The 144,179-nt window shown below is 27.4% G+C and overlaps 10 protein-coding genes and 3 long non-coding RNA genes across 18 annotated transcripts in view; 11 read left to right on the top strand and 2 right to left on the bottom strand.

The window, feature by feature from the left end:
- The window catches only part of LOC127072313 (putative odorant receptor 85d), an 8,260-nt gene extending 1,141 nt beyond the window's left edge, over positions 1-7,119 (top strand). Inside the window, exons 2-6 of the mRNA XM_051012628.1 lie at positions 535-820; positions 2,313-2,412; positions 6,521-6,631; positions 6,717-6,872; positions 6,982-7,119. Of these exons, the coding sequence (XP_050868585.1) occupies positions 535-820; positions 2,313-2,412; positions 6,521-6,631; positions 6,717-6,872; positions 6,982-7,032 (704 nt within the window). The 3' untranslated portion in view covers positions 7,033-7,119. The remainder of the gene's footprint in view (positions 1-534; positions 821-2,312; positions 2,413-6,520; positions 6,632-6,716; positions 6,873-6,981) is intronic.
- A 3,800-nt stretch (positions 7,120-10,919) lies between these two features.
- LOC127072312 (odorant receptor 4-like) lies at positions 10,920-15,949 on the top strand. Its single transcript, XM_051012627.1, has 6 exons — positions 10,920-11,339; positions 12,815-13,100; positions 13,658-13,757; positions 15,442-15,552; positions 15,628-15,783; positions 15,892-15,949. The coding sequence occupies exons 1-6, from the start codon at positions 10,952-10,954 to the stop codon at positions 15,940-15,942; spliced, it is 1,092 nt and encodes a 363-aa protein (XP_050868584.1). The 5' UTR covers positions 10,920-10,951; the 3' UTR covers positions 15,943-15,949.
- A 3,096-nt stretch (positions 15,950-19,045) lies between these two features.
- On the top strand, positions 19,046-21,746 carry LOC127072286 (uncharacterized). The gene is made up of 3 exons (XM_051012586.1): positions 19,046-19,322; positions 20,798-21,083; positions 21,635-21,746. The coding sequence occupies exons 1-3, from the start codon at positions 19,046-19,048 to the stop codon at positions 21,744-21,746; spliced, it is 675 nt and encodes a 224-aa protein (XP_050868543.1).
- A 4,065-nt stretch (positions 21,747-25,811) lies between these two features.
- On the top strand, positions 25,812-43,584 carry LOC127072309 (odorant receptor 13a-like). 2 transcript variants are annotated; one of them, XM_051012622.1, is made up of 7 exons: positions 25,812-25,847; positions 27,015-27,462; positions 28,143-28,428; positions 28,981-29,080; positions 30,645-30,755; positions 43,013-43,168; positions 43,272-43,584. In XM_051012622.1, exons 1-7 carry the CDS (start codon positions 25,827-25,829, stop codon positions 43,320-43,322), a joined length of 1,173 nt encoding a protein of 390 aa, XP_050868579.1. In that variant the 5' UTR covers positions 25,812-25,826; the 3' UTR covers positions 43,323-43,584. The 2 variants fall into 2 exon arrangements, with proteins under 2 accessions (XP_050868579.1, XP_050868580.1); XM_051012623.1 differs by lacking the exons at positions 43,013-43,168; positions 43,272-43,584 and adding exons at positions 30,834-30,989; positions 31,096-31,273.
- A 5,588-nt stretch (positions 43,585-49,172) lies between these two features.
- Positions 49,173-56,010, top strand: LOC127072285 (odorant receptor 67a-like). Its single transcript, XM_051012585.1, has 6 exons — positions 49,173-49,454; positions 51,058-51,505; positions 53,035-53,320; positions 53,809-53,908; positions 55,696-55,851; positions 55,960-56,010. Exons 1-6 carry the CDS (start codon positions 49,434-49,436, stop codon positions 56,008-56,010), a joined length of 1,062 nt encoding a protein of 353 aa, XP_050868542.1. The 5' UTR covers positions 49,173-49,433.
- A 7,979-nt stretch (positions 56,011-63,989) lies between these two features.
- On the top strand, positions 63,990-69,343 carry LOC127072284 (odorant receptor 9a-like). The gene is made up of 6 exons (XM_051012584.1): positions 63,990-64,266; positions 65,758-66,043; positions 67,468-67,567; positions 68,694-68,804; positions 68,883-69,038; positions 69,145-69,343. Exons 1-6 carry the CDS (start codon positions 63,990-63,992, stop codon positions 69,193-69,195), a joined length of 981 nt encoding a protein of 326 aa, XP_050868541.1. The 3' UTR covers positions 69,196-69,343.
- A 4,045-nt stretch (positions 69,344-73,388) lies between these two features.
- Positions 73,389-83,271, top strand: LOC127072308 (odorant receptor 4-like). Its single transcript, XM_051012621.1, has 11 exons — positions 73,389-73,549; positions 73,648-73,872; positions 73,979-74,091; positions 74,166-74,297; positions 74,404-76,449; positions 78,056-78,503; positions 80,005-80,290; positions 80,873-80,972; positions 82,401-82,511; positions 82,590-82,745; positions 82,834-83,271. The coding sequence occupies exons 5-11, from the start codon at positions 76,429-76,431 to the stop codon at positions 82,882-82,884; spliced, it is 1,173 nt and encodes a 390-aa protein (XP_050868578.1). The 5' UTR covers positions 73,389-73,549; positions 73,648-73,872; positions 73,979-74,091; positions 74,166-74,297; positions 74,404-76,428; the 3' UTR covers positions 82,885-83,271.
- A 9,319-nt stretch (positions 83,272-92,590) lies between these two features.
- Positions 92,591-97,299, top strand: LOC127072283 (odorant receptor 13a-like). Its single transcript, XM_051012582.1, has 6 exons — positions 92,591-92,867; positions 94,277-94,562; positions 95,158-95,257; positions 96,808-96,918; positions 96,996-97,151; positions 97,249-97,299. Exons 1-6 carry the CDS (start codon positions 92,591-92,593, stop codon positions 97,297-97,299), a joined length of 981 nt encoding a protein of 326 aa, XP_050868539.1.
- Positions 97,300-99,308: 2,009 nt separating this feature from the next.
- LOC127072282 (uncharacterized) lies at positions 99,309-105,381 on the top strand. The gene is made up of 5 exons (XM_051012581.1): positions 99,309-99,329; positions 100,646-101,093; positions 102,568-102,853; positions 103,437-103,536; positions 105,184-105,381. The coding sequence occupies exons 1-5, from the start codon at positions 99,309-99,311 to the stop codon at positions 105,379-105,381; spliced, it is 1,053 nt and encodes a 350-aa protein (XP_050868538.1).
- A 2,188-nt stretch (positions 105,382-107,569) lies between these two features.
- Positions 107,570-113,362, top strand: LOC127072281 (odorant receptor 13a-like). The gene is made up of 7 exons (XM_051012580.1): positions 107,570-107,640; positions 108,637-109,084; positions 110,201-110,486; positions 111,040-111,139; positions 112,760-112,870; positions 112,956-113,111; positions 113,214-113,362. The coding sequence occupies exons 1-7, from the start codon at positions 107,620-107,622 to the stop codon at positions 113,262-113,264; spliced, it is 1,173 nt and encodes a 390-aa protein (XP_050868537.1). The 5' UTR covers positions 107,570-107,619; the 3' UTR covers positions 113,265-113,362.
- Positions 113,363-118,522: 5,160 nt separating this feature from the next.
- Positions 118,523-128,724, top strand: LOC127072448 (uncharacterized). Of its 2 annotated transcripts, XR_007785437.1 has the most exons (5): positions 118,523-118,648; positions 119,085-119,195; positions 119,278-120,098; positions 125,293-127,999; positions 128,108-128,724. It is a non-coding gene; the product is annotated as an uncharacterized LOC127072448 (long non-coding RNA). The 2 variants fall into 2 exon arrangements; XR_007785436.1 differs by lacking the exon at positions 128,108-128,724 and having other exon boundaries at positions 118,578-118,680; positions 125,293-126,784.
- Positions 120,474-123,243, bottom strand: LOC127072450 (uncharacterized). The gene is made up of 3 exons (XR_007785442.1): positions 122,911-123,243; positions 122,600-122,768; positions 120,474-122,519 (listed from the first exon to the last, which is right to left on the bottom strand). It is a non-coding gene; the product is annotated as an uncharacterized LOC127072450 (long non-coding RNA).
- On the bottom strand, positions 126,808-140,081 carry LOC127072449 (uncharacterized). 4 transcript variants are annotated; one of them, XR_007785441.1, is made up of 5 exons: positions 139,741-140,081; positions 137,418-137,926; positions 137,225-137,319; positions 136,638-136,794; positions 126,808-136,543 (listed from the first exon to the last, which is right to left on the bottom strand). It is a non-coding gene; the product is annotated as an uncharacterized LOC127072449 (long non-coding RNA). The 4 variants fall into 4 exon arrangements; XR_007785439.1 differs by having other exon boundaries at positions 137,225-137,644; positions 137,808-137,926; XR_007785440.1 differs by having other exon boundaries at positions 137,204-137,926.
- Between the last annotated feature and the right edge of the window lie 4,098 nt (positions 140,082-144,179).

The following is a 144,179-nucleotide window of genomic DNA, read 5'->3' as shown; positions in this document are numbered from 1 at the left end:
CGAATTCATCGTATTCGTTCGATATTTTAGCATCGTATTATTATTTGTTTACATCTATGAACATTTCATAAAATATGAAGTCTCGAAATATCAGTCGTATTCACGTTCAATTCGAATGATATTTGTTATTGCAGAGTGCACATTTTTGAGAGAAAGACTTTGAAAAATTACGAAATGTCAAATACACGATTGATTAGAAAATAATAAAAAATGAAAATTGTATCCATGTGTGCATCTGACTTTAAATTAATCGTTTACTTAAGGGATACTTTGTAATATTACCTGATTAATATGGTTCACTATTGCAATGAATATTAATTCGATGTAGATGTTTTGGAATATTTGTTTTAATTAGTATATTTTTAATTAATATGTTGTAATTAGTATACTTTTAATTATTAATATATATCATTATTATTTTATTTATTAGTATATTTTAATTATTATATTTGAATAGTTTTATTTTCGTATCTTTTCATAATTCTTTTTCTTAAAAGAATATTTCGTTTCTTTTCCTCTTTTTCTACTTTTCAGGAAAGCAAAACAATTCCATGGGTTATCAATTGCCATATAGAACATTAGAAATTATGGATTTAAAGGATACGAGGATTTACGCTTTGATCTGTGCTTATCAAATAATAGTCATACCTAGTGTCTTATTCGGTTACGTAGCATTCGATTGCATGTTCGTCAATTTGTCCGTTCAAGTAATTGCACAATTTGCTATATTGTCGTATAAGGTCAAGACAGTGTTAAATAATTCTGAAAATTATCGTCTGGGTATGAAAGAACTTGTACTACGACATTATCGATTGATAAGGTAAAATATCATACAATTATGTTAAAATAATTAATATATAGCTATATATATATATGTATATATATATATATATATATATATATATATAATATATGTATATGTATATATATATATATATATATATATATATATATATATGTATTAATAATGTGATGAACATTACATATTTTCTTTACAAATTTATTAACTGATTTTTAAAATTTATTAACTAATTATTTTAGTTTATTTATTTACGCACACACACACACACTGTACTTACATGAATACAGAGTGTTTCCGAAAATGTGGGCATAACTTCATGAATAGATATACTACGGTATATATATAAGAAAAAAATTCATATGAACATATAACCGATACGACTTTATTTCCAAATTATAGCCGTTTTATCTTCCAATAATAACCATTTAATCAGATCAGTTTTTTTGGATAGTCATTAACTGGTAAATTATATAGTTCACTTTTAAAAGAAAACTTATGTCAACTATTAAAATACGTATTGCTTGATGTCGTTAACCATATGCATAATGAAGCACTACTATATTCTCGACTTTAGCCGACTAACGAGACAATCTTTAAATGAGAGATTCATGATGAGAGATTCATAATAAGAGATTTATTAATAATAAACGGATTGTTGGTAAAGTGCAAATTAATTGCTCAGCACGATCATTTGATTTAAATCGATTGGATTTTTATTTGTGAGAGCGCCTAAAGTCTTTGGTTTACGTTATATCAGAAAACAATATTGAAGAACTGCGATATTGTATTTAAAAGTATTATCAGCGAATTCAAAGAATACGTAGTACTTTTGAACGAGTGAGAAAATCTGTGATGCGATGTTTGGAAGCCTGTATTCAAGCCGAGAGTTTATGAAGTTTCTATGAAAATTATTAATTAGCAGGTTTCGTATAAAAACAACTATAATTTGGAAGCAAGATCATATGGGGCATATATTTATACGAACTGTTTTTTTTATTTTAGCGTACTGAATCTATTTTCAAAGTTAAAAAACACATTTTCGGAAACAACCTGCGTGTATGTGTGTGTTTTATAATTCATTAATTAAAATTAGGTTTTATAATTCGTTGCTAATAAATGATTTTTTTATAAAACTATTTTTTTTCATGGCCCTTAATTCAACTATTTATTTTTTTCCTTAAATATTTACTATTTATTTATTTATAATATATTCCATTTATTATACTATTTATTAATATTTTTCATTAACCATTTACTTACTTATTCATTATATTTTATGCGTTATTTCAATATTCATTCATTATTTTTTATTTATTATTCAATTATATATTTATTCATTTCAACTGGCTACATGTATTGTAGAATATATCAAAAATAAATGATTCAAATTTTCTTCTACAGAATATTCTACAAATTTTTTGCTCTATTTCTTTAAATAATCGAAAAATAAACAATAATAATAAGCGCTGTTCTAATATATCAGTTTTAAATCTTATTTGAAATATTTCAGATTAACAGAAAAATTGGAAGATAACTTTAATTTTGTAATCATGCAGCAATTGCTGGGTACCACCATCCATCTTTGTATTTCCGGTTTCTACTTACTGATGGTACGCATACTAGAGAATAATATTTTTTTCTTTGTTTAATTATTTTGACATACATAATTCCATGACAAAAATAACAAACATTATTTTACTATTTTCTTTAATCTTTTGTTTTTACAAACGTGCATAATTTATTTCAATAAACTGTCCTTTCTATAATAGGACTTACTTTTAAAATAAACTTGATAATTTATATAATCAAAAGTAATGACAAATGGCGAAGAAAAAGACATAGGTATAAATAAAAGCAAAGATTCATTAGTTACGATAATGTTCATAACTATTAATTGAAATAAAAAGTAAATAAATAATTTATTCTTAAATAATTTTTAAAGTATGAAAGTAAAATGATTACTTCTTAAGATGCATCTATGAAATTATGTATTTATATGAAATAGCAAACATTTATAATACCTTTAATACTTTTTCGAAAAAATCATATTTGCTTTTTCGTTCAAAAAAAAAAGTAAGTTGTTGACGTACACGTGCGCATTCATTCACAGCATTTTCTCTTAATGGCTATTATTTTGTTCGAACTTAGGCATTTTTTATCAAGCATGTAGTCTTTAATATTGTGTCAAATCAGGTAATAAATAAACAGTGACAGTAGACTCCTAAACAAAACGAGCCATTAGTTGGTCTGACGCTTACTCTTCAAATATCAATGAGACCATACCGTTACCAGGACAAAGAACCACGCATGAAATTGTTTATACATTTCTAACGAACAATCCTGGACTCAAAAATCAGTCACATCAAAGCATTTGCACTCAGTGAGACAACCGAGATATTACTCGCTATGCTCCGATCGGAAATATCCAGTGCAATCTAAATCAATTTTACAACAAAAAGTCAATTTACAACTTTCAGACTCAAATCATCAAGACCTCCAAGTCTTGCTAAACATTACTGGCTATCCCTCCTTCGAGAGATAGCCAACACAATTAACTACGCATAACGAAATACGTATCTCATAACATCTGTATATCTTTACTTTAAGATATATTGTTGAGATTTCAATTCGCGAAATATTATTTATCGGATCTCCTTCACGAGTTCTACAGGATCCTTCAAAGAGATAGCGTTTTCCCATTAATTTGTGGGTATGCGACGAACGCTATTTTAAAGAGAATTTTCAACAGGTTCCGAGCATTTTGGCGCCGCTCTTATTTATCGAGATTAGTAATGCTATAAGTCTAACTATTAAGAAGAGACAGGAGATAGATCCTCTGAATAATTGAATTGACAACATCGCTGATCAATGCGAGAAACGTGATTAAAAGCGCTCACGTAATTGCATCCTCACGACTCAACAGAAGCATTTGGCAAAAAATATCGAATCGACGACAAATCAAATAAAATAATGATAAAGATCGAAAACTTTGAAATCTATTTAGTTACCAAGAAATTTTTTATATAGATTTTTGCATATCTGTATTTCGGATTACTACGTACTGTTGGCACAAGTACAAGCGAATATTTTTCTTTTCTTTTTTTCTCATCAAGTAAACAAACATTTTTTTACTATTTCCTTTATTTCTCATTTATTTTTGACTAATCTACTTAATTTATTAAAATAAACATTTTTTTACGTTATAGGTATTTTAAAAATACAGTTGATAATTCTTTTTTTGTAACAGTAATAAAAAATGGCGGAGAAACAGAAATGATCATTAATATAAGTGAAAATTCATTACTTGCGATCATTTCTACCAAGATACACTAATGTAAATAGAAAAGAATTTATTCTTAAAATATATAAAAGTAAAACGAGCACTTGCCAAGTCGCATTTATTAAATAATATTTTTCTACAAAATGGCAAATATTTATAATTATCTTCTACTACTTGCCAGAAAATCGTATTGTATATTTTTGTTCAAAAAAAAAGGAAGCACATCGCAAAATAAATCTTATCGACAAGAAGTTTTAAATTTAATCCAGATCATTAACGGAAAATTAAAATGTTTTTGATTCAGTAGTTCCCGAAAAGTTTTTCATATAAATTTTAAAGTTTCCGAGGTTACTCTTACAAAAAAAAGCGCATTTGAAAATATCTGTTGCATTTACAAACAGACAACAATTATTTCTGTATATTCACAATGAATTATAGTTTCCAGGATCATGTAATGAACCTTCGATCATCGAAAGAAAGTTAAAATTTAGTATAAATGTTCGTGTTTATGAAATAAGTAAGCCTTTTTTCCAGCACATTGCGGTTCAAGTTTGGCCATAGTTGTGCAAGGATCATCTTCTTTCATGGCAAATTGATAAACGAGCGGATCAATTTCCATACCCAAGGATTACATTACTTTGCATATTAATTACATTCCTTGATTAAAAAGGTAAGTAGAGATGTTAAGTAGGATTTCTGTCATCCTGGATTCGCAGTTGATAGTTTAACGAGCCAAAATTCCGATACAAAGTGATAAAAACTTTTATTCGTATCTTCTGTAAATCAACAAAGTCAACGTAACAAAGTATTCTTACTTGAATCCTCATTGATTTATTTTAATTTCTACGAAACGTTTTTTGCATGGTTTTATATTTTATATTCATGATTAAAAGTGTTTTATTTAATCTTTAGTATTTACCTGCTATCAAATGCGCCATGATCCTGGACCGTGTAAATAATAAAGATAGATAGAATTTGTGAAGCTCGTCTGTGAACCTGTAATAGTAAAGTATTTACCGTACGAGCTGTTATTGCGCCTACATCTACTTTACCGACAGATCTTTTACTTGGTAGATTAGTTTTTATACTTCGCCTTACATTCTTCGTACATTGCAATTTTTATCAGTTTTATTTCAGTATTAACAAATTTAACATACACGTATGCATATATTATTGCTGTGGAAGAGTAATAAAATAAAAAATAATTGAAAACAGAAAACAAATATATTGCATAATTAATTATTAATTATAAGAGCAAAATTATGATATACGTTTAATTGCGTTTCTCGCACCTGTTCAACGATGTTATCAATTTGTACGGAGGATCTATCCCCGTCTCTTTTTAATGGTCAGACTGGTTTCGATAAAGAAAAGCAGTGTTATAAGACTCGGACGCTGCTGAAGATCCAAAATAGTGTTCGCTGCATTACCACAAATTAATGGGAAAACATTATTTCTTTGAAGGATTCTATAGAACTCGTGAAGAAGATCCGATAAATAATATTTTGTGAATTGAAATCTCAACAATATATTTTAAAGTAAAGATATATAGATGTTATGAGATATGTATTTCGTTATGTGTAGTTAATTGTGTTGACTATCTCTGAAGGAGGAATAGCCAGTAATGTTTAGCAAGACTTGGAGGTCTTGATGATTTGAGTCTGAAAGTTGTAAATTGACTTTTTGTTGTAAATTGATTTAAATTGTGCTGGATATCTCCGATTGTAGCATAGCGAGTGATATCTCGGTTGTCTCACTGAGTGCAAATGCTTTGATGCAACTGATTTTTTATTTCTCTCGAACTATCCGAGAAAGCAATAAGAAATTAGAAAAGGGAAACGGAAAGGGAAGAGTTTAAGTAAAAAGTGCCTGGAAACAGAAAGTAATATCCTTATTGATCCTGGTCTGGTCTAGGATAGTTCGTTCAAAATATATAAACCTCATATGTGGTCCTTTGTCTTGATGATATTATGGATCCATGAGTATTTTATTGATATTTGAAGGGTAGACGCTAGACAAACCCATGTCTAGGAGGCTACTTTCATTGTTCATTTATTATTTATTTTTAATATGTGTCTAACAATTTCTCGAGGGTGGATGTTCACAATAATGACATAAGTGCTTAGGGGAAAGTACTGGAAATTACTGAGGGTGTACACATTTACGTCAACAAAATGTTATGGGAATAAAATCCTTGTTCGATTAAAGAGAATAATCCGAACGAGACAGTTATATTATTACTGTTACTACTATAACTTTGCCATTTTTTTAAATTTTATAATCTGATATTTTAACTGTATAATCTTAGTAACAGAATATGTAAAAAACAAATTGATTGTGTTTTCTATTCGAAAAATGTCATATCCTTTATTTAAAACTGTACGTTCTTAATTTATATGATAACACCTAATCGATATTTTTCATTTTCTTATTTTTAGACTACGGAAACGAAAGACAGTTTAACCTTGATCTTGTTCATTTTATATGGCTTTTGTGTGATCAGTACACTCTTTATTTACTGCTTCATCGGCGAATGTTTTATCCAGGAAGTAAATAAAACATTTTATATCAATAACTTTTTATATGTTTGGAATATTAATTACTTGATTAATGCCATTTGTTTTATTCAATTAGAGTACTAATTTTGGTAACGCCATTTACAATTACGAGTGGTATAACTTACCTGCAAGGGACTCGAAATTTTTTCTCATTTGTATGATACGAACGAAAAAACCACAATATTTAACGTCTGGTAAATTTGCCGTCTTGTCCTTGACCATCTTCACAGATGTAAGTATATTTCCAATTAGTTTATATATTTTTAAATTATGTTCCTTTCTGTAACAATACAATTGTTATCTATTTATTCTTATTATTATTTATTTGTTAATATTTGCAGATCGTCAAATCTTCGATGGGATATTTATCAGTACTGCGTACATTTTTGTAAAATGGACGCAAATGAGATGAATTAAGTAGTAACAATTTCCTTATTCTTTTTTTTATTTTGACTTCCTTCCGACGAACTTGTTATCTATGCGTCGCTGACTTGTATTAACGTTATAAAATATATAAATATAATTTTTAGACGATCGAACAAAATCCTGAGGTTCTTTCTTTATGAATAATATTAGTATCAAAGAAAACTAGTAGTCTCATTTTTCAGATGATATGCCTAATTTTTTCCGATCCTATTAAATTCCACACGTACATCTGATAAGATATACATAATAGTAAACAAAAATTTGTTAGAAAAATTAAAATAAATATATATGTAGATATGTAAAAGTTTATTATCCAAGAATATGGATATTATTCAAATTATTTTCAAATTATTATTATTGCTATTATTAAAATAAAATTATTATTATACCCAACAGACGAACTCTGGCACGTATTCTTGCGTTACCATATTATGGTACAACGTGTTTATTGTTGACTAATGTTAGCCATTTTTTCAACAATTCATTACACAACCGTTCCAATTAGACAATAAACATCAACGGCAATTGGTTATGGTAATTCATAACGAATCAATATCACACCCAGTTCGGTACCATCAAACGCATAATAGCACATTTTTCAATATCATACCTGATTTAGACGTGGATATTGCTGATTGGTTCTGAAGAAAGTTATCGATTCGAGTCGTCTCAAGTTGCTGTATAAAAAATATTTCTCATTGATGGTAACAATTATACTAAGAAATGAATTATCTCGTTACCTGATCAATAACGATATGCAAATTCCTCCTTGCTGATAATCATTCGTATTCGACAATTGATGCGGAATACAAATACCTTGTCTAGATATTTTTTTGATTTTATGAAGATGTCTTTGCACTGTCGACCAAATGACCCCAAATGTATCACCTGTTTCTTGCAGTGTCGACCTTGAATCTGATTTAAGCTGTGATTTTAAAACATAATTATCAAATTTTGCAGATCGTCCACAATGAATGTTATTGGATGAAATCTAAATAATCACTGTTCAAATTTTCTGAATTAACATCGATTCTCTTATTAACTGAATCACTTAATAACTTTGATTTTCGAAGCTTACCCTAGATATCTCAAATTTGTTGTTGTTGTCGTTGTTGCGTTTAGTATTGTTCAAAAATGAAACATGCGATGACGTATGTGTTCTTCTAGGATTGTCAGCTGATTATTTTGTTTTTCAGAATAATATAAACTTTTATTTTTTGTTCAAAACAATAAATAAATATTGATTGAACAAGAATTAAATATTGATACTAATAAAATAATAAATAATAATAAATACTAATAAATACGTTTTATGAATTTCATAGTGACAAAAATTTTACTTTCTTTTTCTTATTTAGAAATCTTCTAACCAATACTAATATAACATTAAGTTAACTATCTGTGTAAAGTTATTATAGAAATATTAGTTATATTTTGATATTTGTTATTCGCAATTTATTATTTGACGGATTCGTTTATAAATATTTATTCGTAAGAATGACAATTATTGCATCGATATCTATATTATGTACAAAGTTTATAAAAAGTTAATAGGTTTTAATTATTTCAATAAAATATTTATACAAACACATAGTAATTAATATATAACTACAGCTGAGAAAATTAATAAATAAAAACGTTTAACGAAATATAATATTTCATTACAGAAATAAAAGAAAATGAAAGTAGAAATGACAAATAAGAAAAATATTTTTAAAAAATTTTATGCCGATAAATGACAAAGTTAAGTGTCTAAAAAAAAAAAAGAAAAATGATTAATCGAAAATAAATTCAAAACTTTTATAAGACAAATAATACATAAGTCGAAATAAAAATGCAATTAGTGAAAGAAAACAAATAAAAGTAAAATCGAAAAGGAACAAAAAAAAGATTAGTGAGCCGTCAATAAAAAGTAATAACTTAAAAATAAAGAAAAAGAAATCTTGCTTAAAACAACTGATAATTAAAAAAGAAAAGTTTCCTTTATTGCCCATAAATTATGTACGTCTTTAAGCACTGTTCTCATCACTCCTCTAACACGAAGCCCTCCATAAAATGATGGATGGTAAAGACAACTAATAGCACGAACTACTTACCAATACATGTATCCATAACAAAAATATTTTCTTTCCTTCAACCAGCACAATTAAGTCAGGCACAATAAATGTCTTTCGTTCGTCGTATTACGCAAAACTGGAAGCAGCAACAGAACGGAAGGACGATCGAATGAAAGATGGTAGGGGAAGAAAACATTGTAATATTATCGGTAAACTGATAACTTCGAACTATATCCCAACGAAGAAAGGTGAGTATACCCTAGGGTGAGATGTTACTATTTTTCTCGTTATTAAAAAGAGTTACGTACGAGTTGTTTCTCAATTTTATTTTCGTCGACTTCGGATTAATTATTCAATCAACCCTTACACGCATAATGTAACTTTACAAACAGAGTTTACCAGGGAGGACGCTCGAAGGTTTCTCGTCAGTCTATCGCGAACCTTCGAAGGGATAAAATGGAAAAAGATAGCATAGAAGTAAGAGAAAGAGCATGGTTCGGTTATATTTTCTCTTTTTTTTTTTTTCTAACCATAGAACTAGTCTCATGTCTGATATAAAGTGATCGTACTTATGGCGCTAATAAGTGACGTGGATATTCTACATATTGATTGGAAATTATTTCCCATCGGTCATTTATTTATATTTAAAATTATTTTTGTGAAATTTCATTCGTCAATTAATTTTTATTTCTTGTATATACTTTTGTCGTCATGGAATTTCATTAATAAATGTACAAGAATTATTAGTTTTTTTGTTCTTTTCGTTCTTAAATTTTATGGGGTTTCGCGTGTTTTCTTTCTTTCCATTTAAGTCCATAATTATAGCGCTAAGGTATCTTTGATAGTTCATTTTTGATCGTAAAGAATTATTTGATTTTACGAATAAAAGTTTTAAAAGAGATAAATAGTTATATTAATATACGCTGGTGAATATTGTGAAAAGTATGAACCGATGAGGTTTAATAATTATATTTATTTCATTCGGTGGACAATCAACGGGTGAAATTTTTGACGAACAATATATCGGGTGTTCAAGACAATGCGTTAAAGATTTTTATCTTGAAAAAGCGGCGGTTTTGAAAAAGTTGTTTTTACTAGTGTTATCTGATTTCAATAGGGGAAATATTACTTTATACATTAATTTTATTTAGCGGGAATATTTAATGGCATCCCATGATCAACTTTGCGGTTCGATAAGAAATATATTTTATAGATAATTTACTTGTTTTATCTTCTTTCTTTTTTATAGTGAATAATACGTTTCTATTATGAAAAATGTAGTCTCATGTTCAGAAAAAATTAAATTAAATTTGAATAAATTTCACCATCTTTTAATAACAGAAAATAAAAAATGCAATATGTCCTCTATATTGTAGCAAAACTTCTATTTGAACAATTATTTGATACCCATTATAATATAATAAAGAATACATAAGCATATATGTGAATACTATTAATCTGTAGAATTTATTTTCGTATAATCTAAATGATTTAATTGTAATAAAAAAAAAAAAATTGAAATAAGATACGATTACATTGAAATACATAAAATTCGGCATTCATATAAATATGTACATCTATAATATTAATCTGTATATACACATATATCATTATATTATTATATCAATATATACATGTATATATATATATATATATATATATATATATATAATTATATTAGCTATAACAAAATTTATATAAATTCATAGCAACATACCTGATTTAAAATCGATCTAGCAAATTAACAAATTGGATGTATTTGTTATAGGAAGTAGGAATTGCCAACGTCCAGAGATCATTCCTTTGGAGCTCAAGACTGTTAAGATGCATGGGAGTTTGGCCATTGAAGAACTACTTTCCGATATTTCTCTTCTTCTTCACATATCTTTCTATTCATTGTTCTTTAACATTAGCACAATTGTTTTCGGCTCCAAAAACTATGGAAAACGTGATATCGAACGTAGCGGAAAATATTCTTTTAACGATGACACTAACGAAAATAACCATCACAAGAATAAACAGAGAAGCATTACGTAAATTATTTTTGGAAATTAAGGAGTATGCACTCACCGAAAAATATGAAACTGCAGAGGAGAAATTGACATTTTTGAATTATACTAAATTACCCCCATTTTTTATTGCTATGATCGGCTGCTCAATGTCGCTGGAAGAAGTCTTGTATTATTCGAGTCGACTTATGGAAGGAATTGAAAGTGGTAATTTATACTATTTTTATACTTTCTAATATTTCTTCTAAATATATATGACATTATATTTTATATATTTTATATTAATTCCTTTATAGATTTGCCACCATGTGTAGTCCGAAGATATTTTTTGATTCGTTTACTTATTTATTTATTATTTAATTATTAGGTATACTCTCATATACAGACACTTGCTCATGTATACACTTACAAGCATGTAATAGTTGCCAAACAGTTTTAATATTTTTAATAAGTAAGTTAATTTCGTACTACTAATTCTCAAAAGAATACAAAAGTCGTTGCACGTTGTTTCATTTTCTATCAGGATTAAGCGCAACTATTAGAAATTAAAACAACAATAAATTAACGATTCGAATAAATTTCGAAGATCAATAAGTTGTCGGTTCAGAAAATTCAAATTGGAACCATTTTTACTTCATGCAAAAATGATCAAAGTGGACGACCTGCGGGATTCGATAATAATGTTTTAAAATGATCGCTTCAATCATATCCAAGGTAGACAATGCGAGAAACAGCGGATACACTTGGGGTTACTTAGTCAACAGTGCAAAAACACCTTGGTGAAAAGTAACTAGTCAAGATATTTTTACTCTAATTGTCAAATACTAAAGAAAATAAACGAGGATGAATTTACACACTGTAATTAACCAGACAATGCAGCGATTCATTTCTTAGTATAATCGTTTCTGTCGATAAGAAATGTTTTCTATATAACAACTGTAAATGACATCGATCAATGACTTTCTTCGAACTAACTAACTATACTCACATCTAAACATGATTTGAAACAATTACTGTTGATGATTATTGTCTATAAATTGAAACGATTACAGAATGAATTATTTAAAAAAACTGTTAGCACTGGTCTATAATAAAAATATCATATTCCTACATATTAATAATGAGATCCATGGAGTCAAGAATAATCAAAGATAATAATAAACCAACTTTGCTAGGAAATTTTATCGAATTTACCATCTTCATTCCATATTACGTCATTGGACTACTATTTGTTTAGATCTATGGGATATTTCATAAGAAATAAAATGTCTCGAAATGTCAGTAGTTTCCAGATTTACCTCGAATCATATTTTTCATCACAGCGTGCACACTTTTATGAAACAGGACTTGAAAATTTACAGAAGAGATGGCAAACACGCAATTCATTTAAAAAAAAATAATTAAAAAAAAATAATTAAAATAAAAATATTGAAAATAATTAAAAAAAAAACATTGTATTCAAGTATATGTCTATCTTTAAACTAATAGACCATCTATGGGTACTCTGTAATATTCTATGAGTAATATGATTTACTATTGTTTCGCGCATATTTTGGATATGAATATTTGGAATATATATTTTAATCCGCTACTCGAATGTTTTCGTTCTTGTGTCTTTTATTTTCATAATTCTTTTTCTTAGAAAAATATTTTGTTTCGATAACTCTTTTTCTACTTTTCAGGAAAGCAAAACAATTCCATGGGTTATCAGTTGCCCTACAGGACATTAGAAATCGTCGACTTAAGTGACACTAGGATTTATGCATTGAATTGTGCTTATCAAGTCATGTACGTACCTTGTGTCGTATTAGGTTACGTAGGATTTGATTGCATGTTTGTAAATTTGTCCATTCAAGTAATTGCACAGTTCGCTACATTGTCATACAAGGTGAAGACATTACTAAATAATTCTGCAAATTACCATGAGGGTATGAAGAAACTTATACTACGACATTACCGATTGATAAGGTAAAATATTATAGAATTATATACAAAAAATTGATACATATATATATAATGAATATTTTATTTAAAAGTTTATTACTTAATTTCTTTAATCTATTTACAAACATATACGTATATATACATGTAAATTTTTACATCTAGTAATGCATTATTAGAAAATTATTTCATGTATAACCATTGCTTGTTATTTGGTTAATAAACTATTGTTTTTACGTATCTCTTGATTCAACCGTTTTTTTGTTTTCTTATTTATTTATATATACATTTTTTATTAACTATTTCTTATTTTTCTGTCTAATTATTGACTCATTATATTTTATATACTGCTTTGATACTTAATCATTACTTTTTATTTACTATTTGATTATATATTTACTATTTTCAACCGTCTTCGTGCTCTAGATTGTATCAAAAATGAAAGAAATAATATTTCCTTCTATATAACATTGTATTGATTCCATTTCTATTTTTATTTTTTTAATAATGAAAAAACAAACAATGATGATGAACTCAATCGTAATATTTCATTTTTTATTTATACATAAAATATAACATTTCAGATTGACGGAAGAATTGGAAAATAATTTTAATTTTCCAATTATGCAACAACTGATGGGTTCCAGCATGCATATCTGTATTTCCGGTTATTACGTACTGATGGTACGAATACAAGCAAACAATACATTTTTCCTTTTTTTTTTTTCTGAATCAAGTACATAACTCCGTAGCCGAAAAAATCCAACATTTTTTTACTCTTTACTTTATTGCTTATTTAATTTTGACTAATCTATCTAATTTATTAAAATAAATATTCGTTTGCGTAATGGGAACTTTAAAAATAAAATTGGTAATTCTTTTTTGCAAATGTAATAAAAAATGGCGGAGAAATGGAAATGATCATTAATATAGGAGAAAATTCGTTACTTGCCATCATCTCTACGATAATTTATTCATGAAAATAGGAATGAATTTTTCTTAAAATATATAAGAGCAACACGAGCACTTGTCCAGCCGAATTTATTAAATAATATTTTTCTACAAAATGGCGGATATTTACATTTATCTTCTACTACTTGCCGGAAAATCGTATTGTATATTTTTGTTCAAAAAAAATGAAACATCGCAAATTAAATCGAATCGATAAGAAGTTTTAAATTTAATGCAGACAATTATCGGAAAATTTTTAATTTTTCAATTAAGTAGTTCTCGAGAAATTTTTCATATAGATTTCAAAGTTTTCGAGGTTATTTTTACAAAAAAAAAGCACATTTGAACTTACCTGTTGCATTTACAAACAGATAACAATTATTTCTGTATATTCGCAAAGAATTATCGATTCCAGAACCATGTAATGAACCTTCGACGTCGAAAGGAAGTTAATTTGGTATTAATGTTCGTGTTTATGAAATAAGCAAGCCTCTTTTCCAGAGCATTGCGGGTCAAGTTTGGCCATAGTTGTGCAAGGATCATCTTCTTGCGTGGCAAATTGATGAACGAGCGGATCATTTTCCATACGAAAGGATTGCATTGCTTTGAAGATTGATGACATTCCTTGATTAAAAACAAAAGTAGCGATGTTTAATGGGATTTCTGTCACCATGGATTCGCTGTTAATAGTTTAACGAGCCAAAGTTCTGACGAAAGGTGATTAAAACTTACATTCGTATTTTCCGTAAATCCGCAAAATTGACGTAATAATAGAGTATCCTTATTTTGATCTCCATTGGTTTCCTTTAATTACTCCAAAACATTGTTCGTTATAGCTTTATATTCATGATCGTAAATGCCTTAGTTAATCCTTAGTATTTTCTTTCTGCCAACTACTGCATGACCCAGGATCATGTAAATATTAATTATGTGTAGAATCCTTATTTGTAAAACTGCAATGATAAAATGTTCATGGAAAGACTTGTTCTAGTTAAATCTACTTCTACTTCATCGTCGCATCTCTTATTACTTTGTTGTAGATATGTCTTTATACTCCATTCTAACTACTCCGTACATCACAATTGTTATCACTTATCTTTTTGCTACTAGTAAATTATACATGTACGCATGCACACATTAATTTTACGAAATTGCAATAAAATAAAAAATGATTGAAAACAAGAATTACCATGTTATGGAAATGATACTTATGTTCGATTTGAGAACATTGAACGAAACAGTTAAATTGTTAATATTACAAGTATAACTCCGCCATTTTTTACGAATATCCTTCATAACTATCTACATTCAAAAAATGTAGACAACATAAATTTATTTTTTTATCTAAAAAATTTATTATATATCCTTAATTTATATGGTAACATGTAATCCATCTTTTTCTTTTTTTCTTTTTTAGGGCTCAGAGACACAGGATATTGTAACATCGTTCCTATTCGTTGTGTACGTCTCTTCCGTGATAAGCACGCTTTTTATTTATTGTTTTATCGGAGAATGTTTTATTCAGGAAGTAAATAAAATATCAATTTTTGTACAATTAAAATATCAATTATCTTATTACTAGTCATTCGTTTTATTCAATCAGAGTACAAATTTTGGTAATGCCATTTATAATTACGACTGGTATGACTTACCAGAAGCGCACTGGAAATTCTTTCTTATTTGTATGATACGAACGAAGAAGCCGCAATTCTTAACATCTGGCAAATTTGCTGTCTTGTCCTTGTCCATTTTCACGGATGTAAGTATAGATCGAGTTTTATTTATTGTATTTTTAAATGATGTACCCTACTGTAACAATAAAATTGTTATTTCACTATTATTTTTATTTATTTTTTAATATTTGCAGATTCTCAAAACTTCAATGGGATATTTATCGGTGTTGCGAACATTTTTGTGAAAAGAACAAAGGGGAAATGGATTACGTAGTAACAAATTTTTTTTTTTGTTAAGTAATCTTCCTACATAGGAAGACGAACGATTCGTTGTACACATCGTTGACTTGTACTAATGTTATAAAATATATGAATAAAATTTTAAAAGGATTGCTCGAGGCACTTAATTTCTTTCGTCATAACAAAAAAATTAATATCAAATATAAGAGAATTCTGGCAAATATATCAGATGTTTCATTCTTCAAAAAACATGACAAATTATTTCCGATTTTATTGGTTTTCATACGTATATGTGACAAAGTGATATTGATATGAATATTAAAACAAGAATTTCTAAAAAAAAATTGAAATAAATACAAATATAGCTATATAATCTCAAAAAGTATGTTACGTAAGAGCATAACACGCATGTGTATCTGTTCAAAGAAAAATTATTATTACTAGTAATACGGATGCTGAAACGTAAGTAATCAATTTTTTCAAAATATAAAACCCATATGAGCCCAATCTGATTTTTTGTTATTATTATTTTTTAATAAATTACGTATATATGCGACAATAAAATTAATATTAAAAAACCTTTTATTTTTTATTACTTTCATGAAAACCGGATGAATTTTTCACCAATCACAAACATTATCAATTCTCGTCTCTATTTATGTAGACGATGCAATTGTGTGCATTTATCATTAATGCAAAAACCATTAATGATATACAAAGAAAAGAAAAAGAAAACTGTAATTTAAAGAAAAAATCAAAATTTATAGAATCAAAGTAATACGTAAAAAAAATATCATTAGTTTGAAAAAATAATGATTGTAAAATTTAAGGAAAAAAAAGATTTATGAGGTGCCAATAAAGACTGACCTTTTAGAAATAAAGAAAAAGAAATCTTGCATAAAGCAACTGATAATTAAAAAAAAAGTTTCCATTATTGTTCAGAAGTAATATACGTTCTTAAGTGCTGTACTTGTCACTCCCCTAATACGAAGTCCTCTATAATGAAGAACAAAGTAAAGACATTTAATTCCTCCGAGTACTTACGAATACTTGTTCATATGAAAAAATATTCTTTCGCTTTAAATCACCAGCATTAATTCAGGCACTATCAATATTTTTCATTCGTCGTGTCACGTAAACAGAAAGCAATAACAGAACGAATGGATGATCGAACGAAAGGTGGTAGGAATGAAAACATTTACCAGTAAACGGATAACTTCGAACTATGTCCGAGCGAAGAAAGGTGAGTATACCCTATAGTGAGATATTACTATTTTTCTCGTTATTAGAAGGAGTTGCGAACGAGTTGTTCTTCAATTTTATTTTTGTCGACTTCAGTTTAATTATTCAAGCAACTCTTACACGCATATTGCTACTTTTCAAACGGAGTTTACTAGGGAGCACGCTCAACGGTTTTCCCGTCAGTCTATCGCAAACCTTCGAAGGGATAAAATGGAAAAGGATAGCATAGAAGTAAGAAAGAGCACAGTTCTATAATATTTTCTCTTTTTTTTTTTTTTTTCTAACCATAGAACTAGTTTCGTATCTCATAAAGTGATCGTATTCATGACGCTAATAAGTGACATGGATATCCTACGTATTAATTGGAAATTATTTCCCATCGATCATTTATTTATATTCGAAATTATTTTTGTGGAATTTCATTTGCCAATTAATTTTTATTTCTTATATATATTTGTCGTCATGGAATTTCATTAATAAGTGTTCAAGTATTATTAGCTTTTTTTTTTTAGTATTTTCGTTCTCATGCTTCTTAGACAATTTTATGGCAATATATTCTCAGACGATATTCCACTTGTTTTTTTTTTCTTTCTTTTAAAGAATTATTTGATTTTACGAATAAAGTTTAAAAAAAAATAAATATTTATATTAATATACGTTAGTGAATGTTGTGAAAAACATGAACCGATGAGGTTTAATAATTATATTCACTTCATTCGATGGACAAACGGCAGGTGAAATTTTTGACGAACAATATGTTGGATGTTCAAGACAAAGTCATTTAAAATCATTATTTCGAAAACGTGTGGTTTTTGAGAAAATTTTTTCTAACTAATGTTATCTCATCTGAATAGGGGATATATTACTTATTATTATTTATTGTTGCTATTTAGCGGAAAGATTTAATGGTATCTCACGTTCAACTTCGTTGTTCGATAAGAAATATGTTTTATAGATAATTTACTTGTTTTATCTTCTTTTTTCTTTTATAGTGGATAATGTAGTTTTGTATTTAGAAAAAATTAAATTAAGACCGAATAGACTTTAACATCTTTTAATAAATGGAAAACAAAGAATGCAATATGTCCTCTATATTATAGAATAACGTCTATTCGAACAATTTATTACATTTACGTCGGGTTAAAGAAATAAAAAATACGTAACGCTATATTTGGACACCCATTATAATGTAATAAAGAATGCATAAACATATATATGAATACTATTAATGTGTATAATTATTTTTCATATAATTTAAATATTATTATTAAATATTGAAAATTTTAAAATCAATCTTGAAAATTAAAATAATTCTAATGTTTAAATATTTAACAGCAATAAGAACATTAATTATATACTTCTAATTCAATACATGTTTATTTAAATATATTTTATAAGAGAATATACATACACCTACATACATATATATTCTTTTTTTATTAATGATACAATTATAATAGGAAAATTGAGACAAGATACGATCACGTTGAAATTACCATAAATTTCGCATTCATACAAATATGTATATATATAATACTTATAGGTATATACACATAAATCATATTAATATATCAATATCTATATATATATATTATCTATAATAAAATATTATTTATAACAAATTTAAATGCATAATAAAATAACTGATCTAAAAAACGGTGTAGCAAATTAACAAATTGAATGTTTCAATTATAGGAAGAAGGAATTGCCAACGTCCAGAAATCATTCCTTTGGAGCTCAAGGCTCTTAAGATGCATGGGAGTTTGGCCATTGAAGAACTACTTTCCGATATTTCTATTCTTCTTTTCATATCTTTGTATTCATTGTACTCTAACATTAGCACAATTGATTTCGGCTCCAAAAACTATGGACAACGTGGTATCCAACATAGCAGAAAATATTCTTTTAACGATGACACTTACGAAAATAACAATCACTAGAATAAACAGAGAAGCATTGCGTAAATTATTCGTGGAAATTGAAGAGTATGTACTCACCGAAAAATATGAAACTACAGAGGAGAAATTGACTTTCTTGAATTATACTAAATTACCCCCATTTTTTATTGCTATGATCGGTTGTTCAATGTCGCTGGAAGAAGTATTGTATTATACGAATCGACTTATGGAAGGAATTGAATGTGGTAATTTATACTCTTTATTTTTCTTTCTATATATGGCATTATATTTTGTTTATTTCATATTAATTCCTTTATAGATTTGCCACCATGTGTAGTCCGAAGATATTTTTTAATTCGTTTACTTATTTATTTATTCTTGAATTACTAGATGTACTCACACACACACACAGATACATACTCATATATACACGCACGAGCATGTAATAGTCGCCAGTTATTTTTAATAAGTATATTAATTTCGTTCTACTAATTCTCAAAAGAATACATAAGTCATTGCACGTTGCTACATTTTCTATCGGGATTTAACGCAACTATTAGAAATTAAAGCAACAAAAAATTAGTGATACGGTTAAGTTTCGAAGATCAATAAATTCCAACGTCAGTTCAGACGATTCGATTAGAGATCATTTTCACTTCATACGAAGATGATCAAAGTGGACCTGTGGAATTTGATAATAATGTTTTAAAAAGACCGCTTCAATCGGATTCAAGAACAACTGAAGCATTTGAGGTAACTTAGTCGACAGTGCAAAAACACCTTCGTGAAATCGGAAAAGTAACTGGTCAAGGTATTTTTACTTCAAATCAATTGTCGAATACGAAAGAAAATAAACGAGGATGAATTTGCACACCGTAATTGACCAGGCAACGAAGCGATCCATTTCTTAGCATAATCGTTTCTGTCGATAAGAAATGTTTTCTATATAGCAACTGTAAATGACATCAATCAATGACTTTCTTCGAATCAACCAACTGTACTCACGTCTAAGCATGATCTGAAGTTGAAAAAGGTGCTATCGTGCATTTAATGGTAACGCACCGGCATAATACATTTTGAGTTGTCACAACCAATTGCTGTTGATAATTATTGTCCACAATTGGAACGGTTACAGAACACATTGTTGAAAAAATTGATGGCACTGGTCAACAGTAAACATGTCATACCGCTACATACTAATGATGGAGTCCGTGGACCAAGAATAACCAAAGATAATAATAACCAACTTTGCTAGGAAATTTTACCGAATTCACCATCTTCATTCCATAATACGTCATTGGATTACTATTTGTTTAGATCTATGGGATATTTCATAAGAAATAAAATGTCTCGAAATGTCAGTAGTTTTCAGATTTACCTCGAATCATATTTTTCATCACAGCGTGCACACTTTTATGAAACAGGACTTGAAAATTTACAGAAGAGATGGCAAACACGCAATTCATTACAAAATAATTAAAAAAAAAACATTGTATTCAAGTATATGTCTATCTTTAAACTAATAGACCATCTATGGATACCCTGTAATATTCTATGAGTAATATGATTTACTATTGTTTCGGGCATATTTTGGATATGAATATTTGGAATATATATTTTCATCCGCTACTCGAATGTTTTCGTTCTTGTGTCTTTTATTTTCATAATTCTTTTTCTTAGAAAAATATTTTGTTTCTATAACTCTTTTTCTACGTTTCAGGAAAGCAAAACAATTCCATGGGTTATCAGTTGCCCTACAGGACATTAGAAATCGTCGATTTAAGTGACATGAAGATATATGCTTTGATTTGTGCTTACCAAATAATATTCGTACCTTGTATCGTATTAGGTTACGTAGGATTCGATTGCATGTTCGTCAATTTGTCCATTCAAGTAATTGCACAGTTCGCCATATTGTCCTATAAGGTGAAAGCAGTATTAAATAGTTCTGAAAATTATAATGAGGGTATGAAGGAACTTATATTACGACATTATCGATTGATCAGGTAAAATGACAAAATTATATACAAATAAATAAAGTGTATATATAATACATTATTTTATTTAAATATTCATTAATTAATTTCTTTTGTTCATTAAAAATACACACGTATATATAGATGTAAATTTTTGCATCTAATAATATTATACTAGACCATATTAGAAAATGATTTTATGGAAAGGATATAGTTCGTTATTTGTTTAATAAACTATTGTTTTTACCTGTCTCTTGATCTAACCATCTGGTTCTTTCGTTATTTTTTACTATTTCCTTATTCATTATTTCCTATTTTCTTCTTACTTATTTATTCAATTGTATTTTATGTATTTTTTGACAATTATTAATAATTTTTTGTTTTTTATTTGATTACGTATTTATTACATTCTTCAAGGTATAGAATATATTTAAAATAAAAAAAAATAATATTTCTCTTTATATAACATTGTAATGATTCCATTTCTATTTTTACTTTTTTATTAATGAAAAAACAAACAATGATGATGAACTCAATCGTAATATTTCATTCCTAATTTATACTAAAATATAACATTTCAGATTAACGGAAGAATTAGAAAATAACTTTAATTTCCCGATTATGCAGCAACTGATGGGTTCCAGCATGCATATCTGTATCTCTGGTTACTACGTACTGACGGTACAAATATAAGCGAACAAAATTATTTTTCCTTTTTTTCTTCTTCTGAATCAAGTACATAACGCCGTAGTCGAAAAAATCCAACATTTTTTGCTCTTTCCTTTATTGCTTATTTAATTTTGACTAATCTACCTAATTTATTAAAATAAATATTCGTTTCCGTAATAGGAACTTTAAAAATACAGTTGATAATTCTTTTTTTGTAACAGTAATAAAAAATGGCGGAGAAATAGAAATGATCATTAATATAGGCGAAAATTCGTTACTTGCCATCATTTCTACGATAATTTACTGAAATAAAGAGAAATGAATTTTTCTTAAAATATATAAGCGCAAAACGAGCATGCGTCCAGCCGAATTTATTAAATATTTTTCTACAAGATGGCGCATATTTATATTTATCTTCTACCTTCTTCCCGAAAATGCTATTGTACATTTTTTTTCAAAAAAAGGAAGCACATCGCAGATTAAATCGAGTCAAGAAGAAGTTTTAAATCTAATACAAATAATTATCGGAAAACTTTAAATTTTTCGATTTGATAGTTCCCGAGAAATTTTTTGAAGTAACTCTTAGAAAAAAAAGCACATCTGATGTTATTTGTTGTACTTACAAACTGACAATAATTATTTCTGTATATTCCTAATGAATTATCGATTCCAGGACCATGTCATGAATATTCGATCATCGAAAGAAAATTAATTTGATATTAATGTTCGTGTTTATAAAATAAGCAAGTCTCTTTTTCAGAGCATTGCGACTCAATTTTGGCCATAGTTGTGCATGAACGAGCGGATCAATTTCCATACCCACTGATTGCATTATTTTGAAAATTCATGATATTCCTTGATAAAAAAGAAAAATAGCTGTATTTATTAGGAGTTCTATCACCATAGTTTCGCTGTTGATAGTTTAACATGCCAAAATCTCGCAAAGTGATTAAAACTTACATTCACATTTTCCGTAAATCCGCAAACTTGACATAGCAACACAGTATCATTATTTTGATCCCCATTGGTTTTCTTTAATTACTCCAAAACATTCTTAATTAAAGGTTCATATTTATGCTCATAAGTGTCTTAGTTAATCTATAGTATTTGCTTGCTGCCAACTACTGGATCGTATAAACATTAATGATATATAGGACGCTCATTTGTGACAATGTAATGATGAAATATTTTTTGAATGAGTTATCCTTGAATCTACTTCTACATTATCGACGGATCTTTTGTTACTTTATTGTAAATAACTTCTTATACACGTTTTAGATTCTCCGTACAGGACAATTGTTATCATTTAGTTCTTTTCTATTGGCAAATTGTATATGTACAGATGCATATATTAATCTTTCGGAATTATGATAAAATAAAAAATGATGGAAAACGGGAATTATATGTTATGGAAATAATACTGTTATTCGATTTGAAAGTATTGAACGAGACAATAAAATTATTACTATTATCATTATAACTTCGCCATTTTTTACGAATATCCTTCATAACTATCTACATTCAAAAAATGTAGACAACATAGATTTATTTTTTATCTAAAAAATTTATTATATATTCTTAATTTATATGTAATCCATCTTTTTCTTTTTTTCTTTTTTAGGGTACAGAAACGCAAGATCTTATAACATCATTCGTTGTGTTCCTTGTATTCGTCGTATACGTCTCTTCCGTGATAAGCACGCTATTTGTTTATTGTTTTATCGGGGAATGTTTTATTCAGGAAGTAAATAAATCATCAATAATTTTTTGTATAATTAAAATATCAATTATCTTATTACTAGTCATTCGTTTTATTCAATCAGAGTACAAATCTTGGTAATGCCATTTATAATTACGACTGGTATAATTTACCAGAAACACACTGGAAATTCTTTCTTATTTGTATGATACGAACGAAGAAGCCGCAATTCTTAACATCTGGCAAGTTTGCTGTCTTGTCATTGTCCATTTTCACGGATGTAAGTATACATCGAGTAATTTATTCTATTTTTAAATTCTGTACCTTCTTCAGACAATAGAATTATTATTTCATTATTATTTTTATTTATTAATATTTGCAGATTCTCAAAACTTCTATGGGATATTTATCTGTATTGCGAACATTTTTGTGAATAGGACAAAAGGGAAATAGATTACTTATTAATAAATTCTTTATTTTTTTCTTAAGTCATCTTCCTATGTAGGAAGACTATACATCGTTGACTTGTACTAACGTCATGAAATATATAAATAAAATTATAGAAGGATTACTCAAAGTTTGTAAGTTTCTTTCTCCGTTAATGTAATTAATATCAAATGTAAGAGAACTTTCGCAAATATATCAGTTGTCTCATTTTTTCATATATATAAATTCCATATAATATAAAATTCCAAAAAGTATGTTGCGTAAGAGCATGAGATATGCATAAAAGAGAGATGTTGCATAAGAGCTTGTGCTTCTGTTCCAAGAAAAATTATTTTTACTATTAATATGGATGCTCAAACGTAAGTAATCAATTTCTTCAAAATTTAAAACCCATATGAGTCCGATCTAGTTTCTATTTGTTATTATTGTTTTTTAATAAATTACGTATTCATGTGACAATAAAATTAGTATTGACAAAAACCTTTTATTTTTTATTACTTTCATGAAAACTGAATGAATTTTTCATTAATCACAGACATTATTATATATCGTCTATATTTATGTCGACGATGGAATTGTGTGCATTTATTGCGAGTTAACAGTTTAAAATTAATATAGAAATATTAATTGTATTTGAATAGTTAATTTTCTGAATAAATTATTGGACGATCTTGTTCACCTAACTCCTTGTAAGACTGATAAGTGCTACATTCATTAGCCACAATATTTATAAAATTTTAATACATTCCTATTATTTCAACATCGAAATGTTCAAACAACCATATCATATCTTATATAAAAAGTAAAATTGATTAAACTAACAAATAAAAACAATAAACGAAACATTATATTTCCTTACGAAAATGAAAGGAAGAGTAAAAACAAATGTTAGTCAAGTAAAAATTTTCCATAGCGATAAATGAGGAAATTAAAATCTGCGTATAAAATATAATAAATAAAAATCATTAATGATATGCAAAGAAAAGAAAAAGAAAAATATAATCTAAAGAAAAAATCAAAACTTATAGAATCAAAGTAATACGTAAAAAAAATATCAATAGTTTGAAAAAATAATGATTGTAAAATTTAAGGAAAAAAAAGATTTATGAGGTGCCAATAAAGAATAACCTTTTAGAAATAAAGAAAAAGAAATCTTGCGTGACGCAACTGATAATTAAAAAAAAAAGTTTCCTTTATTACTCAGAAGTAATATACGTCCTTAAGTACTGTACTCGTCACTCCCCTAACGCGAAGTCGTCTATAACGAGGAACAACTGTAAAGATATTTAATTCCTCCAAGTACTTACGAATACTTGTCTCCATGAAAAAAAAATTCTTTCGCTTTAAACCACCAGCATTAATTCAGACACAATCAATATCTTTCGTTCGTCGTATTACGTAAACTGGTAGCAAGAACATAACGGATGATCGAACGAAAGGTGGGGGGTGGGTAGAACATTGTAATATCGCCGGTAAGTGGATGAACTTCCAACTATGACCAAGCGAAGAAGGGTGATTATACCCTAGGGTGAGAAGTTACTTTTTTTCTCTACAACTATGAGCACCCTCTTTCCTAAAAAAAAAAGAAAGAAAAGGAAAATTTTCAATGACAGTTAATTGAGACGCAGTTATAATAAGTTTCACATAAGGGTTGTGAAACAGAGGGATATCCTGCGAGGTGAACCCGAGCGTTGAGGGCACATTTTTTATGCATACTCCATTCTCCCTCACGATAGTTTCGACGTTCTATAGTAATCGATGATGCTAATAAAGTAACTGTTTAACTCGTTTTTAAAAGGGGTTAAGAACGAGTTGTTTCTCGATATTTTTCTCAGCGACTTGAGATTAACTATTCAACCTACCGTTACCTGCGTATTGCAACTTTTCAAACAGAGTTTACTAGGAAGGACAATGGATGGTTTTCACGTCAGTCTATCGCGAACCTTCGAAGGGATAAAATGGAAAAGGATAGCATAGAAGTAAGAGAATATGCACGGTTCGGTTTTTTTTTCTATTCTTTTTTTTTTAACCATGAAACGTGTCTCGTGTCTAATATAAAGTGATCGATTGCAATTTACACCTCAAATAAGTGACGTGGATATCCTACGTATTGGTTGGAAATTATTTTCCATCGATCAGAGTATTCCACTTTCATTTCTATTTGAAATTATTTCTGTGAAATTTCACTTGCCAATTAATTCTTATTTCTTGTATATATTTCTGTCGTCATGGAATTTCATTTATAAGTGTAGAAATGTTATTAGTTTTTTTTTTTAGTGTTTTCGTTCTCATGCTTCCCAAACAATTTTATGGCGTTTCGCTTGTTTTTTTTTTTTTTCCTTTTAAGTCCACAGTTATAGCGTCAAGATGTGTGCCTTTGACGTTTAATTTTTGATCATAAAGATTTATTTTCTTTTATAAATAAAAGTTTTAAAAGAAATAAATTTTTATATTAATATATGCATGTGAATATTGTGAAAAAAATGAACCGATGTGGTTTAATAATAATATATATTTCATTTAGTAAACAATTATGGGGCGCAATTTTTAATGGACAAATAATAATGCATTAACAAATTTTTATTTAGCAAATGCGACATTTTTGAGAAAAGTTGTTCTAATAGATGTTATTAGATTTCAATTGAGGAAATATTACTGCATTTATCCATTTTATTTAGTGAAAAAATTTGATCGGCATCTTACAGTCAACATTGTTATTCAATAAAAATAATATATCATAGAAAATTTACTTTTCATTTTTTTAAAGAATAATAAAATAAAATTATTAAAAATGTAGTCTCGCTTTTAGAAAATATTAAATTAAGCTTGAATGAAATTCATGATTTATTAATAAATAAAAAATAAAAAATGCGATAATATGTCCTTTTTAATATTAATTACCTTTGACTTGAACTATTTCTCTCAATTAGGTTTGTTAATCAAATAAAAGATTAGTAACGCTTTATTTGGACACCCATTATAATCTAATAAAGAATGCATAAATGTGATGATAAAGCAGTGTGTATGTGTGGATATGTGTGTGTGTGTGTAAATTTATTAACTGTGATACAATGACTTTAGATGCATAATAAAATTATTAATCTGAATCAATCTAGCAAATTAATCAATTGGATATTTTATTATAGGAACTTGGAATTACCAACGTTCGGAGATCTTTCAATTGGAGTTCAAATTTCTTGAAATGCATGGGAATTTGGCCATTGAAGAACTACCTTCCTCTATTTCTCTTCTTCTTCATATATCTTTTTATTCATTGTTCTCTAACACTCGCGCATTTGCTTTTAGCTGAAAAAACGGTGGATAATGTCTTAATGAATCTAGCAGAAAATATTGAGTTAACAATGACACTTACAAAAGTAACAATCACTAGAGTAAGGAGAGAAACATTGGGTAAATTATTTACGGAAATCAAGGAATATGCACTCACTGAGAAATATGAAACTAAACAGGAGAAATTGACATTCTTGAATTATACTAAATTACCTCTATATTTTATTGTAATAATTGCCTTTTCAATGGGGTTGGCCGAAGTACTGTATTATGTGAGTCGAGTAGTCGATGGATTTCAAATTGGTAATTTATAATTTGTAATTCTTTTTTTATGTGACATTGCATTTTATATGCTTTATATTAATTCCTTTTTAAATTTGCCATGATAAGTAGTTCGATAATATCTTTCGATTTATTTATATTTGTATTTATTTATTATTGAATTATTTAATGCATTCACACGCAAAGACACAACACATACAGATACGTACGAGCATACAAAAGTCACCATTTATTTTTAATATTTTAAACATATAAATTATTTTTGTGCTACCAATGTTCAAAGGAATGCACAATATTACATTGGATTATTATCTATGGAGCACTTCATAAAAAATAAAAATCTTCGAAATGTCAATAGTTTTCAGTTTCATTTCGATTTATTACTTTCATCATAGTGTTCTCATGTTTATCAAAAAGGATTTCGAAATTAATAGAAAAGTTGGCAAATACACAGTAGATTAGAAAATAATTGAAAAAATATTGTATCTGTGTATCTGACTTTAAATTAATCGATCACTTATGGAAGCATTGTAATATTACACGAATCATATGGTTTACTATTTTATTGGATATTAACGCCATATGAATATTCGAAATATTTTTTTTAATCAACTAATCGAATGTTTTTGTTTTTGTATCATTTCCTAATTCTTTTTCTTAAATAAATACTTTGTTCTTCTTTTTCTTTCTCCACCTTTCAGCAAGGTATAACGTTACGATGGGATATGAGTTACCGTACAGGACATTAGAATACATCGATATAACGGACGGCTGGATTTACGCTTTGTTTTGTGCTTATCAAATAATATTCATACCTTGTGTCGTATTAGGTTACGTAGGATTTGATTGCATGTTCGTCAATTTGTCTATTCAAGTAATTGCACAGTACGCCATATTGTCCTATAAAGTGGAGACGGTATTAAATAATTGTGAAAATTTTCATAAGGGTATGAAGGAACTTGTACTACGACATTATCGACTGATAAGGTAAAACATCATAAAATTATATAAATATAATTGATTTATATATGTATATATAAACGTATCAATATATATAAACAATGATAAATAATTTCATTTAGAAATTATTTAATCAATTTTTTTAGTCTATCTACAAACATACAAACACGTACATATTTAAGTAAATTATAGCGTTTTATAATACGTTATTAGAAAATGATTTCATCAAAACTCTATTGCTTCCTATTTGGTTAATAAATTTTTGCTTATACATGACTCTTGATTGAGTCATTTAGTACTTTTATTATTTATTTCTAATTTCTTTATTCATTATTTCTTATTCATTATTATTTTGATATTTGTTCCTTATTTTTTATTTATTATTTCATTACGTATTTATTGTTTTCAACTATCTTTATGCTCTAAATTGTATCAAAAATAACAGAAATAATATATCCTTTTACATAACTTTGTATTGATCTTATTTCATTTTATTTTTCGATAATGGGAAAACAATAATAAGAATTAATTCAATTGTAATATTTTATTTTTAATTGTATATGAAATATAATATTTCAGATTGACGGAAGAATTGGAAAATACCTTTAATTTCTCGATTATGCAGCAACTGATGGGTACTACCATGCATATCTGTATTTCTGGTTACTACTTAGTGACGGTATAAATACGAACAAATAATATATTTTCTTTTTCATTTTCTATTTAAGGATGTACATAACTCAATAGCCAACAAAAACAAACATTTTTTTGCTATTCCCTTTACTTTTCATTTATTTTCGAAGAATTTACGTAATTTATTAAAATAAACATTTCTTTGCATGATAAGAATTATATCAAAAATAAAAGTGATAATTTTTTCCTCGAAAGTAATGAAAAATGGCGGACAAATAGACGTACGCGTTAATATATTCTTTGCGTTATATACGATATGTTCTACGAGGATCTACTAAAGTAAAATAGAAATGATTTATTATTGAAACATAGAAATAAAACGAATACTGTTTGATTCAAATTTGTAAATTATACTTTTTTCCATAATGGCAGACATTTACATTTCTCTTCTGATTTTTGACTGATTGTCAAAAAAGAGGATACACTTGGTAGAAAAAATAAAATCTTCGACAATAAATCTTAAATTTAATGCAAATAATGGTCAGAGAATTCGAAATCTTTCGGTTCAGTAGTTCCGAAGAAATTTTCGATAAAGATTTCATGATTTTCGTGATTATTGTTACAAATAAAACGCATTTGAATCTCCATGTTACAAAACGACAACAATAATTTTTATACACTCGATTTGAATAATTGACTCCAGACCTCATAACGACTCTACAATCGTCCGAAGAAATGTAATGTGTATTAATGTTAGTGTTTATGAAATAAGCAAGCCTTTTTTGCAGCGATTTTCGAGTCATGTTCGGCCATAATTATACGAGAATCATCTCCTTTGGCAAACGAATGGACCAGCAGATTAATTTACATACCCAACGATTGCATTATTTTGAAGATTGATGACATTCCTTGATTAAAAAGACAAATAGCGATGTTCAATGTAATTTTTGTCGTCTTGGATCCGTTGTTGATAATTTATCGAAACAAAATCCAAACGATACGTGATTAATTGTATTTTTCATAAATCCGCAAGGTTGATGTAATAACAAAATATCCTTACTTTGATTCCCATTGGCTTCCTTTAATTACTCCAAAACATTTTTCCGTATAGCTTTGTATTTATAGTCAAAAATGTCTTAATCAATCTCTAGTATTTGCTTACTGCAAACTACGCTATAACGCTGGATCAAGTATAGTTATGATGTATAGAATACTCATTAGTGGAATTGTAATTCTAAAATATACATCGAATGAGTTGCTGTTGCATCTACCTGTACTTTATTGACGGATCCCTTGTTAATTTATTGTAAATGACTTGTATATACGCATTCACATATTATTGCTACATAATTGCGGTAAAACTAAAAATGATTGAAACCGGGAATGAAAAATTATGGTGATGGAACTTTCGTTCCATTTGATACCATAACATGAACGAGAAAGTTATTACTATTAATCCGCCATTTTTATGAATATGTTTGATAACTGTCTCGCATTTAGAAAATATAGGAAACAAATAACTTTTGTTTTATATCCAGGAAAATGTCATGTACGTCCTTAATTTATATAGAATTATCTAATCGATGGTATTTTTTCTTTCTTACTTTTAGAGTAAAGAAATGAATGATAGTATAACGTTGATCTTGTTCATTGTATACATCTCTTCCGTTACAACAACTCTTTTTATTTACTGTTTCATCGGCGAATGTTTTATTCAGGAAGTAAATAAAGTATCAATAATTTTTTGTACAATTAAAATATCAACTACATGATTAATATTATTTGTTTTATTCCATTAGAGTACCAATTTTGGTAATGCCATTTATAATTACGAGTGGTATAACTTACCACCAACGAACACAAAATTCTTTCTCATGTGTATGATACGAACAAAAAAACCGCAATGTCTAACTTCTGGCAAATTTGCTGTCTTGTCCTTGACCATCTTCACAGACGTAAGTATACTTCGATTGATTTTTTCTATTTTACAATTATGTTTCTTGTTGCAACAGTGCTACTGTTATTTCATTATTATTCTTATTTATTTCTTAATATTTGCAGATTCTTAAAACTTCGATGGGATATTTATCGGTACTACGAACATTTGTATAAAATAAACAAAAGTGAAATGGATTACGTAGTAACAAAATCTTTTATTTTTTTCTTCGGTGATTTTCCTTCGTAGGAAGAAAAACGGTTTGTCTATACATCGTTGACTTGTATTAACGTTATGAAATATATAAATAAACTTTTAGGACGATAGAACATAACTCTCAATTTTCTTCTTCACGAACAAAATTAATATCAAATATAAAAGGACTTTGGCGTATAAATCAGTTGTCTCATTTTTTAAAAAATATAGTCTACTATTTCTATTTCCATTGTTTTCTATATGTACATGTGTTAAAGTAAAAACAATAATAACAATAAAAAAATTTGTTACAAAAATTGAAATAAATAGATAACCATGTAACAATGTAATTCTAAAAATATATTACATGAGAGCATGCCAAGTATACTTTTGCCTATTCAAAGAAAAATTATTATTGTTCGTATACGGATAAACAAAAAAGGAAGTTAAAAACGTATCTTAGCTTATATTTTATTCCGTTATTATTGTTTTTCAATAAATTACGTATACAAGGAACAACCAAATTGTTATTGAGAAAAATTTTCTCTTTTTTTTTACTTATATGAAAATCAATCGAACGTTTTAATCAATTACAGATATTATATAAATTTCATTTATATTTATCTACATACTACAATTGTATGCGTTTATTGCGAGCTATCTGTTTAAAATTATTATAGAAATATTAATTGTATTTGACTGGCCAATATTCAGGATTTTGATCGTCGACTTCATATTGCTTTTCCATTCACTATCCGTAAAATTTATAAACATTTAATAGTTTTTAATTATTTAAATATCGAAGTGTACGAACGATCGCATAATATTTTACATGAAATTAAAACTGAGTAAACTAATAAATAAAAATCATAAACGAAATTTAATATTTCGTTACAAAAATAAAAGAAGAGTGAGAACAAATATTACTCAGAAAAGACTATAAGTAAAAATATTTCCATGCTGCTAAATGAGGATATTAAAGTCTGTGTAAAAAATATAATACATAAAAACCATCAATGATATGCAAAGGAATGAAAAAAAAGAAATTGAAAGGTTTAAAAAAAAACTCAAAACTTATAGAAAGCAAGTGAAGCATAAGAGAAAAACTATTTATTGCAAGAAAATAATAAAAGTAAAATTTCAAGGAAAAAAAATTTAATGATGTGCCAATGGAGAGTAGCAATTAAGAAATGAGGAAAAAGAAATCTCGTGTACGAAAACTGATAACTAAAAAAAAAAAATTTTTCTTTTCTATCAAGTAGTTATTTACATCCTTAAATACTATACTCGTCACTCCCCTAACATGAAATCCTCTATAATAACAAACAACAGTACAGATATTTAATAGCTCCGAGTTATTATAAATACTTACTTTCTTAAAAAAGAATGTTTTTGTTTTAAATCATTAGCATTACTGACTTTCGCAGAACCGGAAGTAAGAAGAAAAAGGAAGCGTACAAAAGAGGGTGGAAGGTGAAAACATTTTTACATCTCCGGAAAACTAATAAATAAACTTCCAACTATGTCCGAAAGAAGAAGGATGATTATATTCTAGGTGAGATATAACTCTTTTCTTCTACGACAACGTCCTATCTCGTTCCTAGAAAAAAAGGAACAGAGAAAAGAACGAAAGAACAAATTTTAATGACAGGTAATTAAAATTGAGTTATAACAAGTTTTTCATGAAGGTTGTGAAACAGGGGATATCTTATAAGGTGATCCGAAGTAATGAGAGCATATTTTTTATGCACACTTTAATCCCTCTCATTTCATTACCATCAACCATCTGTAATCGATGAAGGTAACAACGAAACGGTTGAACTCGTTGTTAGAAAGGGGTTCAAGGTGAAATTGTTTCTCAGTATTTTTTCTGTACATTTCAGATTAATTATTCGATCAGCAACTGCACCGGCATACCAACTATTGAAACGTAATTTACCAAAGAAGACACTCGACCGTTTTGCCATCAGTGTCTTGAGAACTTTCGAAAGAATAAAATGCGAAGGGATAGCATAGAGCTAAAATAAAGAGCACGGTTTGCTCCTTGTTCCTTTTTTCTTTCATTTTTTTTCTTCATCATGAAACAAGTCTCGTGTCTAATATACAATGATCTTATATACAACGCTGATTAGTGCCATGGATATCCTACAGCCTAATTATTTTTCATCAATCAAAGTTTTCCAATTTAATTTCAATTGGAAATGATTTTTGTAGAATTTCTTTTATAAGCGTACAGATATTATTAGTTTATTATTCTTTACATTCTTATATTTAACAAACAATACTATGGAAATACACTTGTTTCTTTTTTCTTTTTATGTCTGCAATTATAGCGGTCTGTCTATGTTGTTTAATTTCTGATCAAGTCACTAAAGAATTATCTGTATTAATTAATTAATATAATTATTCGAAACAATTAATTTAACACCAATCTAGTAAATACACGAATTGGATTTTTTTCTTATAGAAACTTGGAATTACCATCGTGTGGAGATCATTCCTTTGGAGCCCAAGATTCTTAAAATGCATGGAAATTTGTCCAATGAAAAACTACCTTTCGTTATTTCTCTTCTTCTTCATGATCTTCTTACTCTTTGTTATGGTTCATTGATCTCTAACATTTGCTTTTGGCTCCAAAAACTATGGACGCCATCATATCGAATTTAGCAGAGAATATTGAACTATACGATGACATTTACGAAAGTAACAATCACTAGGTTAAACAAAGAACAGAAAAGCATTGCATAAATTATTCACAGAAATCAAGAATATTCATTGATTTATATATATATATATATATATATATATATATATATATATAGCTTTTATAAAACATTATTACAAAATGATTTTGTCAAAAAGCTATTGCTTATCATTTGGTTAATAAACTCTTGCTTTTACGTTCAATAATTTATTTCTTTTGTTATTTATTTACAATTTTGTTATTTGTAATTTTTTATTTCCTATTTAACTATTTACTCATTATGTTTTATTTATTACTTCGATACATATTCATTATTTTTTATTTATTACTCGATTATGTACTTATTAATTCCAAACATCTCCATGTTGCAAAATGTATCAAAAATAGAAAAAATAATAATTCCTTCTTCATAACATTGTATTCATTTTCTTTCTATTTATCTTTAATTACGAAAGAAGAAACAATAGTAATAATGTCTATCGTAATATTACATTTCATATCTAAAATATAATATTTTAGATTGCAGAAAACTTTGGAAGACTGCTTTAATTCCAAAATCATGCAGTAATTGTTGAGTACCGCTATTCGTCTCGTGCTGAATTCTTTAAACAATGTTTCGCAAACGATTTAATTATATATCGTCGATTTGTATTATCAATAATGAATATATAAATACAATTTCAAAACGATCGATCGAAAGTCTGAGTTTTCTTCTTCATCACAAAATTATTATAAAATATAAGAAAACATTGTCATATACATCAGTTTTCTTATTTTTTTAAATACATGTCCAATTATTTTCAATTTTTATTGATTTCCATACGTACATGTGATAAATTAAAAATTATAAAAGTAGTAAAAAAAAATTTATTAGAGAAATAGAAAACAATACAAATCTTGCTATGTAATTTTAAAAAGAATGTTACGTAAGAATATAGCGTCCATATATATCTATTCGAAGCAAAATTATTATTGTTATGCCTAAGCATAACTAACCAATTTTTTCAAAGTTAAAAAGATATATGAGTCACATTTGCTTTTGTCACTTATTATTGTTTTTTAATAACTTAAGTATAGGTGCGACAAAAAAAATAAAATTAACAAATATGCTCGATTTTTTTTTTACTTTCAAGAAAACCGAATTAATTCCCAATCAACCACAGGATATTATGTAAATATCGTCTACATTTATCTTGATACTACAATTGTATTGTTAGCTATTTGTATTTATTGCATTTATTGCATTTATTGTTAGCTATTTGTCTAAAACCATTATAGAGATATTAATTGTATTTAAATAGACAATATTCAGGATTAATTATTGGACGATCTCATTCGCCTAAGTGTTTGTAACAATCATAAGTGCTGCATTCATTGCTTGCAAAACTTATAAAGTATTAGTATATTTTAATTATTTGAACATCGAAATATATAAATTCCCTCATAATATCTTACATAAAATTAAAATTGAATAAACTAATAAATAAAAGAAATTAATAAAACATAATATTTCGTTATAAAAATGAAAAAAAAAAGAAACAAATGATACTCCGAATAAAGTACGAACAAAAACATATCCATGTCGATAAATAACGAAATTAAAGTCTGAATAGAAAATATAATTAATAAAAGACATTAATGTTATATAAAGAAAGGGAAAAAAAATGAGAAATAATTAAAATTCGTACAAAGCAAGTGATACGTGAAAAAAATATATCTGGTGTGACTAGATAGTAAAAATAAAATATCAAGAAAAAAACAGATCGGAGGCATGCAAATAAAGTATAACAATTTAAATGTAAAGAAAAAAAATCTTGAGTAAAACAACTCATTATTAAAGAAAAAAGTTTCCTTTTTGATTCAAAAATTTTGCACATCTTTACGTATTGTGCTTATCATTCTCCTAACGTGCAACCATCTATAATAAAGAACAATTAAGGCAATTTAATTTCACAGAGTACTTACGAATATGTCTTTCCGTGAATAAAATAATTTTTTTCTTTAACCATCACAACCACAAATTCAGAAACAGTCAATGTTTTTCGTTCGATGTATTACACAGAACTGGAATTAATAAGAGAGCGGAAGGTCGAATGAATGAAAAGTGCTGATGCGTGGAAACATTTTAATTTCACCTGAAAATGGATAAACTTCCAACTATGTTCGAGCGAAAAGGGATGATTATACCGCAGGGTGAGATATTACTCTGTTTCTCTACAACTATAATTATCCTCCTCCTTTGTAAGAAAGAAAGAAAAAGAAAAAGCGAAAAAAAAGAAAATTGCAATGACAAGTAATTGGAATAGAATTATAACAAGTTTTACATGAGGATTGTGAAACAGGGGATGTATTACAAAGTGAACTGAAGCGATGAGAGCACATTTTTTATGCATACTCAAATCCCCCTGCCCCACTGTCGTCAACCAAGTGTGATCGATGATAGTAATAAAGAAACTGTTTAACTCCTTATTAAAAGGGGTTAGGGACGAACAGTTTCTGAATTCTTTTTTCGTAGACGAGAAATTAATTATTCAACCAACCCTTACACGCATCTTCCAACTTTTCAAACGGAGTTTACAAGGGAGGACGCTCGACCCTTTTACCATCAGTCTGTCGCGAACCTTCGAAGAGATAAAATGGAAAAGGATAGCATAGAAGTAAGATAAACAGCTCGGTTCGGTTTATTTCTCTTTTTTCTTTTTTAATCGTAGACCGAGTCCCGTATGTAATATACCGTGATTACATTTACGACCGTGATAAGTGACGTGGATATGTTTCGTATTGGTCGAAAAATATTTTCTTTCGATCAAAGTTTTCCACTTTTATACATATTCGAGATTATAGTTATGGAATTTTATTTGCGAATTAATTATTATTTTCATGTATATATTTTCCTCGTCATGCAATTTCTTTTATAAACGTATGGATGAAATTTATTTTTTGTTTTTCTCGTTCCTATTCTTTCGTTTTACTTTTTCGTTATTATACTTCCTTGATACTTCTATGGCCTTTTGCTTCTTCCTTTTTTCTTTTTTCTTTTTTTTTTCTATGTTCGCTCTATAATTATAAAGATATCTGTCTTTGATGTTTAATTTTTGGTTATAAAGAATTATTCGATTTTATGAATAAAAGTTTTAAAAGAAATAAATTTTTATATTAATATACATTAGTGAATGTAGTGAAAGATGTGTAACGATGGGGTTTAATAATCATATTCATTTCATTCAGTGAACAATCGTCGGGTGAAATATTTGACGGACAATTTATCGGGTGTTCAAGACAATGCGTTAAAAATCTTTATCTCGGAAAATGGCTTTTTGAGAAAAATTGTTCTAACAAGTGTTATCTGATTTTAAAATAGAAAAAATATTCCTGTATTTGTTGGTTTTATTGAATGGAAATATTTATGGGTATTTTGTAGTCCAATTTGTTGCTCGATAAAAAAAATATTTTATACATTTTTTTTTTGACTGATCTTTTTGTTCTTTTTAATGTTTCGTACATTACAATCATAAAAAATGTAGGCTCGTATTGAAACAAGATTAAGTTACGCTTGAAAAGAACTGCAGGTCTTTTAATAGATAGAAAACAAAAAATACAATGAAATGCTCCTTTAGTATTGGTTAAACTTTCATTCGAACTATTTTTTTCAAATACGTCGTCTTAGCGAAATAAAATATTAATGCCGTCTTTTTTTGAAACCCGTTATAATGTAACAAAGAATGCACAAATATCATGATATAGCAGTATTTATATATGCATACTATTAATACGTACAATTTCCTTGTTATAATATATAAATATTAATATTAATAAATTAAATATTAAAAAATTAATCATAAATAATAAAATAATATTGACAATGGAATACTTATTAGCATTAAGAACATCCTTACATATTTCTAATTGAATACATGTATATTTAAATATATTTAATAATAGAATATATACCAATATATATTATCATATTTTTTTTTATTGAGTGATTTATTTACAATAAAAATATTAAGGTAAGATGATATTGAAATTATCTTTAATCAACTTCGATATATATACGTATACATATACATATATATATATATATATATATATATATATATATATATATATATAATTATATTACCTGTAATGAAATGTATTTAGATACCTAATAAAGTAATTCATCTGAAACCGATCTATCGGTTTTATAAATTAACAAATTGGATGTTTCTATTATAGGAAATAGGAATTGCCAATGTCCGGAGATCATTCCTTTGGAGCTCAAGGTATTTGAGATGCATGGGAATTTGGCCAGTGAAGAACTACGTCCCGCTATTTCTCTTCTTCTTCACATATCTTATCGTTCATTGTTCTCTAACATTCGCACATTTGCTTTTGGCTCCAAAAACTGTGGACAACATCTTATCGAACTTAGCAGAGAATATTGAACTAACGATGACACTTACGAAAGTAGCAATTACTAGAGTGAACAGAGAAGCGTTGCGTAAATTATTTACGGAGATCAAGCAGTTTTCTCTCACTGAGAAATATGAAACTAAACAGGAAAAATTAACATTGTTGAATTATACTAAATTACCTCTATACTTTATTACAATAATTACCTCTTCAATGACATTGACCGAAGTATTGTATTATACGAATGGAATCTCCATTGGAATTCAGATCGGTAATTTATAATTTCTATTTTTTTTTTTTATATATGAGATTACATTTTATATATTTTACCTTAATTCCTTTCTAGGTTTCTCACATTGTGTAGTTCAACTTTTTTGATTCATTTGTTTGTTTATTTACTATTGTAATAGATATACCCACACACACAAACACATTCTCATTCAAACTCGTACAAGAATACAATAGTCACCGACCATTTTTAATATTTCTAATATGTAAATTAATTTCATGCTCCCAAATTTCAAAAGAATAGATCCATTTTTGCACGATGTTTCACTTTTCATCGGGATTTAACCCAACGACTAGAAAATAAAGCATTAACGAGTTAATGATTACCTATGAATAGGTTCCGAAAGTCAATAAGTGCAAACATTTATTCAGATCAATCGATCAGTTATCATATAGACATGATTCAATGATGTTCAAAATAAACGACTTATAGAAATCGATAATGATGTTTTGAAATTATGATCGTATTCATTGAATCAGATCAAAAATTATCAATGCAAGAAACATTTGATAAATTTGAGAAAACTTACTTGACAATACCAAGACAGCTTCATAAAATCACAGTGTTATTTAGTCTAAGTATTTGTATTCCGAATCAATTGTCGAATATGAAAGAATATAAGCGAAAAAGAATTTGCATATGTTTATTTACCAGGCAAACAGATTATCTATTTCTTAATATTATCGTTAGGAACAATAAGAAGTGTGTCCTACATAGGAACTTGAAACGATACTAATATATTGGTTTTCTCCGGAATTATCCAGCTGTACCTACATCTAAATCAGGTCTGACAAAGAAAAAGATGCTACCGTGCGTTTGATGGTATTGCACAAGCACAATTCAATTTGATTTACCATAACCAATTGCCATTAATGTTTATTGTTCGCAATTGGAATCGTTACATAAGAAATTGTTGAAAGAACTGATGTCACTGAACAACAATAAACGCGTCATATCGCAAGATGCTAATGGAGAAATCCAAGCATCATAAACAGTCCGTATAAATAACAAACTAACTTTGCTAGAAAGTTTTACTGAATTCATCGTATTCATTCGATATAGAATACTTCATAAAAAGTAAAATGTTTCGAAATGTCAGTAGTTTTCAGTTTCATCTCGAATCATATTTTTCATCACAGCGTGCACCATTTTATGAAAGGTGATGTGAAAATTTACGCAAGAGAGAGCAAATTAGCAATTGATTCCAAAATAACAAAAAAAAAAAAATTGTATCCATGAGAATGTCTAAATTTAAATTAATCGATTACGCATTGTTACCTTTTAAAATAACACGGTAATATGGTTTTCCATTGTACCGAATAACTCGATATAAACATTTTGGAAAACCCGTTTTAATCGACTAATTGAACATTTTGGTTTTTGCATTTTTTCATAAATCTTTTTCTGAGAAAAATATTTTGCTTCTTCTTCTGCTTTTCTATTTTTCAGCAAAGGAAAACAATTCCTTGGGTTATCAGTTGCCGTATAAAACAATAGAAGTCGTGGATTTAAAGGACTACAGGGTTTATGCTTTGTTTTGTGCTTATCAACTAATGTTCATACCTTCTATCGTATTAGGTTACGTAGGATTCGATTACATGTTCGTCAATTTATCCATTCAAGTAATTGCACAGTTTGCCATATTGTCTTGTAAGGTGAAGACAATATTAAATAATTCTAAAAATTGTCATGAGGGTATGAAAGAACTTGTACTACGACATTATCGATTAATAAGGTAAAATATCATATAATTATATAATAATATACATTTTATATATATACCCAATGATAAAATATTTTATTTGGAAGTTGTTTAATCAATTACTTTAGTTTATTTACAAATACATGAACACATACACACATATAGATCTATTATATATGTGTGTGCAAATTATTGCGTTTTGTAACACATTATTAGAAAATGATGTCAAAAAGCGTTTGCTTGATATTTGGATCATAAAGTGTTGTTTTTACGTGTCCTTAGATTAAACTATTTAGTTCCTTTGTTATTAATTAACAATTTCTTTATTTATTATTTTCTATTTTTTATCTACTTTTTATTCTACTATTTATTCATTATATTTTGTCTTACTTTAATATCTATTCAATAATTTTTATTTACTATTTGATTCTATATTTATTACTTTCAATTGTTATATTCTTATAACTTCTTGTTATTGCCATATATTATAATTTTATGCTTTATTATGTATCAAAAATAAAAGAAATAATATTTCTTTTTGTATAACATTGTATTGATTCCATTCCGATTCTTTCTCGATAATGGAAAAACAATAATTATAATGAACCCATTTGTCATATTTCATTTCTTATTTACGCATGGGATATAATATTTCAGATTGACGGAAGAATTGGAAAATAACTTTAATTTCCCAATCATGCAGCAGCTGATGGGTTCCACCATGCATATATGTATTTCCGGTTACTACGTACTGACGGTACAAATATAAAGTTATAATATATATTTTTTTTCCTATTTCTTTTTAAAGATACACTAAGCATAATTTTCTTTTTCTTATTAAGGATATTTCTTATTAAGAATTTATTAACAACTTTTCTTATTAATTCTTATTTCTTATTGAAAACATTCTCTTATTAAACATTTCTTTGTTATTCTCTTGACTTCTCATATCTTTTTGTCTAATCTACATAATTTATTGGAATAAACTTTTCTTTGCGTGATAAGACTTACTTTAATGATGAAACTGATAATTTTTTTCCTCAAAAGTAATAAAAAATGGTGGAGTAACAAATACGGGCATGAATATAGGTAATAAGTCGTTACAATAATCTTTACGACGATTCACTGAAGTAAAAAATAAATTCTTAAAATACATTCTTAAAATTTATTCTTAAAATATAATTATTAAAATTTATTTATTCTTAAAATACAAGAATGAGGCGAGTACTTCTCGCTCTGAATTTTTTAATTATAATTTTCTACAAAGTGACGAAAATTTACCTTTATTTTTTACGATACTCAGAAAACTTCATTTTGTTTGCTCCTGTTTAAGAAAAATATACTATATCACCAAAGAAATCAAATCCATAAAAAGCTCTAAATTTAATATGTTTAATAATCGAAAAATATCAAATCAATCGGATCGATATTTCCCAAGGAATTTTTCATAAATTCCAAATTTCGATAATGTTTTCGATTAATGTTACGAATAATGTAGATGCAATAAAACGCATCTGAAATTTCTTATTCGTTCACCAATAAATAACAATCATTTTTGTATTCTTGCAATCAATACTTGATTACAGTATCTTACCATCAACAGAAAATTTAATTGGTATTAAAATTTCTTCTTATAAAATAACCAAGGCTTTTCTAAAGTATTTTATCGGTCACTTTCAACTACACTTTTGAGAGGATCATCTTCTCGCGTCGCAAACTGATGAACGAGCGAATCAATTTTCATAACTAAGGATTGCATTATTTTGAAGATAGATGACATTCCTTGATTAAATAAACAAGTAGCAATGTTCAACGAGATTTTTGTCCTCTTAGACTCGCAGTTGACAGTTAAACGAGCCATAGTTCCGACGTAACGTAATTAAATCTTTCATTCGTATTTTCCGTAAGTCCGTAAATCGACGTAGCAATAAAGTATCTTGTAATCCTCTTTAGTTTCCATTAATTTCTTCAAAGCGTTTTTCGGTATAGCTTTACATTTATGATCAAAAGTCTTTTAATCGATCTTCAGTATTTTCTTGTTGTTAATTAAGTCATGATACTAGTTCTTGTAAACATCAATGATGTGTAGGATTCCCATTTGCGAAATTGTAATGTTGAAATGTGATCATTGCATGACTTGTAGTTGAATCTACTTCTACTTTATCGACTGATTCCTTCTTTTTTTATTGTAGATGAAGTTTTATACTTCGTTTTACTTTCTCCGTACACGACAATTGTTATCAGTTATTTTTCTCCTACTAGCAAATTTTGCATGTATACAACGTGCACATATATATTAGTTCTACGGAATTGCGATAAAATAAGAAACGATTCAAAACGAGAATTATATGTTTTGGAAATAATATTGTTGTTTGATTTAAGAACATTGAACGAGTTAGTTAAATTATTACAATTATCTTTATAATTCCGCTATTTTTTATAGATATGCTTTGTAACTATTTGTATTCAGGAAAAAAATTGATTTTTTTTTGTATCCAACAAAATTTATGTATCATTTGAATTTTAATGATAATATTTAATCGATGTTATTCTTTTCTTTAATTTTAGAGTAATGAAACGGATGACATTATAACATTCATCTTGTTCGTTTCGTACGTCTTTTCCGTGATAAGCACACTTTTTATTTACTGTTTCATCGGTGAATGTTTTATTCAGGAAGTAAATGAAACTTCTATAATTTTTTGTACAATTAAAATATCAATCACCTATTTAATTTAATTCGTTTTATTTTATTAGAGTACCAATTTTGGAAAAGCTATTTACGATTACGAATGGTATAACCTATCGGCAACGGATGCAAAATTGTTTCTCATGTGTATGATACGAACGCAAAAACCGCAATATCTAACGTCTGGCAAATTTGCCATTTTGTCCTTGACCATATTCACAGATGTAAGTATAAATCAAGTGATTTTCTTTATTTTAGAATTACATTTCTTTATACAACTATAAAAATATTTCAATATTATCCTTATTTATTTCTCAATATTTGCAGATTCTCAAAACTTCGATGGGATATTTGTCGGTACTGCGAACATTTGTGTGAAAAAAAGAAAACTGAAATGAATTACGTAGTAACAAATTCTTATATTTATTTTTTAAATCATCTTCCTCTCTTGGAAGACAAGCGGTTTGTTTATACATCGTTGACTTGTATTAGCGTTATGAATTATATAAATATAATTTTTAGAAGATCTATCAAAATTGTTAAAACTGTTATTTTCTTTATGAAAAAAGTTAATATTGAATATGAGAGAACTTTGTCGGATACACCAAAGTTCTCATTCTTTAAAAGATATGAAGAACTATTTTCGATTCTATAGGTTTCCAGACGTACATGTGATAGAATAATAAAAAGAAATTGGTTAGAAAAATAGAAATTAATACATACGTAGCTATGTAATTCTAAAAACAATGTCCTGCAAGATCATAGCGCCCGTATATGTTTGTTCGACGAAAAATTATTATTATAATTTATGTGGAAGACCAAACGTAAGTAATCAATTTTTTCAAAGTTAGAGGCATATGAGGCCAATTTTTTTGTTATTATTGCTTTTTAATAAATTTCGTATACACGCAACAGCAAGATCGGTATTGACAAAAATGTTCTTTTTTCTTTTATTTACATGAAAACCAAACCAGCTTTCTGATCAATCATAGATATCATGTATATATCCTCTATATTTATGTAGATACTACAATTGTATGCATTTTTTACGAGCTTTTTGTTTCAACTTATTACTTGTGTTTTAAAATATTAATTGTGTTTTATTGGACTATTTTATCAGAATTAATTATTTGGTTTTTTCTCTCACATAACTTTTTTAAATTTAGTAAAGTAACGTGTAAAAATCAATTCCACAGAATATTCACGAGTACTTGTTCTTGAAAAAAGAAATTTTTTTTTAAGCTTATCACCACTAATTCAGGCACAGTCAATGTCTTCCGTTTATTCTAATACGCAAAACTGTAAGCAAGAAGAGTAGAAGGACAGGAGAATGAAAAGTGATGATTGGTGGAAACATTTTAATTTTGCCAGTAAATAGATAAACTTCCCAATATATCCAAGCAAAGAATGGTTACAATACTCTAAGGTGAGATGTTACATTTTTTCTACTAATATCAATTATAATAAAAAAATTCAATCATCAATTATTATAAAACAACTGAAGTATGATACGATAATGTCGAAATTTTAATAAATTAATGTAGGAATACATGTAAATACATATAGCTATAATAATAATCTGTATATATAAAAACATCTATTATTATATATGCATAATTATGAAGATATATGTTATAAATATATATATATACATATATATATATATATATATATATATATATTGAAAGGTATTTATATATGTAACAAAATAATTAATCTAAAACTCATCTAGCGAATTAACCATTTGAGTGTTTCTATTATAGGAACTGAAATTGGATCATCGGAGGCAATACATTTGGTGTTCAAACTTCTTAAAATACGTAGAAATTTAGCCACTAAAAAACTATGCTCCGCTATTACTTTTTACTTTCATATATTTTTCCTTTCATTGTTCCCTTATATTCGTATAATTAATTGTGCCTCCAAAAACCATGAACAACTTCTTGTGAAACTTAGAAGAGAATATTAAACTAGCGATGATCCTTAATAAAGTAACAATTACTAGAATAAATAGAAAAATATTAGGCAAATTATTCACAGAAATCAAGGAGTACCACAAGCAGAAATATGAAACTATTACCTCCATATTATATAATAGCATCTTCAATAACACTGGCCATATTATTGCACTTTCTGATTCGAATTATGGATAAAATTCAAATGAATAATTTATAACTTTTATTCTTTTTTCATATGTAACATTATATATTATATATTTTATATTAATTTCCTTATAGATTTGCCACCATGAGTAGTCCGACGATTTTTTTTATTCATTCATGTATTTATTTATTTATTATTGCATTATTTGATGTATACCCATACATAAAAACACATAATCATATAAACATGTACAAGCATGCAATCATTTATAATTTTTTTAATATATAAATTAATTTCGTACTCCCAATGTTCGAAAGAATTCATATGTCATTACGTTACAGTTGTTTAATTTTCCATTAGGATTTAATGCAACGACTAGAAAATAAAGCATCAACGAGTTAATGATTTTCTACGGATATGTTCCGAGGTCAATAAGTACCAACGTTGCCCATTTGATCAGTCATTTAGACTTGACTCGGTGATGTTCAAAGTAGTCTCTCTACGGAATTAGATAATAATGTTTTGTAATCATGTGGGTATTTATCGAGTTGGATCAAAGATTATCAGTGCGAGAAACAGTTAACAAATTTTAGGTTGATTTATTGATAATGCAAAGACACATTCATCGAATCGGAAAGGTATCTAATCACGAAATTTGTATTCTGTAATAAATGTCGAATACGAATGAAAATCATTAAGAAAGAATGTTGACATCGTCCTTAATTTGCCAATAAGGTGATAGATTTCTTTACATAATTGTTACCGTTGATGAAAAGTGAGTCCTATAAAGAAACTTGAAACGATACTAATCAATGTTTTACACCGGAATTATCGAACTGTACCTACATCTAAACCAGGTTTGATATTGAAACAAATGTTACCGTGCGTTGGATGGTACGGCACAAGCATAATTCAATTTGATTTTATCAGCATAATTATCACTATATCCAGCAACCTGAATGAATATTGTCTATGATATCATTGGTCGACAATAAGGCGTTATGCCGAAACATACTAATAGCAAAGTCCGTGCATCTTAAATAGTCCGAAAAAATAATAAACTAACTTTATTAGAAAGTTTTACTGAATTCACCATATTCTTCATTTGATATTACCATTTGAATTACCATTTGATTAAATCTATGAAATGTATCATAAAAAATAAAATATCTTGAAATATCAGCAATTTTCAGTTTCATCTCGAATAATATTTTTCATCACAAAATTCTCCTTCTTATAAAAGAGGATTTTAAGATTTACAGAAAAGACAACAAACAGAGAAATTATTAGTATTAGAAAGTAATTAAAAAAATATCGTATCTAAGTGTGTATCTGACTCAATTACTTATATTATACACACACACACATATACATGCATATGTGCACGTATTTATATACATATAAACAATGATAAATTATTTTATTACAATTTTATTCATTAATCTCTTCAGTTAATAATACTCATTTATTTTATACTTACAGACACCAATATATATATATATATATATATATATATATATATATATATATGTTAATTAGTGTGTTTTGTAACGCATTATTATAGAAAACTATTTTATCAAAAAGCTATTACATGTTATATAGTTAATAAACTATTGCTTTGATATATCTCTTAATTCAACCATTTAGTTCTTTCGTTATTCATTTACAATTTGTTTATTCATTACTTTTTATTTGCTATATAATTATTTATTCATTATATCTTATTTGTTACTTCTATTATTTTTTATTTTTATTTAACAATTTAATTATTAATTCCAAACATCTTAATACTGTAAAATATATAAAAAATAGAAGATATAATAGTTTTTTCCCCATAATCTTATATTGATTTCATTTCTATATATTGAATTGAATATTATTAAATATATTGAAATGATACTATTTGATTCAAGAGCATTTTACGAGACAGTTATGTTATAACTCCGCCATTTTTTATAGATATCTTTCATAATTATCTGCATTCAAAAAAAGAATTGACTTCGTTTTGCATCCAACAAAATTAATTTATATGGTAACATCTAATCGATGCAATTCTTTTTCTTTATTTTTAGAGTAATGAAACGAATGGTACTATACAATTCATGTTGTTCCTTGCGTACATCTTTTCCGTGATAAGTACACTTTTTATTTACTGTTTCATCGGCGAGTGCTTTATTCAAGAAGTAAGTAAAATAATTATTTGTATAATTGAAATATCAATTATCTATTTAACGTCGTTTTATTCCATTAGAGTATCAATTGTGATAACACCATTTACAATTACGAATGGCAGCGTACGTAAACTTTTTTCTTATTTGTATAATACTTACGTAAAAACCACAAAATCAAACGTCTAGCAAATTTGCCCTCTTATCTTGGATAACCTTTACAGACGTAAGAATACAACAATTGATTTTTCCTATTTTTAAAATGTGTTCCTGGTTACAATAATAAAATTGTCATTTTACTATTATTATTATTTTTCTCTAAATAATTGCAGATCGTCAAAACTCTGATGAGATATTTGACGGTTTTGCGAAGATATTAATAAAAAACATAAACATAAGATGGATTACGTAATAACAAAACCTTCCTTTTCTTAACACATCTTACTTCTTCGGAAAACAAATAACTTGATTATACATCGTTGACTTGAACTATTGATAATGAATATATAACTACAATTTGAAGACGAACGATCGAAAGTCTAAAATAGAAAAATAGAAAAAAATATAAAACATGCGATGTAATTTTAAAAAGAATATTACGTAAGAGTATGGCCTCCATATATATCTATTCAAAGCAGAATTATTATTATTATTTATACGAATGCCCAAGCATAACTAACCAATTTTTTTAAAGTTAAAATGATATATGAATTACATTTGCTTTTTTCCCTTATTATTGTTTTTTAATAAATTACGCATACGTGTGACAAGAATAATAAACAACATGCTCTGGTTTTTTTTTGCTTTCAAGGAAACCGAATAAATTTTCCGATCAACCAGATATTATGTAAATATCACCTATATTTACCTTGATATTGCAATTCTCCTTCGTCTATGCTTACAAAAATCATAAATGCTGTATTAATTAACTGCAACAATTCTAATATATTAGTATATTTTCATTATTTGATCATTGAGATGCGCAAACGGCCATATAATATTTTACTTACCATTAAAACTATTTAAAATAATAAATAAAAGCAATCAACGAAATATAAAACTTCATTGTGAAAATGAAAGAAATAATGAAAATAAATGCAACTAAGAAAAAATTATAAACAAAAACATTTCCAAGTCGATAAATGACGAAATTAAAGTCTGGGTGAAAAATATAATTAGTAAAAGCCATTAATGTTATACCAGGAAAAGAAAGAAAAATTAAAAAATATGAAAAAATAATCAAAATTCATACAAAGCAAGTGATAGGTGAAAAAAATATATTTAGTGTGACTAGAGAATAAACATAAAATATTAAGAAAAAAAAAATGATGGGATACGAATAAATCGTAAAAATTAAAACGTAGAGAAAAAGAAATTTTGAGTAAAATAACTGATTATCAAAAAAAGAAGTTTCCTATTTTGTCCAGATTTGTCCTATGTGTCTTGTACATCCTTAAGTTCTGTGTTTGTCATTCCTCTAAATTAGAACCATCTATAAGAAAGAACAATTAAAGACATTTAATTTCACAGAGTACTTACGATTATTTCTTTCCGTGAATAAAATAATTTTTTTCTTTAACCATCACAACCACTAATTCGGGCACAAACACTAATTCAATGTCTTTCATTTGTCGTATTATATAAAACTGGAATTAAAAAGAGACCGGAAGGACAAACGAATGAAAGGTGCTAAGACGTGGAAACACTTTAATTTCACCTGCAAACGAATAAACTTCCAACTATATTCAAGCGAAAAGGGATGATTATACCGCAGGGTGAAATATTACTCTGTTTCTCTACAACTATAATTATCCTCCACCTCCCTAAGAAAGAAAGAAAAAGAAAAAGCGAAAAAAAAGAAAATTGCAATGACAAGTAATTGGAATAGAATTATAACAAGTTTTACATGAGGATTGTGAAACAGGGGATGTATTACGAGGTGAACCGAAGCGATGAGAGCACATTTTTTATGCATACTCAAATCCCCCTGCCGCACTGTCGTCAACCAAGTGTGATCGATGATCGTAATAAAGGAACTGTTTAACTCCTTATTAAAAGGGGTTAGGGACGAGCAGTTTCTGAATTCTTTTTTTGTAGACGAGAAATTAATTATTCAACCAACCCTTACACGCATCTTCCAACTTTTCAAACGAAGTTTACAAGGGAGGACGCTCGACCCTTTTACCGTCAGTCTGTTGCGAACCTTCGAAGAGATAAAATGGAAAGGGATAGCATAGAAGTAAGATAAAGAGCTCGGTTCGGTTTATTTCTCTTTTCTTTTTTCTAATCGTAGAACGAGTCCCGTATCTGATGTAACGTGATCACATTTATAATGGTGATGAGTGACGTGATATTCTCCCTCTTGGTCGAGAAATATTTTTCTTCGATCAAAGTGTTCCAATTTTTTTTATATTCGAGATTATAGTTATGGAATTTTATTTGCGAATTAATTATTACTTTCATGTATATATTTTCCTTGTCATGCAATTTCTTTTACAAACGTGCGGATAAAATTTCTTTTTTGTTTTTCTCGTTCCGATTCTTTCATTTTACTTTTTCGTTATTATACTTCCCAGATACTTCTATTGCCTTTTGCTTCCTTTTTTCTTTTTTCTTTCTTTTTCTATGTTCGCACTATAATTGTTGTATCTTTGACGTTTGATTTTCAATTAGAAAAAATTATTTGATTTTATGAATAAAAGTTTTAAAAGAAATAAATTTTTATATTAATATATATAAGTGAATATAGTGAAAGATGTGTAGCGGTAGGGTTTAATAATCATATTCATTTCATTCAGTAAACAATTGTCGGGTGAAATATTTGACAAACAATATATCGGATGTTCAAAACATTGTGTTAAAAATCTTTATCTCGAAAAAGTAGCTTTTGTGAGGAAAATTGTTCGAACAAATGTTATCTGATTTCGACAAGAAAAATATTCCTTTATTTGTTGTTTTTTTGAGTAAAAATATTTATCTACATCTCATGGTTAATTTTGTTCCTCGATAAAGAAAATATTTCATAGATTATTTAGTTGTTTTATTTTCATTTTCTTTAATGTTCGATACATTACAATCATAAAAAATGTAGACTAATATTGAAACAAGATTAAGTTACAATTACGCTTAAATGGACCTCATGATTTTTTAATAAATAAAAAATAAATAATGAAATGTTCCCTTTAATATTGGATAAACTCTCATCTGAATTATTCTTCTCAAATACGTCGTCTTAACGAAATAAAAAATTAATGTTGCTTTACTTTGACACCTGTTATGAGATAAAGAATGAATAAATATGATGATATAACAGTATATATATGAATACTATTAATATGTATAATTTTCTTTTTATAATATATAAATATTAATATTAATTATTTAAATATTAAAAAATTAATCATGAATAATAAAATAATTCTGATAATGGAATACTTATTAGCATTAAAACATCATTATATATTTCTAATTCAATACATGTATAATTACATATATTTAATAATAGAATATATACCAATATATATCATCATATTTTCTTTATTGAGTGATTTAATTAAACTAAAAAAATTCAGATAAGATACAATCATCTTAATCAAAATCGGTGATTTTAAATCAAAATCGGTGTAGATATAAATACCTATTTCTATAATAATAATCTGCGTAAAAACATATATCGTTATATTAATTACAAACAGATACGTTATATTGAAGTGTGAGTGTGTGTGTGTAAATATATATATATATAATTTTCTTAACTGTAATGCAATGAGTATAGATGTATAATAAAATTGTTAATTTAAAATCAATTTAACAAATTAATAAATTGAATATTTTTATTCTAGGAACTTGGAATTGCAAACGTTCGGAGATCATTTAATTGGAGTTCAAATTTCTTGAAGTGCATGGGAATTTGGCCACTGAAGAACTACCTTCCGCTATTTCTCTTCTTCTTCACATATCTTTTCATTCATTGTTCTCTAACACTCGCTCATTTACTTCTAGCTCCAAAAACTGCGGAAAACATTTTATCTAATTTATCAGAGAATATTGAACTAACGATGACACTTACGAAAGTAGCAATCACTAGACTGAAGCGAGAAGCGTTACGTAAATTATTTACCGAGATCAAGCAATTTTCACTCACTGAGAAATATGAAACTAAACAGGAGAAATTGACATTTTTGAATTATACGAAATTACCTCTATATTTTCTTGTAATAATTGCTTTTTCAATGGGATTGGCCGAAGTATTGTATTATGTGAGTCGAGTAGTCGATGGATTTCAAACTGGTAATTAATAATATGAATTTTCTTCTATATACGACTTAGCATTTTATATATTATATATTAATTCCTTTCTAGATATGTCACCATATGTAATTTAACAATATTCTTGTTTCATTTATTTTTGTATTTATTTATTATTAAATTATTTGATGTATCCACACACAATATCACATATTTATACAAAACGTATAATCATGCAAAAGTCGTCAAACATTTTTAATATTTTTCATATGTAAATTTATACCCTGCTCCCAAAATTCAAAAAAATACATTCGTCATTACACGTTGTTTCACTTTTGATCGCAACTTAACTTAACGATTAGAAAATAAAGTATCAACGAGTTAATGATTATCTATGGATAGGTTCCCAAGGTCAATAAATGCCAACGTTTATTCAGATCATTCGATCAGTCATCATATAGGCATGATCCAATGATATCCAAAATGAATGACCTATTTGACAATGATGTTTTGAAATTAGAATCGTATTGATTGAATCAAATCAAAAATTATCAATGCAAGAAACATTTGATAAATTTGAGAAAACTTACTTGACAATACCAAGACAGCTTTATAAAATCAGAGTGTTATTTAGTCTAAGTATTTGTATTCCGAATCAATTGTCGAGTATGAAAGAACATAAGCGAAAAAGAATTTGCATATGTTTATTTACCAGGCAAACAGATTATCTATTTCTTAATATTATCGTTAGGAACAATAAGAAGTGTGTCCTACATAGGAACTTGAAACGATACTAATATATTGGTTTTCTCCGGAATTATCCATCTGTACCTACATCTAAATCAGGTCTGACAAAGAAAAAGATACTACTGTGCGTTTGATGTTATTACACAAGCACAATTCAATTTGATTTACCATAACCAATTGCTGTTAATGTTTATTGTTCACAATTGGAATCACTTCATAAGAAATTTGAAAAAATTGAAAATTGAATATTGAATATTGAAAAAACTGATGTCACTGGACAACAATAAACGCGTCATATCGCAACGTGCTAATGGAGATAATCAACATGCTATGAATGATCCGAAAATATTATAAACTCTCTTTGCTAGAAAGTTTTACTGAATTTATCGTATTCATTCGATACTACGTCAGTGGATTACTATTTGTTTAAATCTATAAACTACTTCATAAAAAATAAAATGTTTCAAAATATCAGTAGTTTTCAGTTACATTTCGAATGATATTTTTCATCACAGTATGCATCTTTTTATGAAACATGATATGATAATTTACGCAAGTGATGGTAAATTTGTAATTAATTCTAAAGTAATACAAAAAAAAATGTATCCATGAGTATATATAAATTTAAATTAATCGATTACGCATTGGTAACTCATAACGTAACATCAGTACTATGATTTTCCATTATTACCTGATAACTCGATATAAATATTTTCGAAAACCTGTTTTAATCGACTAATCGAACATTTTGATTTTTGTATCTTTTCGTAAATTTTGTTCTGAAACAAATATTTTGCTTCTTTTTCTTTTTTTCTATTTTTCAGCAAAGCAGAACAGTTCCATTGGTTATAAGTTACCGTACAAAACATTAGAAATCATGGATTTGAAAGACAGCAGAACTTACGCTTTGATTTGTGCTTATCAAATATTATTCGTACCTTGTGTGGTATTAGGTTACGTAGGATTCGATTATATGTTCGTCAATTTATCTATTCAAGTAATTGCACAATTTGCTATATTGTCCTATAAGGTGAAGATAATATTAGATAATTCTAAAAATTGTCATGATGGTATGAAAGAACTTGTACTACGACATTATCGATTGATAAGGTAAAATACCATATAATTATATATAAGTAATTGATATATATATATATATATATATATATATATATATATATAATATATATATATCAATATATATATATATATATATGTTTGTTAATTATTGCGTTTTGTAGTACATTATTAAAAAGTGATATTCTCAAAAGCTATTTCTTGCTATATAACTAATAAACTGTTACATTGACATGTCTCCTAATTTAAACATTTAGTTCTCTTGCTATTGATTTACATTTCATTTATTCTTTAATACTTATTCATTACTATCTATTTACTATTTAGTTATATATTTATTACTTTCAACTATCCACATGCTATAGATTGTATCACAAATAAGAGAAATAATATTTCTTTTGGTATAACATTACATTGATTCCACTTCTACTGTATTTTTCGATAATAGAAAAAAAAATAATAATAATGAACTCATTTGTAATATTTCATTTCTTATATATACATGAAATATAATATTTCAGATTGACGGAAGAATTGGAAAATAACTTTAATATCCCGATCATGCAGCAACTGATGGGTTCCACCATGCATATATGTATTTCCGGTTACTACGTACTGACGGTATAAATATAAACTAATAATATAATGTTTCTATTTCGTTTTAAAGATACACTATGCATAACTTCCGTTTTCTTTTTAAGGACATTTTATATTAAAAACTTATTAAGAACTTTTCTTATTAATTCTTATTTCTTATTGAAAACATTTTCTTATTAAACATTTCTTTGCTATTCTCTTGACTTCTTATTTCTTTTTGTCTAATCTACGTAATTTATTGGAATAAACTTTTCTTTACGTGATAGGACCTACTTTAAGGGTGGACTTGATAATTATTTTCCTCAAAAGTAATAAGAAATGGCGGAGTAACATGCATGAGCATAGACGAAAAGTTATTACTTACAATAATTTCTACGATGATTCACTAAAGTAAAAAAAAAACGATTTATTATTAAAATACAAGAATAAGGCGAGTATTTCCCAAGCTAAATTTTTTTAATTATAATTTTCTACAAAATGACGAAAATTTAGCTTTATCTTTTACTATTCTCAGAAAAATTCATTTTGTTTGCTTTTGTTTAAAAAGAATATAGTATAGTAGTAGAAATTCCCTGTACATTCAACAATAAATAACAATCATTTTCGTATTCTTGCAATCAATACTTGATTGCAGTACCTTATCATCAAAAGAAAATTTAATTGGTATTAAAATTTCTTCTTATAAAATAACCAAGGCTTTTCTAAAGTGTTTTATCGGTCACTTTCAACCACACTTTTGAGAGGATCATCTTCTCGCGTCGCAAACTGATGAACGAGCGAATCAATTTTCATAATCAAGGATTGCATTATTTTGAAGATAGATGACATTCCTTGATTAAATAAACAAATAGCAATGTTCAACGAGATTTTTGTCCTCTTAGACTCGCAGTTGACAGTTAAACGAGCCATAGTTCCGACGTAACGTAATTAAATCTTTCATTGGTATTTTCCGTAAGTCCGTAAATCGACGTAGCAATAAAGTATCCTGTAATCCTCTTTAGTTTCCATTAATTTCTTCAAAGCGTTTTTCGGTATAGCTTTACATTTATGATCAAAAGTCTTTTAATCGATCTTCAGTATTTTCTTGTTGTTAATTAAGTCATGATACTAGTTCGTGTAAACATCAATGATGTGTAGGATTCCCATTTGCGAAATTGTAATGTTGAAATGTGATCATTGAATGACTTGTAGTTGAATCTACTTCTACTTTATCGACTGATTCCTTCTTTTTTTATTGTAGATAAAGTTTTGTACTTCGTTTTACATTCTCCGTACACGACAATTGTTATCAATTATTTTTCTCCTACTAGCAAATTGTACATATATACAGCGTGCACATATTAGGTTTACGGAATTGAGATAAAATAAAAAACGATTCAAAACGGGAATTATATGTTATGGAAATGATACTGTTGTTTGATTTAAGAACATTAAATGAGACAGTTTAATTATTACTATTATCATTATAACTCCGCCATTTTTTATGTATATCCTTCATAACTATCTGCATTCAGGAAATGTAAACAAAAAATTGATTTCGTATGGTATCCAATAAAATTTCAAGTATCTCCTGAATATATGTGATAACATTTAATCGATGCAATTCTTTTTCTTACTTTTAGAGTAATGAAACGGATGACTTTATAACATTCATCTTGTACATTTCGTACGTTTTTTCTGTAATAAGTACACTTTTTATTTACTGTTTCATCGGTGAATGTTTTATTCAGGAAGTAAATAGAACCTCTGTAATTTATTGTACAATTGAAATATCAATCACCTATTTAATGTTATTCGTTTTATTTCATTAGAGTAGCAATTTTGGAAAAGCCATTTACGATTACGAATGGTATAACTTACCGGCAACGGAGGCAAGATTTTTTCTAATTTGTATGATACGAACACAAAAACCGCAATGTCTAACGTCCGGTAAATTTGCTATCTTATCCTTGACCAACTTTACAGACGTAAGTATTTATCGAGCGATTTTTTTTTTATTTTATAATTACGTTGCTTGACGCAACAGTAAAATTGTTATTTCATTATCATTCTTATTTATTTCTCAATATTTGCAGATTCTCAAAACTTCGATGGGATATTTGTCAGTACTGAGAACATTTGTGTGAAAAAAAAGAAAAAAGTGAAATGAATTACGTTTATTAACAAATTCTTTTATTTGTTTCTTAAGTCGTCTCCCTTCGTAGGAAAACAAGCGATTTGTCTATGCGTCGTTGACTTGTACTAGTGTTATAGATTATATAAATATAATTTGAAGAAAATCTATCAACAGTCACATTTTCTTCATAAACAAAGTTAATGTGAAATATAAAACTTTGCTGGATACACCACTCTTGATTCTTTAAAAGATATGAAGAACTATTTCCGATTCCATAAATTTTCAGACATATGGATAAATGTGACGGAATAAAAAAAAATAATAATAAAATGAAATTATTTAGAAAAATAGAAATTAATACATATTCAGCTATATAACTCTAAAAACAATGTTTGTTCATGGTGCATGTAAGATCATGGTGTCTGTATATGTATGTTCACAAAAAATTATTATTATAATTTATACGGATAAGTAAACGTAATTAATTTTTTCAATGTTAAAAATTCCATATGAGGCCAATTTGTTTTTGTTATTGTTTTTTAATAAATTACGTAAACACATAACAGCAAAATCGGTATTGATGAAAACATCTTTTTTTTTACTTATTTTTTGATGAGAAAAAGGAAAAACTTCCATAATAGGTAATTGGAATATAATTATAATAAGTTTTGTGAAACATGAGAGTAAACATGAGAGTTGTGAAACAGGGAGATATCCTACGAAATAAACCGAAGCGATGAAAGTACACTATTTTATTCATACTCCAATACACCTCCTTCCATTACCAACAACCTACTGTATTCGATGATTGTAATAAATTAACTGTTTATCTCGTTGTTAGAAGGGGACAAATTGTTTCTGAACACTTTTTTCAATGTCTTCAGGTTAATTATTCAACCAATCCCTACACGAGTATACCAACTTTTCAACCGGAGTTTACCAGAGGGATGCACGACCCTTTTGCCGACAGTCTGTCACGAATCTTCGAAGGAATGAAATGGAGAAAGAAAGCATAGAAGTAAGATAAAGAGTAGGGTTTGGTTTGTTTTCTTTTTTTTTTTTTTTCTAAACGTAGAACCAGTCTTGTATCTAATATACAGTATATACGATATATACGATGTGGATAAGTGCCGTAAATAACCTATATCTTTATAATTTTTCATTAATGATATTACACTTTATTTCAATTAGAAATTATTTTTGAAAAATTTTATTTAAAAATTAATTTTTAGTTCTTGTATATAGTTTTATATTTAGTCTTTATATATAGTCTTATATATATAGTTTTATAATCTTATATATATTATTAGTCTTTTTCTTCTTTTCGTTCTGATACTACGCAGACTATTATATGTGTTTCGCTCGTTATTATTTTTTTATTTATGAAGACAACAATTGCAATGTCACTCTGTCGATCTTTGATCGGAAAGAATTATTTCAACTTATGAATAAAAGATGTAATAGTAATAAATTTTTATATTAATGTATGCAGGTAACGTAATGAAAAATATTAACTGATAAGGTTTTATTCATTTCATTCGATGGACAATCGTAAGCTGAAATTTTTAACAGATAATATATCGGATGATTAAACCAATGCGTTAATAAATATTTATCTCGAAAATGCGACGTTTTTGTGAAAAGTTGTTTTAATAAGAGTTATTTGATTTCAATAGGAGAAATATTACAGCATTTATTTAATGAATCATTTAATGAAAATATTTAACGTCATCTCACGTTCAACATCGTTGTTCGATAAAAATATTTTTCATTAAAAATTTACTTTCCTTATCTTCTGCTTTCTAACATAATAATAAGTTTCAATTACAAGAAATATAGGCTCGTATTTAGACATAATTATATTATTTTTGTATGGACTTTGAGAACTTTTAATAAATAGAAAACAACAAATACAATATGTCTTCTTTATTTCTCAAATGAACTTTTTGCTCAAATACGTCGTACTATCGAAATAAAAAATTAATAACGCTTTATTTTTACAGTCATTATAATGTAACGGATGTATAAATATGATAATAGCATAATATGTACGTATGAATACCATTAATATGTCTAATTTTCTATTCGCCATATACAGATATTTTTATTGAATATTTAAATATTTAATCACACTAAGAACATCAATTATATATCTCTAATTAAATACATCTATATCTGAATATACTAAATAATACAATATATACATTTATATTCATATATACATATATATTTTTTTTTTCATTGAGTAATTCAATTATAATAAAAAAAACTGATATAACACACAATAATGTAGAAATTTTCATAAATTAAAATAGAAATACATGTAAATATGTATAATTATCATAATAATCTATATATACACATATATTATTATATATACATGCATATGTGTATATATATGTACACATATATATATATATATATATATATATATATATATGTATGTATATATATGCATATATCAATATACTAATATATAAGAAAATATATATATAATTTTACTAACTATATTAAAAAGTATTTATTGAAAAGTGTTTAACAAAATAATTAATCTAAAACTCATCTAGTAGATTAACCATTTCGATATTTCTATTATAGGAACTTGAAATTAGCAATGTTCGGAGACTATTTATTTGAAGTTCAAACTTCTTAAAATAAAATAGGAATTTGGCCACTGAAGCACCTTCCGCAATTTTTTTCTCTTTCACATACCTTACCTTTCATTATTCTCTCAGATTTGCATAATTAATTGTGTCTCCAAAAACTATGGACAACTGTTTGTGAAACTTAGGAGAGAATATTGAACTAGCAATGACCTTTAAAAAAGTAATAATTACTAGAATAAATAGAAAAACATTAGGCAAATTATTCACGAAAATCAAGGAGTAGTATTACAAACAGAAATATGAAACTATTACATCCATATTATATAATAGCATTTTCAATAACACTGGCCATATTATTGCACTTTCCGACTCGAATTATCGATAAAATTCAAATCAATAATTTATAATTTTTATTCTTTTTTCATACGTAACATTATATATTATATATTTTATATTAATTTCCTTATAGATTTGCCACCATGCGTAGTCCGACGATTTTTTTTATTCATTCATGTATTTATTTATTTATTATTGCATTATTTGATGTATACCCATACATAAAAACACATACTCATATAAACATGTACAAGTATGCAATCATTTATAATTTTTTTAATATATAAATTAATTTCGTGCTCCCAATGTTCGAAAGAATGCATACGTCATTACATTACAGTTGTTTAATTCTCCATTGGGATTTAACACAACGACTAGAGAATAAAGCATCAACGAGTTAATGATTATCTACGGATATGTTCTGAGGTCAATAAGTACTAACGTTGACCATTTGATCAGTCATCATTTAGACTTGATCGGGTGATGTTCAAAGTAGACTCTCTACGGAATTAGCTGATGATGTTTTGTAATCATGTGGGTATTTATCGAGTTGGATCAAAGATTATCAATGCGAGAAACAGCTAACAAATTTTAGGTTGATTTATTGATAATGCAAAGACACATTCATCGAATCGAAAAGGTATCTAATCACGGAATTTCTGCATCAAATGTGAAATACAAATACATAAATGTCGAATGAAAATCATTGAAGAAGAACATCTACATCATCCTTGACCTACCAATAAGGTTATTGATTTCTTTACATAATTGTTATCGTCGATGAGAAGTGAGTCCTATACAGAAACTTAAAACCATATTAATTAATAGCTTTCTACGGAACTAATCAGTTGTACATCTAAACCAAGTCTGATATTGAAAAAGGTAGTACCATGCATTTGATAAATTATTTTTTTTAAAAGTTTATTATTTAATTTCTTTAGTTTATCTACCAACACGCACACATATATATTTACGTTAATTATAGTGTTTTTTTTAGAAATTATTAGAAAATTATTTTATCGAAAAACTATTGCTTGTTATTTGATTAATAAACTATTGTTTTGACGTGTCTCTTCAACCATTTAATTCTTTTATTATTTATTTACAATTTGTTTATTCATTATTTTTTATTTGTTATATAGTTATTTACTCATTATATTTTATTTGTTACTTTTATACATACTCATTATTTTTTATTCATATTTCCTTCCCCATAAACTTGTTTTGATTTCATTTCTAGTTTTTTTTTTTTATAATGGAAAAACGAATAATAATAATAAACTCAATCGTAATATTTCATTTCTTAATTCTACATGATATATAATATTTGAGATTGATGGAAGAATTGGAAGGTAACTTCAATTTCTCCATTATGCAACAACCGTTGGGTATCACCATTCATATCTGTATTTGCGGTTATTACATACTAATGGTACAAATATAAGTGAATAATATCTTTTTCTTTTCTTTTTCTTTTTCAGGATATACATAACTTCGTAACAAAAAAAAACATGTTTTTGTTACTTCCATTTATTTTTAACTAATTTATATAATTTATTCGAATAAATCTCCTTTGCGTGATAAAACTTATTTTAACGATTAAATTGACAATATTTTCCTTAAAAATAATAAAAAATGGAGAAATATACATAGATATTAATACAGACGAAAATTCGTCATTTGCAATAATTTTTAGGACTGTCCACTGAAGTAAATAGAAGAGAATTTATTTTAAAAATGAAAGAATAAAACGAGTACGTTCCGAGCCGAATTTATTCTCGACAAATTGACAGTTTTCTTTTATCTTTTGGAATTTTACATTTATTGGAAAATTACATTTATCTTATACTACATTCGGAAAGAATCGTGTAGTTCGTATTTGTTCGAAAAGATGGAAGCACTTCGTTGCTAACGACGCCATGATTCTGAATCTTGTAAACATTATTGATGGGTAAGATGTACATTTATAAAATTGCACTAATGAATTATTAACTGAATGAGTTTGATTGCAGTTACTTCAACTTTACCAACGAATCTCTAATGTAGATTGTTTAATATTCCGCTTTACATTCTCTATACATGGCAATTGTTATCAATATTTTTTTTTTTCGTAGTAAGAAACTGAACATGAACGTGTAAACCTATTTGCTTCTTTTTCCTTATTATTATTTTTTAATAAATTACGTATTCATGCGAAAAAAAAATTAGTATTAATAAATATGCTCTGTTTTTTTTTATTTTTAAAAAGCCGAATGAACTTTCCAATCAACCACTGTTATGTAAATATCGTCTATATTTATCTTGATATTGCAATTGTATGCATTTATTGTTATTTATCTGTCTAAAACCATTATAGTGATATTAATCGTATTTGAATAGATGATATTCAAAATTAATTCAAAATTAAATCGGACAATTTCATTCGCTTAAATGTTTGTAAGAATCATGAATGCTGCATTCACTAACTGTAAGATTTATAAAGTATTAGTATATTTTAATTATTTGAATATAAATAAGGAAATTAAAATATACGTAAAAAATATAATTAATAAAAGTCGTTAATGGTATACAAAGAGAAGAATAAAAAATTGAAATATGTAAAAAAAAATCGAAACTCGTTCGAAGCAAGTGATACAAAAAAAAATATATTTAGTATTACTAGATAGTGAAAACAAAATATCAAAAAAAAAAATATCGGTGGGATGCAAATAAATAGTATCAATTAAAATTAAAAAAGAGAAATCTTAGGTAAAATAACTGATTATCAAAAAAAGAAATTTCCTATTTTGTTCGAAATTTGTCCTATTTGTCTTATAAATCTTTAAATACTCTACTTGTCATTTCTCTAACATGGAACCATCTATAACAAAGAAGAAATAAAGACATTTCATTTCACAGAATACTACGAATATCTCTTTCCACGAATTTTTCATTATTTTTCTTTAACAATCACAATCACTACTTCAGGCACAGTCAATATCTTTCGTTCGTCATATTACGCAAGTAATAAGTAACTAAGTAAGTAATAAGCAAGTAACGAAATAACAACAGAACGGAAAGACGAACGAATGAAAAGTGATAATGGGTGGAAACATTTTAATTTCGCTGGTAAACGGATAAACCTTTAACTATGTTCTAGCGAAGAGGGATGATTATACCTCAAGATAAGATGCTACTTTGTTCTCTATAACTATGTCCACCCTCTTTCCTAAAAAAGAAAAAAAAAGAAAAGAAAAAAGAAAAAAAGTGGCAGTGACAAGTAATTGGAATAAAATTTTAACAAGTTTTATACGAGGGTTGTAAAACTGGGGGATGTAATACGAGGTGAACCGAAGCGATGAGAGTATATTTTTTATGCATACTCTAATCCCCCTATCCCACTATCGTCAACCAACTGTGATCGATGATTGCAACAAAGGAACTGTTTAACTCCTTATTAGAAAGGGTTAGGGACGAGTTGTTTCTCAATTTTATTTTCGTCGACTTCAAATTAATTATTCAAGCAACCCTTACACGCGTATTGCAACTTTTCAAACGGAGTTTACCAGGGAGGACGCTCACAGGTTTTCCCGTCAGTCTATCGCGAACCTTCAAAGGGATAAAATGGAAAAGGATAGCATAGAAGTAAGATAAAAAGCACGGTTCGGTTTTCTTTCTCTCTTTTTTTTTTTTGTCTAATAGAACGAATTTCCTATTTAACATACAGTGATCGTGTTTACGACGCTAATAAACGAGATGGATATCCTACATATTGGTCGAAAATTATTTTCCTACGATCAAAGTGTTCCACTTTTATTTATATTCGTGATTATATTTGTGGTATTTTATTTGCGAATTAATTTTCACTTCATGTAAATATTTTTGTTGTCATGCAATTTCATTTATAAGCATACAAACATAATTAGTTTTTTTATTTTCTTCGGTTTTTATTCTTTCGTTTTATCTTTTTGTTATTATACTTCCCAGACAATTCTATGACCGTTCGCTTGCTTCTTTTCTCTTTTTTTTTTAAGTCTATTATTATAGCGCCAAGATGTCTGTCTTTGATGTTTAATTTTTGATCGTAAAGAATTATTTAAACGAAAAGATTTAAAAGAAATAAATTTTTGTATTAATATATGCAGGTGGATGTTGTGAAAAACATGAACCAATGATGATTACTAATTATATTCATTTCATTCGGTGGACAATCGGCGAATGAAAGTATTAACGCACAATATATCGGGTGTTCAAGAAAATACATTAATTATTTCGGAAATGCAGCTTTTTTTGTGAAAAATCGTTCTAACTTATATTATCTAATTTCGACAGTGAAAATATTGGTTTATTTGTTGTTTTTATTCAGTAGAAATATTTAATATCATCTTGTGATCAACTTCGTTGTTATTTGATAAAAAAAATATTTCATATATTATTTACTTGTTTTATCTTTTTCTTCTTTTCAATGTCTATAGATTACAATTTAAAAAAGTGTAGGTTTCTATTGAGACAAAATTAAATTATTCTGGAATGGGCCTCAAGGTTTATTAATAAAAGGAAAAAGGCAATGAAATTTGCTTTTCCTTATCAAATCGGATAAATTTTTATTCGAATTATTTTTCTCAAAAATGTTGCATTAACGATAATAAAAAATAATAAAAACTGATTATCATCTTATTTTGGCACCAGTTATAATAAAAATTGCATATATATATATATATATATATATATATATATATATATATATATGTATGTATATACACACACATGTGTATATACATACATACACACACACATAAAACTATATCACCTGTAATGAAATGTATTTAAATGTCTAATAAAGTAATTAATCTAAAACAGATCTAGCAAATTAACAAATCGGATGTTTCTATTATAGGAAATAGGAATTGCCAACGTCAAGAGGTCATTCCTTTGGAGCGCAAGATTCTTAAAATGTTTAGGAATTTGGCCAATGAAGAACTACCTTCCGCTATTTCTCTTCTTCTTCATATATCTTATCATTCATTGTTCTCTATCACTCGCACATTTGCTTTTGGCTCCAAAATCTATGGACGACATCATATCAAACTTAGCAGAGAATATTGAACTAACGATGACACTTACGAAAGTAGCAATCACTAGAGTGAACAGAGAAGCGTTGAGTAAATTATCTATGGAAATCAAAGAATTTTCACTCACTGAGAAGTATGAAACTAAACAGGAAAAATTAACATTGTTGAATTATACTAAATTACCTCTATATTTTATTGTAATAATTGCCTCTTCAATGTTACTGGCCGAATCATTGTATTATATGAATGGAATTAGCAATGGAATTCATATTGGTAATTTATAATTTCTATTTTTTCTTTATATATGACATTACATTTTATATATTTTGTATTGATTCCTTCTTAGATTTGGAATATTGTGTATTTCGACTTTTTTGATTCATTTATTTGTTTATTTACTATTGAATTATTATATACCCGCACACGCAGACACATATTCATACAAACACGTATAAGCATGCTATAATCGCCAATCATTTTTAATATTTTTAATATGTAAATTAATTTCGTGCTCCAAACGTATAAAAGAATGCATATGTCATTGCATGTTGTTCTATTTTCGATCGGAATTTAATACAACGACTGGAAATTAAAGCACCAACAAGTTAGTCAATTATCTACACATAACTTTCGAAGATCAATAAATGCTAACGTTAGTTCAGACAATTTGACCAATCATCATTTAGACTTGATCCGATAATGTATCAAAGTAGATTATGTAAAGTAGACGATCTGCGGAATGCTATAATGATGTTTTGAAAACATAATAATATTCCTTGAGTCGGATACAAGATTGATAATGCAAAAAACATCTGACATTTTTGGTGTCACTTGTTCGACAGTGTAAAGATACTTTCATGAAATCGGAAGGTTATCTAGTCGAGGCATTTGTATTCCGCATCAAATGAATACGAACGAAGATCTTTGAGGAAGAATTTCCACATTGTTCTTATCTAGGCAACGAATTTATCTGTATCTTTGGATAATCTTTACTGTCGATGAGAAATGGGTCCTATCCAGCAATTTGAAACGATACGAATCAGTGACTATCTCCGAAACTATTCAGCTGTACCCACATCTAATCCAAGTCTAACATTGAAAAAGATTCTACCGTGGGTTTGATGGTATCGCATCGATATAATTCAATTTGAGTTACCATAACTGATTGCCGTTAAGGTTAATTGGAGCAGTTACATAAGGAATTGTTGAAATAACTGATGTCACAAGTCAACAATAAACGCGTCATACTAATGACGGAGTCCGTGCACCATAAACAGCCCGAAAAAATAATAAACTGATTTTACTAGGAAGTTTTACAGAATTCACGGTATTCATTCGATATTACGTCAGTGGATTACCATTTATTTAGATCTGTGGAATATTTCTTAAAATATGTAATGTTTCGAAATGTCAGTAGTTTTCAGTTTCATCTCGAATCATATTTTTCATCACAGCGTGCACCATTTTATGAAAGGTGATGTGAAAATTTACGCAAGAGATGGCAAATAAGCAATTGATCCTAAAATAATACAGAAAAGATTGTATCCATGAGTATGTCTAAATTTAAATTAATCGATTACGCATGTGTACCTCGTAACATAACACGAGTAATATGATTTTCTATTGTATCGACTATTAACTAGATATAAATATTTTGGAAAACTGTTTTAATCGACTAATCGAATATTTTAATTCTTGCATCTTTTCGTAAATTTTTTTCTGAAAAAAATATTTTGCTTCTTTTTCTCCTTTTCTATTTTTCAGCAAAGCAAAACAATTCCATGGGTTATAAGTTGCCGTATAGAACATTAGAAATCATGGAATTGAAGGACTACAGGATTTACGCTTTGTTTTGTGCTTATCAACTAATGTTCATACCTTCTATCGTATTAGGTTACGTAGGATTCGATTGCATGTTCGTCAATTTGTCCATTCAAGTAATTACACAGTTCGGCATATTGTCCTATAAGGTGAAAAGGATATTAACTAGATCTAAAAATTATCATGAGGGTATGAAGGAACTTATACTACGACATTATCGATTGATAAGGTAAAATATATAATTATGTAAAAATAGTTCATATATATATATATATATATATATATATATATATTGTCACGTCCCCATGTACTTGTGTGTGTTCAAATTCTTTTAAAAATTATCAATGAATTTAACGTACTAAGGTCAGCATAACTACATGTGAGGCATTATGTTATGTTACGCTCAAGGTAAGCGGACACGCGTGTTGGGTAATTCGCTGAGCGTCAATATACCGCACTTTAAGGCAACAAGTATGCATGTAGCACGTTGCACAGAGCATTAGACTGTACTACACCCGAAATCGACTGATATATGTGCGAAAGATAATAAGATAATAGATTTTACTGCGTTCAAGGCTAATAGACTCGCATGAAATATATAAACCAGACCGTCAATCAGCCTCTTCTTATGTTCTTCTATCCTCGAACTTTTGATTATTCAATTCCCTTGTGCATTTTTAGTCTGTCAATTAACTTGCGTTAGTTCTTTGTCTTTAAATTCCGAACCCTGCTATAATCCCTGTTTTACCATCCGAACTCTGTTAAGTTTTATCTTAATCTTATTATATTCTTTTGTTTGTGAGTTAACATAGAAGTAGGAGTAAATGCTTGATAATTATAACCATTAATTATTGTTATCCGGATGCGATGATGATCCCAAGCACCTTCCATTCCTAGCACGCACTCATCCTTGAGCATCCATTCGATCTAACAGTCAATAAACTGGAGCAAAAGGGCAAATTACAGCATCATCCTACCAGGAAAGGAAAATTCTTCAGAAAAAGGTAACACAACACTTACAGATACTCTGTCTTAATCCGTTTCGACTTAATCCACTTTCGACAGTTATGTTCGTGGGATCATTCTTGTTTCTCAATTCATCATTAACCTCATTTATTATTTTATTCAGAAATTTATTAATTAATTATTTTAGTTTCTCTATAAATATATGTTGTATTTATTGTATTTATATGTATGTAAATTATTTAATTTAGTAAAACATAATTAGAAAATGATTTCTTCGGAAAGCCATAGTTTGTTATTTGATTAATAAATCATTGCTTTTACGTTTTGCTATTTACATTGCTAACCATTTTGTTTTTCCATTATTTATACATTATATACTTATTTATTATTTTCCGTTTTCTTTCTATTTATTTATTTAATTATATTTTATGTCTTACTTTGATATTTATTCATTATTTTTTATTTTTTATTTGATTATATATTTACCAATTTCAATGTAATCCTCTTCATATTGTAAAATATATGAAAAATAAAAAGAAGTAATATTTCTTTTTGTATAACATTCGACATTCTTTCTGTATAATAAATCATTTCTGATTTTTTTCCAATAATGGAAAAGAAAACAATAACAATGAACTTAATCTTAATATTTCATTTATTATTAGTACATAAAATACAATATTTCAGATTGACGGAAGAACTGGAAAGTAACTTTAATTACCCGATTATGCAGCAACTGATGGGTTCCACCGTACATATCTGCATTGCCGGTTTCTATGTTCTGACGGTACAAATACAAGCAAATAATATAGTTTTTTTATCTTTTTTTTTTAAGAATATAAATAACACCGTAGCAAAAAAAAACATTTTTTCTACTTTCTGGTCATTTCATTTATTTTTGATTAATCTACGTAATTTATTGAAATAAACTTTTCTTTGCATGATAAGACTTACTTTAAGGATTGAATCGATAATTTTTTCTTCAAAAGTAATAAAAAATGGCGGAGAAACATGCATGAGCATTAATATAAACGAAAATTCGATCATAGTTGTACGAAAATCATCTTGCGTAGCAAATTGATGAACGACAAGATGAATTTGTACGAAAATCATCTTGCGTAGCAAATTGATGAACGACAAGATGAATTTTCATAACTCACAATTAGATTATTTAGAAGATTGATTTCTTGATTAAAAAGGCAAATAGGGATGTTCAATATCGTCTTGAATACGCTGTTGATAATTTAATGAATTAAAATCCCGACGCAAGGTGATTAAAACTTTCTTACGTATTTTTCGTAAATCCACAAAATCGACACAGTAACAAAGCATCTTTACTTGAATCCTTTTTAGTTTCCTTTAATTTCTTCAAAGCGTTTTTCGGTATAGCTTTACATTTATGATCAAAAGTGTTTTAATCAATCTTCAGTATTTGCTTGTTCTTAATTAAGTTATGATATTAATTCGTATAAACATTAATGATGTTGTCGTTGAATCTACTTCTACTTTATCGAAGGATTCCTTCTTCCTTTATTGTAGATGAATTTTTATACTTCATTTTAGATTCTTTGTATACAACAATTGTTATCAATCATTTCTCTCGTACTAGCAAATTGTACATATGTATAGCAAGAACATATCAACTTTTCGGAATTGCAATAAAATAAAAAACAATTGAAAAGGAGAATTAGATGTTATAGAAATGATATTGTCTGATTCGAGAGCATTTTACAAGATAGTTATGTTATTATTATAATTCAGCCATTTTTTATGGATATTCTTCACATTTATCTGCATTCAAAAAATGTAGGAAAGCATTGATTTTGTTTTTTATTCAACAAAATTTCATGTATCTTCTGCTAAGTATATATGATAACATCTAATCGATGCAATTCTTTTTTTTTTATTTTTAGAGTAATGTAATGGAAGATACTGTACAATTCATCTTATTTATTGCTTATTTCTTTTCTGTGATAAGCACACTTTTTATTTACTGTTTCATCGGTGAATGTTTTATTCAGGAAGTAAATAAAACCTCTATAATTTTTTGTACAATTGAAATATCAATCATCTATTTAATCTCATTCGTTTTATTTCATTAGAGTATGAATTTTGATAAAGCTATTTACAATTACGAATGGTATAACCTATCGCCAACGGAAGCAAAATTTTTCCTTATTTGTATGATACGAACGCAAAAACCGCAATGTCTAACGTCTGGCAAATTTACCATCTTGTCCTTGACCATCTTCACAGACGTAAGTATACATCCAGTGATTTTTTCTATTTTACAACTATGTCCCTTGTTGGAACAGTACAATTGTTATTTCATTATTATACTTATTTCTTTTCCAATATTTACAGATTCTCAAAACTTCGATGGGATATTTGTCGGTACTGCGAACATTTGTGTGAATACAACAAAAGTTAAATGGATTACGTAGTAACAAATTCTTCTATTTGTTTCTTGAGTCATCTTCCTTCATAGGAAGATAAACGGTTTGTCTATACATCGTTGACTTGTACTAGTGTTATAGATTATATAAATATAAGTTTAAGAAGATCTATCAAAACTCATAATTATTTTCTGCATAAACAAAATTAATATCGAATATAAGAGAAGTTTATCTGATATACCAAAGTTCTCATTCTTTAAAAGATATGAAGAACTATTTTCGATTCTATAGGTTTCCAGATGTACATGTGATAGAATAATAAAAAGAAATTGATTAGAAAAATAGAAATTAATAGGTATGTAGCTATGTAATTCTAAAAACAATGTCCTGCAAGATCATGGCGCCCATATATGTTTGTTCGACGAAAAATTATTATAATTTATGTGGAAGACCAAACGTAAGTAATCAATTTATTCAAAGTTAGAGGCATATGAGGCCAATTTTGTTGTTATTTTTGCTTTTTAATAAGTTTCGTATACACGCAACAGCAAGATCGGTATTGACAAAAACGTTCGTTTTTCTTTTACTTACATGAAAACCAAACCAGCTTTCTGATCAATCACAGATATTATATATATCCTCTATATTTATGTAGATACTACAATTGTATGCATTTTTTACCAGCTTTTTGTTTCAACTTATTACGGAAATATTAATTGTGTTTGATTAGATTATATTCAGAATTAATTATTTGACTGTTTCGTTCACATAGCTTTCGCATATCTTATCGGTAAAACTTATAAACAGTTTGTAATTACTCAAAAATTGATGGTAAGTGGGAACATTTTAATTTTACTAATAAACTGATAAACTTCCCGCTATATTCGAACGAAGAATGGCGATTATACCTTCAGGGGAAATGTTACTTTTCTTTCTACAACTACGATCGCCCTCTTTCCTAATATAGGAAAAAAGAAATAGAAAAATCAAAAAAAGGAAAAATGTCAATGATAGGTAATTAGAATATAGTTATAGCAAGTTTTACATGATAGTTGTGAATTGAAATGTCCAACGAGATAAACATAAGCAATGAAAGTACATATTTTTATACATACTCCAATTCATCACCTTCCATTACCTACCACATTCGATGATCGTAATAAATTAACTATTTAACTCGTCGTTAGAAGGGAACGAATCGTTTCTCAATATTTTTTTCGACGACTTCAGATTAACTATTCAACGTATCCCTACACTCGTACACCAACTTTTCAACCGAAGTTTACTAGGGGAGGTACAACCCTTTTGCCGACAGTCTGTCACGAATCTTCGAAGGAATGAAATGGAGAAGGAAAGCATAGAAGTAAGATAAAGAGTAGGGTTTGGTTTGTTTTCTTTTTCTTTTTTTCTAAACATAGAATCAGTCTTGTGTCTAATATACGGTATATACAACGCTGATAAGTGGGTAACCCACATCTTCATAATTTTTCATCGATGAAAGCGTTCCATTTTATTTCAATTAGAAATTATTTTTGAGGAATTTTAATTATTTTTTAGTTCTTATATATATTTTAATCATGTTTAATTAATTTTTAGTTTTTATATATATTTTTGTCATCTTGTATATGTTATTAGTCTTTTTCTTCTTTTTTATAAATTAAATTAAGTTTAAATAAACTTCAAGATCTATTAATAAATAGAAAACAATTAATATCATACATTCTTTTTATTATTGTACAATTTTGAACTGAACTATTTCTCTCAATTTGGTCGTATTAACCAAATAAAAAATTAGTAACGGTTTATTTTGACACCCATTATAATCTAATAAAGAATGCATAAATATCATGATAAGATAGTATGTAGATAAACTTATGAATACCATTAATATGTATCATTTTCTTTTCATCGTATTTAGATATTATTATTAAATACTGAAATATTAAAAAATTAATTTTAAATATTAAAATAATTCTGATATTTCAATATTTAAACACAATAAAAGCATCAATTATATATTTCTAATTGAATACATCTATATTTGAATAAATTAAATAATACAATGTATACATTTATATTCATATACATATTTTTTATTAAATGATTCAATTATAATAAAAAAACTCAGGTAAGATATGATCATGGTGAAATTCTCATAAATTAAAATAGGAATATATTTAATACCTGTAAATACCTATAATAATAATATGTGTATACACATATATGTTATTATATTAATTATGAATATATATATATATGTACACACATAATATATCAACCCCCAGAGAAACATACTCATACAAACACATACGAACATGCAATAGTGGCCAATCATTTTTAATATATCTAATAAGTAAATTAATTTCGTGTTTACAACGTTCAAAAAAATACATATACAATTGTATATTGTTTCACTTTCGATCGGGATTTAACTCAATTACTAGAAATTAAAGCATCAACAAGTTAATGATTATCTACACATAAGTTTCGAAGATCAATAAATGCTAACATTAGTTCAGACAATTTGATCAGTCATCATTTTAACTTGATCCAATATTGTTCAAAGTAGACGAACTTTTGGATGCGATAATGAGGTTTTGACAACATTATAGTATTACTTGAGTCAGATCCAAGATAGATAGTGCAAAAAACAGTTGGGATCTAACAAATTGGATCACTTGTTTAACAGTGCAAAGATAACTTTATGAAATCGGAATGTTATCTAGTCGAGGTATTTGTATTCCGCATGAAATGTTGAATACAAACGAAGATCAGCAAAGAAAAATATGAACATCGTTATTATCCATTTAATGATGATATTATCCATTCCTTAGCATAATCGTTACCGTTAATGAAAAATAAGACCTATACAGAAACTTGAAAGGATACCAATCAATGACTTTCTTCAGACATAATCAGCTATACAAACATTTAAACCAGGTCTGACATTGAGAAAGATGTCATCATGAGTTTGATGAAAACGCAGCAATGAAATTCAATTTGAGTTGCCATAACGAATTGGCATGAATGATTATTATCCACAATTGGGATGGTTACATAACGAATTGTTGAGAAAACTGATGTCACTGGTTAACAATAAACGCATCATACCGATAATATGCTAATAGAAAAGTCCATGGATCGAAACGAACTGAAGAAAATAAAAAACCAACTTTGCAAGGACGTTTTTTCGATTTCACAGTGTTCATTCGATATTATAGCATTGGATGAAACCATTTGATTAGATCTATACAATATATCATAAAAAATAAAATGTCTCGAAATGTCAGTAGTGTTCAGTTTCAACTCGAGTCATAACCTTCATCACAGGATTCTACTTTTTATGAAAGAGGATTTTAAGATTAAGAGAAAAGATGATAAATATGATTTGTTAAATAAGAAAATATTGTATCCAAGTGTGTCTAATTCGATTACTTGTGAGCACTCTGTAATATTACACGAGTAATATTGTATGAGCCATTAATACGATATGAATATTTGGAATATTTATTTTAATCAACTAATCAAATGATTTTGATTTTTTATCCTTTCGTAATTCTTCCTATTAAAAAAAATACTTTGTTTCTTTTCTTCGTTTTTTACTTTTCAGTAAGGTATAACATTTCTGTGGATTATAAGTTGCCCTACAGAATACTAAAATTTATTTATATAAAAAACTAATGTCTAATAAAGTTTTACATCTTGCTTTTCGCTTATCAAATAATATTTACACCTTGTATAGTATTAAGATACGTAGGATTCGATTTTTCTTTTTTTTCCTTTTTAAGAATATATATAAATCCATAGCAAAAAAAAACATATTTTTGCAACTTTCGTTGATTTTTCAGTAATTTACATAATTTATAAAAATAAACTTTTCTTTGCATGATAAAACTTATTTTAAGGATTAAATTGATAATATTTTCTTCAAAAGTAATAAAAAATGGCGGAAAAATAGAAATGGGCATTAATGAAGACGAAAATTCGTTACTTGTGATAACTTTTAGGATCGTCCACTGAAGTAAATAGAAAAAAATTTATTTCTAAAATGAAAGAATAAAACAAGTACGTCCCGAGCCGAATTTATTCTTGACAAATTGGCAGTTTTCTATTATCTTTTGGAATTTTACATTTATTGGAAATTTACTTTTATTTTTTACTATTTACAAAAGAAATCGTTTAGTTCGTATTGATTCGAAAAGATGGAAGTACTTCACTGCTAATGGCGCCACGAACTTGGATCGTCTAACATTATTAATGTATACGACGATCATTAGTGAAATTATAATAGTGAAATGTTAATCAATTGAGGTTCATTGTATCTACATCAACTTTATTCTAAACAAATTTTCATACTCCGCTTTATATTCTCTGTACACGGCAATTATTATCAACTTTTTTTCTGATATTATCAAACGACTAATATCAAAAACTTTTATTATAAGTATTACTCATATCTTAATATTTGCAGATTCTCAAATCTTCGATGAGATATTTGTCGATCCTGCGGATATGAAAGCATGGATATACTAATCTTGCGGAATTGCGACAAAATCGAAAACGATTGAAAAGGAGAATTGAATCCTACGGAAATGATACTGTTCGATTAGAGAGCATTTTAAGGGACATTTATATTATTACTATAACTCCGCCATTTTTTATGGATAATCTTCATAACTATCTGTATTCAAAAGATGTACGAAACAAATTAACTTCATGTTGTAAACAAAGAAATGTCACGTATGTTCTGAATTTATATGATAACATGTAATCAATGCTATTCTTTTTTCTTACTTTTACAGTAAAAAAACGAATGATACTTTAACATTGATGTTGTTCACTGTGTCCATCTCTTCCGTAATAAAGAGACTTTTTATTTACTGTTGCAACGACGGATATTTTATAGAGGAAGCAAGTAAGATATTAATAATTTCTTATACGATTGGAATATTCATTGCCCGATTAATTACATTTGTTTCATTCCATTAGAGTATCTATTTTGGTAATACCATTTACAATAACGAATGGTGTAATAGGAAACGGACTCGAAATTTTTTCTTGTTTGTACGATATGAATATATTTACCATCTGGCAAATTTATCTTTGTTCATTTTCACGGACGTAAGTATACATCGATTGATTTTTTCTATTTTTAAATTGCGTTCCTCGTTGTAACAATACAATCGGTTCTTTATTGTAAGTATTCTTTATTTCTTTATATTTGCAGATTTTCATATCTTTGGTAGGATACTTATTGGTTCGGCAGATATTTTACTGAAAAGAACAAAAGTAAAATGGAGTATGTACTAACAAATTTTTTTCTTTTTCTTAACCCATATTCTTTCGCAGAACAACAAACTGTTTGATTATGCATCATTCACTTATACTAGGGTCATGGATTATATAAATATAATTTAAAGAAGATCTTTCAAAATTCTCATTTCTTTTCTTTATAAACAAAATTAATATCAATTGTAAGAGAACTTTGGTAGATATATCAATTGTCGCATTTTTTAAAAGATATGGCCAACTATACCCGATTTTATTAATTTCCAGACGCATATTTGAAAAATTAAAAATGATAATATTAAAAAAAATTTGTTAGAGAAATTACAATAAATAGACCAATAGGTCTATAATTTGAAAAAGTATGGCACTCATATATGTCTGTTCAAAAAAAAAGTATTATTATTATTTATACTCATGCCCAAAACATAGGTAATCAATTTTGTCAAAGTTAAAAAGACATAAGAGTCCAATTTGTTTTCTTTTTGGTATTATCGCTTTTTAATAAATTACGTATATATGCGTTAAGAAAATTTTTATTGACAAAAATGTTATTTTTTTTTTTTTACTTTCATGAAAGTGAAAGAATTTTCTACTAACTACAGATATTATATAAATATTGCCTATAATTACTTAGATACTGTAGTTGCCTGCATTTATTGTCAGCTATCTGTTCAAAACTATTATAAAAATATTAATTGAATTTGCATAATCAATATTGAGAATTAATTATTGGATGATCTCGTTTGCCTAACTGTTTCAAAAAATGATCACTGCTGCATCCACTTACTGCAAAATTAATAAATAATTAATAGCTTTTAATTATTTGAACATCGAAATATATAAACCACTATATAATATTTTATATATAATTAAAATTCAATAAACTAATAAATACAAATCATAAAAAAAGTGTAACATTTCGTTACAAAAATGAAAGAAAATAATGAAAACAAATATTAATTAAAGTCTGCGTAAAAAGTAGAATTAATAAAAACACTTACCGATATACAAAGAATAGAAAAAAAAGTTGGAAAATTTGAAGCTAACATAAGATACGTAAAAAAGTGATAAGTTAGAAAAATATATTTAGTATGAATAGATAATGAAAATAAATTATCAGAAAGAAGACAGGTGTGTCAATAAAGCATAATAATTTGAAAATAAAGAAAAGGAAATCTTAGATCAAAGACAACTGATATCAAAAAAAAGTTTCATTTTTGCATAAAATTCTTATATGTTCATAAGTACTATACTCTTCACTACCGAATCATGGAACCCTCTATAATAAAGGACAAAAGTACAGATATTCAATTCCACGGAATACTTACGAATACTTATTTCCGTGAAAAGTAAATTTTTTTTAACCCACACCACTAATTCAGGCACAATGTCTTCCGTTCATAAAATGCAAAATTGTTTGGAACAAGAAGGAACTCGGAAAGACAATCGAACGAAAAGTTGTGGACGTTGTAAACTTCCAGCAATGCCCTGCAGAAGAAGGGTAATTATACCCTAGAGTCAGATGTTAATTTTTTTTTCTATAACTATGATCACCCTCTTTCCTAAAATAAAAAAGAAAGAAAAAGAAGAAAGAGAAAAAGGAAAAATTTCAATGACAAGTAATTGAAATGGAATTATAATAAGTTTTACACGGAGGTTGTGAAACAGAGGGATATACTACGAAGTGAACAGAAGTGATGAGAGCACATTTTTTATGTATAGTCGAATCCCCCTCCCAACAGTGCCGTAGACCGACCATAACCGTAGATCGTAAAGTACGGGTTTAACTCGTTATTAGAAGGAGTTACGAACGAGTTGTTTCTCAATTTTTTTTTTTCGTCGACTTGAAATTAATTATTCAAGCAACCCTTATACGCGTATTGCAACTTTTCAAACAGAGTTTACTAGGGAGGTCGCTCGAACGTTTTACCTTCAGTCTCTCGCGAACCTTCGAAGGGATAAAATGGGAAAAGATAGCATAGAAGTAAGATAAAGAGCACGGTTCGATTTTTTTCTCTTTTCTTTTTCTAACCATAGAACGAGTTTCCTATCTAATATATAATAATCGTATTTGCAATACTGATAAGTGAAGTGGATATCCTACATATTAATTGGAAATTATTTTCCATTGATCAAAGTGTTCCAATCGTGTTTCTATTCAAAATTATTTCAGTGGAATATTATTTCCGAATTAATTTTTATCTCCTGTATATATATTTTTGTCGTCATGCAATTTTATTTATAAATATACAGATCTTATTAGTTTCTTTATTCTTTTCATTCTTATACTTCCAAGAGTATTTCATGACGACTCGCTTGTTTTTTCTTTTCTTTTACGCCTACAATTATATCGTCAACATGTCTGCTTTTGAACTTTGATTTTTGATCGTAAAGAATATTTTGACTTTACGAATAGAAGTTTTAAAAGAAATAAATGATTATCTTAATATACGTTGGAAAATATAGTGAAAAATATGAACCGATGAGGTTTAATAATTGTATTCAATTCATTCTGTGAAGAATCGTGGGGCGAAATTTCGAACAGATAATATATCGGGTGTTTAAAACAATGCGTTAACAAATCTTTATCTCGGAAAAGCGACATTTTTATGAAAAATTGTTGTATCAAGTGTTATTTGATTACAATAGGGAAAGTATTACAGCATTTATTCATTTTATTTAGTGAAAATATTTAACGTCATTACAGGATCAACATTGTTGTTCGATAAAAATATATTTTATATTGAAAATTTACTTGAGTTATCATCTTTTTTTTAACGCATAATAAGTTTCAATTATAAAAAATGTAGGCTCGTATATAGGCAAAATTATATTACTTCTGAATTGACTAAAAAATCTTTTAATCAGTAGGAAAAAAATGTAATAATTCATCCACTTTATTATCGAACAAATTTCATCTGAACTATTTTTTTCAAATACGTCGTATTAACGAAATAAAAACTTACTACCGCTTTATTTTGGTACCCATTATAATATAATAAAGAATACATAAATATGATTATAAACGATATATATTTATATATATCAATACTATTAATACGTTTTTTTTTCGTAATACTTACATATAAAAATTAACATATTATTTATTAAATTAATATAAAATTAAACATTATAATTTAACATATAAAAACATAATTATTAATTATTTAAATATTAAAATATTAATCTCGAATATTAAAATAATTCCAATATTCAAGTATTTAGTAGCAGCGAGAACATCACTTACATATTTCTAATAAAATATATGTATATTTAAATACACTAAATAATAGAATGTATACACATATATGCGTATATATCTTTTTTCATTGAGTGATTTAATTTTATTACAAAAAGTGAGGTAAGATACGATCTTTTTAAAATTATCGTAAATTAAACTCTGCATTCATAAATATGTGTATATCTATAGTAATCTGTGTTATATTAATAACAACCATATATTATTATTTATATTCTATTAACAACAAAATATTTATATAAACTGTAATAAAATGTATTTGAACACAAAATAAAAATAATTAATTCATCACCAATATAGCAAATTAACCAACTCGATTTTTTTATTATAGGAAATAGGAATTGCTAACGTTCAGAGATCATTCAATTGGAGCTCGCGGCTTTTAAAATGTATGGGAGTTTGGCCATTGAAGAACTACGTTCCGCTATTTCTCTTCTTCTTCATATATCTTTCTATTCATTGTTCTCTAACACTCTTACAATTGATTTTGACTCCAAAAACTATGGAGAACGTGGTATCCAACATGGCAGAGAATATGCTTCTAACGATGACACTTACCAAAATAACAGTCGCTAGAGTAAATCGAGAAGCATTGGGTAAATTATTTGCCGAAATCAAGGATTGTTCACTCACTGAGAAATATGAAACTAAAGAGGAGAAATTGACATTTTTTAATTATACTAAATTACCTCCATATTTTATTATAATAATCGCCTCTTCAATGACAATGGTCGAAATATTATATTACTCGAGTCGACTTACATATGGAATTCAAAGTGGTAATTTATAATTTTTGTTTTTTTTTATATTTTAATTATTTTATATTTTATTTATTTTGTATTAATTTATTTTTTATTATATTTTAATTATTATTTAATTTTATTTAAATTATATTTTAATTATTTTATATTAATTCCTTCAGAGATTTGCCACCTTGTGTAGTACGATAATTTTTTTTAAATAATTTATCCGTTTATTTATTACTGAATTAATAGATGTACCCACACATACATACACAGACACATACTCATACACACACGCACGAGCATGCAATAAGCGCCCATCATCTTTAATGTTTTTAAAAAATAAACTAGTTCTGTCCTCCCAACATTCAAAAAAATACATACGTCATTGCATGTTTTTTCATTTTCGATCGGGATTTAACGACACGACTAGAAATTAAAATAATAACAAATTAGTGATTATCTACGGATTAATTTTAAAGATCAATTAGTTCGAATATCAATTCAGAAAATTTGGTCAGAGATCATTTTGACTTCATACGAAAATGTTCAAAGAGGACAACCTGCGAAATTAGATAATGTTGTTTTAAAATGGCTACTTCAGTCGTATTCAAGAGTGATAATACGACAACAGCTGATACATTTGGGCTTTCTTGGATGACAATGCAAAAACGTCTTCATGGAAAATCAAGATATTTGTATCCTGCATCAATTGTCGAATATGGAGGAAGATCAGCGAGGAAGAATTTGCAAATCGTTATTGACAAGACAATGAGGTGATCAATTTCCTAGTATAATCGTGACCGTCTATGACCGACAGTAACTTAAAACGACACCAATCAATGACTTTCTACGAACCCACTGTTGCTACCCATATGTAAGCCTGATCTGACTTTGAAAAAGGTACTATCGTGCGTTCGATGGTAACGCACCGGCATAATATATTTTGAGTTACCATAACCAATTCCTGCTGATGATTATAGTCAACAACTGGAACTGCTGTATAATTAATTTTTTAAAAAACTGCTGGCACTGTTCAACAATGAATGCGTCATATCGCAACATGCTAATGGCAGAATCCGTGGACCGAAATCAACCAAAGAGAATGATAAACCAACTTTGTTAGGAAGTGTTATTGAATTCACAATATCAATTCAATATTAAGTCATTTATCTAGATCTGTGGAATATTTCATAAAAAATAAAAGTTCTCGAAATGTCAATAGTTTTCAGTTTCACCTCGAATCATATTTTTCATCACTGTGTGCACATTATTATGTAACAGGACTTGAAAATTTACAGGAGAGATGGCAAACACGCAATTGATTAGAAAATAATTTTTAAAAAATTTCTATCCATGTCTGTCTAACTTTAAATTAATCGATTACTTATGATTTTACATTGTATCGGACATTAATTCGATATAAATATTCGAAATATTTGTTTTGATCATCTAATCATATGATTTTGTTTCTTTATCTTTTCGTAATTATTAAAAAAAAATATTTCGTTTCTTTTTCTCTTTTTCTACTTTTCAGCAAAGAAAAACGGTTCCATGGGTTATCAATTGCCGTACAGAACATTACAAATCATCGATTTAAGTGACACCAGGACTTACGCTTTGATTTGTGCTTATCAAGTAATATTCGTACCTTGTGTCGTATTAGGTTACGTAGGATTCGATTGCATGTTCGTCAATTTGTCCATTCAAGTAATTGCACAGTTCTCCATATTGTCCTATAAAGTGAAAACAATATTAAATCATTCTAAAAATTATCATGAAGGTATGAAGGAACTTGTACTCCGACATTATCGATTGATAAGGTAAAATATCATATAATTATATGAAAATAATTGATGTCTATTTGTGTGTGTATTTGTATATATAAACAATGATAAGTAATTGAATTTAAACGTTTATTAATTGATTTCAGTAAATTATTTACGAACAGACATGCATACAGACACACACACACACATTATTGTGTTTTGTAATACATTATTAGACATAGATTTTTTCGAAAAGCTATAGCTTGTTATTTGATTAATAAATTATGCCGACTCTCATGTAGTTTTTGATTCAACCATTTAGGTCTTTCCTGCTTTATTTACTATTTTTTATGAACTACTCTTTATTTATTATTTAATTATTTATTCATTATATTTCATTTATCACTTCAGTGTATATTCATTATTTATTATTTATTATTTGATCATGTATTTATTAATTTCAAACCTGTTTATATTGCGGAATATATCAAAAATAAAAAAAGAAATATTTCTTTCTGTATAATACTGCATTAATTTCGTTTCTATCAACTTTTTCAATAATGAAAAGACAATAATAATAATGAATGCAATCGTAATATTTCATTTCTTATTTCTATATGAAATATAATATTTCAGATTGACAGAAGGGTTGGAAAATAACTTTAATTACCTGATTTTGCAACAACTTTTGGGTACCACCATTCATATTTGTATTTCTGGTTACTATTTAATTATGGTACAAATACAATAGAACATATCTTTCTCTTTTTTTTTCTCTTTTTAAGGATGTACATAACTTCGATGCACAAAAAACATTTTTTTGCTACTTCCTTACATTCTCATTTATATATCTGATCTACGATAGGAAATATTTTAAAAATTAAATTGATAATTTTTTCCTCAAAAGTAATAAAAAATGGCGGAGAACCAAATGTGACCATAACTATATATGAAAATTTGTACAAACTATCTACAATAATTTCTATAACAATCCACGATGTAAAAAGAAAATTTTTTCTCGAAATATAAGTGTTAAATGAGTACTTTCCGATTCGAAATGGCTAACGTTTACATTTATCAATTATCAGTTCTCAAAAAAAATTGCACTGTTGTTTTCATTAAAAAAGAAGAACAAAAAAAACGATAAGAAGTTTAAAATTTAATGCAGATAATGATCGAAAAATTTTTGATAATTAGATATTTTTGATAATAAATTCAGATATTTTGATATAAAATTTTCGACGTTACTGTTAAGAAAAATACGCATCTAAAGTTCCCCATTGCATTTACAAACAGATAACGATTATCTGTGTATACTAGTAATCAATAATCGATTTCAGATACCATCTAAGGAACCTTCAAATGTAAAAAGAAAATTTAATTGATATTAATGTTCGTGTTTATAAAATCAGCAAGCCTCTATTCCAACGTTTTGGAGATCGCGTTCGACAATAGTTATGCGAGAATCATCTACTTCTGTGTCAAACTGATAAACGAGTGGATCAATTTCCATAGACAACGATGGCATTATTATGAAGATTAATGTCATTCCTTGATTAAAAAAATAAGCAAGGATGTTCAATAGGATTTTTGTCATCTCGAATTTGTCGTTAATAGTTTAACGAGCCAAAGCCTCAATGCAAAATGATCAAAACATACGTTGGTATTTTCCGTAAATCCGCAAAATCGACGTAGTAATAAAGTAACTTTATTTGGATTCTCATTAATTTCTTTTAATTTCTACGAAACGTTTTTCGGCAAAATTTTAGATTTATGATTAAAAGTGATTTATTCAATATTTAGCATTCACTCGTTAGCAATTACATCATGATTCTGGATCATATAAATAGTAATTATGTATAAGATGCTTATTTGGGAAACTAAAATGTAAAATGTTCATCGAATGAGTTGTTATTGCATCTATTTCTACTTTACCGACGGATATCTTTCGTATGTGCTAATTGTTATCAGTTTTTTTCCTATAATAGAAATCCTGTATTATCGCTATAACTCTGCCATTTTTTATAGATTTCTTTCATAATTATCTGCATTGAGAAAAAGTAAGAAAGAAATTGATTCCGTTTTATATACGAAAAAAAGACATGTACATCCTTAATTTATATCGTAACATTTAATCGATGCTATAATTTTTCTTTACTTTTAGACTAAAGAGACGGCAGATAGTATAACTTTGATTTTATTCGTTTTGTACGTCTCTTGTGTGATAACGACACTTTTTATTTACTGTTTCATTGGCGAATGTTTTATACAGGAAGTAAATAAGACGTTAATAATTTCTTGTATGAATGGAATATTAATTATCCGATTAATTCCATTTATTCTATTCCATTAGAGTACCAAATTTGGTAACGCCATTTACAATTACGAGTGGTATAACTTACCGGCAACTGAATCGAAATTTTTTCTTATTTGTATGACACGAACGAAAAAGCCGCAATGCCTAACGTCTGGCAAATTTGCCGTCTTATCCTTGACCATCTTCACAGACGTAAGTATACTTCGTATAATATTTTTTTGTTTTAAATAATGCTGTAACAATTGTTATTATTTCTTTATTTTTCTCTTAATATTCGTAGATCGTCAAAACGTCGATGGGATATTTATCGGTAATGCGAACATTTGTGTGAAAAGTACAAATGCGAAATGGATTACGTAGTAACAAATTGTTTTTTTTTTTTAAGTCATCTTCCTTTGTAGGAAGACAAATGATTTGTCTATACATCGTTGATTTCTACTAGCATTATAGAAAATATAAATACAATTTTAAGACGATCGATCAAAATTCGAAGTATTTTTCTTCATCAACAAAGTTAGTAGCAAATATAAAAGAACATTACTAGGGACAACTATTGTTTAATTTTTTATAATGTATTGCTAATTATTTGCGACTTCATTGGTTTCTACAAGTACACTTAATAATGTAAAAATAATAAAAATGGAAAATAAAAATTTGCTAGAAATACTGAAATAAAAACGTATGTAGCTATGTAATTGAGAAATGTATGTTATGTAAGATTACAGCGCCCATATATGTCTATGTACAACATTGATTGAACATATATATTTATGACCAACAATTATTATTATTTTTATTGACAGGGATGTCCAAACATAAATAATCAATTTCTTCGATTAAAACTATATCTGGGCCAATTTTTCTTTTTGTTATTATTGTTTTTCAATACATTACATATACATTTGCTAACAAAATTATCAGTGACAAAAACGTTCTTTTTTTTTTTACTTACATGAAAACCAAACGAACTTACTGATCATTCACTGACATTATGAAAATGTCGTCTATACTTATTTAGATGCTGCAATTGCATTAATTATTGGACGAAAAGTTTGTAAAAATTATTAATGCTGCATTCACTATCTATAAAATTTCTGAAGTTGTAATATAATTTGATTATTTCAATAACAAAATATACTGATAACATATAATATTTTAAATAAAAAAAAAATTAAATGAACTAATAAGCAGAAACAATAAACATAATAAAATATTTCATTATAAAAATGAAGAAAAAATGAAAACAAGCGTTAGTCAAAAAAAAATATAAATATTTCCATGTCAATAAATAAGCAAATTAATATCTGCATAAAAAATATATTAAATAAAAACCATTGATGATAAAAGAAGAAAAAAAAAAGAAAAATTTCGATAGAATCAAAATTCGTGAAAGGCAAGGAATACGTAAAAAAAAATATACTTAGCGTGAGAAAATAACAAAACTAAAACTTTATAAAAAAAGAAAAGATTTGTGAGGTAACTATAACTAATAAAGAATAATTATTTAGAAATAAAGAAAGAAATCTATTTAGAATAAAGAAAAACTGATAATAAGAAAAAACAAAAAAGTTTTCTTTTTGCCCAAAATTCACGGGCGTCTTTAACGTGAAAGTTTCTATAATGAGGAAAATGGAAATGATATTAAATTCCACCGACTATTTACGAATGCTTATGTCCTTGAAAATAAAATATTTTGGTATAAACTACCACTATTAATTCAGGCACAATTAATGTCCTTAATTCATCATATTTAATAAAACTAGAAGCAACAAGGAAACGAAATAATAATCGAGCAAAAGGTAATGGGGATGGAAACATTATTATATTGCTTATAAAGTGATAAACTTCCATCTATATTCGAGCGAAGAAAATTGATTATAAGGTGAGACCTAAGGTGAGATGTTACTTTTTTCTCTACAACTACGATCAACCTTTTCTCTAAAATAGGAAAACATTTAAAAAAAGGAAAAACGGAAATATAAATAATAAAACGGCAGATAATTGGAATGGAACTATGTTTTATATAGAGGTCATGAAACAGGCAGATGAACTATACTACCAGGTGAACAGAAGCGATGAGAGCATATTTTTTATGTATACTCAAATCATCCTCCTGCCGCTATCGGCAACCTACCAAAATCGATGATCGTAACAAAGTAACTGTTTAACTCATTGTTAGAAAGGGTTAGCGACGAGTTGTTTTTCAGTCTTTTTTTTCAATTTGAGATTAATTATACAATCACCCTCTACACGTACATACCAACTTTTCAAACAAAGTTTACCAAGGAGGACGATCGATCATTTTGCCGTCAGTTTGTTATGAACTGTTGAAGGGATAAAATGAGAGAAGATAACGCAGAAGCAAGATAAAGACCGCAGTTTGTTTTTTTCTCTTTTTTGTTTTTTCTGTTTTTTCTTTCTAATCTTAGAACGAATCTCTTTTCTTAGTGAACAATATATCGATTTTTCGTGAACAAATTTCGAAATTTTCGAAATTTTTAGTGAACAATATATCGATTTTTCAAAGCGATGCTTCAATAAATCTTCATCTCAGAAACGCAGTATTTTTGAAAAAAGTTGTTCTAATAAGTGTTATCTGATTTCAACTGGGGAAAAATTATTTTATTTATTATTTTTATTTCATGGAAAGATTTAACGGCATTTCACGGTCAATTTTGTTGTTTAATGAAAAATGTAGTTCATAAAAGATTTACTTTTTTTTTTAGAGAATAATAACGTTCCAATATAGAAAATGTATATTCATATTTAAAGAAAATTAATTTATTCCACAAAATTTTTAATAAATTCAACAAAAAATGCAGGAGTATATAGTCCTCTTATACTCCTTTTATATGATAAAGTTTTTGATTAGACAACTTTTATTTGATTTATTTTTCTCAAATACGTCGTATTAAGGAAATAAAAAATTAGTAATTCATCATTTTTACATGAGTTATAATGTAATAAAAAATGCATAAATATGATGCAAAACTAGTATGAACACAAATATGTATAATATGCACGTATTAAAGTACAATACTATAATATGTATAATTTTCTTTTCGTACCATTTAAATATTGTTCCTAAATATTTAAATATTAAAAAATTAATCTTGAATATTGACATAATTCTAATATTCAAATATTTAATAGCAGACACAGCATTAATTATATATTTCTAATTAAATGCATGTATATTTAAATACACATAATGATAGTACATATACACACATACATACATACATATACTTATATATATATATATATATATATATATATATATATATATACATGTTGAAATAATTATAAATTAAAATCGGCATACATATAATAACTATAATAATGTATAATAATAATCAGTATAAACACTTATTGCATTAATTATTACATTAATTATCATTAATTATAAAAATATGAACATATAGGTCATACGAATGTATATTGTAATATATACATGCATGCATATATATTATATATATATATATATATATATATATATATATATATATATAATAAAGAGCAATTTAATATTTACAAATTGCAATAAAAAATTATATTTATATTAATACATAAATATATTAATATATCAGTATGTTATATAAATATAATTATATTAACTGTAATCAAATGTGTTTAGAAACATAATAAAATAATTAATCTAAAACCAATCTAACAAATTAATCAATTGGATGTTTCTATTATAGGAACTAGGAATTGCTAACTTCCGGAAATCATTCATTTGGAGCTCAAGATTCTTAAAATGAATGGGAATTTGGTCATTGAAAAAGTACGTTCCGATATTTCTCTTTTTCTTCATATATCTTTCCCTTCATTGTTCTCTAACAATACTACAATTGTTTTAGGTTCCAAAACTATTGGTGAATGTCATATCGAACATCGCAGAGAATATTTCTCTAATGATAACGCTTACGAAAGTAACAATCGTTAGAAAAAACAGAGAAGCATTGAAACAGCAAGAAATTGACATTCGTGAATTATATTAAATTACCTCCATAATTTATTATAATAATTGCCTTCTCAATGACGCTGGTCGACATATTGTATTATACAAGTCGACTTATCAGAGAAATTCAAATTGGTAATCTATATATATGTTCTTTTTTATATATGACATTATATTTCATATTAGATTTAATTTATAGATTTGCGACCATATCTTTTATAGTTCGACGATATCTTTTAATTCGTTTACTTATTTATTCATTATTAGATTATTAAATATATCCATACACAGAAACACATATTCATACACACATGCACGAGCATGCAAAAGTCGCCAATCATCTCTAATATTTCTAATAAGTAATTTAATTTCATGCTTCCAATGTTCTAAAGAATGTATACATCATTGCATGTTGTTTTATTTTCGATTGAGATTTAACTCACTAGAAATTAAAGGAATAATAAATTAGTGATTATCTATCGGTAAATATCGAAGACCAATAATTGCCAACATTGATTTAAACGATTTGATCAATAGTCATTTAGACTTAATCCAATAATTTTCGAAGTAGACAACCTGCGGAATTCAACAATAATATTTTGAAATCATTATTGAATTTCTTGTATCGTATTCAAGATTATCAATACGAGAAACATCTAATATATTCAAAGTCACTTGGTCAACAGTGCAAAGATGCCTTCATAAAATTTGAAAGCTATCTAGTCGAGGTATTTGTATTCAGCATCAATTGTCGAATACAAGAAAAGATCAGCGAGGAAGAATTTGCATATGTTTATTGAGCAGACAAAGAAATTATCCATTTCTTAATATAATCGTTACCAACGATAGGAAATGAATCTTATATAGCAACTTAAACGATACCAATCAATGAAGTTACCTAAACCGACCACCGCTCAAACAATAATAATGAACTCAAACGTAATATTTCATTTTTTAATTTTACATGAAATATAATATTTCAGATTGATGGAAGAATTGGAAGATAACTTCAATTATCTCATTATGCAACAACTATTGAACTACCACAATTCATATCTGTACTTGCGTTTAGTACGTATTAATGATACAAATACAAGTGAATAATATGTTTTAAGAATATACATCACTCTTAGCAAAAAAAAAATTGTTTATCTTTCATTTATTGTTGTTAATATTCAATATATACTAATATGCATAATTTTCATTGTCGTTTATAATCTACATACATTAATCTACATAATTTATTAAAATAAACTTTTCTTTGCGTGATAAAACCTATTTTAAGGACTAAATTGATAATATTTTCTTCAAAAGTGATAAAAAATGGCGGAGAAATATAAAGGAGTATTAATATAGGCGAAAATTCGTTACTTGCGATAATTTTTAGGATTGCTCGCTGAAGTAAATAGAAAACAATTTAATTCTAAAATGAAAGAGTAAAACAAATACTTTCCAAGTCAAATTTTTTAAATGTTTCTTTAACAAATTAGTAGAAATTTACATTTATCTCATATTACTTTCGAAAACAATCGTTTGGTTCGTATTTGTCCAAAAAACTAGAAACACTTCGCTCTCAACGATGCCTGAATTGTTTAATATTATTGATGTATATGATGCTCACTAATGAAATGGCAATTATGAAATGTCAATCGAATGAGTATCATTGTTCTACTTCAACTTCACTGATGTATCACTTGTTACTTTATTTTAATTGAGTTTTTATGCACCGCTTTACATGCTCCATACACAACAATTATTATCAACTTTTTCTCCCACACTATCAAATGACTAATATGAAAGACTAATATAAAGCAAACTTTCAAGTAAACAAAGAAATGTCATGTATGTTCTGAATTTATATGGTAACATGTAATCGATGCTATTCCTTTTTTTACTTTTACAGTAAAAAAACGAATGATACTTTAACATTGATGTTGTTCACTCTTCCGTAATAAAGATGCTTTTTATTTACTGTTTCAACGACGAATATTTTATACAGGAAGTAAATAAGTATTGATAATTTCTTATACGATTAGAATATTAATTGCCCGATTAATTACATTTGTTTCATTCCATTAGAGTATCTATTTTGGTAATACATTTACAATAACGAGTGGTGTAATTTATTGGAAACGCACTCGAAATTTTTTCTTGTTTGTATGATACGAATATATTTAACATCTGGCAAATTTATCTTTGTTCATTTTCACGGACGTAAGTATACATCGATTGAGTTTTTCTATTTTGAAATTGTGTTCCTCGCTGTAACAATATAATTGTTTCTTTATTGTAAGTATTCTTTATTTCTTTATATTTGCAGATTTCCATATCTTTGGTGGGATACTTATTGGTTCAGCAGATATTTTACTGAAAAGAACAAAAGTAAAATGGAGTATGTACTAACAAATCTTTTTCTTTTTCTTAACCCATATTCTTTCGCAGAAAAACAAACTATTTGATTATGCATCATTGACTTGTACTAGGGTTATGGATTATATAAATATAATTTAAAGAAGATCTTTCAAAATTCTCATTTCTTTTCTTTATAAATAAAATTAATATCAATTGTAAGAGAACTTTGGTAGATATATCAATTGTCGCATTTTTTAAAATATATGGCCAACTATTCCCGATTTTATTAATTTCCAGACTTGAAGAGTTGAAAAATTTGCAGATTTGAAAAATTAAAAGTGATAATAATAAAAAAAATTTGTTAGAAAAATTACAATAAATGAACAAGTAATTCTACAATTTAAAAAGGTATATTACATTAAAACATGGCACTCATATATGTTTGTTTAAAGAAAAATTATTATTATTTATACTCATGCCCAAAACATAGGTAATCAATTTCGTCAAAGTTAAAAAGATATAAGTGTCCAATTTGTTTTCTTTTTGGTATTATTGCTTTTTAATAAATTATGTATACATACGTCAATAAAATTCTTATTGACAAAAATGTTCTTTTTTTTTTACTTTCATAAAAACTGAAAGAACTTCCTGCTAACTACAGATATTACGTTAATATCGCCTATAATTACTTAGATACTGCAGTTGTGTGCACTTATTACCAGCTATCTGTTCAAAACTATTATAGAAATATTAATTGAATTTGCATAATCAATATCGAGAATTAATTATTGGATGATCTCATCTGCCTAACTGTTTCAAAAAATGATCACTGCTGCATCCACTTACTGCAAGATTTATGAAAAGTTAATAAATATTAATTATTTGAACATCAAAATATGCAAACCACAATATAATATTTTACATATAATTAAAATTGAATAAACTAATAAATAAAAGATAAATGAAATGTAATATTTCGTTACAAAAGTTAAATAAAAAGTAAAAACAACTGTTACCAAGATAAAGATATAAATAAAATCATATCGATAAATGAGATAATAGAAATTATTGATATATAAAAAAAAGAAAAGAAAATTGAAATATTTAAAGTTATAATCAAAACACACATAGCATATGATATATAAAAAAAGTGATTGGTTAACAAAATATATTTAGTGTGAGTAGAAAGTGAAAATAAATTATCAGAAAAAAGATAGGTGGAGCGCCAATAAGGCATAATAATTTAAAATTAAAGAAAAAGAAATTTTGAGTATAACTGATGTCAAAAAAAATGTTTCTTTTTTTGCATAGAAGTCTTATATGTCCTGAAGTATTATATACGTCATTACCCAATCGTGAAAGCCTCTATAATAAAAAACAAAGATAGAGATATTTAATTCCACAGAATACTTACGAATACTTTTATCCGGGAAAAATAAATTATTTTTAACCCTCATTAATTTAGGCACAATAAATATCTTTCGTTCATATTATGCAAAACTGCTAGCAACAAGAGAACGGAAGGATGATCGAACGAAGGGTTGTCGGGGTTGGAAACTTCTAACAATGTCAGAGCGAAGAAGGGTGATTATACCCTAAGAGACTTACTTTTTTCTCAATAACTATGATCACCCTCTTTACTAAAATAGAAAAATAATAAAAGAAAAAAAGAAAAAGAGGAAACTATTCAATGACAGGTAATGAGAATGGAGTTATAACAAGTTTTACATGAGGGTTGTGAGACAGAGGGATGTCTTACGTGGTGAACAGAAGCAATGAGAGCACATTTTTTTATGAATATTCCAATCCCCCTTGCTCCACTACCATAGACTGATCATAATCGTTGGTCGCAACAAAGTAACGGATTAATTCGTTATTAGAAGAAGTTACGGACAAGTTGTTTCTCAATTTATTTTTCGTCGACTTTTTATTCAAGTTGATTATTTATTCAATCAACCCCTATATGCGTCTTTCAACTTTTCAAACGTAGTTTACCAGGGAGGACGCTCGACCATTTTGCGTTCAGTCTTTCGCGAACCTCCGAAGGGATAAAATGGAAAAGGATAGCATAGAAGTAAGATAAAGAGCAAGGATCGATTTTCTTTTTCTAAGCATATAACGAGTTTCCTATCTAATATATAATAATCGTATTTACGACGCTGATAAGTGACATGGATATCCTACGTATTGGTTGGAAATTATTTCTCATTGATCAAAGTGTTATAATTGTATTTCTACTGAAAATTATTTTAATGAAATATTATTTCCGAATTTATTTTCATTTGTTGTAGATATTTTTGTCATGTCCAATTTCATTTATAACCGTAGAAATATTATTAGTTTCTTTATCCTGTTTGTTTCTATATTTACGAGGGTATTTCATGATTTCATGCTTATTTTTTCTTTTTTTTAAGCCTACAATTGTACCGTCAAGATGTCACAAGTTTGATTTTTGATCTTAAAAAATTATTTGATTTTAAGAATAAAAGTTTTAAAAGAAATAAATGTTTATCTTAATATATGTAAGTGCATATAGTGAAAAATATGATCCGATGAGTTTTAATAATTATATTCATTCTTTTTTATGAAGAATCATCGGGTAAAATCTTGAACGGACAATATATCGGGTGTTCAAAACAATGCGTTAACAAATCAGTATCTCGGAAAAACGACATTTTTATGAAAAATTGATGTATCAAGTGTTATTTGATTTCAATAGAGGAGATATTACAGCATTTATTCATCTTATTTAGTGAAAATATTTAACGTCATTACACGATCAACATTGTTGTTCGATAAAAATATATTTCATTGGAAATTTACTTCTGTTATCTTCTTTTTTTTAACTCATAATAAATTTCAGTTATAAAAAATGTAGACTTGTATCTAAACAAAATTATGTTGAATTGGTTACAAGATCTATTAATAAATAAATAAAAAATGCAATATTACATCTCCTGTGTTTTCGAACAAGTTTTATATGAAGTATTTGTTTCGAATACCTTATACTAATGAAATAAAAACTTACTACGGCCTTATTTTGACACCCATTATAATATAATCAAAAATACATAAATATGATAATAATGCAATATACATACATACATACATACATATATATATATATATATATATATATATGTATGTATATTAGATTATTATATGTATATATATATATATATATATATATATATATATATGTATATATCATTTTTTATATTACAGTATATTTGACTTTTATACAACTTTTATACATTTGACTTATATTACAAAAATTGAGGTAAGGTACGATCTAATTGAAGTTCAAAATCTGTATACATATAAATATGTATATCTATAGTATTAATCTGTGTTATATTAATTACAAACATATATGTTATACATATACATATATATATATATATATATATATATATATATATATATACATATATATATATATACATATATATAATTATATTAACTGTAATAAAATGTATTTGAATGCATAATAAAATAATTAATCCGAAATCAATATAGCAAATTAACTAACTCGATTTTTTTATTATAGGAAATAGGAATTGCTAACGTTCAAAGATCATTCTATTGGAGCTCGCGGCTCTTAAAATGTATGGGAGTTTGGCCGTTGAAGAATTACGTTCCGCTATTTATCTTCTTCTTCATATATCTTACTATTCATTGTTCTCTAACACTCTTACAATTGATTTTGTCTCCAAAAACTATGGATAACGTGATATCGAACATGGCAGAGAATATACTTCTGATGATGACACTTACGAAAATAACAGTCGCTAGAGTAAATCGAAAAGCATTGAGTAAATTACTTGCTGAAATCAAGGACTGTTCACTTAATGAGAAATATGAAACTAAAGAGGAGAAATTGGCATTTTTGAATTATACTAAATTACCTTTATATTTTATTATAATAATTGCCTCTTCAATGACAATAGTCGAAATATTATATTACTTGAGTGGACTTACATATGGAATTCAAAGTGGTAATTTATAATTATCTTTTTTTTTATATATGCTTTATATTTTAATTATTTTATATTAATTCCTTTAGAGATTTGCCACCTTGTATAGTACAACAATTTTTTTTAATTAATTTATCTGTTTATTTATTGAATTAATAGATGCACCTACACACACATACAGAGACACATATTCATACACACACGCACGAGCATGCAATAATCGCCCATCATATTTAATGTCTATAAAAAATAATCTAATTTCGTCCTCCCAACGTTCAAAAGAATACATACATCATTGCATGTTTTCCAATTTTCAATCTGAATTTAACGACAGAACCAGAAATTAAAGCAACAGCAAATTAGTAATTATTTACGGATTAATTTGAAAGATCAATTAGTTCAAATATCGATTCAGAAAATTTGATAAGAACCTATTTTGACTTGATACGAAACTCTTCAAAGAGGACTACATGCGGAATTCGATAATAATGTTATAAAATGGCAATTCAAAAACGTCTTCATGAAAAATCCAGATAATTGTATCCCCATCAATTGTCGACTATGGAGGAAGATCAGCGAGAAAGAATTTACAAATAGTTATCGAGAAGACAACGAGGTGATCAATTTCTTAGCATAATCGTAACCGTCTACGAGAAATGAATTCTATATAGTAACTTAAAACGACACGAATCAATGATATTCTCCGAACCAATTCTTCCTACCCACACATAACCACCTGATCTTACTTTGAAAAAGGTGCTATCGCGTGTTTAATGCCAACGCACCAGTGTAATACATTTTGAGTTACCATAATCAATTCCTGCTGATGATTATACTCAACAGCTGGAACTGTTGCATAATTAATTCTTTAAAAAACAGTCGGCACTGTTCAACAAAGTCATACCGCAACATGCTAATGGCAGAATCCGCGGACCGAAATCAACCAAAGAGAATGATAAACCAACTTTGTTAGGAAGTGTTATCGAATTTACCGTATTAATTCTATATTATGTCATTTATTTAGATCTGTGGAATTTTTCATAAAAAATAAAATTTCTCGAAATGTCAATAGTTTTCAGTTTCACCTCAAATCATATTTTTCACCACTGCGTGCACATTATTATGTAACAGGCTTAAAAATTTACAGGAGAGATGACAACACGCAATTGATTAGAAAATAATTTTTTTTTTAATTTCTATTCATGTACCAATCTTATTTTAAATTAATCGATTACTTATAGATATCATTTACTATTACATGAATATTATGGTTTACAATTGTATCGTTTGATATAAATATTCATCAATTCGATATAAATATTCAAAATATTTGTTTTAATCAGCTAATCGAATGATTTTGTTCTTTTATCTTTTTGTAATTATTTTTCTGAAAGATATTTTGTTCCTTTTTCTCTTTTTTTACTTTTCAGCAAAGGAAAACGATTCCATGGGTTATCAATTGCCGTACAGAACATTACATATCGCCGATTTAAGTGACACCAGAATTTATGCTTTGATCTGTGCTTATCAAACAATAATCATACCTAGTGTACTATTCGGTTACGTAGGATTCGATTGCATGTTTGTCAATTTGTCTGTTCAAGTAATTGCACAGTTTGCTGTATTGTCTTATAAGGTCAAGGCACTGTTAAATAATTCTGAAAATTATTATGAAGGTATGAAGGAAATTGTTCGACGACATTATCAATTGATAAGGTAAAATATCGTATAATTATATGAAAATAATTGATGTGTGTGGTTATGTGTGTATCTCTAAATATAAACAATGATAAGTAATTGAATTTTCAAGTTTATTAATTGATTTCTCTAATTTATTTAGGAACAGACATACATACAAACACACACACACGCATATATATATATATATGTTATTAATTTTTGTATTACATTATCAGAAATAGATTTTTTTGAAAAGCTACTGCTTGTTATTGGATTAATAAAATATGACGGCTCTCACATAGTTTTTGATTCAACCATTTAGTTTCTTATTTATTTATTTAGCATTTTCTTATACATTATTCTTTATTTATTATCTAATTATTTATTCATTATTTGTCACTTCAATGTATATTCATTAACATTTTAATTATTATTGAATTATGTATTTATTAATTTTAAACATCCTCATGTTGTAGAATATATCAAAAATTACAAAAGTAATATTTGTTTTTGTATAATATTGAATTGATTCCATTTGTATTTTCTTTTTCAATAATTGAAAAACAATAATAATAATGAACTCAATCGTAATATTTCATTTCTTATTTCTACCTGAAATATAATATTTCAGATTGACAGAAGCATTGGAAAATAACTTTAATTACCTGATTTTGCAGCAACTATTGGGTACCACCGTTCATATCTGTATTTGCGGTTACCATCTACTTATGGTACAAATACAAAAGAATATATCTTTTTCTTCTTTCTATCTTTTTAAGGATGTACATAACTCCGTAGCAAAAAAAAACATTTTTTTGCTATTTCCTTAGATTTTCATTTATTTTTAACTGATCTACGTAAATAATTGAAATGATCGTTTCTTTGCACGATAGGAATTACTTTAAAAATTAAATTAATAATTATTTTCTTCAAAAGTAATAAAAAATGGCAGAGAAACAGATGTGATCAATAATATATGTGAAGTTTCATTATTTAAAATAATTTCTACAACCATCCAAAAAACAAAAGCCCATAATAAAAAGAAAATTTATTTTTAAAATATAAGCGTTAAACGAATATTTCCCGATCCAAATTTTTTATATATTTCTTTTCTCCGAAATGACTGACATTTACATTTATATTTTACTAGTATTCCAACAAAATTGCACTGTCGAGTTCGTTAAAAAAGAGGAAGCACTTCGCAAAAAAATAAGATAGATAAGAAGTTTAAAATTTACTGCTGATAATGATGGAAAGATATCAAATCTATCGATTCATTCGTTCTCCAGATATTTTTGATACAAATTTCCAAATCTTCGACGTTACTGTTAAGAAAAATACGCATCTGAAGTTCCCTGTTGCATTTACAAACAGATAACGATTATCTATGTATACTAGTAATCAATAATCGATTTCAGATACCATCTAAGGAACCTTTAAATGTAGAAAGAAAATTTAATTGATATTAATGTTCGTGTTTATAAAATCAGTAAGCCTCTCTTCCAACGTTTTGAAGATCGCGTTCGACAATAGTTATGCGAGGATCATCTACTTCTGTGTCAAACTGATAAACGAGTGGATCAATTTCCATAGACAACGATGGCATTATTATGAAGATTAATGTCATTCCTTGATTAAGAAAATAAGCAAGGATGTTCAATAGGATTTTTGTCATCTCGAATTTGTCGTTAATAGTTTAACGAGCCAAAGTCTCAATGCAAAATGATCAAAACATACGTTGGTATTTTCCGTAAATCCGCAAAATCGACGTAGTAATAAAGTAACTTTATTTGGATTCTCATTAATTTCTTTTAATTTCTACGAAACGTTTTTCGGCAAAATTTTAGATTTATGATTAAAAGTGATTTATTCAATATTTAGCATTCACTCGTTAGCAATTACATCATGATTCTGGATCATATAAATAGTAATTATGTATAGGATGCTTATTTGGGAAACTAAAATGTAAAATGTTCATCGAATGAGTTGTTATTGCATCTACTTCTACTTTACCGACGAACATCTTGTTAATTTATTGTATATCACTTTTTATGCTCAATGTTACATTTTTCATATGTGGTAATTGTTACCAATTTTTTTTTCTACAATAGAAATCCTGTATTATCCCTATGATTCTGCCATTTTTTATAGATTTCTTTCATAATTATCTGCATTGAGAAAAAGTAAGAAAGAAATTGATTCCATTTTATATACGAAAGAAAGACATGTACATCCTTAATTTATATCGTTACATCTAATCGTATATTTCTTTTACTTTTAGACTAAAGAAATGGCTGATAATATGACATTGATCTTATTCTTTTTGTATGTCTCTTGTGTGATAACGACACTTTTTATTTACTGTTTCATCGGCGAATGTTTTATACAGGAAGTAAATAAAACGTTAATAATTTTTTGTATTGGAATTTATTAATTATCCGATTAATTTCATTTGCTTTATTCCATTAGAGTACGAAATTTGGTAATGCCATTTACAATTATGAGTGGTATGACTTACCGGCAATTGAATCGAAGTTTTTTCTTATTTGTATGGCACGAACGAAAAAGCCGCAATATCTAACGTCTGGTAAATTTGCCGTCTTATCCTTGACCATCTTCACAGATGTAAGTGTACTTCGAATAATATTTTTCAATTTTAAATAATGCTTCTTGCCGTAGCAATACTAATAATATTTTATTATTTTTCTCTTAATATTTGCAGATCGTCAAAACTTCGATGGGATATTTATCGGTAATACGAACATTTGTGTGAAAAAAACAAATACGAAATGGATTACGTAGTAACAAATTGTTTTTTTAAGTCATCTTTCTTCGTAGAAAAACAAACGGTTGTGTATACATCGTTGATTTCTACTAATGTTGTTGAAAATATAAATACAAATTTAAAATGATCGATAAAAACTCTAAGTGTCGTTCTTCATTAATAATAATAGTATCAAATATAAGAATATAATGCTGCCAGAGACAACATTTGTCTCATTTTTAAAAATATATTAATAATTATTGCGATTTTATTTGTTTTCATCATTATCCTAAATAGAGTGAAAATAACAAAAATAGTAAAAAAAATTTTTTCTAGAAAAATTAAAATGAATACATACTTAGCTATGTAATTTTAAAAAGTATGTTACATATAATTACGGCGCCCATATACGTCTATATTCGACATTGATAGAAAGTATATTTCCATGAACAATAATTATTATTATTATTAATACGGATGCCCAAACCTAAGGAATCAATTTTTTAGAAGTCAAATATTTTAGAAGTCTTTTTTGTTCTTATTGTTTTTCAATTAATTATTTCTACATGCTACAGCAAAATCGGTATTAACAAAAACGTTCTCTTTTTTTTACTTACATGAATACTGAACGAAGTTTCTCAATAACCACAGACATTATATAACTCGTATACTCTCCATATTTATTTAGGTACTATAATTGTATTAATTATTAGACAATCTCGTTCACCTAATTGTTTGTAAGAATTATTTATACTGAATTCACTATCTGCACAATTTATGAAATATTAATATATCTTGATTATTTTAACATTGTAATGAACAAACGAACATATAATATTTTAAATAAAATTAAAATTGAGTAAACTAATAAGTTACAACCATAAACAAAATATAATATTTCGTTACAAAAATGAAAGAAGGATGAAAATAAATTTACTTAAAAATATATATATATATTTCCATCTCGATAAATGAGTAAATTAATATCTGCATAAAAAATATAGTAAATAAAAAACATTAATGATAAGAGATGAAAAAAAAAGACAAATTTATAAAGAATCAAAACTCATAAAAGGTAAGGAATACGTAAAAAAAATATAATTAGCATGAGAAAATAGTAAAAGTAAAATTTTAGGAAGAAAAAAAAGATTTGTGTGGCGTCGGTAAAGAATAACTATATAGAAATGAAGAAAAAGAAATCTTGTGTAAAGCAACTGATAATAAGAAAAAACAAAAAGTTTCCTTTTTGCCCAGAATTCATGTGCATCCTTAAGTACTGTGCTCGTCACTCCCCTAACGAGAAACTCTCCTTAATGAGCAATAACAGAAAAGATATTAAATTCCACCAAGTACTTACGAATACTTGTGTCCGTAAAAAAAAAAAAATGTTTTGAACAACCACTATTAATTCAGGCACAATTAATGTCCTTAATTCGTCATATTAAGCAAAACTAGAAACAACAAGAGAACGGAATAACGATCGAGCAAAAGGTAGTGGGGGTGGAAACATTTTATATTGCCGGCAAAGTGAGAAACTTCCATCTATATCCGATCGAAGAAGAGTGATTATACCCTAAGGTGAGATGTTACTTTTTTCTCTACAACTATGATCACCCTCTTTCCTAAAATAGAAAAAAAAGAAGAAAAAGAAAGAAAAAAGGAAAAATTTCAAAGACAGATAATTGCAATGGAGTTATAACAACTTTTACATGAGGGTTGTGAAACAGGGGAATGTACTACGAAGTGAATAGAAGCGATGAGAGCACATTTTTTATGTATACTCTAATCCACCTCCAACCGCTACCGGCAACCTACCATAATCGATGATCGTAACAAAGTAACTGTTTAACTCGTTGTGAGAAAGGGTTAGCGACGAGTTGTTTCTCAATTTTTTTCGACTTGAGATTAATTATACAATCACCCTCTACACGTGCATACCAACTTTTCAAACGGAGTTTACCAAGGAGGACGACTGATCGTTTTGCCGTCAGTCTGTTACGAACTGTCGAAGGGATAAAATGGAAGAAGATAGCATAGAAGTAAGATAAAGAACGCAGTTTGGTTTTTTTTCTTTTTTGTTTCTTCTGTTTTTTTTTCTAACCTTAGAAGGAATCTCGAAATTTTTAGTGAACAATTTTTCAAAGCGATGCTTCAATAAATGTTCATCTCAGAAACGCAGTATTTTTGAAAATAGTTATTCTAACAAGTGTTATCTGATTTCAACTGGGGAAATATTATTTTATTTATTGTTTTTATTTAATGGAAAGATTTAACGGCATCTCACGGTCAATTTTGTTGTTTCATAAGAAAAATATTTCATAGAAAATTTAATTGTCTTCTGTTGTCTTTAGAGATTAATAAGCTTCTACTATAAAAAATGTAGGCTCATATTTAGAAAATTAATTTACTCCTCGAAATTTTTTAATAAATTCAATAAAAAATGCAATTGTATATAGTCCTCTTTCTTATCGGAAGACATTTATTTGAACTATTTTTCTCAGATACGTCGTGTTAACGAAATAAAAAATGTATATGAGTGACGCTTCATTTTAACATCTGTTATAATGTAATAAAAAATGCTTAAATATGATACTATTTCAGAATTTATACGAATACTACTAATATGTATAATTTTCTTTTCGTAATATTTAAATGTTGTTAAATATTTATAACATATTTAAATATTAAAAAATTAATCTTGAATATTAAAATAACTCTAATATTTAAATACTTAATAGCAAACAGAGCATGAATTATACATTTCTAATTAAATACATGTATATTTAAGTACACTTAACAATGGTATATATAAACACATATGTACATACATATATATACATGCATATATGTATGCACATATATACATACATACATATATATATATATATATATATATATATATATATATATACACATTTGTGTATGTTATCATAATTATAATAAAAGAATTTTGGTAAGATGCGATTATGTTGAAATAATCATAAATTAAAATCGATATACATATAAATACGTGTATCTATGATAATAATCGGTTTATGCACATATATTATTATATTAATTATAAACATATAAATACATACATCATACATACATATATTTATATATATAATCATATATATGTATATATTTATATATATTATATATATATAATTATAAATAGCAATATAAAATTATGTTTCAAGATATACATATATATATATATATATATATATGTATGTATGTATGTATATATATATATCAATATGTTACATAAATATAATTATATTAACTGTAAGGAAATGTATTTAGATGCATAATAAAATAATTAATCTGAAACCAATCTAACAAATTAACCAATTGGATATTTTTATTATAGGAACTAGGAATTGCTAACGTCCGGAAATCATTCATTTGGAGCTCAAGGTTCTTAAAATGCATGGGAATTTGGCCATTGAAGAACTACGTTCCGATATTTCTCTTCTTCTTCATATATCTTTCCCTTCATTGTTCTCTAACGTTAGCACAATTATTTTGGGCTCCAAAAACTATGGAGAACGTCGTATCGAACATCGCAGAGAATATTGCTCTAACGATGACACTTACGAAAATAACAATCGCTAGAATGAATAGAGAAGCATTGCGTAAATTATTCACGGAAATCGAGGAGTATTCATTGACTCAAAAATACGAAACTAAAAAGGAGAAATTGACATTTTTGAATTATACTAAATTACCTCCATATTTTATTATAATTATTGCCTCTTCGATGGCGCTGGTCGAAATATTATATTATACAAGTCGACTTATCGAAGGAATTCAAATTGGTAATCTATAATTATGTTTTTTTTTATATATGACATATTTCATATTAGATTTGATTTATAGATTTACCACCATGTATAATTCGACGATATCTGTTGATTCGTTTAGTTATTTATTTATTATTGAATTATTAGATATATCTATACACAAAAACACATATTCATACATACATGCACGAGCATGCAATAGTCGCCAATCATCTCTAATATTTTTAATAAGTAATTTAATTTCGATCTCCCAATATTCAAAAGAATGCAGTCGTGATTGCATATTGTTTCATTTTCGATTGGATTTAATTCAACGACTAGAAATTAAAGGAATAATAAATTAGTGATTATTTATGGGTAAGTACCGAAGATCAATAAGTGCCAACGTTGATTTAGACGATTTAATCAGTAGTCATTTAGACTTGATCCAATGATGTTCGAAGTAGACAACCTGTGGAACTCGACGATGATATTTTGAAATCATTATTAAATTGCTTGTGTCGTATCCAAGATTATCAATGAGAGAAACATCTAACACATTTAAAGTCACTTAGTCAACAATGCAAAGACACCTTTATGAAATTGGAAAGCTATCTAGTCGAAGTATTTGTATTCAGAATCAATTGTCGAATATAAAAGAAGATTAGCGAGGAAGAATTTGTACATGTTTATTGAATAGACAAAGAAATTATCCATTTTTTAATATAATTGTTACCAACGATAGAAAATGAGTCCTATAAAGCAACTTAAATGATATCGATCAATGAGGTTCTGCGAATCGATCGCCACTAGTAACATATAAGCTTGATCTGATCCTGAAATAGTTGCTATCGTGCATTTGATGATAACGCACCGGCATAATATATTTTGAGTTATAATCAATACCCGCTGATGTTTATTATCCACGATTGTAACGGTTATATAACGAATTGTTTAAAAAACGGTCGGCATTAGTCAATAATAAACTCGTCATAGTGCAATACGTTAATAATAGAATCCTTGCACAAAAAACAATCCAAGAAAATAATAAACCAAAGTTGCTAGGATGTTTTAGTGAATTTATCGTATTCAGTCTATATTAGACCATCGGATTATTATTTTTTTAAATCTATGCAGTATTTCGTAAAAGACAAAATGTTTCGAAATATTAGTGGTTTTTATGTTCTAGAATCATATTTTTCATCACAGTGTGCACATTTTTATGAAAGAGGACTTGAATATTTATAGAAGAGATGACAAACGCAATTGATTAAAAAATAATAAAAAAAGAAATTCTATCCATGTGTCTGTCTAACTTTATATTAATCGATTACTTATAGATGTCATTAGTAATATTGAACGAGTAATATGGTTTACCATATTATAGTAACTCGATATGGATATTTAGAATATTTGTTTTAATCATCTTATGTTTTTGTTCTCTTCTCCTTTTGTAATTATATTTCTTAAAAAAATATTTTGTTTCTTTTTCTCTTTTTCTGCTTTTCAGCAAAAGAAAACAATTCTATGGGTTATAAGTTGCCGTACAGAACATTAGAAATCATGGATTTGAGAGACAGCAGGATTTACGCTTTGATTTGTGCTTATCAAATAATATTCGTACCTTGTATCGTATTAGGTTACGTAGGATTCGATTGCATGTTCGTCAATTTGTCCATTCAAGTAATTGCACAGTTCGCTATTTTGTCCTATAAGGTGAAGACAGTATTAAATAGTTCTGAAAATTATCATGAGGGTATGAAGGAACTTGTACTACGACATTATCGATTGATAAGGTAAAATATCATATGATTATATGAAAATAATTTATATATATATATATATAAACAATAATAAATTGTTTTATATGAAAATTTATTAATTAATTTCATTAAATTACATATATATATACACATTTGTATATATATATATATATGTATATGTGTGTGTGTGTGTGTGTGTAAATTATTGCCTTTTTTGTAAAATTATCGAATTAATATTATTACATTAATTAATATTATTATTACTTATAGATGTCTCTTGATTCAATCATATATGTACTTCTTTCGTAATATATTTATCATTTCTATATTTATTATTTTTTATTTCCGACCTAATTACTTATTCATTATATTGTATTTGATACTAGGATATTTATTTATTGTTTCTGATTTATTATTTAATTATTTGTTTATTACTTTCAACTATCTTCATGCTATAGAATAAATCAAAAATAAAAGAAATATTATCTTTTGAATAACATTGTATTGATTCCATTTATATATATACTTTTTTTTCCATAATGGAAAAAGAAACAATATTAATGAACTCGATCTTAATATTTCATTTCTTATTCCTACATGAAATATAATATTTCAGATTAACGGAAAAATTGGAACATAACTTCAATTTCCCGATCATGCAGCAATTATTGGGTACTACCATTCATATTTGTATTTCCGGTTACTACGTACTGATGGTACAAGCGAATAATATATTTTTCTTTTACCTTTCTTTTTAAGGATGTATAAAACTCTGTAGAAAAGAAACAAACATTTTTTTATTATATCAGTTCTTTCTGATTTTTGACTAATCTACGTAATGTATTAAACTATACTTTTCCATGCTTCATGGGACTTACTTTAAAAAAATTAAATTAATAATTTTTTCCTCGAAAGTAATAAAAAATGGCGGAGAAATAGACATTGGCATGGATATATACAAAAATTCGTTACTTACGATAATATTCATGAATATTAATTGAAATAAATTGAAAATAATTAATAATTATATAATTCTTAAAATATAAGAGTAAAGCAAGTTCTTCTTGAGCCGAATTTCTAAAATAACATTTTTAGACAAAATGACGAACGCGTACATTTTTTTACTGCTTGTCGCAAAAAATCGGGACTTCATTTTTATTTAAAACAAGAAGTAAACACTTTGCAAAGAAAATCGAGTCAACAAGAAGTTTTAAATTTAATATAGATAATGACCAAAAAATTTTTATTCTCTTGGTTCGGTAGTTCCCAAAAAAGTTTTTCATATAGATTCCAAAATTTTTGAGATTACAGTTACGAAAAAGCAGCATCAGAAATTCTCTATTACATTAGATATTACAAATAGATAACAATTATTTATGTACACTAGCAATCAATAATCGATTCCAGGACTACGTAAGAAAGTCTCAATTATCAAAAAAAAGTTTAATTGGTATTAATCTTCGTGTTTACGAAATCAACAAACCTCTTTTACAACAGCATTTCGCAGGTCGTATTTGACTATAATTATACGAGAATCATCTATTTCTGTGTCAAACTGATGAACAAGCAGATCAATTTCCATACCTAACCGTGTCATTATTTTGAAAACTGATGTCATTCCTTGATTAAAAAGACAAATAGATGTTCAATGGGATTCTTACCGTCTTGGATCCGTTGTTAGTAGTTAAATGAGTCAAAGTCAAAACGCAAAGTGATTAAAACTTACGTTCATATTTTCCGTAAATCTGCAAAGTCGACGTAGTAACAAAGTATCATTACTTGGATCCTCATTGATTTCCTTTAATTTCTCCAAAGTGTTTTTCGATGAAGCTTTAGATTTATAATCCAAAGTGTTTTATTCCATCTTTAGCATTCGCTCGCTATCAATTACGCCGTAATCTTGGATCGTGTAAATAATGATTATATGTAGGATGCTTATTTGCAAAACTATAATGATAAAATGTTGATCTAATGATTTGTTGTTGCATCTACTTCTACTTTACCGACGGATACCTTGTCCATTTATTATAAATCAGTTTTTATGCTCCACGTTACATTTTTCATATATGGTAATTGTTATCAGTGTTTTTCCTGTAATATCAAACTTTACATATACATGTTCACATATTATTACTACGCTATTACGATAAAATAAAGTACAATTGGAAACGGATATGAGACGTTATAGAAATGATACTGTTGTTCGATTTAAAAGCACGAGGCTGTTACATTAATACTATTATCACTACAACTCCGCCATTTTTTATAGATATCTTTCATAACTATTTGCATTCAAAAAATATAAGAAACAAGTCATGTACGTTTTGAATTTATATAATAACACATTCCTTTTTCCCTTTTAGGGTAAAGAAACGAAAGATAATTTAAAATCGTTCCTGTTCATTGTGTACGTCTGTTCCGTAACATGCACACTTTTTATTTACTGTTTCATCGGCGAATGTTTTATTCAGGAAGTAAATAAAACTTCACTAATTTCTTGTACAATTGAAATAACAATTAATTTCATTCGTTTTATTCACTTAGAGTACCAATTTTGGTAATGCCATTTATAATTATGACTGGTATAACTTACCAGTAACAGACTCGAAATTTTTTCTTATTTGTATGATACGAACGAAGAAGCCGCAATTCTTAACATCTGGCAAATTTGCTGTCTTGTCTTTGTCTATTTTCACGGACGTAAGTATATATCGATTGATTTTTTCTATTTTTAAATGATGTACCTTGTTGTAACAATGAAATTGTTACTTCATTATAAGTATTATTTATTTTGTAATATTTACAGATCCTCAAAACTTCGATGGGATATTTATCGGTACTGCGAACATTTTTATAAAAAGGACAAAAGTGAAATGGATTACGTAGTAACAAATTCTTTTTTTTTTCTTAATTCATCTTCCTTGATAAGGAGACTAACGGTTTGCCTATACGTTAATTTCTTCTAGTGTTAATTTCTACTAGTGTTATAGAAAATATAAAAATAATTTTAAGATTATCGATCAAAACTCTCACTTTCTTTCTTCATCAACAACATTAGTATCAAATATAAGAAAACATTGATAGATACACCAATTGTCTCATTTTTAAAATATATTGTCAATTATAGCCAGTTTATTAGTTTACATAAGTACACTTGATAAAATAAAAATAATAAAGATAGTAAACAAAAAATTTTTTAGAAAAATTAAAATAAATACATACATACATGTAATTTTAAAAAGGATGTTGCATAAGAACATGACACCCATATGTCTGTTCAAACAACAATTATTATTATAATTTATACGGATGACTAAATGTAAATAATCAATTCTTTTATTATTATTGCTTTTTAATAAATTACATATACATGTAATAGTAAAATCGGTATTGATAAAAACGTTCTTTTTTTTTTACTTACATGAAAACCGAACGAACTTTCTCATCAACCACAGATATTACATAAATCCATATTTATTTAGATACTATAATTGTATTAATTATTAGACAATCTCGTTCGCCTAATTGTTTGTAAGAATTATTTATACTGCATTCACTATTTGCAAAATTTATAGAGTATTAATATATTTTGATTATTTGAACATCAAAATGTGCAAACGAACTGAATTGAGTAACTAATAAGTTATAATCATAAACAAAATAAAATATTTCGTTACCAAAATGAAAGAAGGATGAAAATAGATTTACTTAAAAAATATATATATATATTTCCATCTCGATAAATGAGTAAATTAATATCTGCATAAAAAATATAGTAAATAAAAAACAGTAATGATAAGAGATGAAAAAAAAGACAAATTTATAAAGAATCAAAACTCATAAAAAGTAAGGAATACGTAAAAAATATATAATTAGCATGAGAAAACAGTAAAAGTAAAATTTTAGGAAGAAAAAAAAGATTTGTGTGGCGTCGGTAAAAAATAACTATATAGAAATGAAGAAAAAGAAATCTTGTGTAAAGCAACTGATAATAAGAAAAAACAAAAAGTTTCCTTTTTGCCCAGAATTCACGTGCATCCTTAAGTACTGTGCTCGTCACTCCCCTAACGAGAAACTCTCCTTAATGAGCAATAACAGAAAAGATATTAAATTCCACCGAGTACTTACGAATACTTGTGTCCGTAAAAACTGTCTTTTTGTTTTGTTTTAAGCCACCACCACTAATTTAGACACGAACAATATCTTGACTCATCATATTACGCAAAACTGGAAGAAACAAGTGAACTGATGGACGAACGGATGAAGGTTATGGGAGTTGGAAATATTTTTATATTGTCGCTAAACTGATAAACTTCGAACAATGTCCAAGAAAAGAAGGGTGATTATACCCTAAGGTGAGATGTTACTTTTTTTCAACAACTATGATCACCCTCTTTCCTAAAATAGAAAAGAAATGAAAAGAAAAAAGAAAAAAAGAAAAAATTTCAGTGACGGGTAATTAGAATGGAGTTATAACAAGTTTTACATGAGGGTTGTGAAACAGAGGGATGTCCTACGAGGTGAACAGAAGTGATGAGAGCACATTTTTTATGTATACTTCAATTCCCCTCTCGCTGCTACCAGCAACCCACCATAATCGATGATCGTAACAAAGTAACTGTTTAACTCGTTGTTAGAAGCGGTCAGAGACGAGTTGTCTCTCAATTTTTTTTCGTCGAATTGAGATTAACTATGCAGCCAACCCCTGCATACGTATACAAACTTTTCAAACGTAGTTTACCAGGGAGGACGATCGACTCTTTTGCCGTCAGTCTATCGTGAAACTTCGAACGGATAAAATGGGAAGAGATAGCATAGAAGTAAGATAAAAAATACAGTTTGGTTTTTTCGTTTTTTTTTTTTTTCTTTTTTTTTTTAACGTAGAACGATTCTCGTGTTTGATATATAGTGCTCGTATATACGATGTTGATAAGTGCCGTGGATATTTTGCGTATCAATCGAAAATTACTTTTCATCGATCAAAGTGTTTCATTTTCATTTCGATTGAAAATTATTTCTCTGGAATTTTATTTAGGAATTGATTTTTATTTTTTATATATATGTTTGTCGTTATGCAATTTCGTTTTTAAGGGTGCAGATATTATTATCTTTTTATTCTTCATGTTATTATATTAACAGACAATTCTATGATATTTTACTTATTTCTTTTTTTTTTTAATGTACAATTATAACTTCATGCGGCTGATTTTTTATCGTTAAAAATTATTTATAGAATAAAAATTTTAAATTTCGTATGTAAATGAAATTTTATTACAATTCGTATGTAAATATAATAAAATAATGATCCAATTTAGTAATTTTATAACCAATTTAATAATTGTGTTAAATTCCTTCGATAAATAATCATCGAGGCAAAATTTTATCTGACAATATATCGGGTGTTAGGAACGAAGAGTTAACAAATTTCTACTTCGGAAATACGACACTTAAAAAAATAATATTCTAACAAGAATTATTTAATTTCAACGAAGGAGATATAGTATTTATTGTTTTTTATTTAGTGAGAAATTTCGATTTCATTTCAAGGTCAATTTCGTCTCTTGTTAAAAAAAAATTTCATAGAAAAGTTATTTCTTCGTTTCTTTTTCTGCTTTTTTTTTTTTTTTAATGTTTCCATTATGAAAGTTTCCATTATGAATACTTCACATTTTCCTATTTGAAAAAAGTTGATTTTGAAAAGCATGAATTGAAATCTATATTATATTAATTGTAATAAAATGCATTGAAAAGCGTAAGAAAATGATTAATCGAAAATTAATTTGGCGAAATAATCAATTTGATTTTTTTCATTATAGGAAATAGGAATTGCCAACATCCTGAGGTCATTTAATTGGAATACAAAACTCTTAAAATGCGTGGGAATTTGGCCATTGAAGATCTACGATCCAATTTTTTTCTTCTTCTTCATATATCTCTTAATTCATTGTTCTTTAACTTTCGCACATTTGATTTACGCTCCGAAAACCGTTGATATTGTCGTATCGAACATAGCTGAAAATATTATGTTAACGATGACTCTTACGAAGATAACAATCGTTAGAATCAACAAAGAACCATTGGCTAAATTGTTGATGGAAATAAAAGAGTTTTCACTATCTGAAAAATACAATAGTAAAGAGCAGAAAGTGATATTCTTGAAATATACTAAATTACCACCACGTTTTATTCTAGCAGCAGTTATTTCAATGACAATATCTGCTTCATTGTATTACGTGAATGGAGTTAAGGTTGGAATTCAAATTGGTAATTCCATAATTTTTTGTTTTAATATGTCTGCGTTATTATATTTTTTATATTAATTCCTTTATAAAGCTTCGAGCCTGTGTAGATTGTCAATTACCTTTTGTTTTCTTTCTTTCTTTATTTATTTATTTTTGAATTATTAGGTATATCTACATTATTAGGTACACAAACACAGATACACTCAATGATCACAAAAACAAAAAACTTGTAATACTTACGGGTATATTTCAAAGATCAATAAGTGCCAACATTGGTTCAAAATATTTGATCAGTCATCATTTTAACTTGATCCGATGATATTCGAAATGGACAATCTTAAGAATTCGATAATAAGGTTTTGAAATCATCGTTTGAATCGGATTTACGATTAACTGCCAGAAACAGCTAACATATTTGAGGTCACTTGATCGACAGTGCAAAAACACCTTAATGAAATCGGAAAAGTATCTAGGTATTTGTATTCCGCATCAGTTGTCGAATACTGCGAGGAAGAATTTGCACATCGTTATTAATCAGATGATAAAGTGATCCATTTCTTAACATGATCGTTATCGTCGATGAAAAATGGGTCCTATACAATAACTTGAAAAGATACAAATCAGTGACTTTCTCCGAAACTAACCAGCTGTATTTATATGTAATTCAAGTCAGACACTGAAAATGTTGCTATAGTTTAATAATACCGAGTCAATGAAATTCAATTTGGATTATATAACATAACAAATTCCCGTAGATGATTATTGTCCACAATTGTGACGGTTACATAACGAATTGTTGAAAAAACTACCCTAGCAGTTATTGTTGACCCTAGTCAACAATAAACGCGTAATATCGCAACATACAATTGCAACAAGCAATTGATTATAAAATAATTCAAAAAAAAATTCTATCCATGTGTCTGTCTAACTTTACATTAATCGATTACTCATGACCACCATATAATATTACACGATTAATATGATTTACCATTGTATGGAACGTTAATTCGATATGAATATTTGGAATACTTGTTTTAATCGGTTGATCGAATGTTTCTATTCTTTTATCTATTCGTAGTTTTTTCTTAAAAAAATATTTTCTGTATTATTTTTCTTGTTCTTTTGTTCTATTTTTCAGCAAAACAAAATAATTCTATGGGTTATCAGTTGCCGTACAAAACATTAGAAATCATCGATTTAAGAGACAGCAAGATTTACGCTTTGATTTGTGTTTATCAAATAGTGATCGTACCTTCTATCGTTTTTGGTTACGTAGGAATCGATTGCATGTTCGTCAATTTGTCCGTTTTAATAATCGCACAATTCGCCATATTGTCCGATAAAGTGAAAGAAGCATTAAATAATTCTGAAAATTATCATGAGGGTATTAAGAAAGTTGTACTACGACATTATCATTTGATAAGGTAATATTTCATATCATTATATAAAAATAATTAATATTTATATAAATTATGGTATTAGTTTCTTTATAAATTCTAATTTATTTTATTATTATTCTTTTTTGTTTTACATATGTATATATATATATATATATATATATATATATATGTATATATATAATGTGTATTACATATATATAACGATTTTTATCTCATTATTAATAAATGATTTTTCAAAAAGCTATTGCTTGTTCTTTTATTTAAATAGTTATAATGTTTTTCTTGCATTTCATTGAATTATTTCTTTTTATATTTTTTATTTATTCTATTATTAATTAAATGTTATTTTCATTTCATTATTTATTTATTATTTTTTATCTATTATTTAATTATGTATTTATTAATTGTAACTTTCTATATATCATAGAATATATTGAAAAAAATAAATAAATTAAATTTCATTGTAGATAACTTATGTATTGTTTTTTCTCGAATTTTTTTAATAACTGAAAAACAAGCAAATATAGTGAACTTTATTGTAATATATCATTTCTAATTTTGACATAAAATACTTCAGATTGGCGGAAAGATTGGAAGATAATTTTAACATCGTGATCATGCAGCAACTATTGGGTACCACCATTCATCTTTGTATTTCCGGTTATCACTTATTGATGGTACACAAACGAGCCAATATCCTTATCCTTTACATTTTAAGAATTTACATAATTTTCCTACTAATTTTTTTTTGTGGATAAATCTATATAATTTATGAGATCAAGCTTCTTTGTTGATAAGACAAATTAGAAAGATTCAATTGCAAATTTTCTTCAATCAAAAGTAATGAAAAATGGCGGAGAAACAGACATTAGCGTAAATGAAGGCGAAAATGCCTTAATTATTACAATTTTCAAACATTAATCAAGAAAAGAAAAAAAAAATAATTTATTCTAAGAATATAAAAATAAAACGAGTTTTCCTCAGTCAAATTTTTGAAATTATGTTTCTATACCAAATAGTCAACGCTTATATTTTTTATTTTTATAAGTAATTGATAAGAGTTGCTCTTTCAGTTTCTTTTTTTTAAGTTAACTCTTGGGTTAAAGATCGAGTTGACGGGAAGTCTTAAAGGTAATACAGATAATGATTAAAAAATTTCAAATCTCTCGGCTCAGTAATTTCTAAAACATTTCTCATAGAGATTTCGAAGTTTTCGAGGTTACTCTTACGAAAAAAACGCATCTAAAGTTTTCTGTTACATTTACAAACAAATAATAATTATTTCTGTATAGTCGCAATGAATAATCGATTCCAGGATCATGTAATGAACTTTTAAATATCGAGAGGAAGTTTAATTGATATTATCGTTGGTATTTATGAAATAAGCAAACTTCTTTTGCAACATTTTGTGAGACAGATTCAGCCATAGTTGTGTGAGAACCATCTCCTTCTGTGGTAAACTGATGAACGAGCACATCAATTTCCAACGGTCATTATTTTAAAGATTGATGTCATTCTTTCATTAAAAAGACAAATAGATGTTCAATGGGATTCTTACCGTCTTGGATCCGTTGTTAGTAGTTAAATGAGTCAAAGTCAAAACGCAAAGTGATTAAAACTTACGTTCATATTTTCCGTAAATCCGCAAAGTCGACGTAGTAACAAAGTATCATTACTTGGATCCTCATTGATTTCCTTTAATTTCTCCAAAGTGTTTTTCGATGAAGCTTTAGATTTATGATACAAAGTGTTTTATTCCATCGTTGGCATTCGCTCGCTACCAATTACGTAATCTTTGATCGTGTAAATAATAATTATATGTAGGATGCTTATTTACGAAACTGTAATGATAAAATGTTGATCTAATGATTTGTTGCATTTACTTCTACTTTACCGACGGATACCTTGTCCATTTATTGTAAATCAGTTTTTATTCTTCATGTTACATTTTTCGTATGTGGTAATTGTTATCAATGTTTTTCCTGTAAAAATAAACTTTACATATACATGTTCACATATTATTATTACGCTATTACGATAAAATAAAGTACAATTGGAAACGGATATGAAACGTTATAGAAATTATACTGTTGTTCGATTTAAAAGCACGAGGCAGTTACATTAATACTATTATCACTACAACTCCGCCATTTTTTATAGATATCTTTCATAACTGTTTGCATTCAAAAAATATAAGAAACAAATTAATTTCTTTCTATATCCAAAAAATGTCATGTACAATCCTGAATTTACATAATAACACGTAATCGATACTATTATTTTCTTTTTACTTTTAGAGTAAAGAATCGAAAGATGGTTTAACATTGATCTTATTTATTTTGTACGGCTTTTGTGTGATGAGCACACTTTTTATTTACTGTTTCATCGGCGAATGTCTTATTCAAGAAGTAAATAAAATGTTTTAATTCAATAATTTTTTATACGATTTGAATATTGATTACCTGATTAATCCCATTCGTTTTATTCAATTAGAGTACAAATTTTGGTAACGCTATTTACAATTACGACTGGTATAACTTATCGTCGATGGATTCGAAATTTTTTCTTATTTGTATGATACGAACGAAGAAGCCGCTATATTTAACTTCTGGCAAATTTGTCATCTTGTCCTTGACCATCTTCACAGATGTAAGTATACTTAGAATCCATTTTTTTATGTTTAAACTATGTTACTTGCAAAGAGCAATACATTTGTTATTTTATTATTATTATTATTATTAATATTTGCAGATCGTCAAATCTTCGATGGGATATTTATCAGTCCTACGAACATTTTTGTAAACAAGACGAAAGTGAGATGGATTAAGTAGTAACAATTTCTTTTTTCTTTTTCTAATTCGATTTCCTTCGTACGAAGACAAATATTTTGTATATTGTTGACTTGTGTAAGTGTTATAAAATGTTTACATACGATTTTAATACGATCTCTTCTTATAAAGGATATGGCCAATTATCTCCGATCTTGTTGATTTCAACACATTATCATAAACTAAAAATTATAATAATGTATAAAAAATTCATTTAAAAAAGTAAAATAATCATATATATATATATATATATATATATATATATATATATATATATATATATAGGTAGGTAAAAACAAGAAGTCTCTTACGCGAGAAAATGCGCCAATATCTTATCAAAATCAATTATTGCAAAGTTAAACAGATATATGAGCTCAATTTTTTTACTTTTCTTTTTTATTATTTTGTAATGAATTATATATTTCACCATTATTACCAAAGATCTTTCGTCATTTTTTCTGTAAATTTTCAATTTCTCTCTCTAATGAAAAATATGCTTCAAGATGAATCTAAAAACCATTGACACTTCGAGACATTTCATTTTTTTGTTAAATATTCCGTAAATCTAGACAAATGATAATGCAATGATGTAATATCAAATGAATACAATGAATTCGGCCAAACTTCCTAGTAAACTTAATTTATTGTTCTTTTGGATTATTTTTGGTACAAGGACTTCGTCGTCAACGTGTAACGATATAACGGGTTTATTGTTGATCAGTGCCAACCGTTTCTTCAGCAATTCGTTACATAACGATTCCAATCGTGGACAATAAATATCAACGGCAATTGGTTATGGCAACTCAAAATAAATTATACCAGTGTTGTACCATCAACCATACGATAGCATCTTTTTTAATGTCAAACTTGGTTTAAATATAGATACAACCAGTTGATTCAAACAAAGTTATTGATTGATATTTTTCAATTTGCTGTGTAGGACCGATTCCCCATCGACGGTAACGATTATGCTAAAAAATGGATCACCTCGTTGCCTGGTTAATAACGATATGCAAATTCTTCCTCGCTGAACTTCATTCTTATTCGACAGTTGATACGAAATACAAATACTTCGATTAGATAATTTTTACGATTTTATGAAGATGTCTTTGCACTGTCATCCAAGTGACCCCAAATGTGTCAGCTGTTTCTTGCATCGTCGATCTTGGATCCTACTTAAACTATGATTTTAAAACATAATTATCGAATTTTGAAAGTCACCCATTTCAAACATTATCAGATTAAATCAATATGATCATAGATCAAATTTTCTGAATTAACATTAACATTTATTGATCTTCAAAACTTAACCGTAGATATCACAAATTTGTTGTTGTTGTTTCGGTTGTTGCATTATACCCTGATCGAAAATGAAACAGTATGCAATAACGTATATCTTCTTCCGACAGTTCGTAAACCGCCATTTTTTTGCGTGAATAATTCACTCTCTCTTATCGTTGAAAATAATTAATCCGCAATTTATTTTACGGTATTTGCAAAAATGTTTCTTTTTTCTTTCCTCCTTTTTTTCTTTTTTTTTATTTAAAAATCGAACGAAATTTCTGGCCAACTGCGAATATAAAGTTCATTTTATCATATCTTAAATTCATTTATTATTTAAAGTTTATATTTATCTAAATAATGCGATTGTAGACTTTATTACATATTAAATCTTAATACATATTATATTTATAAAAATATTAACTATTTTTTATTCGTAATAGCTATATTTGATAGCTATTATTCACGATTAATTATTTGACGGTTTCGTTCATATAATTGTTCGTAAGAACGATAAGTACGCCTTTGATATCTTTAGTATCTTGAAAATTTATAAAAAATTACAGATTTTAATTACTTGGGCATTGAAATCTTTAAACGATCAACGAAATATAACATTCTTTGTAAAAATAAAAAACAAAAATATATCAAGATGATGAATGCCATAGTTAGAATCTAAAAAATCTAATAAATAAAAGCAATTAATGACAAACTACTAAAAATAATAAATTTCTAAAAAAAGGCAAAACTTATAGAACGCAAATGATACCTAAAGAAAAAAAATTGATGTAAGAGAATAACGAAAGTGAAATCTAAGGAAAAAGAAAACAACGAGATATCAATTAAAACAAACTCGTATTAATAAACGATTCCAATCCAATTTTATTTTCCTTTTCCAGATTAATTACTTTCTCGATTAATGCATTCTCCTATGTAGAAATAACTAAACAATGTGATTAACAAAATACCTTTCAATACAACAAATGTTATTATATTTATTCCTTCAACGACTACTAAACTCCAAAAAATAAGAAATTATTTATTAAAAATAGATATAATTCGATTCGAATGACCTATACGAAAAAATTTGATAAGTCGATATACAAATATGGATCATTACACATATAACAATTGTTGACAAATGACGTTGTTAAAACTATCTTCTAATACATCCGCTAATCTGAGACAGATACAAAAAAAAGGTTATCTTCTATAATGACTTCTTTTTCATACTAAAAGAACAAAAATAATTATATTGTGAAGTAGTATTAGTGCGTGTTAATATTAAAAATTAGGAGATGTGTCCCAATTTTGGTTTCGCTAAGATACGACTTGAAGTATTAAAACAACCCCTTGGAATTTTTCTGTGGAAAAATCAAATGTTAATAATTCGTTATAATCGAACAAACTTATTCAAACAAAAAAATTTCTTCGATTTTAAATCTAAAATAATGCGACTAAAGAGAGATTTGTAGGAATAAAAGGACTATCCCGAATTTTTCTTTTTGCGGTAAAATTCAAACAAAAAATAAATTCACATAAAAAAAAATATTTTTATACACATAGAAAATTATATTAAATATATATAAGAAATTTTGTTATATTTAAACAAAATTAACATCTTTTCGTCATTTTTATAATTATCAGCTGAGTAATCCGCTTTGTTTGCGATCGGAAATGGTAACTTTATTCGTAACATTGAGGTTTTTATCACCTTTATTAATACCAACACTCCATTACGTTATCACTTTACCATTATTACCATTGATACCAGTACTCCATTACGTTCGTCATAACGTAACGAATGTTATTAATTTAATGTATATTAATAATATTCGTTACGTTAATTTATTTTCTCAGATCTTATGACATTTAAAACAGAACGTCTTCATAAGTATTATGTAAAATTTTAATGAAAACTATTATTTAAAAAATTGATATATGTAGGATCATATTACCGCCACTTTGAAAACATATGTTTGATAATTAATTTGAATCGTCAATCGTTGTTCGTCGACAGCAATTTTCGTAATAGTATTTAGAACAAGAAGCTTTAAGTAAATGTATATAACAATTATATCAAATTTCGATTCAAAAAATCACGAAGAAACAAATAAGTAACATAAATATTATTACTAAATAAAGGACTAGTTTCTACATCACTAAATGTAAATACTAATATATTATATTTACGAACACGAAATCACATGAAATACATAACACTCTATTAATAACAGTACCTGGAAAAAGGTCGTTTGAAAGGAAGGAAAATATTCGAAAAATTACATTGATTTTATTTAAATTGCATATTTTTACAAATAACCATAATCAAAAATAACTATTTCGTAAGATATAAAATATATAAAAGTACTATACATATCTTTCTTATACATATAGTAAATAATGAGTAACATACTAACTAATTTATTACCCAGATACTTAGTAATTAATAACAGATACTAATAGTAATTACTATTATACTTAAATAGATAGTAAAAAAAAACTAATAATAATAATTATTATTACATTATCTGCCTAACTAATTTACTAACATTGACCGGTAAAAAATAATTATCCATCGATTAACGATAAGATAAGAATTCTAAAAATAATTCAAAGTAACGAGGAAATCTACACCGCTAGTCAACTGATGGTAATGTAGAAACCTACGAATTAAAATCAGACGATAAAAAGTAACGTTGAAATTTAAAAAACTAAAATCTCAACACGATTTTCATATATATATATTTTTTAACTCATACACACAACCTTACTTAAGCACTTAAATTTTGTCCTTTACTTGTAGGTATAGTGGTTCTCCTGACGATTGCGTCCCGTCGAAATTAATGACTATGAGACAGTTCACAAAAGATTAATCGATCGTAAATACTATCGACTGTATAATACCCTCTTCCTTTTGTTGCAACATTTTGTTTTCGTACAATATTCCGGCTAAAACTAGTGACCTTCAGTTTCTTTTAACGCTTTCGAAGAAAACAAGACTTGTTCGTGAAATAATTCTCATCAAAGATCCATTTTTCTCCTTTTGTAAATTTTGTTCTTAGTTGTTTACATCGCTTAATCGTTTGATCTCTATTAACACGTAATAAATATAAAACGAATAAAGCAAATCGAGCCATTTTATTTTTTTCAATTTACAGAAGGCGATCATGACTGCAAAGAGTCATCGGATGGTGATCAAACAGGGATGCTGAGGCAGAATAATGAGGCAGATATTCGCTATCCGACGAAGATTCCATAGAAGAAATATCGTTCGAGGAGATCAAGTAATACTTTGAATTAAAACCGAACAATTTTATATAAAAACATCCTACCTTTGAAATGAGGAATTTAATAACTTTTGATTTTTCTTATAGAACACCCTATATTTTTTTAATTAACCAAATATTTTAATTATCTTTAAACAATTATTAAATAAGTATAAACCTAATAAGTTGATAATTAACCAGATTGATTTCACATAAAAAAATAAATTTTAGAGAAAATTATTAATACTTTTGTTTATAACTTTTACCCATTCATAAAAATAATTGATATGCATTTCGTCAAATGTTAGTCCGAATTAAAAAAAATAACTTGTCTAAAACTTTGTTTTCTATCTATTATTCTGCTGGTTATACTATAAAATTGAAAAATACATCGATCTTCACTGATTAATTTTATCCCTTTGAAGTGAATTTGCGTAAGAAAATAAAATTGCTTAATACATACCTATATACGCTCCATATATCTTGATCATTTCATACTTTTTTGAATTTGCAGATTCGGGATCTTCTTTTGTAAAAACTTATATTTAATAATTACGTCTTTCCACAATCGCATACAGATCTTATATGAGCGAGCATTTCGACGGTCTTTATTCGTCTGTCTATGCGACTCATTGTCATATGAAGCATTCTCATTGGTCGCTTCACTGCTCTGTGATTGGTCAACCACTCGTCAGTGCGCTCTTCGTGGCAGCACATGTATTTATGACACTTTGATGCTCTGCTAACCTGCGATTATATATTGTGAAAAAGAGGTTACTATTTATATTCAGCGAAGAAATAATCTTGAGTGAGTTATTGTTTGATTAACGCTTTTATAAGGTTAATTATTAAATTAAAAATTATTTTCTCGACAAATTATTGAACAAATATACCTTTCTCCTACATTGTTGAATTTATGTCCATGTTATCTACGGTACAGCGTAGAAAAGTATTATGTAGGGCAATTTGATACAAAAAAGTTAACCTTGATTTTTTTATCATTAAAATAGTATCTACAATTTTTATTTTGCTTTTGTTTTCCTTTTTTGTCTTTCTAATTTATTTGATGATCGAGCAGCAATGTTCTTCTTATTTATGAGATGAGCAATGTTTCTCTTTTTATCTTGGTTATGTTTTGATTCTTATTAATTATAATATTTGACAATGAGAGGAGTTAGAGGAATGTTTAAGAAAGTAAACAAGTAAAGCAAATCAGAACTACAGAGCTTATCTTATTATTTCAGAAGTTGCTAGTGAGGTTAGGATTCAAATGCATTCAATATATCAACTACTACGTCATCAAGTTTCTGAAAAACGAAATTAGTGAAGCCTGATAAAGTGAATATTCAAATAAGGTAATGTAAACAATAATGATAATGATATAATTATAGATTTAAGTATTCTCAATTTGATATTCGATGATTTTATAATTTCTAGTTTGCAGTAAAAGAAGAAGAAACATCACTAAAGATGTTGCTAAAACGTTAGCTTGTAGAGTTCAATAGTTTCTTGTCGAAATTGTATAAACCAAAAACAATGTTTTAAATCGAATAACTATGAGGATAATGATAAAAATGAAAATACGACTTCATGGAGGAAGGAGAATCTATCTGAAAGACTGGTTTTGACAGAAAGATTATCAAGGCTTGTCTCCCAGACAATACCATTGATTAACTATTAGAATATTGTGGTCAAGCCATACGATACATTAAACATAACCTAAATATTATGAAAAGAGCTATATGTACAACAGTTTTTCATATAGTATCTGTGGACGACAAAATTTTCTTCAAGCGATTGGTGTAAATGTAAAATAGTTGGGGCAGAGCTTTATTTACAAAAATTCTTTACCCAAGTCTGTTGCATTGACTATAAGGCCATTTTAAAGAAATTTGACATATTCAGATGTATTGAAGAAATGTCTCGCAAAGAAGACAATGTAAATGATCCTTTTAATAACGTTGTGTGAACAAGTGTACCAAAGAATGTATTTGTGCAATCTCATTCATTGAAGCTTGGTTTATATGATGCAGTTATTATATTTACTGCTGATATTGCATGCAGATTGGAAGAGTTAGGAGGTAAAACGGCTGTTGAGAAAAGGAGCAAGTTGATAAAGCACAGCTACAAACCTAGGTACTATCTAAAAAAGCAAGATTTTTGGAAAGATGAAAGAGAATTCATTTAGATAATACAAAAGAAGAAGAAGAAGAAACATTATGGTGATGGATGGTTTTGACTGCTGTTTTTACTAAAAAGTAAATTTTTATTTAAATTATTTTTTACTTACAATTTCTGAAAAGCTTTATTTCTTTAAACAAATGATTCGTTTTCTCAGGAACTATTTAAGTTTGACTCTTAATTTTTGCATAGTTCATTTGTACCATTTTTTTGATATTAAATCTCTAAAATCAGAGATATAGCATAAAATAAACACAAATATTTAAAAAAAAGAGATTAGAGAGAAGAGATAAGAAAGAAAGATTTTATCTGAAATCATAGTATATGTAATTCAATGAAATGATCCAATTATTATTTTTATATTCTTATTTATTTTGATTCAACTTAGAGACTTTCTATTTTCTTATAGTACATATTTCTAGTAGACAACTAGAAAAACAAAACAGGTAGACAAATAAAAAAGTATGACTCAAATTTTCATTAATTTTATAGGAAAGCACTTACAATATTTGCAGTATGTCAGAGTTAATGGAGTTACTCAGGCTTTAGATTTTATCATGGAAATTCATAACATATATCTTGGCTTATAGAACTTAAAAAATATGTCTTAATCATATTAAATAATCTTTCGAGAAGGAAAAAATAAATAAAATGGGGCATTCCAGTTGATAATTTATAAAAGATTTGTCAGTATGGATAGAACATATTAAAAATGATGGATGAATTAAATTATGCAATCAACAATTGCTACTTTTTGTTAGAATTGAGAATACTCGTACAATAATATTGTCACCAAGCAAAAGACAGGAATCTTTCAGCGATATTCTTTTTAAGCTGTTTGAAGTCAATTTTAAAATTTTAATTTAACAATACTCCAATTTATGGACTTAATTTCCAACATCGAATACATCAAGAAAAAGAAATTAACAAAACGCGCGTTCCAAAAAGGTTTCTTCGTATTTCAATATAAAAGCAAATCATTTTCCGATTGTTTAGAATAGAGATTATGATCAATAGTTTGAACAGGCGGCAACAATTGATTCTCCTTCTATACATAATGATCCTTTTCGTAGATTATTTCAAAAAGCATTGGTTTTAGTAACGATTCCCAGACAGAAATACAATCCATTAAATGTTTCACTATTGAATCATGTGGGACACAAACATTGGATTTTTTTTATATTCAGCATTCTTCGAATGATATAAGATTGTTTTATGATCGATGATTAGTTGTTGACTTCACTTGCATCACTTACATCATACCTTCTATATTGAAAACATTTAATGTAGCTATGTGTGATGTTCATTATTAATACATCGATTAATAAACATCACAAATTTTTTTAAGAGTTGGAGCGGCATTATTATCTTCCTTGTAATAAAATTTCAAAATATATCTTCTTTATTTTATCTCATTTATAAGGCGTAATAACTTTTAAACAAATAAATGAATATATTTCTAAAAATACTCCATGAAAACTCGACTTTCGAACGCGCGACATTATTGCCAAATTGATTGTTTAACATTATTAAAGTTATCTGTCAGAATAATGTCATCAATCGATAGAATACGAAGAAATATTTTTCTCTAATTAATTCGATCTAAATAAGGTAGTGAGACATAAAATGGAATGACAACCATGTTTCAACCACTTTTGGGAATTATAATTTTACGTATTTCAAATTGTTGCTTTTCTATTGACCTCTACTGTTAATTTTACTACTATGTTTCCGTGTAACTATTATTCGTGTATATAATTTAAGGTTGGAAATTAGTATAGTTTAGTATTAATAGTGTCACCATCTGACGAGTTGGAAAATTTAGAACAGAAGTTCTAACTACAATCGAATGATGGAAGAAGCAGAGAACTGGATTTTCCTTCAACAAACATTTCTAAATCTATTAAAGAAGACTAGGTTTTATTTTATATTCCATAAATCAGATATCTATAACATTTACTAATTTCTTTTTATCATAAAAGTAAAAGTTGCTTCTATGAGAGTCCTGAAGAATTAGGAATGCATCCTGATTTCTGTTGTTATATTTTGTAATTAGCGAAGTTATTAAGCGAAGAAAAAAAGAAACTATATGCGAAATAGAAAAATGGAAAATCTAAGATAGTTGAATGTCTAGAAAGTAGAGTTACTTTTATAGCACCATATGTTTCTCTAATAGTTGGAGCATTTCTAATAGAGTTGTTTCTTTGGTTCTTTATTGTCCAATATTATCGTACGTATCTTTCTGAGAAGCATCGATACAAGTAAATGAGTTGATGTACTTTTGACTGCAGCATGTCTAGCTGATTTTCTTCATAAATCCTGAAATAATTCTACTGGGAATATATATTACACTACTACCGTACAAGTAGTTGATTGTAAAGATTTTCAATAGATTCACAGATGGAGTTTCTTGAAGGATTTCGGAATAATATAAAAATCCTGCATAGGGTAGACTTGTTATTTTTGAAAAAGCAAGTTTCTCAAACCTCCAGCAGCACCTAATAAGTAACATAGATATATTAGATTTCCAAAATTTAATGCATAGTTTAAAATATAAATAAATTCGAAAGAAACATACCGATAATTTTTGAAAGCTTAGATGCTCCAATTATTATAGAAAGATTTGGTCTACAAAAAACCCTTTACTTTTTAGATATTCATCTGTCATAGATTCACAAATGTTTTATTCTTCCGGCATGTTACATTCTTCGTTTGTAGCTTCTCTTTCTTCTTCGCTTAATAACTATCTGTAACAAAATATAGAACAGATATCAGAAAGCCTTGCTAATTCTTCAGAATTCTCACACAAGCAACTTTTACTTTTATAATAAAAAGAAATTAATAAAGATTATAGATATGTGAAGTATACAATATGAAATAAAAACTAACCTTCTTTAATAGATTTAGAAGTGTTGTTTGTTGAAAGAAAGCCCGGTCCTCCGGTACTTCAACCATTCGATTCTTCGGAATGTATAGAAAATATATAGAACATATATAGGGTTAATTTTCATTTTTTTATAAATTTATATATATATATATATATATATGTGTGTGTGTGTGTGTATATATATAAATATACAGACTCCGCGACAAAACTATAGGACAATTTCTATTAAGTATTCAAACAGGAACAGTGTGCGAATAAAATTTTTATTCAAATCGTCGATGTTAAACGTGTAACGTTAAAGATAATATTTAGTGTGTCAAATTTGTTGTTTTATAAAATTCCATGTGAAAAAAAGTTGAACGAAAGTAAAATTAAAGTAATTAATAATTTAAGATTATTCCATGATTGAAATTTTAAAAATATTAGGACGAAGTCGTTGTATAACATATAACTATTTAAAAAATAGTGTAAATTATATTAAAAAACATTCAGGTGGTCGTCCCAAAGCAACAATTTCCCGACGTAAAAGTAAATGTTGGAACTGTACAACATATAGTAAAAAAGTGGAAACATTTAAAAAGGCGTAAGATGTTAAAAAACTCATCTCATTAAGAAATATAAAGAAGCTAGATTAGAGTTCGCAAAACAACCGACACACTGTTATAAAAAATGGAGAAGAATTATTTTTTCTGACGAAAAACGTTTCAATTTGGATGGACCAGATAGTTTGAATAATTATTTTCACGATATTTGGAAGGAGAAATTTTATTACAAATCTGGTTGATTTTATACATTTTCGGGGGTATCTAATCATTCGATCTAATTCAAAATTCTCAGGCAGGTCCCGCTCAATTTGGTTAAAATTCAGATGCTTCCATACAAATTTGTTATTTCCGAATAAATTTGAGTAAATCCGCCTAAGTTCGGGTGTTTCCGTATAATTGTATGCATTTTGGGGTGTATTTGATGTAATTTAAAAAATTTGGATAGGTGCGGTTCAATTCGATTAAATTCGGGTGTTTCTCAGCTAATTTAATAATTCCGGTTAAGTTTAAGTAAATTCGATTAAGTTCGTGTGAATTCGGATAGTTTTAAACATCTTCTGGTGAATTTTATCAAATTTTAGCAATTTCGGAAAAATTTAAGCAATATTGGGCAAATTCAGGAAAATATTGATAATTTTAGCAAAATCTGGTAATATATATACATTTTCCGTCAGTTTAAAACAAAATCGAGAAAAATCATGTAAATTCGGATAAATTCGAACAAATTTAAAAAATTGCGCGCAAAATTGGACTAATTCTTGTAAATTCGTGCAAATTCGAGTAAATTCGAGCAATATCGGATAAATTTAGGGAAATCTCCAAGCAATTATGGGCATTTTCAGAAAATCTGGACGTATCCAACCAAATTTAGGCCAATTTATTTAAATTCGGTTAAATTGAGGCATCCCCTAGACCAAGATATAAATATCCAAAATGCGAAAGGAACTTGGTTGGCAAAATTGGACTTTGAGTTCACCAACAAAAAATGCACCTCGAGTATAACGATTAATTCCCAACGACTTCAAAAATCAGATGAATAGAGAAAGAAATCGTATTACTGGCTAGAAAGGAGGCGAAACTAACATTTGGAGGAGCGCATTTGATTAACTTGGAGGTTCAATGGGTATTCCCAGATCTCATTCCCATTAAAGGATATTGTCGAAATCAGAAGTACAAAAATCTTTTTAAGAAATTAGTAACAGAAACTATCGTTTGGAGAAGGGCTCGTGATAATCGACATGAGCTAAAGTATCTGCAATATAATATATCATATATAAAATGTAGAATATATACATATATATATAGGTGTATATATTATTCATTATTTATCACCCTACTATAGAAGAATTACGTTACTGTTATTTAATTTTTGGATGAAATATTCCGATCAATATCAAACCAATCTTACGTAGAATCTCAAAATCTTGGTAATATGAAGAAATGTAGATCTCGCGTATAAGTATACATCTACCAAGATAGTGAAATAAGGTACCTAGAATTATCCTCGATCACGATAATACGATTTCGAAATTCTGGTTACTTTTCCTTCAGTGTGGTAAATAACTGCAAAAGTCTCATTAAAAATGTTAAGTTACATTTGAATACTATTATAGAAACTATTCGAGTGACATCTATGAATATAATGACAGTTAATTAGATGTGGATAATTATATGAAAATAATAATTCTAGTTTTAAATGAAAAATCTAACTGAACATCTTGCAGTTTGATATCTTTATTAATATCATTATTTTTCAATCTGTTAAAATACGGTCTGTTTCTTAAATAAAAATGATATCTATTTTTTCAATAAAAACAACACCTTTAATTTATTTTTCAGGGCAAATATCAAGATCTCTCTCCGTGGGTTGATAGAGAAAGAATTAGTTTGCATGTTTTAAGAAAATCGAGACAAAATAAGAAATCGAGTCAAACAGAGTATTCGATAAGTCAAAAGAGTATCGAAAGAATCGTCGAGGATTTAATAGACGAAGAAAATCAACTATACCTTATATTATTGTTCATTTTGTTATCATCAAGAGAACGCGATCTAGGTGTAGATTGAAGTTTACGTCTCAATATCTTCATTCTTATCGAATTACAAAAAATATTATAGAATGATCGCTACGTTGTTGAAAAAGTGGGCGTTCATGAAGGTCCCTACGAGACATCCACTGCGACTAAATATATTAAATGCTGGGTGAACAATATGAATGAATTAACAACGAACGAGGACATCGAAAATATCTAAGGACAGATATTAGCGCAGAATGGCTGAATGCACGAAAAATTTAGTTTAAGGAATGTAATTATAGACAGATTTGATATACACGCCCCCACATAATTCCGCATGAAACGAACTTTAACATTTAACAAGCAACAACGTGTGTACAATTAGCAGATTTACAAGCTTTCTTAAGAAAGTAATAATTTTTCCGAAACGTTTGTAAATCGCGTCCTCTTAACCGAGTTCCTTCCGAAAACAGAGGACAACACGTTGTTTTATATCAAATTCTCTCAGTACTTAGTTACTACTCGTTACTATTCTCTTCGAGTTTATTTCGAACTCATCTAGGCTCTCGTATATATCCTCCATCTCTATAATTGTCGTCCTGATAACTAAAGTCTTCGCTTTCTTGCAAGATTCCTTGTATTCCGAAGTTTTTGGTTCCAACCGACGCGAGATTTTCATAAATCAAAGTGGGACCCATCTCTTGACTTTCTTTCCAGAAGGAAATTCTCCTTCTAGGCGCTTTCTTGTTGTAGATTACAGTATCATAGACATGAAAAGGACTATAAAGTACCACGAGTCTATCCCATCTGATGGCTGACCTGGTATTCACCTGAAGCATACATCCACTCCTTATGGAAGAAAAATCACAGTTTAAAAACAACCCCGAAAAATCGACTATTTTAAGCGTAGATCTCTCTTCTTTTTTCCTCTTCTTTCATTCTCGGATTGCTCCTGGGTTATACTCTTCCTTTCTTCAAGCATTTCCCTCACTCAACCCAAACTTTGTGGCTTCACTGAAACGTTTACTAAAACGGAAATTATATCCGGTAGAATTTTCTTGGTACATGTTCTTTTATTAAAACAACTTTTCCTTCTTTTTTGAACATTGATATGAAATATTTAGTTCATTGCCTCCTTAATGCCTGCATCCTCGGAATATTCTAACTCATCCATCTATGAAATATCTAACAGTTAAATGCTACGTAGGCCATCTGAGTTCGAATGGACGATTTTATTTCTTTTTCTCATAGAGAATATCACATCATTGATTTTCCTTGAAATTTTGTATATAAAATTCTTTTAAACTTGTTTTATTTTACTTAGCTTTTTTAATTGCTTCTGTGCTTTTCCCTTCCTACGTTGAGGGTTATAATAACCCTCATAATAATAAGTTTAAATAACTACACCTTTTTGAACTTTTAAATTTTCCATCTCGATCATATTAGGCGTTTATTTTACAGGACTTAATTTCCATTTGCTCTCACGATTCTGTGAATTTCATCTAATTTTATCTTAAACATCGATCCATAAGCATAAGGTATACATATATACTATAAGAAAGAGGATTTCCATATCAGATGGACAACCCTGAAGAAGATCCAATGATATTATTAAATTTCTTGCAATAAGCATTTCCGCTGGAGACAATCCAGTCTTCTTATGTTTTCCAGATCTATAGATCCTCAAACATAACGGGATCCATCGATCCCAATTGTTTCGATCTTGAGTTAAGTAATTTATTATCGTCCTATGCTGACGTTCAACTTGACCGTCTGATTACAAATATAACATTGTTATCTTAGTTTATCGGATTACTAATTTCCTTAAATAACTTAGATTCAACATTTCTACTCTGATCGGTTTGTAATTCTCAAGGTACTCAGTGTATAGAAACAATTTGCTCATGTAGCAATAATATAATAGTGAATTAATCAACTACTGTTTTAAAAATTACAACTACTATTTTCGTCATAAAATTCCTAAGGGGAAATACTTCTAACCATTTACTGAAATAGTCTATTACTACCAGAAAAAATTTATTTACTCATGAAGATTTTGGAAAAAGATCTAAAATACTCATTTGCATTCGTTCAAAAGGCATTCCGTATACGTTGTAAATCAGCATCTCACTCTTTCCTTTTCTTGTTGGATCTTTTCTGGCAACGCAAATTGTATATGTTTTGCACTAATCTTTTATCTCCTATTTATAGGATAATATCTTTCCAATAATATCTTTTCCGAATTCTCTGCGAAGTTTTATTTACGATATTTGTCTAGAAAGTATCCAATCTTTTGCTTCAATCTTGTACCTGGATATGCTATTGTTAAAAATAGGTCATTATTTAGGGGAAATTTTGATAAGAGCCTCTGTCAGGTAGTCTTCGGTTGATAACGATATGCTGTTGAATATCGTACTCATCGCATTTCATGATGATTGAACGCATCGAAGAAATAATGTGCATTAAATTTTGCCAAAAACTTGACGATTCGTGTTTAAAAACCATCCACATGATTCGCAAAGTACATGAGTGAGGTAAATGCATAAGTGATACACAAATTAAAGAGTGGTTTAGGAGATATAAAAATAGTTGAAAGCGACCTTTGTTTTGATAGTTTATATTCACTATTTTTTTTGGACTAGGAAGAAGTTATTCACCATGAATATGCTCTAACATGAATAAAAAGTATTACAAAAAAATGTTGGAACAATTGCGTGACATGATAAGAAAAAACAATCAAATTTGTGAAAAAATGACAACTGGATGCTGCATCGTGATAAGACTTGCCTATTCATCAATTTATTCGACAATTTTTTTTGAGATGCAGCTTTGTCAGCACTTATACAGTTCTGATCTAATTCCCTGCGACTTCTGGGAATTGAAAAATACTCTTAAGGGAAAACGATTCAATGGCATGAAGGAAGTAAAACAGAACGCGATGAAACGGCTGTTAGCTGTTCCGAAAGTTAAGTACAAAGAGTGTTTCTGAAAGTGAGAGGATCATTGGAAGTACGTTGTAGCTTTTAAAGGGAATTTTCAAGAGGATATTTAATTCTTTCTTCTGCTATAGTACAAAATCGAATACTTTCTGGACAAACCTTGTACACCGAAGTATCCTCCCATGGAACCATCATGCATTTCTCACAAAATATCTTCAATTCATATTTCGCCTGAGAAACAACGATTTGAATAATATGAAATTTTATACTTGGATCCTCCTATTTCCTTCTTTCAATAAATTATTTAATTATGCCAAGTATATCTTTAGTGATGATCTTTTTGCTAAAATCTCCTATCAATTTGGCCATTTTCCTCTCTCTTTTGCTTTGACAATAACATTAATTGCCGATCGCTCTAATTCCTGAAATCTATCAAATTTTTCCGTTCCTCCATCATTTCTTGCTTCACACAATAATTACATTGCGTCTCCTAATATGATCGTCTGGATAACACATTTGCACATTTGCGACTTGCCTTCTCTTTACACAACTTCAAAATCATTACGACGTAGCTGCTCAAGTTATTGAGTCAATTGTCCACCCAAATTTTTTAAAAAAGTAACCATCAAAGAGACACATGATATAATCACAATATAAATTTTGTTCCATGTAAATAGTAATGAAATATTTTGACGGAATTTACTACGGCGAGCAATTCTCGTCTGGTAATGAAATAATTTCTTTCGTCCTTATTGAAAACCCTACTGAAATATCTTGTATCTGTTATAGAACTTTTCTTATTCCATGACCAGAAACATCAGTGTCTAAAATAAATTGTTTTCCTTTTAACGGAAAAACAAGAATTGTCGATAACGTGAGAGTTTTCAAAAACATCTAATCTTGTGAGAAATGATATTAGAATTTGTATTCAACAAGCCAGTAATTTTATATATAAATTCAAGATTTTCCGAACATTTCTGACCTGGAAAAAATATTTGAGCGGAAAATATTGCGTGATAAAATTTAAAGGAAAAATAAGTTTTATTACATACAATTCTAATAAACCTATCAAGAGGAGTATTCGAATATATATTTTAGCAGATTCAGAAACATTATATCTGTATAATATAGTCCATATTATGAAAGTATCATTTGCGAAAATCTTTCTCCAGATTTATTGGTAAGCACTAGAATTATCCTACATCTGTAGCAACAATTATTGAATCGAGTAAAAGGATATCATACGTATACATACATTATACTAATATATCCTTAATTGAAGAATTACAAAAAAAGAAATGCCACTTGACACTTTACTATTAAGGATATGAGGAAACAGGGGATAGAAAAATCTTTTAGGCCTTGGATCTCTTCAGCGGTACTAGTATGAAAAAGACATGCTATATCAGGTAAAGGTCTGTCTACGGATTATGAGAACACTAATACTACAGCGAATCGGTCTATACCGTAAAATAAGAAACAAAGTAGAAACTTGCTGGAATTGTACTCTTATTATTGAAAATTTGTAAAGGGTTTCAAGGTAATTATAACATCTTCGTATTATTTAATGGAAAATGCAATGGTATTTAAGTGAAATTGGGATTGTCAAAAATCGTTCAAGACATTAAGAAAATAGTGCTAATTTTCAATAGAATAATGTGAATGGAAAGAAGATATACACTGTATAATATATGTTAAACTATAAGCCTGGAATTGCAAAACATTCTCCGGCGTAACAACATAAACGTTATATACAAATATACAACCCAGAGTCTCTTTAAAAATCTAAATTACACAAATTTTAATAACTAGCAACGTTCTCTTAGACAGTTTCCCTCGAAAATAGAAAAATGATCAATGTTTACTGTTAAAGCCTTTTTGGTATCTAAAAACGGTCTATCCGCTCCGGACCACCTTTAGGCTGGCTCATAACATTGGCTTCCTTCTCTTCATTATCGTTTCGACAAATGATGTCTTCACTCAGAGGATTTCTCCTAATTTTTCCATGTCGTTAACCTTCGGCTCTAGGATTCCTCATCTCTGATAAATCCATTAAGATTCTTAGGAAGATCATATGTCTTTTTGATACGGATCCTCACTTCCCATGCCAGAGAATGGAATTGTCATTCTCCCTTCATATTCAGTTATCCTACATTGACGCTATATTTAACCATTCATACAAAAGCGTTAATTACTCGTAGATTTATCCCTACCATTTTGTCTAATTCCTTTTTTGATCGATCTCTCTATAAATAGTATTAGACTAAATAGAATAATTTTCTCTTTCTCTCTCGAAGATTTTCCTATGCAGTATACTACATCGTTGATCTTTTTCAAAATTTTATACAGACTTCCCCAATTTCTCTCGAGTTTCTGCGCTCTACTTCTACGTGAGAGTTGAACAATCATATTTTCTGAGCCTCTTCTAAGTTTTTCTTCTTCACTTTACAATTATATCAGGTATTCATCCTTCATCTCCATCCATTCACTCACGGTTATATGGATTTCGTTTAGCATTGTCCTAAGTCTCTTGTAAGTATTAACATGTATCTCCCTCTTCTCATCCGAATGAACAGCATTCTTAAGTCTTTTTTAGCATTTTGCTTAAAAATTACTTAGTATTTTTGCTGGTCATAAACTGGTTATCTTATACCTCTGGATCTATAAACTAACAAAAACAATAGAATCCAGTGAACCCAAGCTCTCTAGTCCTAACGAATTTTGATCAATTATCGTCTTGTGCTTGCTTTCACTTGATTGGGAATGTAACGCTGTCGTCCTAATTTTTTGGATTCTTAACAACTTCTAAATCTAATCCATGATCTATCGGCAATTTCTCCTTCCTCCTTTCAAATAGAGAATCCTCCGAGGAACTCGTTTTATAAGAGATCAGTTTATGATACATTCAACGATTCCAGAATTTCCTGTAAACTCTTCTAAAAAACCTTAAAAGAATTTTGAAAAATCCTTTTCTTGCTCATCAAGAAATTCCTATAGTTTTCTTGAAATATGTCATTCAAACTATTAATTAATTTTCATACAATCCTCACTATCGAACCTGAGCTTCATAATATAACTTGCCACGTCTATCAAATCCATCTTTGACAAAATGTCTCGTCCTAAGATGCAATTATCCGCAATATTCGTTATCATTAGAAATAGTTCTCGAATATTCCCTTGACTCCATCAAAAATTTTATCTTTTTCTGCAACCTAATCTCTTCAAAAATTTATATAATATGGAACATTGACGAGCCACGTTCTTTCAAACCAACTATCTTAAGTTTAAAACAAAAAAATGTTCAATGTTTGTTATTAAAATCGTTTTGATATATAATAATGGCCAATAAGCTCCAAGCTCGCTCGGAACCATATGTAGCTGTATTTGTTAATCGTAGACATTCAACGGGGAGTTTATAATAATACTAAAATATTTTTTCCAGTAATATTATACTGAAAACATACCACAATATATGAATCATCTGCTTCGTAGTAGACAACTCTTTTAATACTTGTGCATCATAAAATTATTATTTATTTATTTTTTAAAGTACCTATAATATTTTTATAAATAAATGAAAATACGTTGTTTACAATGTGTATTATTTTCAGACTGTTCGCGTCATTCTCGACGAATGTAATAGGTACCAAAGCCAAATATAGATAAAATATGAAAACAAGCGCAAAAAGTGGCGAACGATGTTTCCATCATGCACCTACCATATCGATGTAAAAACTTATATAGTATGTTACTTCTCACGGTAACATAATAATCAGATAAAATGGTTGAAAATTTAAGGGAGGATCGCACTTTTTCGAATTTTTGAAAAAGTTATATTTTATGCATGAATTCCGTTCTCAGAAAAACATCATTCTTTGACACGATTTTTTTTTTCAAAGAAAATAAAACTTTTTAAAAAATTCGAAGAAGCGAAATCCTCACTTAAGAGATTGATTGCCAGGCAAATTGAAATAAATATCTCAGTCAGGCCACGAACGCCGTTACACAAAAGGTGTTTTCAAGAGTGAGATCTCATTCTATAGATATCGCCTTCTCTGCGAATAGGTTCTTGTTTCTTTCAATGAGAGAAGGTAGTAATAATCAATATCATGGTCATGTCTATTTCTTCTTATTGAAGCAATTTGTTGCATGCACATCTTCAAGTTGTATTATATGAACCTACGAAGGATCATATAATAGATAAACATCTCAAGGGTAAATATTCTTAAAAATTGGGATATCGTTAGATACTCTCTAAGAAAATGCTTAGATAAAAAGAAGCATATTTCTTACGTTTCCCACGATTTGCCAGCATCGTTCGAATTTAGGCATTGTTAGTACACAATTTCGATAATGTGTCGAGTCTGACAATAAATGAACAGTGAAATTAGATTCTTAAACGAAACAAGCCGTGGTTATCTGGAACCTACCTTTAAGATATCAATTCAGTATTAAGGTATCAGTATGGTTACGAAAACAAAGAATCATACTTGAGATTATTTCATCATTTTGAACAATCTATCTTGATAGGCCAACCAATGGATATCATTACTTCCCTTTTCATATACTTTTTTACTTAAACTTCTCTTCTTCTTATTTTCTTTCCTAATTTTAATAATGTCTTCATAGATGATTCGATAGAAATCATTCATTCGATCGACATATTTCGAATAAAAACCGAGTCTCGATAGCATCACTATTCCTCAACCAGAAATAGTCAGGACAACTAACTAAACATGAACATCTCAACATTTGTATCTAAATACGACACAACGTTTCTGTTGAAAGTCTGTAGTCGAAAAAAAGTATCTAAAAAATAGTATGTTCTTTGTTGAAAGTCTGTAGTCGATAAAAAAGTTAAACTTTACTTTAGTTGTTTAAAATGGCAGAAAGAAGAAATATCATTTCATCAATTATTTAGTAATGAAGAAGAAACATAAATTTTAGAAAAATTTGTGTAGTAGTAAGGAGGAACAATTTAGATTTTTTAAAAAGAAAAATATAAATAGAATTTTATCATCGGATTCTGATTCAGACGTTGATAAATGCAGTAGTTGTGATAGTGACTTTGTTACAAATGCTATTGAACAGACTTAGCAAAAATTAATAACTAAGAAAGATATCAAAGATGATAATGCCGAGAAAACTACAATTAAGTGCATTAAATGGACTGAACTTTATGGACATCAGAAATCATTTTCATTTACTGCAACATCATCTTTATTTATTAATAACGAATTGATAGATTTGCTTGCAAAAAAAAATAAACAGACATAGAAAACAAGAGTTAAGTAAACCCACACTAACTATATTGGCACGGATGTATTAATGAACACCAACTAATCCATATGTAGAATGTATTAGAAATAGAAATTTGATATATTTAAATTTTTAGGATCAATTTTATGGATGGGTTTTGTAAGAATAATAATAATAATCCTATAGTAAGAATAATAATAAATAATCCTATAAACGATTATTTTTCAAAAAGCTCATTGTATATGTTATGGAACAGATTCGAAATATTATACTTTTCAGAAACAAAAAACAAAGAAGTATAAAAAGATTTATAATAGGAAAAAATATCGTCATTGACGAAATATTAATTTCTTGGTGTGGAAAATTGATATTCCATAAGCAATATATTCCAAACAAAACCCATAAATACGTAATAAAATTATTTAAATTATGCTCTTCTAAAGAATATACATGATCAATGAGGATCTACAGTGGAAAGTCAGTTAGTGATATCAGAGAAACTGAACTGGCATATAATATATGTCTGCAACTTACAAAAAAGCTTTTCATCTAGAGATGAACATTATACATTGATAATTTGTACACTAACTATGAATAGATTATATCGTGTCTAAAATAGAAGACTCATATAGTTGAAGCAATTAAAAGTAATAAGAAATGCATTCGAGGACATTTTTCAGCATAAATTTAGAAAAAAGAGAAATGATATTCAAAGAGATTCTCGGGACGTAAGAATTCTATCTACGAAGTACGTTCCCATTATGGTGCCAAGTACAAAAATAGACTTAATATCGATGAACTTTCTACTAGCTAACAACTATCCAGAAAATTAAATGCAGTAGGAATTTTCGCATATAAGTGTGGAATAGATCGCTCGGATCAATTAATAATAACAATCAGAAAAGAGGTAAAATAGTACCGAAAACTTAGTATACAATTTCTCCTTGGAATTACAGTGATTTACAAGCAATAAAAAAGAACATAAAAACAAGACAATTTAAGAAACTGCTAGTTTAAGATATATTACAGATTTCTACAAACATAATACAACCTTCTTTTACACCTAAGCAGCACAATATTGCAATTAGAAAAAATGCTTCTAAAGTAAGTATTAGACGTACACGTAAGTAGAAATAAAAGACGCTCTGTGGATTGATCAAAGGCAGAAAAAAATGTAAAGAGGACAACAATATTTTATTCAGATTGCTCCGATCAACCTCAGTTCAACGTGTTAAATCTGAGTTAAATAACATGAGACCTTGTTCATAAAAATGAATCGAGGATTACAACTCAATTTATTCTTAGCGTAAATCATTATAAAACTAGAAGTGATGATAACCTTAAGAATCACGGCATTTATGCTGTGTGTCGAGGAGAGTGATAAAGCCGCATTGGAATCATCTTTAACAGCTACGTATAAAACATTAGATTCTATTGTGGTGTATTCTGAATCCGTAGAAATTGTAGCAGTAACACTTACACCTATAACCGCAAGAGTTCCTGCGAGAATTCTTGCGATTATAATCACGAACGGAACCGCACTTAGAATAATTTTAATTTACGTAAAAGTAAATTTACGTCTGTGCAATTATCCGTACAGTCTTTCTCTTACGTATATTTATTTTTTTCACTACTCATGTTTAATATTTTCCTAAATTACATATTCATGATAAAATGACAGAACAAGATCTAGCATTGTAAAAAATTGCTATTATTCTGATTCTGTTATACGATGGTATGAACATTTTCACTCTTAGGGACTTTATATGGCGATATAATTCAGTTAGAACAATAATTTTCACGGGTGCCGAAATAACACTTGTAAAACGATTAAAAAGAAAAATTATTGGAAATGTATATGACATTATCAATACAACTAAGGATTTGAAAATCTATTGGAATATTTAGTAATAGTTTTCAGAGAACAAAAATCAAATGTATAATGAAATCTAGAAATATCATACTCCAACGAAGAGAGAATAATTTTTTACAGAGTTCACATTAAAAGAATAGGAACTCGATTAGTTCACACAACAGTATGCAGTGAAAGATCCAAATAGTCATAGTACGCAATGATCATTATTTATAGTCTCAATCTTACGAACTATAACTATACAAAAGTCTTTGTTCTTTAGCAATGATTCTAATTCGACTTTTTTCTTTAAAAAGCAGGGACTCTGTTGAAACTCTTCCTTTATCAACAAAATTGATTGACTATTTCATTAAAATTTTATATGAAAATAATCGAACGAGTTTGTACACGTGGTAAGAGAACAAAGTCATGATTCGCCGAATCATAAAGTTCCCGAATCTATACATCACTGTCGTCTTCTTGTTCATTTTTTGGTATTTTGATATCAAAATATCGAACGATATCAAATAAATGAATCGCGGATTTCACAACTAATGTCGTGAGCAAACATAAAAGAGACAAAAGAAAAGTTAATTGCGCCGTTAATTAAACGGCTCTAATCGATGATCCAAATATTTACTCTGTGTTAATAAAAATAAACACACATATCAAGAAAAAAATGAAAATAGTTAAAAATGTACTATTTATGAATAAATCTAAAAAAGGAATTATTAATAGTTGTGTTCGTCAATAATTGATTGAAAAAATTAAAATCAGTAAGTGCTGATTTGGATTTTTCATTCTTAACATGATAAGAATTGAAGAAACATAATTTTGTTCACTTACTTAATTAAGAAATTCCATGATGGCTCCAAAACACTCACCCGTATTGTAGACTAAAATTAGGGTAGATTGATTCGTAATAAGTGAAAAATAAGGTAGTTTTACGTCAAAGTAAATTGAAAATGAAATAGATTGAAGTTGTAATAAATTGACTTGGTAAATTCACTTGAAAATGCAATGATGATCTAAAAAGAGATTGAAAAAAAATTTATATTAAATTTATTATAATAAAAATAATCATAAAATTATATTCGTTATAAAATTTCAATATTTACTTACTATTGTTCTCCTATAGAAGAAATGTGCTATGTTCTTGATTATCTTTCATGATATACTGACTCTAATACGTATAATTATTTATTAATTAAGAGACGGATCATGAATATAATTCGTGAATATCAATTGGATGTTTTACACGTAAGTACAATCTATGAAGCTGTAAAAAAAAAAGAAAAATAAATAAAACTTTATACGAACAAACACTGCCTCTAGATCGTTTTTATGTGTGATCTATTCAAATAAACATGCTCCTAAAATTTAACTAAGATCACAAAACACAAACGAATGTAAATTAACGATAAAAGACTAATTATACTTCACAATTCTTCTTTTATTTTATCGAAACAAAGATCGATTCATCCACGGCTGTACAAACAATTATACAATGATGATGTAAATAAAATAAAAAGAATATCATTGCTATCAATGTTATAATAAAGAAGAATCGTTAAAAGAATATAGCCAGAAAATAAGAAAGATTATTTGAGTATTTATTAATAAAAAGTAACAATGAAATAAATAGAAACATTACGGAATAAAAAGACTTAATAAATATCAACTATTACCTACAACAAATTTGTACCTACTGGGCAACTTTTCTCTTCGAATAGCTGCACATTCAACACCATGTCAATCAATCTGTTCCTTCACTATATAAATTTATTAATCACAACTCCATGCTCTTTATTAAAAACAAAAGCATCTCATGAGGCATAGTAAAGTCCAATAATGGAAGTTGTATTCTTCCATCTTAACAGAACACAACAAATTTGTACCTACTGGGCAACTTTTCTCTTCGAATAGCTGCACATTCAACACCATGTCAATCAATCTGTTCCTTCACTATATAAATTTATTAATCACAACTCCATGCTCTTTATTAAAAACAAAAGCATCTCATGAGGCATAGTAAAGTCCAATAATGGAAGTTGTATTCTTCCATCTTAACAGAACAGGCAAGTGTAGAATAAACCACATGCAGTTCGCAAATTGCTAATTGTCTAACTCTGATCAACAAAATATTAATTATTTTGCGCTAATTATTTTATAGTAAAAGTACATAACACGATTAATAATTATGATTTATTAATAATTACGATAATTATTTATTAATTTAAAGTAAAATAAAGTTAAATGTTCATTAAATGATTAATAAGAAAATAATATTACTTGCGTTTCGATATTATGAGTGTTCTCCAAAGCAGGTATCTTATTACTTTGCAACAAAAATGATCTAGTCCTATCCCGTAGTACAATCTTTCATAAATTCATGTATGAAGATAAATTTCCTAGAACATTTCAATCAAAATAGAATAATTTTATAACAGAATTAAAATAATTTTATATCAGAACTAACGTATCTTAATAAATATTCTTATACCAGAATTTACTTGAAATATTTTAACGAATACATGTAATTTATCTTTAATTATATGCAAAGACTAATAAAAAAATTAATCTACGTATTGATCTCGTTTATTTATATTATACTACGTATTAAAAGTTATCCATAACACATGCTTTTCAAATTTAATATAACTATGTATTATGACTTATAAAATAAAAGAACTTTATGCATAAATATAAAGTTTTATCAAAAATTCGAAAAACGGAGTTCCTAAATAAAAGCTTTCTCTTTAAAATGAGATCTCGTTCATCAAAATCAGTAAAGAATTACGCCTGTTCTCAATTATCGGTGTAAAAGATGTTTTCTATATTTTTCGAGAAAAGAAAGTTTCGTATCGTAACGTCCTTCGAAATCTGTAGCAAAAAAGAAAAAGCCTGTATCCTCACTACAGATTTTCATATACACGCTCGAACGGCATATGTTGTTTCTGCGAAGTAAACGAAATAAACTGATGATGGACAGTTTTTCTAAACCATTTGAAAGACAAATAAAAAATGCGTTTGTCAAAACAACAAGATACGATGCTTACACGGAAAAACTATGATAACTAACTCGAGCATTTTGAGGAATTTTGGACAGATGATTCAATGGTAAAAATAAAGAAATACGTTAGTTTCTAAGATATTGTTAAATTTTAGAAAAATCTATAGTTCTTTCTTTATTTTATAGAATAAAAAAATAGACGTTCTATAAGCAACGTGTAGCACCTTAATAAGCATCTAAATTCATAATTTAGAAATCGTAAGTTCGAGACTGAATGATTCCGATGTTTCTTTTTCTTTACTTAATAATTTAATGAGGTGTTACTATCCAATTTTTTTATATATCTTTCACTCACAGTTGAAATGAGTTTCAGGGTGATCTGTGCTAGATAGAACACAGCAGCGGTACAATTTCGTTAGATGACAAATGCACATAAAGTATATACATTTCTCGATTATTTTATTAAAAATAATAATTAATGAACATATACTTATATATTATATATTCTTTTTATATAATTTTTATTCTATGAGGTTTTCCTCTAGAAATAATTGATTTTATATTATTATTAATAATACAGTAATAACAACAACGGTAAGAAAAAGTAGAAGAATATACTTATATTATATACATCACGTATAATAATGGTAATTTATAATAACAAAAAAGAAAAAATGTGTTATCTTCGTGATAGTATTCTGTGCGAGCTATCAACAAACTATGTCCTTGATAAAGTCATGTCCGACATATGACTACCGATCGATAGATACATCTCATATTTAAACTCATATTAAAATAAGGTAATATATAAGTATTCACTAATTATTTTTGATTAAACATTCGATAAAATTTTTTTCTCTGTCACCAATTTATATATTAGTTATTATGTGTATCAATTATATTTATTATACTCTATACATTTTTCTCTATTATACTTTATACATTTGCGAAGCAAATGAATACTAATGCCGTATCTAGTACGGATTATTGCAAAACGCATGTCACCATCAAAAAGAGATATAAAAAAATTCAATTTCAGATACTTTTACTCAAATTCAGAAAATATGACGCAATAATATGGTCTATTCGGCTTTCGCAAATATCTTTTAAACGCAACATTCTCTGAACTTGTCCACTTTAGAGAAATCGCATATTTTGCTACTGATTAGTATATTGGACGACATTATAACTTAGAAAAGAAAAGTTAATTACCTGTAAATGTGAGGACGATGAAGCCTCGTGGCTGACTGTTGGCACATACGAATCTAAAATGATCTTTAATGGTGGGAGAACTAGTAGATTTGTATTTTTAGTGAAACTTCCACTGCGGCAACAGTGGAAAAGATGTTCTCAACCTTATTCTTCAACCCTGCAATAATAAATAAATACGAAAGTACAATAAATCAAATAATAAGTGAATTTATGTAATAAATTTGAATCTGTCTTATAAATATTCTAAAGAAACAATATTTATCTCTATCTATTTATTATTATCTATAATTCTCTAATAATATAAAATTAATAATTAAAATGAAATATCAAGAATCGTTAGAAATCGGAAATCATCGGAAATGTTCGGTCAATATCTAGGAAGAAGAAATTTATGGCAAAGAAATAATTTTAAATAAATAATAATGGTATGAAAAAATAATAGACAAGGGCTTTTAATACAAAACTTTCATTATATATACATATATACATACATATATATATATATATATATATATATATATAATGATACACACACACACACACATATAATCTAACATCGAGACATATATATGTCTCTATTTTCTTATTGAGAGAAAGAAAGAAAAGAAGAGAGAGACAGAAAGACAGAGAGAAAGAGAGTGAGGTAATTGTTTTTCTAAATTAATATTCAAGTGCTTAAAGTAAAAACTTATAAATAATAACAAAAAAAAGCACCATACAATTTTCAAGTAACTAAATTTAACTTACAGTAGTCATAGTATATTTTTAAAAATTCGCTATACTCTTAATATCTCGCTTCCGTTAACTAGCCATGACCGTCCTTTCAAAAACACATGCAGTAATTAGTCTTGACATTAATACGCTTTCTCTGTTTATTCCTATACGCTTTAATACCTCTCTTCCTATCGTATATGTAGCAAAACAAAAAACTCGTAACCTTAAGAATGTTTTTATTTATTTACTCAAGTCTATTGTTCTAGCTTGTGTTCGAATAACTGCTCTCATCATGTGGTTTCGTGATTTTATATACATATACATATATATACAGAGTACAACTTTTACATGAAAACCTCTAAATACATCCGCTATTCATGATTTTATGGAAAGAATGTTCACGACAAAGTCACATTATTTCAAAAGACACATTTTATGATGGAAAGAATTGTTTTCGAAAGTCACTTTTTTTAGAAATTTCAAGATCAGGTATTTTATTAAATATAACTCCAGAATTTGTTTGTATAAATTCATTCCTCGAAGTACTCTGAATAGAAAAGTATAAAAATACAATGTCGGAAAATGATTTGTTTGCGAGATATTTTAGAAAAATGATTTATAATAGATTACATAGTCACAATTATGTGTATATATATAAATCTGAAAAATCAGCTAATACATCTTTTGTAGTTTTTCTTGTATAAAAACTATATATAGTGTATATACACATACACACACTGTATATATATATATATTTATATATATATATATATTTATATATACAGGTTTGAAACCAAACTTATACTACATATTACTAGATCAAATAGATGAAAAAGTTTTCAATAAACTTATGCCCAAAAATGTTTTATTGAAAAGATGTATACTTTTAAAAATATTTATGATTTATAGTGGTAATTATAAGAAATGTTTCAATTAATGATTGTCAAACTCTTTCTTTTTTTTCATCTTCTTTTTCATATCAGTTCTCTTTTTTTATGTATACGTATTATAATTCTCAATGATAGTTATTTTTTACAGAAGATGAATTTTGGGAAGATATTCAAAATGATTTATTATTATTTCCAATACAGTTGGAATATTTGGAAGAGTTCGGCAATCATTAATTCGACGAATGAAAGTCTGCATTCTTGCAGAGGAAAGAATATTCGAATATATTTTATAACTGCTATAATAATACATATATATACAGGGTGTTTCTGAAAAATTGAATTTCAAGGAATAAAGATAGAAGTCTCTTTCCACACAAATAAACTTAAATGAATTATACTGTCGATTATTTTAAAATTATTTAAATAATTTGAAATATACGCGGAATATACTATTTCATATTACTAATAATTTTTCTATTTCAAAATGTCATTGGAATCGCGTGCGAAGTAATAATGTAATCGAGTATTTGTATCGCTAAGATAGAAACCAAAATATCGCGAAATTGTGTTTGTTTCGCGATTTAAACAAATGAACTTGCATCGATGGCGTGCAAAGCAGTCGTTAGAGTCATGTTTGTTCTCAAAGTTTATTGCTTTTTTAACAGTCGTACAGACTATATTTATAAAAGGTAGTAGAATTTCACGAATTAACTTCAGTGATCGTCCGTTACGAAATAACTACAACATATTAGAATTAACGCATTATTGAAGGAGATCTCAAGTTTCAAGGATGTCGATCTACTTCATTTTCAACTACCTACAAATTATTTATTATTTAATTTCAACTTAAATCGCGACATTTGTTATCAAGTATTTAGTATGCCTTAAAAATATACATTATAATGATAATAAAATTCAATCAATTTTTCAAAATATTTATGTTGGAATAATATTATATTTCAAGATTAGAAAGAAATTGGAGTTATGTATATAATTTTTAATATGGAAAAAAAATATTACTATATGTATCTAGAATAAAAATATATAATTAACGAGGATAATCTTAGATAAGACCACCTCTGATTTTGATGAGCTTTTACACAGTGAAAGAGAATAAAAAATTAGCAGGCATATATTTTTTCTTAAGTGTAAAAACTAGACGGTTTTCGATAAAATCGATCATTTCGTCGCAAAAAAAATTGATTAAGATTAAAGAATTTGCTTGTATTGCTTCGAAGTGACAGAGTTAGTGGTGCAACAATTAAAGTATCAATTTGTCATTTTTGCGTCCTCTATTCGAATCCATTAATGATTTTTTTTCTTATTCTTTTTATTCTTTATTGCGAATATTATGAATAAACGATAAACATTGTCGTATATAACAGAATACAAAATACAGGCTTATTAATTAAATTCTGGTTTACAGAAAATTTAAGATTTAGTCAGAGATCTATTAATTAATTCATGAGTGGATTTACAAAATGACGAATACTGATTAACTTTTCTTGTAATTTATTCATTGGCACTTTATAACTTTCCTTTTTTCAAACGCATCTAGTTCATTATTTAAGGATTTTGCTAAAGATAAAAGATAAAAGATCTATTCCTGTTCTTTTCTATTGGTTAAAACTGCTATCGCCTACAATTCGCATTAGTTTAAGTTTTAATAAGAAATATATTTTATTACGAAAGGAAGTTTAATGAATTCAAGATTAGAAAAATTTAACATAATGTATTCCTATGAATATTTTTATTGGAAAACTTCTGAATTGTTAAAGTCTCGAAGTGCTATGAGTGTCAAAAGTATGCTAGGAAGAGATGATGTTAGGTGATCGCATGGGTAGCCTAAGTTTCGGAAAATTATAGTGTATCGAGAACACAGATTTTTAAGTATTCCTAATTTTCAGAGAGGAGAATACTAAGCGAAAAATATATACATGCAAAACGCAACAGTATTTTGTAATCATTGTTTGTTCATAATCATCTTAGTAGGTCATATTTAAAATTAGAAATAATAACTTTTTATCGAGATAATACAGTCGATATTTTTGTAATATATACTGTTTTGATTTGTTTTCAATTTGCAATTATTTTTATAATCGATCGTTTATAATAAATTTTTTATTTTAATATAATTATATTATTTTAATTCGTCTTTTTTATGAATGTTTAACGATTGTACATACGTTTTTATATTGTAGTATTTTATATAATCTTCTTTTTTTATGATCCTTGATTATATATATTTTATCTAATATATTAATATAATCTATATATTATATAATGTTTGATATAAAATATATTTATTTCTATATTCAACTCAAAGTATTGGAGTCGATATTAAATAAATGTTTAGTGATAAACGGTAAATAATAATGAAAGTGTTGTATCCTCATATGCCAGATAATCTTTCTTTAATCAGTTTATTAGTAATAATAAATAAATCTCCTTCTTTATTCTTTATTTTGGATGCAACATTGCCATTATTTTTTTAATTAATTAATTTTAAGTACAATACATTGTTTTTTACAAATGACTATAATAAATATGATAAAAATATTGATAGAAAATGAGATTGTTTACAACGGTCAAACAGGAATATGCTAATTATTATAAACAACGATGTCAATAAATTATCTTTATTTAACAATAAGTATTTTTTGTAATAATAAAAATCATCACTTCGTGTATTTTTCTTAGAAAAATTATAACATAATATTAACAAATTTATATTAATTATATTGGAAGACAGATAATAATAATGTCATAATAATAACAATAATAATAAATAGTCAATATTAAGTCTTTTGATATATAAAACTGGAATATTATATT

The sequence above is a fragment of the Vespula vulgaris genome, chromosome 25, assembly GCF_905475345.1.
Source record: "Vespula vulgaris chromosome 25, iyVesVulg1.1, whole genome shotgun sequence".
Lineage (NCBI taxonomy): Eukaryota > Metazoa > Arthropoda > Insecta > Hymenoptera > Vespidae > Vespula > Vespula vulgaris.
This window is presented reverse-complemented; position numbering and strand designations above follow the sequence as displayed.

Coding starts and splice junctions, on each gene's coding strand:
- LOC127072284 (XM_051012584.1), top strand. CDS start 63,990: ATGGACGACATCATATCAAACTTAGCAGAGAATATTGAACTAACGATG. Junction 67,568..68,693: donor CCGGTTTCTATGTTCTGACG/GTACAAATACAA, acceptor TTTTATTTTTAG/AGTAATGTAATGGAAGATAC. Junction 68,805..68,882: donor GTGAATGTTTTATTCAGGAA/GTAAATAAAACC, acceptor TTATTTCATTAG/AGTATGAATTTTGATAAAGC.
- LOC127072285 (XM_051012585.1), top strand. CDS start 49,434: ATGGAAAGGGATAGCATAGAA. Junction 53,321..53,808: donor CGACATTATCGATTGATAAG/GTAAAATACCAT, acceptor ATAATATTTCAG/ATTGACGGAAGAATTGGAAA. Junction 53,909..55,695: donor CCGGTTACTACGTACTGACG/GTATAAATATAA, acceptor TTATTTCATTAG/AGTAGCAATTTTGGAAAAGC.
- LOC127072309 (XM_051012622.1), top strand. CDS start 25,827: ATGGAAAAGGATAGCATAGAA. Junction 27,463..28,142: donor AGTCGATGGATTTCAAATTG/GTAATTTATAAT, acceptor TCCACCTTTCAG/CAAGGTATAACGTTACGATG. Junction 28,429..28,980: donor CGACATTATCGACTGATAAG/GTAAAACATCAT, acceptor ATAATATTTCAG/ATTGACGGAAGAATTGGAAA.
- LOC127072312 (XM_051012627.1), top strand. CDS start 10,952: ATGGGAGTTTGGCCATTGAAGAACTACTTTCCGATATTTCTCTTCTTC. Junction 13,101..13,657: donor CGACATTACCGATTGATAAG/GTAAAATATTAT, acceptor ATAACATTTCAG/ATTGACGGAAGAATTGGAAA. Junction 15,553..15,627: donor GAGAATGTTTTATTCAGGAA/GTAAATAAAATA, acceptor TTATTCAATCAG/AGTACAAATTTTGGTAATGC.
- LOC127072283 (XM_051012582.1), top strand. CDS start 92,591: ATGGATAACGTGATATCGAACATGGCAGAGAATATACTTCTGATGATG. Junction 94,563..95,157: donor CGACATTATCAATTGATAAG/GTAAAATATCGT, acceptor ATAATATTTCAG/ATTGACAGAAGCATTGGAAA. Junction 95,258..96,807: donor GCGGTTACCATCTACTTATG/GTACAAATACAA, acceptor TTTTACTTTTAG/ACTAAAGAAATGGCTGATAA.
- LOC127072286 (XM_051012586.1), top strand. CDS start 19,046: ATGGACAACGTGGTATCCAACATAGCAGAAAATATTCTTTTAACGATG. Junction 19,323..20,797: donor TATGGAAGGAATTGAATGTG/GTAATTTATACT, acceptor TCTACGTTTCAG/GAAAGCAAAACAATTCCATG. Junction 21,084..21,634: donor CGACATTATCGATTGATCAG/GTAAAATGACAA, acceptor ATAACATTTCAG/ATTAACGGAAGAATTAGAAA.
- LOC127072281 (XM_051012580.1), top strand. CDS start 107,620: ATGGGAAGAGATAGCATAGAA. Junction 109,085..110,200: donor TAAGGTTGGAATTCAAATTG/GTAATTCCATAA, acceptor TCTATTTTTCAG/CAAAACAAAATAATTCTATG. Junction 112,871..112,955: donor GCGAATGTCTTATTCAAGAA/GTAAATAAAATG, acceptor TTATTCAATTAG/AGTACAAATTTTGGTAACGC.
- LOC127072308 (XM_051012621.1), top strand. CDS start 76,429: ATGGGAAAAGATAGCATAGAA. Junction 80,291..80,872: donor CGACATTATCGATTGATAAG/GTAAAATATCAT, acceptor ATAATATTTCAG/ATTGACAGAAGGGTTGGAAA. Junction 82,746..82,833: donor CCTTGACCATCTTCACAGAC/GTAAGTATACTT, acceptor TAATATTCGTAG/ATCGTCAAAACGTCGATGGG.
- LOC127072282 (XM_051012581.1), top strand. CDS start 99,309: ATGGAAGAAGATAGCATAGAA. Junction 99,330..100,645: donor TGGAAGAAGATAGCATAGAA/GTAAGATAAAGA, acceptor TTTTTATTATAG/GAACTAGGAATTGCTAACGT. Junction 103,537..105,183: donor CCGGTTACTACGTACTGATG/GTACAAGCGAAT, acceptor TTTCCCTTTTAG/GGTAAAGAAACGAAAGATAA.